The 144,179-nt window shown below is 41.0% G+C and overlaps 1 protein-coding gene across 2 annotated transcripts; it reads left to right on the plus strand.

Annotated features, from left to right (window-relative positions):
- Positions 1 to 99,150: 99,150 nt before the first annotated feature.
- Positions 99,151 to 101,530, plus strand: LOC115893682 (pyrin domain-containing protein 3-like). 2 transcript variants are annotated; one of them, XM_030918971.1, is made up of 2 exons: positions 99,151 to 99,632; positions 101,312 to 101,530. In XM_030918971.1, the coding sequence occupies exons 1-2, from the start codon at positions 99,333 to 99,335 to the stop codon at positions 101,339 to 101,341; spliced, it is 330 nt and encodes a 109-aa protein (XP_030774831.1). In that variant the 5' UTR covers positions 99,151 to 99,332; the 3' UTR covers positions 101,342 to 101,530. The 2 variants fall into 2 exon arrangements, with proteins under 2 accessions (XP_030774831.1, XP_030774832.1); XM_030918972.1 differs by lacking the exon at positions 101,312 to 101,530 and adding an exon at positions 101,057 to 101,096.
- The last annotated feature ends 42,649 nt before the right edge of the window (positions 101,531 to 144,179 follow it).

Consider the following 144,179-nt stretch of genomic DNA (forward strand, 5'->3'; position numbering starts at 1 on the left):
TTTCTTGAAATCTGCAATTTGGTATTTCATAGCGCAATGGAACTTATGGTGACAAAGGAAATATCCACAGATGAAAACTAGAAAGAAGCTTTCTTAGAAACTTCTTGGTGATGTGTGAATTCATCTCACAGAGTTACACTTATGTTTCGTGGAGCAGTCCATTAACTCTGTCTTTTATGAAGCTGAGAAGGGCTTCCTCGGATCGCATTGAGGCCTACGCTGATCAAGGAAATTTCATCCGTTCAACACGTGAAAGAAGCTGCCTGAGAAACTTCTTGCTGATCTGTGAATTCATCTCACAGTGCTTCAACCTATGCCTCAAGAAGCAGTCCTCTAACACTCTTTTCGTGGAATCTGGAAAGTGATATTTGGTAGCCCATAGGGGCCCATGGTGAAAAAGGTAATGTCCTCACATAATAACTACAGAGAAACTTTCTGAGAGATTACTTTCTGATGTGTGACTTCATCACACAGAGTTCCACCCTTCCCTTCTTGGAACAGTTTGCTAACACTGTTGTCGTGGATTCTGCAAAGGTATATTTGGGAGCTCATAGAGGGCTAGGGTGAAAAAGGAATTATCCTCACATAATAACTAAAGAGAAGCTTTCTGAGAAACTGCATTGCCATGTGTGAATGCAACTCACAGAGTTACACGTTTCTCTTCAGTGATCAGTTTGTTAACACAGTTTTCTCGAAATCTGCAATTTGGTATTTCATAGCGCAATGAACCTTACGGTGACAAAGGAAATACCACAGATGAAAACTAGAAAGCAGCTTTCATAGAAACTTCTTGGTGATGTGTGAATTCAGCTCACAGAGTTACACTTGTGTTTCGTGGAGCAGTCCATTAACACTGTCTTTGAGAAAGCTGAGAAGGGCTTCCTTGGATCGCATTGAGACCTACGCTGATAAAGGAAATTTCATCCGTTCAAAACGTGAAAGAAGCTTTCTGAGAAATTTCTTTCTGATCGGTGAGTTCATCTCACAGAGTTACAACCTATGCCTCAAGAAGCAGTTTGCTAACACTCTTTTCGTGGAATCTGGAAAGTTATATTTGGTAGCCCATCGGGGCCCATGGTGAAAAAGGAAATGTCCTCACATCATAACTACAGAGAAACTTTCTGAGGGATTGCTTTCTGATGTGTGAATTCATCACACAGAGTTCCACCCTTCCCTTCTTGGAACAGTTTGCTAACACTGTTGTCGTGGATTCTGCAAAGGTATATTTGGGAGCTCATTGAGGGCCAGGGTGAAAAAGGAATTATCCTCACATAATCACTAAAGAGAAGCTTTCTGAGAAACTGCATTGCCATGTGTGAATGCAACTCACAGAGTTACACGTTTCTCTTCAGTGATCAGTTTGTTAACACAGTTTTCTGGAAATCTGCAATTTGGTATTGCATAACGCATTGAACCTTACGGTGAGAAAGGAAATATCCACAGACGAAAACTAGAGAGAAGCATTCATGGAAACTTCTCGGTGATGTGTGAATCCATCTCACAGAGTTACACTTCTGTTTCGTGGAGCAGTCCATTAACACTGTCTTTGCGGAACATGAGAAGTGCTTCCTTGGATCGCATTGAGGCCTACGCTGATAAAGGAAATTTCATCCGTTCAAAACTGAAAGAAGCTTCCTGTGATACTTCTCTCTGATCTGTGAATTCATCTGACAGAGTTACAACCTATGCCTCAAGAAGCAGTTTGCTAACACTCTTTTCGTGGAATGTGGAAAGTGATATTTGGTAGCCCATCTGGGCCCATGGTGAAAAAGGAAATGTCCTCACATAATAACTACAGAGAAACTTTCTGAGAGATTGCTTTCTGATGTGTGACTTCATCACACTGAGTTCCACCCTTCTCTTCTTCGAACAGTTTGCTAACACCGTTGTTGTGGATTCTGCAAAGGTATATTTGGAAGCTCTTTGAGGGCTAGGGTGAAAAAGGAATTATGCTCTCATAATAACAAAAGAGAAGCTTTCTGAGAAACTGCATTGCCATGTGTGAATGCAACTCACAGAGTTACAGGTTTCTCTTCAGTGATCAGTTTGTTAACACAGTTTTCTGGAAATCTGCAATTTGGTATTTCATAGCGCAATGAACCTTACAGTAACAAAGGAAATATCCACAGATGAAAACCAGAAAGAAGCTTTCTTAGAAACTTCTTCGTGATGTGTGAATTCATCTCAACGGGTTACACTAATGTATCCTGGAGCAGTCCATTAACACTGTCTTTGAGGGAGCTGAGAAGGGTTTCCTTGGATCGCATTGAGGCCTACGCTGATAAAGGAAATTTCATCCGTTCAAAACGTGAAAGAAGCTTACTGAGAAACTTCTTTCTGATCTGTGAATTCATCTCACAGAGTTACAACATATGCGTCAAGAAGCAGTTTGGTAACACTATTTTCGTGGAATCTGGAAAGTGATGTTTGGTAGCCCTTAGGGGCCCATGGTGAAAAAGGAAATGTCCTCACATAATAACTACAGAGAAACTTTCTGAGAGATGCTTTCTGTTGTGTGACTTCACAACACAGGGTTCCACCCTTCCCTTCTTGGAACAATTTGCTAACACTGTTGTTGTGGATTGTGCAAAGTTATATTTCTGAGCTCACTGAGGGCTAGGGTAAAAAAGGAATTATCCTCTCATAATAACTAAAGAGAGCTTTCTGAGAAACTGCATTGCCATGTGTGAATGCAACTCACAGAGTTACTCGTTTCTCTCAGTGATCAGTTTGTTAACACAGTTTTCTGGAAATCTGCAATTTGGTATTTCATAGTGTAAAGAACCTTACGGTGACAAAGGAAATACCACAGATGAAAACTACAAAGCAGCTTTCATAGAAACTTCTTGGTGATGTGTGAATTCAGCTCACAGAGTTGTACTTGTGTTTCGTGGAGCAGTCCATTAACACTGTCTTTGAGAAAGCTGAGAAGGGCTTCCTTGGATCGCATTGAGACCTACGCTGATAAAGGAAATTTCATCCGTTCAAAACGTGAAAGAAGCTTTCTGAGAAACTTCTTTCTGATCTGTGAGTTCATCTCACAGACTTATAACTTAGACTTCAGGAAGCAGCTTGCTAACACTCTTTTCGTGGAATCTGGAAAGTGATATTTGGTAACCCATAGGGGCCCATGGTGAAAAAGGAAATGTCCACACATAATAACTACAGAGAAACTTTCTGAGAGATTGCTTTCTGATGTGTGACTTCATCACACAGAGTTCCACCCTTCCCTTCTTGGAACAGTTTGTTAACACTGTTGTCGTGGATTCTGCAAAGGTATATTTGGGAGCTCATTGAGGGCTACGGTGAAAAAGGAATTATCCTCTCATAATAACTTAAGAGAAGCTTTCTGAGAAACTGCATTGCCATGTGTGAATGTAACTCACAGAGTTACACGTTTCTCTTCAGTGATCAGTTTGTTAACACAGTTTTCTGGATATCTGCAATTTGGTATTTCATAACGCAATGAACCTTATGGTGACAAAGGAAATATCCACAGATGAAAACTTGAAAGAAACTTTTTAGAAACTTCTTGGTGATGTGTGAATTCATCTCACAGAGTTACACTTATGTTTCGTGGAGTAGTCCATTAACACTGTTTTTGAGGACGCTGAGAAGGGCTTCCTTGGAACGCATTGAGGGCCACGCTGATAAAAGAGATTTCATCAGTTCAAAACGTGAAAGAAGCTTTCTGAGAAACTTCTTTCTGATACGTGAATTCATCTCACAGAGTTACAACCTTTGTCTCAAACGCAGTATGCTAACACTCCTTTCGTGGAATATGGAAAGTGATATTTAGTAGCCCATAGGGGCCCATGGTGAAAAAGGAAATGTCCTCATATAATAACTACAGAGAAACTTTCTGAGAGTTTGCTTTCTGATGTGTGACTTCATCACACAGAGTTTCACCCTTCCTTTCTTGGAACAGTTTGCTAACACTGTTGTCGTGGATTCTGCAAAGCTATATTTGGGAGCTCATTGAGGGCTAGGGTGAAAAAGGAATTATCCTCTCATAATAACTAAAGAGAAGCTTTCTGAGAAACTGCATTGCCATGTGTGAATGCAACTCACAGAGTTGCACGTTTCTCTTCAGTCATCAGTTTGTTAACACAGTTTTCTGGTAATCTGCAGTTTGGTATTTCATTGCGCAATGAACCTTACGGTGACAAAGGAAATAACCCACATGAAAACTAGAAAGAAGCTTTCTGAGAAACTTCTTGGTGATGTGTGAATTCATCTCACAGAGTTACACTTATGTTTCGTGGAGCAGTCCATTAACACTGTCTTTGAGGAAGTTGAGAAATTCTTCCTTGGATCGCATTGAGGCCTACGCTGATCAAGGTAATTTCATCCGTTCAAAAAGTGAATGAACCTTTCTGAGAAACTTCTTTCTGATCTGTGAGTTCATCTCACAGACTTATAATTTAGACTTCAGGAAGCAGTTTGCAAACACTATTTTCGTGGAATCTGGAAAGTGATATTTGGTAACCCGTAGGGGCCCATGGTGAAAAAGGAAATGTCCTCACATAATAACTACAGAGAAACTTTCTGAGAGATTGCTTTCTGAAGTGTGACTTCAACACACAGAGTTCCACCCTTCCCTTCTTCGAACAATTTATTAACATTGTTGTTGTGGATTCTGCAAAGGTATATTTGGAAGCTCATTGAGGGCTAGGGTGAAAAAGGACTTATCCTCTCATAATAACTAAGGAGAAGCCTTCGGAGATACTGCTTTGCCATGTGTGAATGCAACTCAGAGAGTTACACGTTTCTCTTCAGTGATCAGTTTGTTAACACAGTTTTCTGGAAATCTGCAATTTGGTATTTCATAGCGCAATGAACCTTACGGTGACAAAGGAAATATCCACAGATTAAAACTAGAAAGAAGCTTTCTTAGAAACTTCTTGGTGATGTGTGAATTCATCTCACAGACTTACACTTATGTTTCGTGGAGCAGTCCATTAACACTGTCTTTGGGGAAGCTGAGAAGGGCTTCCTTGGATCGCTTTGAGGCCTATGCTGATAAAGGAAATTTCATCCGTTCAAAACGTGAAAGAAGCTTTCTGAGAAACTTCTTTCTGATCTGTGAATTCATCTCACAGAGTTACAACCTATGCCTCAAGAAGCAGTTTGCCAATACTCTTTTCGTGGAATCTGGAAAGTGATATTTGGTAGCCCATAGGGGCCCATGGTGAAAAAGGAAATGTCCTCACATAATAAATACAGAGAAACTTTCTGAGAGATTGCTTTCTGATGTGTGACTTCATCATACAGAGTTCCATCCTTCCCTTCTTGGCACAGTTTGCTAACACTGTTGTCGTGGATTCTGCAAAGGTATCTTTGGGAGCTCATTGAGGGATAGGGTGATAACGGAATTATCCCCTCATAATAACTAAAGAAATGCTTTCTGAGAAACTGCATTGCCTTGTGTGAATGCAAGTCACAGAGTTATACGTTTCTCTTCAGTGATCAGTTTGTTAACACAGGTTTCTGGAAATCTGCAATTTGGTATTTCATAGCGCAATGAACCTTACGGTGACAAAGGAATTATCCACAGATGAAAACCAGAGAGAAGCTTTCTTAAAAACTTCTTGGTGATGTGTCAATTCATCTCACAGAGTTACACTTATGTTTCGTGGAGCAGTCCATTAACACTGTCTTTGAGGAAGCTGAGAAGGGCTTCCTTGGATCGCATTGAGGCCTACGCTGATAAGGGAAATTTCATCCGTTCAAAACGTGAAAGAGGCTTTCTGAGAAACTTCTTTCTGATCTGTGAGTTCATCTCACGGACTTATAACTCAGACTTCAGGAACCAGTTTGCTAACACTCTTTTCGTGGAATCTGGAAAGTGATATTTTGTAGCCCATGGGGGCCCACGGTGAAAAAGGAAATGTCCTCCGATAATAACTACAGAGAAACTTTCTGCGAGATTGCTTTCTGATGTGTGTCTTCATCACACAGCGTTCCACCCTTCCATTCTTGGAACAGTTTGCTAACACTGTTGTTGTGGATTCTGCAAAGGTATATTGGGGAGCTCATTGAGGGATAGGGTGAAAAGGAATTATCCTCACATAATAACTTAAGAGAAGCTTTCTGAGAAACTGCATTGCCATGTGTGAATGCAACTCACAGAGTTACACGTATCTCTTCAGTGATCACTTTGTTAACACAGTTTTCTGGAAATCTTCAATTTGGTATTTCATAGCGCAATGGAACTTATGGTGACAAAGGAAATATCCACACATGAAAACTAGAAAGAAGCTCTCTTAGAAACTTCTTTGTGATGTGTGAATTGATCTCACGTGTTACACTTATGTTTCGTGGAGCAGTCCATTAACACTGTCTTTGGGGAACCTGAGAAGGGCTTCCTTGGATCGCATTGAGGCCGACGCTGATAAAGGAAATTTCATCCATTCAAAACGAGAAAGAAGCTTTCTGAGAAACTTCTTTCTGATCTGTGAGTTCATCTCACTGACTTATAACTTAGACTTCAGGAAGCAGTTTGCTAACACTCTTTTCGTGGAATCTGGGAAGTGATATTTCGTAGCACATAGGGGCCCTTGGTGAAAAAGGAAATGTCCTCAAATAATAACTACAGAGAAACTTTCTGAGAGATTGCTTTCTGATGTGTGACTTCATCACATTGATTACCACCCTTGCCTTCTTGGAACTGTTTGCTAACACTGTTGCCGTGGATTCTGCAAAGGTATGTTTGGGTGCTCATTGTAGGCTAGGGTGAAAAATGAATTATCCTCACATAATAACTAAAGAGAAGCTTTCTCAGAAACTGCATTGCCATGTGTGAATGCAACTCACAAATTTACACGTTTCTCTTCGGTGATCAGTTTGTTAACACAGTTTTGTGGAAATCTGCAATTTGGTATTTCATAGTGAAATGGAACCTATGGTGACAAAGGAAATATCCACAGATGAAAACTAGAAAGAAGCTTTCCTAGAAACTTCTTGGGGATGTGTGAATTCATCTCACAGAGTTACACGTATGTTTCGTGGAGCAGTCCATTAACACTGTCCTAGAGGAAGCTGAGAAGGGCTTCCTTGGATCGCATTGAGGCCTACGCTGATCAAGGAAATTTCATCCGTTCAAAACGTGAAAGAAGCTTTCTGAGAAACTTCTTCCTGATCTGTGAATTCATCTCACAGAGTTACAACCTATGCCTCAAGAAGCAGTTTGCTAATACTCTTTTCGTGGAATCTGGAAAGTGATATTTGGTAGCCCGTAGGGGCCCATGGTGAAAAAGGAAATGTCCTCACATAATAACTACAGAGAAACTTTCTGAGAGATTGCTTTCTGATGTGTGACTTCATCACACAGAGTTCCACCCTTCCATTCTTGGAACAGATTCCTAACACTGTTGTTGTGGATTCTGCAAAGGTATATTGGGGAGCTCATTGAGGGATAGGGTGAAAAAAGAATTGTCCTCACATAATAACTAAAGAGAAGCTTTCTGAGAAACTGCATTGCCATGTGTGAATGCAACTCACGGAGTTACAGGTTTCTCTTCGGTGATCAGTTTGTTAACACAGTTTTGTGGAAATCTGCAATTTGGTATTTCATAGTGAAATGGAACTTATGGTGACAAAGGAAATATCCACAGATGAAAACTAGAAAGAAGCTTTCCTAGAAACTTCTTGGGGATGTGTGAATTCATCTCACAGAGTTACACTTATGTTTCGTGGAGCAGTCCATTAACACTGTCCTAGAGGAAGCTGAGAAGGGCTGCCTTGGATCGCATTGAGGCCTACGCTGATCAAGGAAATTTCATCCGTTAAAAACGTGAAAGAAGCTTTCTGAGAAACTTCTTCCTGATCTGTGAATTCATCTCACAGAGTTACAACCTATGCCTCAAGAAGCAGTTTGCTAATACTCTTTTCTTGGAATCTGGAAAGTGATATTTTGTATCCCATAGGGTCCCATGGTGAGAAAGGAAATGTCCTCTCATAATAACTACAGAGAAACTTTCGGAGAGATTGATTTCTGACGTGTGACTTCATCACACAGAGTTCCACCCTTCCCTTCTTGGAACAGTTTGCTAACACTGTTGTTGTGGATTCTGCAAATGTATATGTGGGAGCTCATTGAGGTCTAGGGTGAAAAAGGAAATATCCTCAGATTAAAACCGGAAGGAAGCCTTCTGAGAAACTGCATTGCCATGTGTGAATGCAACTCACAGAGTTACACGTTTCTCTTCAGTGATCACTTTGTTAACACAGTTTTCTGGAAATCTGCAATTTGGTATTTCATAGCGTAATGGAACTTATGGTGACAAAGGAAATATCCACACATGAAAACTAGAAAGAAGCTTTTTTAGAAACTTCTTTGTGATGTGTGAATTCATCTCACGTGTTACACTTATATTTCGTGGAGTAGTCCATTAACACTGTCTTTGGGGAACCTGAGAAGGGCTTCCTTGGATCGCATTGAGGCCTACGCTGATAAAGGAAATTTCATCCGTTCAAAACGGGAAAGAAGCTTTCTGAGAAACTTCTTTCTGATCTGTGAATTCATCTCACAGACTTATAAATTAGACTTCAGGAAGCAGTTTGCTAACACTCATTTCGTGGAATCAGGAAAGTGATATTTGGTAGCCCATAGGGGCCGATGGTGAAAAAGGAAATATCCTCACATAATAACTACAGAGAAACTTTCTGAGAGATTGCTTTCTGATGTGTGACTTCATCACACAGAGTTCCACCCTTCCCTTCTTGGAACAGTTTGCTAACACTGTTGTCGTGGATTCTGCAAAGGTATATTTGGGAGCTCATTGAGGGCTAGGGTGAGAAAGGAATTATCCTCACATAATAACTAAAGAGAAGCTTTCTGAGAAACTGCATTGCCATGTGTGACTGCAACTCACAGAGTTACACGTTTCTCTTCAGTGATCAGTTTGTTTACACAGTTCTCTGGAAATCTGCAATTTGGTATTTCATAGCGCAATGGAACTTATGGTGACAATAGAAATATCCACAGATGAAAACTAGAAAGAAGCTTTCTTAGAAACTTCTTGGTGATGTGTGAATTCATCTCACAGAGTTACACGTATATTTCGTGGAGCAGTCTATTAACACTGTCTTTGAGGAGACTGAGAAGGGCTTCCTTGGATCGCATTGAGGCCTACGTTGATAAAGGAAATTTCATCCGTTCAAAACGTGAAAAAAGCTTTCTGAGAAACTTCTTTCTGATCTGTGAGTTCATCTCACAGACTTATATCTTAGACTTCCGGAAGCAGTTTGCTAACACTCTTTTCGTGGAATCTGGAAACTGATATTTGGTAACCCATAGGGGCCCATGGTGAAAAAGGAAATGTCCTTACATAATAACTACAGAGAAACTTTCTGAGACATTGCTTTCTGATGTGTGACTTCATCACACAGAGTTCCACCCTTCCCTTCTTGGAATAGTTTGCTAACACTGTTGTCGTGGATTCTGCAAAGGTATATTTGGGAGTTCATTGAGGGCTAGGGTGAAAAAGGAATTATCCTCACATAATAATCAAAAAGAAGCATTCTGAGAAACTGCATTACCATGTGTGAATGGAACTCACAGAGTTACACGTTTCTCTTCAGTGATCAGATTTTAACACAGTTTTCTGGAAATCTGCAATTTGGTATTTCATAGCACAATGGAACTTATGGTGACAAAGGAAATATCCACATATGAAAACTAGAAAGAAGCTTTCTTAGAAACTTCTTGGTGATGTGTGAATTCATATCAGAGAGTTACACGTATGATTCGTGGAACAGTCCATTAACACTGTCTTTGAGGAAGCTGAGAAGGGCTTCCTTGGATCGCAATGAGGCCGACGCTGATAAAGGAAATTTCATCCGTTCAAAACGTGAAAGAAGCTTTCTGAGAAACTTCTTTCTGATATGTGAATTCGACTCACAGAGTTACAACCTATGCCTCAAGAAGCAGTTTGATAACACTCTTTTCGTGGAATCTGGAAAGTGATATTTGGTAGCCCATAGGGGCCCATGGTGAAAAAGGAAATGTCCTCACATAATAACTGCAGAAAAACTTTCTGAGAGATTGCTTTCTGATGTGTGACTTCATCACACAGCATTCCACCCTTCCTTCTCGGAACAATCTAGTAACACTGTTGTTGTGGATTCTGCAAAGTTATATTTGGAAGCTCATTGACGGCTAGGGTGAAAAAGGAATTATCCTCTCATAATAACTAAAGAGAAGCTTTCTGAGATACTGCATTCCTATGTGTGAATGCAACTCACAGAGCTGCACATTTATCTTCAGTGACTAGTTTGTTAACACAGTTTTCTGGAAATCTGCAATTTGGTATTTCATAGTGCAATGAACCTTACGGTGACAAAAGAAATATCTACAGATGAAAACTAGAAAGTAGCTTTCTTAGAAACTTCTTGGTGATGTGTGAATTCATCTCACAGAGTTACACTTATGTTTCGTGGAGCAGTCCATTAACACTCTCACTGAGGAAGCTGAGAAGGGCTTCCTTGGATCGCATTGAGGCCTACGCTGATCAAGGAAATTTCAACCGTTCAAAACGTGAAAGAAGCTTTCTGAGAAACTTCTTTCTTATCTGTCAGTTCATCTCACAGACTTATAACTTAGACTTCAGGAAGCAGTTTGCTAACACTGTTTTCGTGGAATCTGCAAAGTGATATTTGGTAGCCCATAGGGGCGCATGGTGAAAAAGGAAATGTCCTCACATAATAACTACAGAGAAACTTTCTGAGAGATTGCTTTCTGATGTGTGACTTCATCACACAGAGTTCCACCATTCCCTTCTTGGAACAGTTTGCTAACACTGTTGTGGATTCTGCAAAGGTATATTTGAAAGCTCATTGAGGGCTGGGGTGAAAAAGGACTTATCCTGACATTATAACTAAAGAGAAGCTGTCTGAGAAACTGCATTGCCATGTGTGAATGCAACTCACAGAGTTACACGTTTCCCTTCAGTGATCAGTTTGTTAACATACTTTTCTGGAAATCTGCAATTTGGTATTTCATAGCGCAATGGACCTTACGGTGACAATGTAAATATCCACACATGAAAACAAGAAAGAAGCTTTCCTAGAAACTTCTTGGTGATGTGTGAATTAATCTCACAGAGTTACACTTATGTTTCTTGGAGCAGTCCATTAACACTGTCTTTGAGGAAGCTGAGAAGGGCTTCCTTGGATCGCATTGAGGCCTATGCTGATTAAGGAAATTTCATCCGTTCAAAACGTGAAAGAAGCTTTCTGAGAAACTTCTTCCTGGTCTGTGAATACATTTCACAGAGCTACAACCTATGCCTCAAGAAGCAGTTTGCTAATACTCTTTTCGTGGAATCTGGATAGTGATATTTGGTAGCCCATAGGGGCCCAGGGTGAAAAACGAAATGGCCTCACATAATAACTACAGAGAAACTTTCTGAGAGATTGCTTTCTGATGTGTGACTTCATCACACAGAGTTCCACCCTTCCCTTCTTGGAACAGTTTGCTAACAATGTTGTCGTGGATTCTGCAAAGGTATATTTGGGAGCTCATTGAGGGATAGGGTGATAACGGAATTATCCCCTCATAATAACTAAAGAGAAGCTTTCTGAGAAACTGCATTGCCATGTGTGAATGCAACTCACCGACTTACACGTTTCTTTTCAGTAATCAGTTTGTTAAGACAGGTTTCTGGAAATCTGCAATTTGGTATTTCATAGCGCAATGGAACTTATGGTGACAAAGGAAATATCCACACATGAAAACTAGAAAGAAGCTTTCTTAGAAACTTCTTTGTGGTGTGTGAATTCATCTCACGTGTTACACTTATGTTTCGTGGAGCAGTCCATTAACACTGTCTTTGGGGAACCTGAGAAGGGCTTCCTTGGATCGCATTGAGGCCTACGCTGATTAATGAAATTTCATCCGTTCAAAACTTGAAAGAAGCTTTCTGAGTAACTTCTTTCTGATCTTTGAGTTCATCTCACAGACTTATAACTTAGACTTCAGGAAGCAGTTTGCTAACACTCTTTTCGTGGAATCTGGAAAGTGATATTTGGTAGCCCATAGGGGCCCATGGTGTAAAAGGAAATGTCCTCACATAATAACTACAGAGAAACTTTCTGAGAGATTGCTTTCTGATGTGTGACTTCATCACACAGAGTTCCACCCTTCCCTTCTTGGAACAATTTACTAACACTGTTGTTGTGGATTCTGCAAAGGTATATTTGGAAGCTCACTGAGGGCTAGGGTGAAAAAGGAATTATCCTCTCATCATAACTAAAGAGAAGCTTTCTGAGAAACTGCACTGCCATGTGTGAATGCAACTCACAGATGTACACGTTTATCTTCAGGGATCAGTTTGTTAACACAGTTTTCTGGAAATCTGTAATTTGGTATTTCATAGCGCAATGAACCTTACGGTGACAAAGGAAATATCCACAGATGAAAACTAGAAAGAAGCTTTCTTAGAAACTTCTTGGTGATGTGTGAATTCATCTCACGGAATTACACTTATGTTTCGTGGAGCTGTCCATTAACACTGTGTTTGGGGATGCTGAGAAGCGCTTCCTTGGATCGCATTGAGGCCTACACTGATAAAGGAAATTTCATCCGTTCAAAACGTGAAAGAAGCTTTCTGAGAAACTTCTATCTCATCTGAGAGTTCATCTCACAGCCTTTCATCTCACAGAGTTACAACCTATGCCTCAAGAAGCAGTTTGCTTACACTCTTTTCCTGGAATCTGGAAAGTGATATTTGATAGCCCATAGGGACCCATTGTGAAAAAGGAAATGTCCTCACATAATAACTACAGAGAAACTTTCTGAGAGATTGCTTTCTCATGTGTGACTTCATCACACAGAGTTCCACCCTTCCCTTCTTGGAACAGTTTGCTAACACTGTTGTCGTGGATTCTGCAAAGGTATATTTGGGAGCTCATTGAGGGCTAGGGTTAAAAAGCAATAATCCTCTCATAATAACTAAAAGGAAGCTTTCTGAGAAACTGCATTGCCATGTGTGAATGCGACTCACAGAGTTACACGTTTCTCTTCAGTGATCAGTTTGTAAACACATTTTTTTGGAAATCTGCAATTTGGTATTTCATAGCGCAATGAACATTACGGTGACAAAGGAAATAGCCACAGATGAAAACTAGAAAGAAGCTTTCTTAGAAACTTCTTGGTGTTGTGTGAATTCATCTCACAGAGTTACACTTATGTTTCGTGGAGCAGTCCATTAACACTGTCTTTGAGGCAACTGAGAAGAGCTTCCTTGGATCGCATTGAGGCCTACGCTGATAAAGGAAATTTCATCCGTTCAAGACGTAAAAGAAGCTTTCTGAGAGACTTCTTTCAGATCTGTGAGTTCATCTCACAGACTTATAACTTAAACATCAGGAAGCAGTTTGCTAACACTCTTTTCGTGGAATCTGGAAAGTGATATTTGGTAGCCCATAGGGGCCCATGGTGAAAAAGGAAATGTCCTCACATAATAACTACAGAGAAACTTTGTGAGAGATTGCTTTCTGATGTGTGACTTCTTCACACATAGTTCCACCCTTCCCTTCTGGGAACAGTTTTCTACCACTGTTGTTGTGGATTCTGCAAAGGTATATTTGGGAGCTCATTGAGGGATAGGGTGAAAAAGGAATTCTCCTCACATAATAACTTAAGATAAGCTTTCTGAGAAACTGCATTGCCATGTGTGAATGTAACTCACAGAGTTACACGTTTCTCTTCAGTGATCAGTTTGTTAACACAGTTTTCTGGAAATCTGCAATTTGGTATTTCGTAGCGCAATGAACCTTGCGGTGACAAAGGAAATATCCACAGATGGAAACTAGAAAGAAGCTTACTTAGAAACTTCTTTGTGAAATGTGAATTCATCTCACAGAGTTACACTTATGTTTCGTGGAGCGGTCCATTAACACTGTCTTTGGGGAGCTGAGAAGGGCTTTCTTGGATCGCTTTGAGGCCTTCGCTGATAAATGATATTTCATCCGTTCAAAACGTGAAAGAAGCTTTATGAGAAACTTCTTTCTGATCTGTGAGTTCATCTCACAGACTTATAACTTAGACTTCAGGAAACAGTTTGCTAACACTCTTTTCGTGGAATCTGGGAAGTGATATTTGGTATCCCATAGGGGCCCATGGTGAAAAAGGAAATGTCCTCACATAATAACTACGGAGAATCTTTCTGAGAGGTTGCATTCTGATGTGTGACTTCATCACACAGAGTTCCACCCTTCCCTTCTTGGAACAGTTTGCTAACACTGTTGTTGTGGATTCTGCAAAGGTATATTTGGAAGCTCATTGAGGGCTTGGGTGAAAAAGGAATTTTCCTCTCATAATAACTAAAGAGAAGCTTTCTGTGAAACTGCATTGCCATGTGTGAATGCAACTCACAGAATTACACGTTTCTCTTCAGTGATCAGTTTGTTAACACAGTTTTCTGGAAATCTGTAATTTGGTATTTCATAGCGCAATGGAACTTGTGGTGACAAATAAATATCCACATATGAAAACTAGAAGGAAGCTCTCTTAGAAACTTCTTGGTGATGTGTGAATTCATCACCCAGAATTACAATTATCTTTCGTGGAGCAGTCCATTAACACTGTCTTTGAGGAAGCTGAGAAGGGCTTCCTTGCATCGCATTGAGGCCTACGCTGATAAAGGAAACTTTATCCTTTCAAAACGTGAAAGAAGCTTTCTGAGAAAATTCTTTCTGATCTGTGAATTCATCTCACATTGTTACAACCTATGCCTCACGAAGCAGTTTGCTAACACTCTTTTCGTGGAATCTGGAAAGTGATATTTGGTAGCCCATAGGGGCCCATGGTGAAAAAGGAACAGTCCTCACATAATAACTACAGAGAAACTTTCTGAGAGATTGCTTTCTGATGTGTGACTACATCACACAGAGTTCCACCGTTCCCTTCTTGGCACAGTTTGCTAACACTGTTGTCGTGGATTCTGCAAAGGTATATGTAGGAGCTCATTGAGGGCTAGGGTGAAAAAGGAATTATCCTCTCATAATAACTAAAGAGACGCTTTCTGAGAAACTGCATTGCCATGTGTGAATGCAACTCACAGAGTTAAAAGTTTCTCTTCAGTGATCCGTTTGTTAACACAGTTTCTGGAAATCTGCAATTTGGTATTTCATAGCGCAATGATCCTTATTGAGGCAAAGGAAATATCCACAGATGAAAACTAGAAAGAAGCTTTCTTAGCAACTTCTTGGTGATGTGTGAATTCATCTCACAGAGTTACACTTATGTTTCGTGGAGCAGTCCATTAACACTGTGTTTGAGGAAGCTGAGAAGGGTTTCGTTGGATCGCATTGAGTCCGACGCTGATCAAGGAAATTTCATCCGTTCAGAACGTGAAAGACGCTATCTGAGAAACTTCTTTCTGATCTGTGAGTTCCTCTCAGAAACATATAACTTAGACTTCAGGAAGCAGTTTGCTAAGACTCTTTTCGTGGAATCTGGAAAGTGATATTTGGTAGTCCATAGGGGCCCATGGTGAAAAAGGAAATGTCCTCATATAATACCTACAGAGAAACATTCTGAGAGATTGCTTTCTGATGTGTGACTTCATCACACAGAGTTCCACCCATCCCTTCTTGGAACAGTTTTCTAACATTCTTGTCGTGGATTCTGCAAAGCTATATTTGGGAGCTCTTTGAGGGCTAGGGTGAAAAAGGAACTATCCTCCCACAATAAATAAAGAGAAGCTTTCTGAGAAACTGCACTGCCATGTGTGAATGCAACTCACAGAGTTACACGTTTCTCTTCAGTGATCAGTTTGTTAACACAGTTTTCTGGAAATCTGCAATTTGGTAATTCATAGCGCAATGAACCTTGTGGTGACAAAGGAAATATCCACAGATGAAATCTAGAAAGAAGCTTTGTTAGAAACTTCTTGGTGATGTGTGAATTCATCTCTCAGAGTTACAGTTATGTTTCGTGGAGCAGTCCCTTAACCCTGTCTTTGAGGAAGCTGAGAAGGGCTTCCTTGGATCGCATTGAGGCCTACGCTGATAAAGGAAATTTCATCCCTTCAAAACGTGAAAGAAGTTGCTGAGAAACTTCTTTCTGATCTGTGAATTCATCTCACAGAGTTACAACCTATGCCTCAAGAAGCAGATTTCTAACACTCTTTTCCTGCAATCTGGAAAGTGATATTTGGTAGCCCATAGGGACCCATGGTGAAAAAGGAAATGTCCTCACATAATAACTACAGAGAAACTTTCTGAGAGATTGCTTTCTGATGTGTGACTTCATCACACAGAGTTCCACCCTTCCCTTCTTGGAACAGTTTGCTAACACTGTTGTCGTGGATTCTGCAAAGGTATATTTGGGAGCTCCTTGAGCGCTAGGGTGAAAAAGGAAGAATCCTCTCATAACAACTAAAAGGAAGCTTTCTGAGAAACTGCATTGCATGTGTGAATGCAACTCACAGAGTTACACGTTTCTCTTCAGTGATCAGTTTGTTACCACAGTTTTCTGGAAATCTACAATTTGGTATTTCATAGCGTAATGAACCTTACGGTGACAAAGGAAATAGCCACAGATGAAAACTAGAAAGAAGCTTTCTTAGAAACTTCTTGGTGTTGTGTGAATTCATCTCACAGAGTTACACTTATGTTTCGTGGAGCAGTCCATTAACACTGTCTTTGAGGAAGCTGAGAAGAGCTTCCTTGGATCGCATTGAGGCCTACGCTGATAAAGGAAATTTCATCCGTTCAAAACGTGAAAGAAGCTTTCTGAGAGACTTCTTTCTGATCTGTGAGTTCATCTCACAGAGTTATAATTTAGACTTCAGGAAGCAGTTTGCTAACACTCTTTTCGTGGAATCTGGAAAGTGATATTTGGTAGCCCATAGGGGCCCATGGTGAAAAAGGAAATGTCCTCACATAATAACTACAGAGAAACTTTCTGAGAGATTGCTTTCTGATGTGTGACTTCATCACACAAAGTTCCACCCTTCCCTTCTTGGAACAATTTACTAACACTGTTGTTGTGGATTCTGCAAAGGTATATTTGGAAGCTCACTGAGAGCTAGGGTGAAAAAGGAATTATCCTCTCATAATAACTAAAGAGAAGCTTTCTGAGAAACTGCACTGCCATGTGTGAATGCAACTCACAGATGTACACGTTTCTCTTCAGGGATCAGTTTGTTAACACAGGTTTCTGGAAATCTGCAATTTGGTATTTCATAGCGCAATGAACCTTACGGTGACAAAGGAATTATCCACAGATGAAAACCAGAGAGAAGCTTTCTTAAAAACTTCTTGGTGATGTGTCAGTTCATCTCACAGAGTTACACTTATGTTTCGTGGAGCAGTCCATTAACACTGTCTTTGAGGAAGCTGAGAAGGGCTTCCTTGGATCGCATTGAGGCCTACGCTGATAAAGGAAATTTCATCCGTTCAAAACGTGAAAGAGGCTTTCTGAGAAACTTCTTTCTGATCTGTGAGTTCATCTCACAGACTTATAACTCAGACTTCAGGAACCAGTTTGCTAACACTCTTTTCGTGGAATCTGGAAAGTGATATTTTGTAGCCCATGGGGGCCCACGGTGAAAAAGGAAATGTCCTCCGATAATAACTACAGAGAAACTTTCTGCGAGATTGCTTTCTGATGTGTGTCTTCATCACACAGCGTTCCACCCTTCCATTCTTGGAACAGTTTGCTAACACTGTTGTTGTGGATTCTGCAAAGGTATATTGGGGAGCTCATTGAGGGATAGGGTGAAAAGGAATTATCCTCACATTATAACTTAAGAGAAGCTTTCTGAGAAACTGCATTGCCATGTGTGAATGCAACTCACAGAGTTACACGTATCTCTTCAGTGATCACTTTGTTAACACAGTTTTCTGGAAATCTTCAATTTGGTATTTCATAGCGCAATGGAACTTATGGTGACAAAGGAAATATCCACACATGAAAACTAGAAAGAAGCTCTCTTAGAAACTTCTTTGTGATGTGTGAATTGATCTCACGTGTTACACTTATGTTTCGTGGAGCAGTCCATTAACACTGTCTTTGGGGAACCTGAGAAGGGCTTCCTTGGATCGCATTGAGGCCGACGCTGATAAAGGAAATTTCATCCATTCAAAACGAGAAAGAAGCTTTCTGAGAAACTTCTTTCTGATCTGTGAGTTCATCTCACTGACTTATAACTTAGACTTCAGGAAGCAGTTTGCTAACACTCTTTTCGTGGAATCTGGGAAGTGATATTTCGTAGCACATAGGGGCCCTTGGTGAAAAAGGAAATGTCCTCAAATAATAACTACAGAGAAACTTTCTGAGAGATTGCTTTCTGATGTGTGACTTCATCACATTGATTACCACCCTTGCCTTCTTGGAACTGTTTGCTAACACTGTTGCCGTGGATTCTGCAAAGGTATGTTTGGGTGCTCATTGTAGGCTAGGGTGAAAAATGAATTATCCTCACATAATAACTAAAGAGAAGCTTTCTCAGAAACTGCATTGCCATGTGTGAATGCAACTCACAAATTTACACGTTTCTCTTCGGTGATCAGTTTGTTAACACAGTTTTGTGGAAATCTGCAATTTGGTATTTCATAGTGAAATGGAACCTATGGTGACAAAGGAAATATCCACAGATGAAAACTAGAAAGAAGCTTTCCTAGAAACTTCTTGGGGATGTGTGAATTCATCTCACAGAGTTACACGTATGTTTCGTGGAGCAGTCCATTAACACTGTCCTAGAGGAAGCTGAGAAGGGCTTCCTTGGATCGCATTGAGGCCTACGCTGATCAAGGAAATTTCATCCGTTCAAAACGTGAAAGAAGCTTTCTGAGAAACTTCTTCCTGATCTGTGAATTCATCTCACAGAGTTACAACCTATGCCTCAAGAAGCAGTTTGCTAATACTCTTTTCGTGGAATCTGGAAAGTGATATTTGGTAGCCCGTAGGGGCCCATGGTGAAAAAGGAAATGTCCTCACATAATAACTACAGAGAAACTTTCTGAGAGATTGCTTTCTGATGTGTGACTTCATCACACAGAGTTCCACCCTTCCATTCTTGGAACAGATTCCTAACACTGTTGTTGTGGATTCTGCAAAGGTATATTGGGGAGCTCATTGAGGGATAGGGTGAAAAAAGAATTGTCCTCACATAATAACTAAAGAGAAGCTTTCTGAGAAACTGCATTGCCATGTGTGAATGCAACTCACGGAGTTACAGGTTTCTCTTCGGTGATCAGTTTGTTAACACAGTTTTGTGGAAATCTGCAATTTGGTATTTCATAGTGAAATGGAACTTATGGTGACAAAGGAAATATCCACAGATGAAAACTAGAAAGAAGCTTTCCTAGAAACTTCTTGGGGATGTGTGAATTCATCTCACAGAGTTACACTTATGTTTCGTGGAGCAGTCCATTAACACTGTCCTAGAGGAAGCTGAGAAGGGCTGCCTTGGATCGCATTGAGGCCTACGCTGATCAAGGAAATTTCATCCGTTAAAAACGTGAAAGAAGCTTTCTGAGAAACTTCTTCCTGATCTGTGAATTCATCTCACAGAGTTACAACCTATGCCTCAAGAAGCAGTTTGCTAATACTCTTTTCTTGGAATCTGGAAAGTGATATTTTGTATCCCATAGGGTCCCATGGTGAGAAAGGAAATGTCCTCTCATAATAACTACAGAGAAACTTTCGGAGAGATTGATTTCTGACGTGTGACTTCATCACACAGAGTTCCACCCTTCCCTTCTTGGAACAGTTTGCTAACACTGTTGTTGTGGATTCTGCAAATGTATATGTGGGAGCTCATTGAGGTCTAGGGTGAAAAAGGAAATATCCTCAGATTAAAACCGGAAGGAAGCCTTCTGAGAAACTGCATTGCCATGTGTGAATGCAACTCACAGAGTTACACGTTTCTCTTCAGTGATCACTTTGTTAACACAGTTTTCTGGAAATCTGCAATTTGGTATTTCATAGCGTAATGGAACTTATGGTGACAAAGGAAATATCCACACATGAAAACTAGAAAGAAGCTTTTTTAGAAACTTCTTTGTGATGTGTGAATTCATCTCACGTGTTACACTTATATTTCGTGGAGTAGTCCATTAACACTGTCTTTGGGGAACCTGAGAAGGGCTTCCTTGGATCGCATTGAGGCCTACGCTGATAAAGGAAATTTCATCCGTTCAAAACGGGAAAGAAGCTTTCTGAGAAACTTCTTTCTGATCTGTGAATTCATCTCACAGACTTATAAATTAGACTTCAGGAAGCAGTTTGCTAACACTCATTTCGTGGAATCAGGAAAGTGATATTTGGTAGCCCATAGGGGCCGATGGTGAAAAAGGAAATATCCTCACATAATAACTACAGAGAAACTTTCTGAGAGATTGCTTTCTGATGTGTGACTTCATCACACAGAGTTCCACCCTTCCCTTCTTGGAACAGTTTGCTAACACTGTTGTCGTGGATTCTGCAAAGGTATATTTGGGAGCTCATTGAGGGCTAGGGTGAGAAAGGAATTATCCTCACATAATAACTAAAGAGAAGCTTTCTGAGAAACTGCATTGCCATGTGTGACTGCAACTCACAGAGTTACACGTTTCTCTTCAGTGATCAGTTTGTTTACACAGTTCTCTGGAAATCTGCAATTTGGTATTTCATAGCGCAATGGAACTTATGGTGACAATAGAAATATCCACAGATGAAAACTAGAAAGAAGCTTTCTTAGAAACTTCTTGGTGATGTGTGAATTCATCTCACAGAGTTACACGTATATTTCGTGGAGCAGTCTATTAACACTGTCTTTGAGGAGACTGAGAAGGGCTTCCTTGGATCGCATTGAGGCCTACGTTGATAAAGGAAATTTCATCCGTTCAAAACGTGAAAAAAGCTTTCTGAGAAACTTCTTTCTGATCTGTGAGTTCATCTCACAGACTTATATCTTAGACTTCCGGAAGCAGTTTGCTAACACTCTTTTCGTGGAATCTGGAAACTGATATTTGGTAACCCATAGGGGCCCATGGTGAAAAAGGAAATGTCCTTACATAATAACTACAGAGAAACTTTCTGAGACATTGCTTTCTGATGTGTGACTTCATCACACAGAGTTCCACCCTTCCCTTCTTGGAATAGTTTGCTAACACTGTTGTCGTGGATTCTGCAAAGGTATATTTGGGAGTTCATTGAGGGCTAGGGTGAAAAAGGAATTATCCTCACATAATAATCAAAAAGAAGCATTCTGAGAAACTGCATTACCATGTGTGAATGGAACTCACAGAGTTACACGTTTCTCTTCAGTGATCAGATTTTAACACAGTTTTCTGGAAATCTGCAATTTGGTATTTCATAGCACAATGGAACTTATGGTGACAAAGGAAATATCCACATATGAAAACTAGAAAGAAGCTTTCTTAGAAACTTCTTGGTGATGTGTGAATTCATATCAGAGAGTTACACGTATGATTCGTGGAACAGTCCATTAACACTGTCTTTGAGGAAGCTGAGAAGGGCTTCCTTGGATCGCAATGAGGCCGACGCTGATAAAGGAAATTTCATCCGTTCAAAACGTGAAAGAAGCTTTCTGAGAAACTTCTTTCTGATATGTGAATTCGACTCACAGAGTTACAACCTATGCCTCAAGAAGCAGTTTGATAACACTCTTTTCGTGGAATCTGGAAAGTGATATTTGGTAGCCCATAGGGGCCCATGGTGAAAAAGGAAATGTCCTCACATAATAACTGCAGAAAAACTTTCTGAGAGATTGCTTTCTGATGTGTGACTTCATCACACAGCATTCCACCCTTCCTTCTCGGAACAATCTAGTAACACTGTTGTTGTGGATTCTGCAAAGTTATATTTGGAAGCTCATTGACGGCTAGGGTGAAAAAGGAATTATCCTCTCATAATAACTAAAGAGAAGCTTTCTGAGATACTGCATTCCTATGTGTGAATGCAACTCACAGAGCTGCACATTTATCTTCAGTGACTAGTTTGTTAACACAGTTTTCTGGAAATCTGCAATTTGGTATTTCATAGTGCAATGAACCTTACGGTGACAAAAGAAATATCTACAGATGAAAACTAGAAAGTAGCTTTCTTAGAAACTTCTTGGTGATGTGTGAATTCATCTCACAGAGTTACACTTATGTTTCGTGGAGCAGTCCATTAACACTCTCACTGAGGAAGCTGAGAAGGGCTTCCTTGGATCGCATTGAGGCCTACGCTGATCAAGGAAATTTCAACCGTTCAAAACGTGAAAGAAGCTTTCTGAGAAACTTCTTTCTTATCTGTCAGTTCATCTCACAGACTTATAACTTAGACTTCAGGAAGCAGTTTGCTAACACTGTTTTCGTGGAATCTGCAAAGTGATATTTGGTAGCCCATAGGGGCGCATGGTGAAAAAGGAAATGTCCTCACATAATAACTACAGAGAAACTTTCTGAGAGATTGCTTTCTGATGTGTGACTTCATCACACAGAGTTCCACCATTCCCTTCTTGGAACAGTTTGCTAACACTGTTGTGGATTCTGCAAAGGTATATTTGAAAGCTCATTGAGGGCTGGGGTGAAAAAGGACTTATCCTGACATTATAACTAAAGAGAAGCTGTCTGAGAAACTGCATTGCCATGTGTGAATGCAACTCACAGAGTTACACGTTTCCCTTCAGTGATCAGTTTGTTAACATACTTTTCTGGAAATCTGCAATTTGGTATTTCATAGCGCAATGGACCTTACGGTGACAATGTAAATATCCACACATGAAAACAAGAAAGAAGCTTTCCTAGAAACTTCTTGGTGATGTGTGAATTAATCTCACAGAGTTACACTTATGTTTCTTGGAGCAGTCCATTAACACTGTCTTTGAGGAAGCTGAGAAGGGCTTCCTTGGATCGCATTGAGGCCTATGCTGATTAAGGAAATTTCATCCGTTCAAAACGTGAAAGAAGCTTTCTGAGAAACTTCTTCCTGGTCTGTGAATACATTTCACAGAGCTACAACCTATGCCTCAAGAAGCAGTTTGCTAATACTCTTTTCGTGGAATCTGGATAGTGATATTTGGTAGCCCATAGGGGCCCAGGGTGAAAAACGAAATGGCCTCACATAATAACTACAGAGAAACTTTCTGAGAGATTGCTTTCTGATGTGTGACTTCATCACACAGAGTTCCACCCTTCCCTTCTTGGAACAGTTTGCTAACAATGTTGTCGTGGATTCTGCAAAGGTATATTTGGGAGCTCATTGAGGGATAGGGTGATAACGGAATTATCCCCTCATAATAACTAAAGAGAAGCTTTCTGAGAAACTGCATTGCCATGTGTGAATGCAACTCACCGACTTACACGTTTCTTTTCAGTAATCAGTTTGTTAAGACAGGTTTCTGGAAATCTGCAATTTGGTATTTCATAGCGCAATGGAACTTATGGTGACAAAGGAAATATCCACACATGAAAACTAGAAAGAAGCTTTCTTAGAAACTTCTTTGTGGTGTGTGAATTCATCTCACGTGTTACACTTATGTTTCGTGGAGCAGTCCATTAACACTGTCTTTGGGGAACCTGAGAAGGGCTTCCTTGGATCGCATTGAGGCCTACGCTGATTAATGAAATTTCATCCGTTCAAAACTTGAAAGAAGCTTTCTGAGTAACTTCTTTCTGATCTTTGAGTTCATCTCACAGACTTATAACTTAGACTTCAGGAAGCAGTTTGCTAACACTCTTTTCGTGGAATCTGGAAAGTGATATTTGGTAGCCCATAGGGGCCCATGGTGTAAAAGGAAATGTCCTCACATAATAACTACAGAGAAACTTTCTGAGAGATTGCTTTCTGATGTGTGACTTCATCACACAGAGTTCCACCCTTCCCTTCTTGGAACAATTTACTAACACTGTTGTTGTGGATTCTGCAAAGGTATATTTGGAAGCTCACTGAGGGCTAGGGTGAAAAAGGAATTATCCTCTCATCATAACTAAAGAGAAGCTTTCTGAGAAACTGCACTGCCATGTGTGAATGCAACTCACAGATGTACACGTTTATCTTCAGGGATCAGTTTGTTAACACAGTTTTCTGGAAATCTGTAATTTGGTATTTCATAGCGCAATGAACCTTACGGTGACAAAGGAAATATCCACAGATGAAAACTAGAAAGAAGCTTTCTTAGAAACTTCTTGGTGATGTGTGAATTCATCTCACGGAATTACACTTATGTTTCGTGGAGCTGTCCATTAACACTGTGTTTGGGGATGCTGAGAAGCGCTTCCTTGGATCGCATTGAGGCCTACACTGATAAAGGAAATTTCATCCGTTCAAAACGTGAAAGAAGCTTTCTGAGAAACTTCTATCTCATCTGAGAGTTCATCTCACAGCCTTTCATCTCACAGAGTTACAACCTATGCCTCAAGAAGCAGTTTGCTTACACTCTTTTCCTGGAATCTGGAAAGTGATATTTGATAGCCCATAGGGACCCATTGTGAAAAAGGAAATGTCCTCACATAATAACTACAGAGAAACTTTCTGAGAGATTGCTTTCTCATGTGTGACTTCATCACACAGAGTTCCACCCTTCCCTTCTTGGAACAGTTTGCTAACACTGTTGTCGTGGATTCTGCAAAGGTATATTTGGGAGCTCATTGAGGGCTAGGGTTAAAAAGCAATAATCCTCTCATAATAACTAAAAGGAAGCTTTCTGAGAAACTGCATTGCCATGTGTGAATGCGACTCACAGAGTTACACGTTTCTCTTCAGTGATCAGTTTGTAAACACATTTTTTTGGAAATCTGCAATTTGGTATTTCATAGCGCAATGAACCTTACGGTGACAAAGGAAATACCACAGATGAAAACTAGAAAGAAGCTTTCTTAGAAAATTCTTGGTGTTGTGTGAATTCATCTCACAGAGTTACACTTATGTTTCGTGGAGCAGTCCATTAACACTGTCTTTGAGGCAACTGAGAAGAGCTTCCTTGGATCGCATTGAGGCCTACGCTGATAAAGGAAATTTCATCCGTTCAAGACGTAAAAGAAGCTTTCTGAGAGACTTCTTTCAGATCTGTGAGTTCATCTCACAGACTTATAACTTAAACATCAGGAAGCAGTTTGCTAACACTCTTTTCGTGGAATCTGGAAAGTGATATTTGGTAGCCCATAGGGGCCCATGGTGAAAAAGGAAATGTCCTCACATAATAACTACAGAGAAACTTTGTGAGAGATTGCTTTCTGATGTGTGACTTCTTCACACATAGTTCCACCCTTCCCTTCTGGGAACAGTTTTCTACCACTGTTGTTGTGGATTCTGCAAAGGTATATTTGGGAGCTCATTGAGGGATAGGGTGAAAAAGGAATTCTCCTCACATAATAACTTAAGATAAGCTTTCTGAGAAACTGCATTGCCATGTGTGAATGTAACTCACAGAGTTACACGTTTCTCTTCAGTGATCAGTTTGTTAACACAGTTTTCTGGAAATCTGCAATTTGGTATTTCGTAGCGCAATGAACCTTGCGGTGACAAAGGAAATATCCACAGATGGAAACTAGAAAGAAGCTTACTTAGAAACTTCTTTGTGAAATGTGAATTCATCTCACAGAGTTACACTTATGTTTCGTGGAGCGGTCCATTAACACTGTCTTTGGGGAGCTGAGAAGGGCTTTCTTGGATCGCTTTGAGGCCTTCGCTGATAAATGATATTTCATCCGTTCAAAACGTGAAAGAAGCTTTATGAGAAACTTCTTTCTGATCTGTGAGTTCATCTCACAGACTTATAACTTAGACTTCAGGAAACAGTTTGCTAACACTCTTTTCGTGGAATCTGGGAAGTGATATTTGGTATCCCATAGGGGCCCATGGTGAAAAAGGAAATGTCCTCACATAATAACTACGGAGAATCTTTCTGAGAGGTTGCATTCTGATGTGTGACTTCATCACACAGAGTTCCACCCTTCCCTTCTTGGAACAGTTTGCTAACACTGTTGTTGTGGATTCTGCAAAGGTATATTTGGAAGCTCATTGAGGGCTTGGGTGAAAAAGGAATTTTCCTCTCATAATAACTAAAGAGAAGCTTTCTGTGAAACTGCATTGCCATGTGTGAATGCAACTCACAGAATTACACGTTTCTCTTCAGTGATCAGTTTGTTAACACAGTTTTCTGGAAATCTGTAATTTGGTATTTCATAGCGCAATGGAACTTGTGGTGACAAATAAATATCCACATATGAAAACTAGAAGGAAGCTCTCTTAGAAACTTCTTGGTGATGTGTGAATTCATCACCCAGAATTACAATTATCTTTCGTGGAGCAGTCCATTAACACTGTCTTTGAGGAAGCTGAGAAGGGCTTCCTTGCATCGCATTGAGGCCTACGCTGATAAAGGAAACTTTATCCTTTCAAAACGTGAAAGAAGCTTTCTGAGAAAATTCTTTCTGATCTGTGAATTCATCTCACATTGTTACAACCTATGCCTCACGAAGCAGTTTGCTAACACTCTTTTCGTGGAATCTGGAAAGTGATATTTGGTAGCCCATAGGGGCCCATGGTGAAAAAGGAACAGTCCTCACATAATAACTACAGAGAAACTTTCTGAGAGATTGCTTTCTGATGTGTGACTACATCACACAGAGTTCCACCGTTCCCTTCTTGGCACAGTTTGCTAACACTGTTGTCGTGGATTCTGCAAAGGTATATGTAGGAGCTCATTGAGGGCTAGGGTGAAAAAGGAATTATCCTCTCATAATAACTAAAGAGACGCTTTCTGAGAAACTGCATTGCCATGTGTGAATGCAACTCACAGAGTTAAAAGTTTCTCTTCAGTGATCCGTTTGTTAACACAGTTTCTGGAAATCTGCAATTTGGTATTTCATAGCGCAATGATCCTTATTGAGGCAAAGGAAATATCCACAGATGAAAACTAGAAAGAAGCTTTCTTAGCAACTTCTTGGTGATGTGTGAATTCATCTCACAGAGTTACACTTATGTTTCGTGGAGCAGTCCATTAACACTGTGTTTGAGGAAGCTGAGAAGGGTTTCGTTGGATCGCATTGAGTCCGACGCTGATCAAGGAAATTTCATCCGTTCAGAACGTGAAAGACGCTATCTGAGAAACTTCTTTCTGATCTGTGAGTTCCTCTCAGAAACATATAACTTAGACTTCAGGAAGCAGTTTGCTAAGACTCTTTTCGTGGAATCTGGAAAGTGATATTTGGTAGTCCATAGGGGCCCATGGTGAAAAAGGAAATGTCCTCATATAATACCTACAGAGAAACATTCTGAGAGATTGCTTTCTGATGTGTGACTTCATCACACAGAGTTCCACCCATCCCTTCTTGGAACAGTTTTCTAACATTCTTGTCGTGGATTCTGCAAAGCTATATTTGGGAGCTCTTTGAGGGCTAGGGTGAAAAAGGAACTATCCTCCCACAATAAATAAAGAGAAGCTTTCTGAGAAACTGCACTGCCATGTGTGAATGCAACTCACAGAGTTACACGTTTCTCTTCAGTGATCAGTTTGTTAACACAGTTTTCTGGAAATCTGCAATTTGGTAATTCATAGCGCAATGAACCTTGTGGTGACAAAGGAAATATCCACAGATGAAATCTAGAAAGAAGCTTTGTTAGAAACTTCTTGGTGATGTGTGAATTCATCTCTCAGAGTTACAGTTATGTTTCGTGGAGCAGTCCCTTAACCCTGTCTTTGAGGAAGCTGAGAAGGGCTTCCTTGGATCGCATTGAGGCCTACGCTGATAAAGGAAATTTCATCCCTTCAAAACGTGAAAGAAGTTGCTGAGAAACTTCTTTCTGATCTGTGAATTCATCTCACAGAGTTACAACCTATGCCTCAAGAAGCAGATTTCTAACACTCTTTTCCTGGAATCTGGAAAGTGATATTTGGTAGCCCATAGGGACCCATGGTGAAAAAGGAAATGTCCTCACATAATAACTACAGAGAAACTTTCTGAGAGATTGCTTTCTGATGTGTGACTTCATCACACAGAGTTCCACCCTTCCCTTCTTGGAACAGTTTGCTAACACTGTTGTCGTGGATTCTGCAAAGGTATATTTGGGAGCTCCTTGAGGGCAAGGGTGAAAAAGGAAGAATCCTCTCATAACAACTAAAAGGAAGCTTTCTGAGAAACTGCATTGCATGTGTGAATGCAACTCACAGAGTTACACGTTTCTCTTCAGTGATCAGTTTGTTACCACAGTTTTCTGGAAATCTACAATTTGGTATTTCATAGCGTAATGAACCTTACGGTGACAAAGGAAATAGCCACAGATGAAAACTAGAAAGAAGCTTTCTTAGAAACTTCTTGGTGTTGTGTGAATTCATCTCACAGAGTTACACTTATGTTTCGTGGAGCAGTCCATTAACACTGTCTTTGAGGAAGCTGAGAAGAGCTTCCTTGGATCGCATTGAGGCCTACGCTGATAAAGGAAATTTCATCCGTTCAAAACGTGAAAGAAGCTTTCTGAGAGACTTCTTTCTGATCTGTGAGTTCATCTCACAGAGTTATAATTTAGACTTCAGGAAGCAGTTTGCTAACACTCTTTTCGTGGAATCTGGAAAGTGATATTTGGTAGCCCATAGGGGCCCATGGTGAAAAAGGAAATGTCCTCACATAATAACTACAGAGAAACTTTCTGAGAGATTGCTTTCTGATGTGTGACTTCATCACACAAAGTTCCACCCTTCCCTTCTTGGAACAATTTACTAACACTGTTGTTGTGGATTCTGCAAAGGTATATTTGGAAGCTCACTGAGAGCTAGGGTGAAAAAGGAATTATCCTCTCATAATAACTAAAGAGAAGCTTTCTGAGAAACTGCACTGCCATGTGTGAATGCAACTCACAGATGTACACGTTTCTCTTCAGGGATCAGTTTGTTAACACAGTTTTCTGGAAATCTGTAATTTGGTATTTCATAGCGCAATGAACCTTACGGTGACAAAGGATATATTCACAGATGAAAACTAGAAAGAAGCTTTCTTAGAAACTTCTTGGTGATGTGTGAATTCATCTCACGGAATTACACTTATGTTTCGTGGAGCTGTCCATTAACACTGTGTTTGGGGATGTTGAGAAGCGCTTCCTTGGATCGCATTGAGGCCTACGCTGATAAAGGAAATTTCATCAGTTCAAAACGTGAAAGAAGCTTTCTGAGAAACTTCTATCTCATCTGAGAGTTCATCTCACAGACTTTCATCTCACAAAGTTACAACCTATGCCTCAAGAAGCAGTTTGCTTACACTCTTTTCCTGGAATCTGGAAAGTGATATTTGGTAGCCCATAGGGGCCCATGGTGAAAAAGGAAATGTCCTCACATAATAACTACAGAGAAACTTTCTGAGAGATTGCTTTCTCATGTGTGACTTCATCACACAGAGTTCCACCCTTCCCTTCTTGGAACAGTTTGCTAACACTGTTGTCGTGGATTCTGCAAAGGTATATTTGGGAGCTCATTGAGGGCTAGGGTGAAAAAGCAATAATCCTCTCATAATAACTAAAAGGAAGCTTTCTGAGGAACTGCATTGCCATGTGTGAATGCGACTCACAGAGTTACACGTTTCTCTTCAGTGATCAGTTTGTAAACACATTTTTTTGGAAATCTGCAATTTGGTATTTCATAGTGCAATGAACCTTACGGTGACAAAGGAAATAGCCACAGATGAAAACTAGAAAGAAGCTTTCTTAGAAACTTCTTGGTGTTGTGTGAATTCATCTCACAGAGTTACACTTATGTTTCGTGGAGCAGTCCATTAACACTGTCTTTGAGGCCGCTGAGAAGAGCTTCCTTGGATCGCATTGAGGCCTACGCTGATAAAGGAAATTTCATCCGTTCAAAACGTAAAAGAAGCTTTCTGAGAGACTTCTTTCTGATCTGTGAGTTCATCTCACAGACTTATAACTTAAACTTCAGGAAGCAGTTTGCTAACACTCTTTTCGTGGAATCTGGAAAGTGATATTTGGTAGCCCATAGGGGCCCATGGTGAAAAAGGAAATGTCCTCACATAATAACTACAGAGAAACTTTGTGAGAGATTGCTTTCTGATGTGTGACTTCATCACACATAGTTCCACCCTTCCCTTCTCGGAACAGTTTTCTACCCCTGTTGTTGTGGATTCTGCAAAGGTATATTTGGGAGCTCATTGAGGGATAGGGTGAAAAAGGAATTATCCTAACATAATAACTTAAGATAAGCTTTCTGAGAAACTGCATTGCCATGTGTGAATGTAACTCACAGAGTTACACGTTTCTCTTCAGTGATCAGTTTGTTAACACAGTTTTCTGGAAATCTGCAATTTGGTATTTCGTAGCGCAATGAACCTTGCGGTGACAAAGGAAATATCCACAGATGGAAACTAGAAAGAAGCTTACTTAGAAACTTCTTTGTGAAATGTGAATTCATCTCACAGAGTTACACTTATGTTTCGTGGAGCAGTCCATTAACACTGTCGTTGGGGACCTGAGAAGGGCTTTCTTGGATCGCTTTGAGGCCTTCGCTGATAAAGCATATTTCATCCGTTCAAAACGTGAAAGAAGCTTTCTGAGAAACTTCTTTCTGATCTGTGAGTTCATCTCACAGACTTATAACTTAGACTTCAGGAAGCAATTTGCTAACACTCTTTTCGTGGAATCTGGGAAGTGATATTTGGTATCCCATAGGGGCCCATGGTGAAAAAGGAAATGTCCTCCCATAATAACTACGGAGAATCTTTCTGAGAGATTGCTTTCTGATGTGTGAATTCATCACACAGAGTTCCACCCTTCCCTTCTTGGAACAGTTTCCTAACACTGTTGTTGTGGATTCTGCAAAGGTATATTTGGAAGCTCATTGAGGGCTTGGGTGAAAAAGGAATTTTCCTCTCATAATAACTAAAGAGAAGCTTTCTGTGAAACTGCATTGCCATGTGTGATTGCAACTCACAGATTTACACGTTTCTCTTCAGTGATCAGTTTGTTACCACAGTTTTCTGGAAATCTGCAATTTGGTATTTCATAGCGCAATGATCCTTATTGAGGCAAAGGAAATATCCACAGATGAAAACTAGAAAGAAGCTTTCTTAGAAACTTCTTGGTGATGTGTGAATTCATCTCACAGAGTTACACTTATGTTTCGTGGAGCAGTCCATTAACTCTGTCTTTTATGAAGCTGAGAATGGCTTCCTCGGATCGCATTGAGGCCTACGCTGATAAAGGAAATTTCATCCGTTCAGAACGTGAAAGACGCTATCTGAGAAACTTCTTTTTGATCTGTGAGTTCCTCTCAGAAACATATAACTTAGACTTCAGGAAGCAGTTTGCTAACACTCTTTTCGTGGAATCTGGAAAGTGATATTTGGTAGTCCATAGGGGCCCATGGTGAATAAGGAAATGTCCTCATATAATACCTACAGTGAAACATTCTGAGAGATTGCTTTCTGATGTGTGACTTCATCACACAGAGTTCCACCCATCCCTTCTTGGAACAGTTTTCTAACATTCTTGTCGTGGATTCTGCAAAGCTATATTTGGGAGCTCTTTGAGGGCTAGGGTGAAAAAGGAACTATCCTCTCACAATAAATAAAGAGATGCTCTCTGAGAAACTGCACTGCCATGTGTGAATGCAACTCACAGAGTTACACGTTTCTCTTCAGTTATCAGTTTGTTAACACAGTTTTCTGGAAATCTGCAATTTGGTATTTCATAGCGCAATGAACCTTGTGGTGACAAAGGAAATATCCACAGATGAAAACTAGAAAGAAGCTTTGTTAGAAACTTCTTGGTGATGTGTGAATTCATCTCTCAGAGTTACAGTTATGTTTCGTGGAGCAGTCCCTTAACCCTGTCTTTGAGGAAGCTGAGAAGGGCTTCCTTGGATCGCATTGAGGCCTACGCTGATAAAGGAAATTTCATCCCTTCAAAACGTGAAAGAAGTTGCTGAGAAACTTCTTTCTGATCTGTGAATTCATCTCACAGAGTTACAACCTATGCCTCAAGAAGCAGATTTCTAACACTCTTTTCCTGGAATCTGGAAAGTGATATTTGGTAGCCCATAGGGACCCATGGTGAAAAAGGAAATGTCCTCACATAATAACTGCAGAGAAACTTTCTGAGAGATTGCTTTCTGATGTGTGACTTCATCACACACAGTTCCACCCTTCCCTTCTTGGAACAGTTTGCTAACACTGTTGTTGTGTATTCTGCAAAGGTATATTTGGGAGCTCATTGAGGGCTAGGGTGAAAAAGGAAGAATCCTCTCATAACAACTAAAAGGAAGCTTTCTGAGAAACTGCATTGCATGTGTGAATGCAACTCACAGAGTTACACGTTTCTCTTCAGTGATCAGTTTGTTAACACAGTTTTCTGGAAATCTGCAATTTGGTATTTCATAGCGCAATGAACCTTACGGTGACAAAGGAAGTAGCCACAGATGAAAACTAGAAAGAAGCTTTCTTAGAAACTTCTTGGTGTTGTGTGAATTCATCTCACAGAGTTACACTTATGTTTCGTGGAGCAGTCCATTAACACTGTCTTTGAGGAAGGTGAGAAGAGCTTCCTTGGATCGCATTGAGGCCTACGCTGATAAAGGAAATTTCATCAGTTCATAACGTGAAAGAAGCTTTCTGAGAGACTTCTTTCTGATCTGTGAGTTCATCTCACAGACTTATAACTCAGACTTCAGGAAGCAGTTTGCTAACACTCTTTTCGTGGAATCTGGAAAGTGATATTTGGTAGCCCATAGGGGCCCATGGTGAAAAAGGAAATGTCTTCCCATAATAACTACAGAGAAACTTTCTGAGAGATTGCTTTCTGATGTGTGACTTCATCACACAGAGTTCCACACTTCCCTTCTTGGAACAGCTTGCTAACACTGTTGTCGTGGATTCTGCAAAGGTATATTTGGGAGCTCATTGAGGGCTAGGGTGAAAAAGGAATTATCCTCTCATAATAACTAAACAGAAGCTTTCTGAGAAACTGCATTGCCATGTGTGAATGCAAGTCACAGAGTTACACGTTTCTCTTCAGTGAACAGTTTGTTAACACAGTTTTCTGGAAATCTGCAATTTGGTATTTCATAGCGCAATGAACTTTACGGTGACAAAGGAAATATCCACAGTTGAAAATTAGAAAGAAGCTTTCTTAGAAACTTCTTGGAGACGTGTGAATTCATCTCACAGAGTTATACTTATGTTTCGTGGAGCAGTCCATTAACATTGTCTTTAAGGAAGATGAGACGGGCTTCCTTGGATCGCTTTGAGGCCTACGCTGATAAAGGAAATTTCATCCGTTCAAAACGTGAAAGAAGCTTTCTGAGAGACTTCTTTCTGATCTGTGAGTTCATCTCACAGACTTATAACTCAAACTTCAGGAAGCAGTTTGCTAACACTCTTTTCGTGGAATCTGGAAAGTGATATTTGGTAGCCCATAGGGGCCCATGGTGAAAAAGGAAATGTCCTCCCATAATAACTACAGAGAAACTTTCTGAGAGATTGCTTTCTGATGTGTGACTTCATCACACAGAGTTCCACACTTCCCTTCTTGGAACAGCTTGCTAACACTGTTGTCGTGGATTCTGCAAAGGTATATTTGGGAGCTCATTGAGGGCTAGGGTGAAAAAGGAATTATCCTCTCATAATAACTAAACAGAAGCTTTCTGAGAAACTGCATTGCCATGTGTGAATGCAAGTCACAGAGTTACACGTTTCTCTTCAGTGAACAGTTTGTTAACACAGTTTTCTGGAAATCTGCAATTTGGTATTTCATAGCGCAATGAACTTTACGGTGACAAAGGAAATATCCACAGTTGAAAACTAGAAAGAAGCTTTCTTAGAAACTTCTTGGTGATGTGTGAATTCATCTCACAGAGTTACACTTATGTTTCGTGGAGCAGTCCATTAACATTGTCTTTAAGGAAGATGAGACGGGCTTCCTTGGATCGCTTTGAGGCCTACGCTGATAAAGGAAATTTCATCCGTTCAAAACGTGAAAGAAGCTTTCTGAGAAACTTCTTTCTGACCTGTGAGTTCATCTCACAGACTTATAACTTAGACTTCAGGAAGCAGTTTGCTAACACTCTTTTCGTGGAATCTGGAAAGTGATATTTGGTACCCCATAGGGGCCCATGGTGAAAAAGGAAATGTCCTCACATAATAACTACAGAGAAACTTTCTGAGAGATTGCTTTCTGATGTGTGACTTCATCACACAGAGTTCCACCATTCCCTTCTTGGAACAGTTTGCTAACACTATTGTCGTGGATTCTGCAAAGGTATATTTGGGAGCTCATTGATGGCTAGGGTGAGAAAGGAATTTTCCTCTCATAATAACTAAAGAGAAGCTTTCTGACAAACTGCATTGCCATGTGTGAATGCAAGTCACAGAGTTACACGTTTCTCTTCAGTGATCAGTTTGTTAACACAGTTTTCTGGAAATCTGCGATCTGGTATTTCATAGCGCAATGAACCTTACGGTGACAAAGGAAATAGCCACATATGAAAACAAGAAAGAAGCTTTCCTAGAAACTTCTTGGTGATGTGTGAATTAATCTCACAGAGTTAGACTTATGTTTCGTGGAGCAGTCCATTAACACTGTCTTTGAGTAGGCTGAGAAGGGCTTCCTTGGATCGCATTGTGGCCTACGCTGATAAAGGAATTTTCATCCGTTCAAAACGTGAAAGAAGCTTTCTGAGAAACTTCTTCCTGATCTGTGAATTCATCTCACAGAGTGACAACCCAGGCCTCAAGAAGCAGTTTGCTAACACTCTTTTCGTGGAATCTGTAAAGTGATAGTTGGTAGCCCTTAGGGGCCCATGGTGAAAAAGGAAATGTCCTCACATTATAACTACAGAGAAACTTTCTGAGAGATTGCTTTCTGATGTGTGACTTCATCACACAGAGTTCCACCATTCCCTTCTTGGAACAGTTTGCTAACACTGTTGTTGTGGATTCTGCAAAGGTATATTTGGAAGCTCATTGGGGCTAGGTGAGAAAAGAATTATCCTCTCATAATAACTAAAGAGAAGCTTTCTGAGAAACTGCATTGCCATGTGTGAATGCAACTCACAGAGTTACACGTTTCTCTTCAGTGATCAGTTTGTTAACACAGTTTTCTGGAAATCTGCAGTTTGGTATTTCATAGCGCAATGAACATTACGGTGACAAAGGAAATATCCACAGATGAAAACTAGAAAGAAGCTTTCTTAGAAACTTCTTGGTGATGTGTGAATTCATCTCACAGAGTTACACTTATGTTTCGTGGAGCAGTCCATTAACACTGTCTTTGGGGAAACTGAGAAGGGCTTCCATGGATCGCATTGAGGCCTAGGCTGATAAATAAAATTTCATCCGTTCAAAAGGTGAAAGAAGCTTTCTGAAAAACTTCTTTCTGATCTGTGAATTCATCTCACAGAGTTATAACATAGACTTCAGGAAGCAGTTTGCTAACACTCTTTTCGTGGAATCTGGAAAGTGATATTTGGTAGCCCTTAGGGGCCCATGGTGAAAAAGGAAATGTCCTCACATAAGAACTACAGAGAAACTTTCTGAGAGATTGCTTTCTGATGTGTGACTTCATCACACAGAGTTCCACACTTCCCTTCTTGGAACAGCTTGCTAACACTGTTGTCGTGGATTCTGCAAAGGTATATTTGGGAGCTCATTGAGGGCTAGGGTGAAAAAGGAATTATCCTCTCATAATAACTAAACAGAAGCTTTCTGAGAAACTGCATTGCCATGTGTGAATGCAAGTCACAGAGTTACACGTTTCTCTTCAGTGAACAGTTTGTTAACACAGTTTTCTGGAAATCTTCAATTTGGTATTTCATAGCGCAATGAACTTTACGGTGACAAAGGAAATATCCACAGTTGAAAACTAGAAAGAAGCTTTCTTAGAAACTTCTTGGTGACGTGTGTATTCATCTCACAGAGTTATACTTATGTTTCGTGGAGCAGTCCATTAACATTGTCTTTAAGGAAGATGAGACGGGCTTCCTTGGATCGCTTTGAGGCCTACGCTGATAAAGGAAATTTCATCCGTTCAAAACGTGAAAGAAGCTTTCTGAGAGACTTCTTTCTGATCTGTGAGTTCATCTCACAGACTTATAACTCAAACTTCAGGAAGCAGTTTGCTAACACTCTTTTCGTGGAATCTGGAAAGTGATATTTGGTAGCCCATAGGGGCCCATGGTGAAAAAGGAAATGTCCTCCCATAATAACTACAGAGAAACTTTCTGAGAGATTGCTTTCTGATGTGTGACTTCATCACACAGAGTTCCACACTTCCCTTCTTGGAACAGCTTGCTAACACTGTTGTCGTGGATTCTGCAAAGGTATATTTGGGAGCTCATTGAGGGCTAGGGTGAAAAAGGAATTATCCTCTCATAATAACTAAACAGAAGCTTTCTGAGAAACTGCATTGCCATGTGTGAATGCAAGTCACAGAGTTACACGTTTCTCTTCAGTGAACAGTTTGTTAACACAGTTTTCTGGAAATCTGCAATTTGGTATTTCATAGCGCAATGAACTTTACGGTGACAAAGGAAATATCCACAGTTGAAAACTAGAAAGAAGCTTTCTTAGAAACTTCTTGGTGATGTGTGAATTCATCTCACAGAGTTACACTTATGTTTCGTGGAGCAGTCCATTAACATTGTCTTTAAGGAAGATGAGACGGGCTTCCTTGGATCGCTTTGAGGCCTACGCTGATAAAGGAAATTTCATCCGTTCAAAACGTGAAAGAAGCTTTCTGAGAAACTTCTTTCTGACCTGTGAGTTCATCTCACAGACTTATAACTTAGACTTCAGGAAGCAGTTTGCTAACACTCTTTTCGTGGAATCTGGAAAGTGATATTTGGTACCCCATAGGGGCCCATGGTGAAAAAGGAAATGTCCTCACATAATAACTACAGAGAAACTTTCTGAGAGATTGCTTTCTGATGTGTGACTTCATCACACAGAGTTCCACCATTCCCTTCTTGGAACAGTTTGCTAACACTATTGTCGTGGATTCTGCAAAGGTATATTTGGGAGCTCATTGATGGCTAGGGTGAGAAAGGAATTTTCCTCTCATAATAACTAAAGAGAAGCTTTCTGACAAACTGCATTGCCATGTATGAATGCAAGTCACAGAGTTACACGTTTCTCTTCAGTGATCAGTTTGTTAACACAGTTTTCTGGAAATCTGCGATCTGGTATTTCATAGCGCAATGAACCTTACGGTGACAAAGGAAATAGCCACAGATGAAAACAAGAAAGAAGCTTTCCTAGAAACTTCTTGGTGATGTGTGAATTAATCTCACAGAGTTAGACTTATGTTTCGTGGAGCAGTCCATTAACACTGTCTTTGAGTAGGCTGAGAAGGGCTTCCTTGGATCGCATTGTGGCCTACGCTGATAAAGGAATTTTCATCCGTTCAAAACGTGAAAGAAGCTTTCTGAGAAACTTCTTCCTGATCTGTGAATTCATCTCACAGAGTGACAACCCAGGCCTCAAGAAGCAGTTTGCTAACACTCTTTTCGTGGAATCTGTAAAGTGATAGTTGGTAGCCCTTAGGGGCCCATGGTGAAAAAGGAAATGTCCTCACATTATAACTACAGAGAAACTTTCTGAGAGATTGCTTTCTGATGTGTGACTTCATCACACAGAGTTCCACCATTCCCTTCTTGGAACAGTTTGCTAACACTGTTGTTGTGGATTCTGCAAAGGTATATTTGGAAGCTCATTGGGGCTAGGTGAGAAAAGAATTATCCTCTCATAATAACTAAAGAGAAGCTTTCTGAGAAACTGCATTGCCATGTGTGAATGCAACTCACAGAGTTACACGTTTCTCTTCAGTGATCAGTTTGTTAACACAGTTTTCTGGAAATCTGCAATTTGGTATTTCATAGCGCAATGAACATTACGGTGACAAAGGAAATATCCACAGATGAAAACTAGAAAGAAGCTTTCTTAGAAACTTCTTGGTGATGTGTGAATTCATCTCACAGAGTTACACTTATGTTTCGTGGAGCAGTCCATTAACACTGTCTTTGGGGAAACTGAGAAGGGCTTCCATGGATCGCATTGAGGCCTAGGCTGATAAATAAAATTTCATCCGTTCAAAAGGTGAAAGAAGCTTTCTGAAAAACTTCTTTCTGATCTGTGAATTCATCTCACAGAGTTATAACATAGACTTCAGGAAGCAGTTTGCTAACACTCTTTTCGTGGAATCTGGAAAGTGATATTTGGTAGCCCTTAGGGGCCCATGGTGAAAAAGGAAATGTCCTCACATAAGAACTACAGAGAAACTTTCTGAGAGATTGCTTTCTGATGTGTGACTTCATCACACAGAGTTCCACCATTCCCTTCTTGGAACAGTTTGCTAACACTGTTGTGGATTCTGCAAAGGTATATTTGAAAGCTCATTGAGGGCTGGGGTGAAAAAGGACTTATCCTGACATAATAACTAAAGAGAAGCTGTCTGAGAAACTGCATTGCCATGTGTGAATGCAACTCACAGAGTTAAACGTTTCCCTTCAGTGATCAGTTTGTTAACATACTTTTCTGGAAATCTGCAATTTGGTATTTCATAGCGCAATGGACCTCACGGTGACAATGTAAATATCCACAAATGAAAACAAGAAAGAAGCTTTCCTAGAAACTTCTTGGTGATGTGTGAATTAATCTCACAGAGTTACACGTATGTTTCTTGGAGCAGTCCATTAACACTGTCTTTGAGGAAGCTGAGAAGGGCTTCCTTGGATCGCATTGAGGCCTATGCTGATTAAGGAAATTTCATCCGTTCAAAACGTGAAAGAAGCTTTCTGAGAAACTTCTTCCTGGTCTGTGAATACATTTCACAGAGCTACAACCTATGCCTCAAGAAGCAGTTTGCTAATACTCTTTTCGTGGAATCTGGATAGTGATATTTGGTAGCCCATAGGGGCCCAGGGTGAAAAACGAAATGGCCTCACATAATAACTACAGAGAAACTTTCTGAGAGATTGCTTTCTGATGTGTGACTTCATCACACAGAGTTCCACCCTTCCCTTCTTGGAACAGTTTGCTAACAATGTTGTCGTGGATTCTGCAAAGGTATATTTGGGAGCTCATTGAGGGATAGGGTGATAACGGAATTATCCCCTCATAATAACTAAAGGGAAGCTTTCTGAGAAACTGCATTGCCATGTGTGAATGCAACTCACCGACTTACACGTTTCTTTTCAGTAATCAGTTTGTTAAGACAGGTTTCTGGAAATCTGCAATTTGGTATTTCATAGAGCAATGGAACTTATGGTGACAAAGGAAATATCCACACATGAAAACTTGAAAGAAGCTTTCTTAGAAACTTCTTTGTGGTGTGTGAATTCATCTCACGTGTTACACTTATGTTTCGTGGAGCAGTCCATTAACACTGTCTTTGGGGAACCTGAGAAGGGCTTCCTTGGATCGCATTGAGGCCTACGCTGATTAATGAAATTTCATCCGTTCAAAACTTGAAAGAAGCTTTCTGAGTAACTTCTTTCTGATCTTTGAGTTCATCTCACAGACTTATAACTTAGACTTCAGGAAGCAGTTTGCTAACACTCTTTTCGTGGAATCTGGAAAGTGATATTTGGTAGCCCATAGGTGCCCATGGTGTAAAAGGAAATGTCCTCACATAATAACTACAGAGAAACTTTCTGAGAGATTGCTTTCTGATGTGTGACTTCATCACACAGAGTTCCACCCTTCCCTTCTTGGAACAATTTACTAACACTGTTGTTGTGGATTCTGCAAAGGTATATTTGGAAGCTCACTGAGGGCTAGGGTGAAAGAGGAATTATCCTCTCATCATAACTAAAGAGAAGCTTTCTGAGAAACTGCACTGCCATGTGTGAATGCAACTCACAGATGTACACGTTTATCTTCAGGGATCAGTTTGTTAACACAGTTTTCTGGAAATCTGTAATTTGGTATTTCATAGCGCAATGAACCTTACGGTGACAAAGGAAATATCCACAGATGAAAACTAGAAAGAAGCTTTCTTAGAAACTTCTTGGTGATGTGTGAATTCATCTCACGGAATTACACTTATGTTTCGTGGAGCTGTCCATTAACACTGTGTTTGGGGATGCTGAGAAGCGCTTCCTTGGATCGCATTGAGGCCTACGCTGATAAAGGAAATTTCATCCGTTCAAAACGTGAAAGAAGCTTTCTGAGAAACTTCTATCTCATCTGAGAGTTCATCTCACAGCCTTTCATCTCACAGAGTTACAACCTATGCCTCAAGAAGCAGTTTGCTTACACTCTTTTCCTGGAATCTGGAAAGTGATATTTGGTAGCCCATAGGGACCCATTGTGTAAAAGGAAATGTCCTCACATAATAACTACAGAGAAACTTTCTGAGAGATTGCTTTCTCATGTGTGACTTCATCACACAGAGTTCCACCCTTCCCTTCTTGGAACAGTTTGCTAACACTGTTGTCGTGGATTCTGCAAAGGTATATTTGGGAGCTCATTGAGGGCTAGGGTTAAAAAGCAATAATCCTCTCATAATAACTAAAAGGAAGCTTTCTGAGAAACTGCATTGCCATGTGTGAATGCGACTCACAGAGTTACACGTTTCTCTTCAGTGATCAGTTTGTAAACACATTTTTTTGGAAATCTGCAATTTGGTATTTCATAGCGCAATGAACCTTACGGTGAGAAAGGAAATAGCCACAGATGAAAACTAGAAAGAAGCTTTCTTAGAAACCTCTTGGTGTTGTGTGAATTCATCTCACAGAGTTACACTTATGTTTCGTGGAGCAGTCCATTAACACTGTCTTTGAGGCAGCTGAGAAGAGCTTCCTTGGATCGCATTGAGGCCTACGCTGATAAAGGAAATTTCATCCGTTCAAGACGTAAAAGAAGCTTTCTGAGAGACTTCTTTCAGATCTGTGAGTTCATCTCACAGACTTATAACTTAAACTTCAGGAAGCAGTTTGCTAACACTCTTTTCGTGGAATCTGGAAAGTGATATTTGGTAGCCCATAGGGGCCCATGGTGAAAAAGGAAATGTCCTCACATAATAACTACAGAGAAACTTTGTGAGAGATTGCTTTCTGATGTGTGACTTCTTCACACATAGTTCCACCCTTCCCTTCTGGGAACAGTTTTCTACCACTGTTGTTGTGGATTCTGCAAAGGTATATTTGGGAGCTCATTGAGGGATAGGGTGAAAAAGGAATTCTCCTCACATAATAACTTAAGATAAGCTTTCTGAGAAACTGCATTGCCATGTGTGAATGTAACTCACAGAGTTACACGTTTCTCTTCAGTGATCAGTTTGTTAACACAGTTTTCTGGAAATCTGCAATTTGGTATTTCATAGTGCAATGATCCTTATTGAGGCAAAGGAAATATCCACAGATGAAAACTAGAAAGAAGCTTTCTTAGAAACTTCTTGGTGATGTGTGAATTCATCTCACAGAGTTACACTTATGTTTCGTGGAGCAGTCCATTAACTCTGTCTTTTATGAAGCTGAGAAGGGCTTCCTCGGATCGCATTGAGGCCTACGCTGATAAAGGAAATTTCATCCGTTCAGAACGTGAAAGACGCTATCTGAGAAACTTCTTTTTGATCTGTGAGTTCCTCTCAGAAACATATAACTTAGACTTCAGGAAGCAGTTTGCTAACACTCTTTTCGTGGAATCTGGAAAGTGATATTTGGTAGTCCATAGGGGCCCATGGTGAATAAGGAAATGTCCTCATATAATACCTACAGTGAAACATTCTGAGAGATTGCTTTCTGATGTGTGACTTCATCACACAGAGTTCCACCCATCCCTTCTTGGAACAGTTTTCTAACATTCTTGTCGTGGATTCTGCAAAGCTATATTTGGGAGCTCTTTGAGGGCTAGGGTGAAAAAGGAACTATCCTCTCACAATAAATAAAGAGATGCTCTCTGAGAAACTGCACTGCCATGTGTGAATGCAACTCACAGAGTTACACGTTTCTCTTCAGTTATCAGTTTGTTAACACAGTTTTCTGGAAATCTGCAATTTGGTATTTCATAGCGCAATGAACCTTGTGGTGACAAAGGAAATATCCACAGATGAAAACAAGAAAGAAGCTTTGTTAGAAACTTCTTGGTGATGTGTGAATTCATCTCTCAGAGTTACAGTTATGTTTCGTGGAGCAGTCCATTAACCCTGTCTTTAAGGAAGCTGAGAAGGGCTTCCTTGGATCGCATTGAGGCCTACGCTGATAAAGGAAATTTCATCCCTTCAAAACGTGAAAGAAGTTGCTGAGAAACTTCTTTCTGATCTGTGAATTCATCTCACAGAGTTACAACCTATGCCTCAAGAAGCAGATTTCTAACACTCTTTTCCTGGAATCTGGAAAGTGATATTTGGTAGCCCATAGGGACCCATGGTGAAAAAGGAAATGTCCTCACATAATAACTGCAGAGAAACTTTCTGAGAGATTGCTTTCTGATGTGTGACTTCATCACACAGAGTTCCACCCTTCCCTTCTTGGAACAGTTTGCTAACACTGTTGTTGTGTATTCTGCAAAGGTATATTTGGGAGCTCATTGAGGGCTAGGGTGAAAAAGGAAGAATCCTCTCATAACAACTAAAAGGAAGCTTTCTGAGAAACTGCATTGCATGTGTGAATGCAACTCACAGAGTTACACGTTTATCTTCAGGGATCAGTTTGTTAACACAGTTTTCTGGAAATCTACAATTTGGTATTTCATAGCACAATGAACCTTACGGTGACAAAGGAAGTAGCCACAGATGAAAACTAGAAAGAAGCTTTCTTAGAAACTTCTTGGTGTTGTGTGAATTCATCTCACAGAGTTACACTTATGTTTCGTGGAGCAGTCCATTAACACTGTCTTTGAGGAAGCTGAGAAGAGCTTCCTTGGATCGCATTGAGGCCTACGCTGATAAAGGAAATTTCATCAGTTCATAACGTGAAAGAAGCTTTCTGAGAGACTTCTTTCTGATCTGTGAGTTCATCTCACAGACTTATAACTCAGACTTCAGGAAGCAGTTTGCTAACACTCTTTTCGTGGAATCTGGAAAGTGATATTTGGTAGCCCATAGGGGCCCATGGTGAAAAAGGAAATGTCCTCCCATAATAACTACAGAGAAACTTTCTGAGAGATTGCTTTCTGATGTGTGACTTCATCACACAGAGTTCCACACTTCCCTTCTTGGAACAGCTTGCTAACACTGTTGTCGTGGATTCTGCAAAGGTATATTTGGGAGCTCATTGAGGGCTAGGGCGAAAAAGGAATTATCCTCTCATAATAACTAAACAGAAGCTTTCTGAGAAACTGCATTGCCATGTGTGAATGCAAGTCACAGAGTTACACGTTTCTCTTCAGTGAACAGTTTGTTAACACAGATTTCTGGAAATCTGCAATTTGGTATTTCATAGCGCAATGAACTTTACGGTGACAAAGGAAATATCCACAGTTGAAAACTAGAAAGAAGCTTTCTTAGAAACTTCTTGGTGACGTGTGAATTCATCTCACAGAGTTATACTTATGTTTCGTGGAGCAGTCCATTAACATTGTCTTTAAGGAAGATGAGACGGGCTTCCTTGGATCGCTTTGAGGCCTACGCTGATAAAGGAAATTTCATCCGTTCAAAACGTGAAAGAAGCTTTCTGAGAGACTTCTTTCTGATCTGTGAGTTCATCTCACAGACTTATAACTCAAACTTCAGGAAGCAGTTTGCTAACTCTCTTTTCGTGGAATCTGGAAAGTGATATTTGGTAGCCCATAGGGGCCCATGGTGAAAAAGGAAATGTCCTCCCATAATAACTACAGAGAAACTTTCTGAGAGATTGCTTTCTGATGTGTGACTTCATCACACAGAGTTCCACACTTCCCTTCTTGGAACAGCTTGCTAACACTGTTGTCGTGGATTCTGCAAAGGTATATTTGGGAGCTCATTGAGGGCTAGGGTGAAAAAGGAATTATCCTCTCATAATAACTAAACAGAAGCTTTCTGAGAAACTGCATTGCCATGTGTGAATGCAAGTCACAGAGTTACACGTTTCTCTTCAGTGAACAGTTTGTTAACACAGTTTTCTGGAAATCTGCAATTTGGTATTTCATAGCGCAATGAACTTTACGGTGACAAAGGAAATATCCACAGTTGAAAACTAGAAAGAAGCTTTCTTAGAAACTTCTTGGTGATGTGTGAATTCATCTCACAGAGTTACACTTATGTTTCGTGGAGCAGTCCATTAACATTGTCTTTAAGGAAGATGAGACGGGCTTCCTTGGATCGCTTTGAGGCCTACGCTGATAAAGGAAATTTCATCCGTTCAAAACGTGAAAGAAGCTTTCTGAGAAACTTCTTTCTGACCTGTGAGTTCATCTCACAGACTTATAACTTAGACTTCAGGAAGCAGTTTGCTAACACTCTTTTCGTGGAATCTGGAAAGTGATATTTGGTACCCCATAGGGGCCCATGGTGAAAAAGGAAATGTCCTCACATAATAACTACAGAGAAACTTTCTGAGAGATTGCTTTCTGATGTGTGACTTCATCACACAGAGTTCCACCATTCCCTTCTTGGAACAGTTTGCTAACACTATTGTCGTGGATTCTGCAAAGGTATATTTGGGAGCTCATTGATGGCTAGGGTGAGAAAGGAATTTTCCTCTCATAATAACTTAAGAGAAGCTTTCTGAGAAACTACATTTCCATGTGTAAATGCAACTCACAGAGTTACACGTTTCTCTTCAGTGATCAGTTGGTTAACACAGTTTTCTAGAAATCTGCAATTTGGTATTTCATAGCGCAATGAACCTTACGGTGACAAAGGAAATATCCACAGATGAAAACTAGAAAGAAGCTTTCTTAGAAACTTCTTGGTGAAGTGTGAATTCATCTCACAGAGTTACACTTATGTTTCGTGGAGCAGTCCATTAACACTGTCTTTGGGGAAACTGAGAAGGGCTTCCATGGATCGCATTGAGGCCTAGGCTGATAAATAAAATTTCATCCGTTCAAAAGGTGAAAGAAGCTTTCTGAGAAACTTCTTTCTGATCTGTGAATTCATCTCACAGAGTTATAACATAGACTTCAGGAAGCAGTTTGCTAACACTCTTTTCGTGGAATCTGGAAAGTGATATTTGGTAGCCCTTAGGGGCCCATGGTGAAAAAGGAAATGTCCTCACATAAGAACTACAGAGAAACTTTCTGAGAGATTGCTTTCTGATGTGTGACTTCATCACACAGAGTTCCACCATTCCCTTCTTGGAACAGTTTGCTAACACTGTTGTTGTGGATTCTGCAAAGGTATATTTGGAAGCTCATTGGGGCTAGGTGAGAAAAGAATTATCCTCTCATAATAACTAAAGAGAAGCTTTCTGAGAAACTGCATTGCCATGTGTGAATGCAACTCACAGAGTTACACGTTTCTCTTCAGTGATCAGTTTGTTAACACAGTTTTCTGGAAATCTGCAATTTGGTATTTCATAGCGCAATGAACATTACGGTGACACAGGAAATATCCAGAGATGAAAACTAGAAAGAAGCTTTCTTAGAAACTTCTTGGTGATGTGTGAATTCATCTCACAGAGTTACACTTATGTTTCGTGGAGCAGTCCATTAACACTGTCTTTGGGGAAACTGAGAAGGGCTTCCATGGATCGCATTGAGGCCTAGGCTGATAAATAAAATTTCATCCGTTCAAAAGGTGAAAGAAGCTTTCTGAGAAACTTCTTTCTGATCTTGAATTCATCTCACAGAGTTATAACATAGACTTCAGGAAGCAGTTTGCTAACACTCTTTTCGTGGAATCTGGAAAGTGATATTTGGTAGCCCTTAGGGGCCCATGGTGAAAAAGGAAATGTCCTCACATAAGAACTACAGAGAAACTTTCTGAGAGATTGCTTTCTGATGTGTGACTTCATCACACAGAGTTCCACCATTCCCTTCTTGGAACAGTTTGCTAACACTGTTGTTGTGGATTCTGCAAAGGTATATTTGGAAGCTCATTGGGGCTAGGTGAGAAAAGAATTATCCTCTCATAATAACTAAAGAGAAGCTTTCTGAGAAACTGCATTGCCATGTGTGAATGCAACTCACAGAGTTACACGTTTCTCTTCAGTGATCAGTTTGTTAACACAGTTTTCTGGAAATCTGCAATTTGGTATTTCATAGCGCAATGAACATTACGGTGACAAAGGAAATATCCACAGATGAAAACTAGAAAGAAGCTTTCTTAGAAACTTCTTGGTGATGTGTGAATTCATCTCATAGAGTTACACTTATGTTTCGTGGAGCAGTTCATTAACTCTGTCTTTGTGGAAGCTGAGAAGGGCTTCATGGATCGCATTGAGGCCGACGCTGATCAAGGAAATTTCATCCGTTCAATACGTGACAGAAGCTTTCTGAGACACTTCTTTCTGGTCTGTCAATTCATCTCACAGAGTTATAACCTATGCCTCAAGAAGCAGTTTGCTAACACTCTTTTCGTGGAATCTGGAAAGTTATATTTGGTAGACCGTAGGGGCCCATGGTGAAAAAGGAAATGTCCTCACATAAGAACTACAGAGAAACTTTCTGAGAGATTTCTTTCTGATGTGTGACTTCATCACACAGAGTTCCACCCTTCCCTTCTTGGAACAGTTTGCTAACACTGTTGTCGTGGATTCTACAAAGGTATATTTGGAAGCTCATTGAGGACTAGGGTGAAAAAGGAATTATCCTCACATAATAACTAAAGGGAGGCTTCCTGAGAAACTGCATTGCCATATGTGAATGCAACTCACAGAGTTACACGTTTCTCTTCAGTGATCAGTTTGTTACCACAGTTTTCTGGAAATATGCAGTTTGGTATTTCATTGAGCATTGAACCTTACGGTGACAATTAAATATCCACAGATGAAAACTAGAAAGAAGCTTTCTTAGAAACTTCTTGGTGATGTGTGAGTTCATCTCACAGAGTTACACTTATGTTTCGTGGAGCAGTCCATTAACACTGTCTTTGGGGAAGCTGAGAAGGGCTTCCTTGGATCGCATTGAGACCTACGCTGATCAAGGAAATTGCATCCGTTCAAATCGTGAGAGAAGCTTTCTGAGAAACTTCTTTCCGCTCTGTGAATTCATCTCACAGAGTTACAACCTATTCCTCAAGAAGCAGTTTGCTAACACTCTTTTCGTGGAACCTGGAAAGTGATATTTGGTAGCCCATAGGGGCAAATGGTGAAAAAGAAAGTGTCCTCACATAGTAACTACAGAGAGACTTTCTGAGAGATTGCTTTCTGATGTGTGACTTCATCACACAGAGTTCCACCCTTCCCTTCTTGGAACTGTTTGCTAACACTGTTGTCGTGGATTCTGCAAAGGTATATTTGGAAACTCATTGACGGCTAGGGTGAAAGGGGAATTATCCTCACATAATAACTAAAGAGAATCTTTCTGAGAAACTGTATTGTCATGTGTGAATGCAACTCACAGAGTTACACGTTTCTCTTCAGTAATCAGTTTGTTAACACAGTTTTCTCGAAATCTGCAATGTCGTATTTCATAGCGCAATGGAACTTATGGTGACAAAGGAAATATCCACAGATGAAAACCAGAAAGAAGCTTTCTTAGAAACTTCTAGGTGATGTGTGAATTCATCTCACAGAGTTACACTTATGTTTCGTGGAGCAGTCCATTAACACTGTCTTTGAGGAAGCTGAGAAGGGCTTCCTTGGATCGCATTGAGACCTACGCTGATCAAGGAAATTGCATCCGTTCAAAACGTGACAGAAGCTTTCTGAGAAACTTCTTTCTGATCTGTGAGTTCATCTCACAGACTTATAACTGAGACTTCAGCAAGCAGTTTGGTAACACTCTTTTCGTGGAATCAGGAAAGTGATATTTGGTAGCCCCTAGGGGCCCAAGGTGAAAAAGGAAATGTCCTCACATAATAACTACAGAGAAACTTTCTGAGAGATTGCTTTCTGATATGTGCCTTCATCACACAGAGTTCCAAACTTCCCTTTCTAGAACAGTTTGATAACACTGTTGTCGTGGATTCTGCAAAGTGATATTTGGGAGCCCTTAGTGGCTCAGGGTGAAAAAGGAAATATCCTCACATAAAAACTAGAGAGAAGCTTTCTGATAGATTGCTTTCTGATCTGTGACTTCATCACACAGAGTTCCACCCTTCCCATCTTGGAACAGTTTTCTAACACTGTTGTCATGGAATCTGCAAAGTGATCTTTAGGAGCTCATTGAGGGCTCCTGTGAAAAAGGAAATATCCTCAGATTAAAACTGGAAAGATGCCTTCTGAGAAACTGCATTGCCATGTGTGAATGCAACTCAGAGAGTAACAAGTATCTGTTCAGTGATCAGTTTTTTAACACAATTTTCTGGAAATCTGCAATTAGATACTTCATAGCGCAATGAAGCTTACAGTGACAAAGGAAATATCCTCAGATGTAAACTAGAAAGAAGCTTTGTTAGAAACTTCTTAGTGATGTGTCAATTCATCTCACAGAGTTACACTTATGTATCGTGGAGCAGTCCATTAACACAGTCTTTGAGGAACCTGAGAAGGGCTTCTTTGTATCGCATTGAGGCCTACGCTGATAAAGGAAATTTCATCAGTTCAAAACGTGAAAGAAGCTTTCTGAGAAACTTCTTTCTGATCAGTGAGTTCATCTCACAGACTTATAACTTACACCTCAGGAAGCAGTTTGCTAACACTCTTTTCGTGGAAACTGCAAAGTCATATTTGGGAGCCTATAGGGGCCCATGGTGAAAAAGGAAATATCCTCACATAATAACTAGAGAGAAGCATTCTGAGAGATTGCTTTCTGATGTGTGACTTCATCACACAGAGTTCCACACTTCCCTTCTTGAAACAGTTTGCTAACATTGTTGTCTTGGATTCTGAAAGTGATTTTTGGGGGCCCATAGGGTTCCATGGTGAAAAAAAAGAATCCTCACATAAAAACTAGAGAGAAGCCTTCTGAGACATTGGTTTCTGATATGTGACTTCATCATACAGATTTCCACCATTCCCGTCATGTAACAGTTTGCTAACACTGTTGTCGTGGATTCTGCAAAGTGATATTTTGGAGCTCATTGAGGACTATGGTGAAAAAGGAAATATCCTCAGATGAAAACTGGAAAGAAGCCTTCTGAGAAATGGCATTGCCATGTGTCAATGCAACTCACATCGTTACACATTTCTCTTCAGTGATCAGTTTGTTAACACAGTTTTCTGGAAATCTGCAATTAGATACTTCATAGCGCAATGAAGCTTACGGTGACAAAGGAAATATCATCAAATGAAAACTAGAAAGAAGCTTTCGTAGAAACTTCTTGGTGATGTGTGAATTCATCTCATAGAGGTACACCTATGTATCTTGGAGCAGTACATTAACACTGTCTTTGAGGAACCTGAGAAGGGTTTCTTTGGAGAGCATTGAGGCCTACGGTGAGAAAGGAAAATTCATCTGTTCAAAACGTGAAAGAATCTTTCTGAGTAAGTTCTTTCTGATCAGTGAGTTCATCTCACAAACTTACAACTTAGACCTCAGGAACAGTTTGCTAACACTGTTGTCGTGGAAACTGCAAAGTGATATTTGGGAGCCCATAGGGGCCCATGGTGAAAAAGGAAATATCCTCACATAATAACTAGAGAGAAGCTTTCTGAGAGATTGCTTTCTGATGTGTGAGTTCATCACACAGAGTTCCACCCTTCCCTTCTTGGAACAGTTTGCTAACACTGTTGTCGTGGACTCTGCAAAGTGATATTTGGGAGCCCATAGGGGCCGAGGGTGAAAAAGGAAGTATCCTCACATAAAAACTAGAGAGAAGCTTTGTGAGAGATTGCTTTCTGATGTGTGACTTCATCACACAGAGTTCCACCCTTCACATCTTGTAACAGTTTGCTAACACTGTTGTCGTGGATTCTGCCAAGTGATATTTTGGAGCTCATTGAGGGCTATGGTGAGAAAGGAAATATCCTCAGATTGAAACTGGAAAGAAGCCTTCTGAGAAACTGCATTGCCATTTGTGAATGCAACTCAGAGAGTTACACGTTTCTCTTCCGTGATCAGTTTGTTAACACAGCTTTCCAGAAATCTGCAATTAGATACTTCATAGTGCAATGAAGCTTACGGTGACAAAGGAAATATCCTCAGATGAAAACTAGAAAGAAGCTTTCTTAGAAAGTTCTTGGTGATGTGTGAATTCATCTCACAGACTTACACTTATGTTTCGTGGAGCAGTCCATTAACACTGTCTTTGAGGAATCTGAGAAGGGCTTCTTTGGATCGCATTGAGACCTACGCTGATAAAGGAAATTTCATCAGTTCAAAACGTGAAAGAAGCTTTCAGAGAAACTTCTTCCTGATCAGTGGGTTCATCTCACAGACTTACTATTTAGACGTCATGAAGCAGTTTGCTAACACTGTTTTCGTGGAAATGGCAAAGTGATATTTTGGAACCCATAGGGGCCCAAGGTGAAAAAGGAAATATCCTCACTTAATAACTAGAGAGAAGCTTTCTGAGAGATTGCTTTCCGATGTGTGACTTCATCACACAGAGTTCCACTCTCTCCTCCTTGGAACAGTTTGCTAACACTGTTGTCGTGGATTCTGCAAAGTGATATTTGGGAGCCCGTAGGGGCCCATGGTGAAAAAGGAAGTATCCTCACTTAAAAACAAGAGAGAAGTTTTCTGAAAGATTGCTTTCAGATATGTGACTTCATCACACAGAGTTCCACCCTTCCCTTCTTCAAAGAGTTTGCTTACACTGTTGTCGTGAATTCTGCAAAATGATATTTGGGAGCTCTTTGAGGGCTATGGTGAAAAAGGAAATATCATCAGAATAAAACTGGAAGGAAGCCCTCTGAGAAACTGCATTGCCATGTGTGAATGCAACTCACAGAGTTACACGTTTCCCTTCAGTGATCAGTTTGTTAACACAGTTTTCTGGAAATCTTCAATGAGATAATTCATAGCGCAATGAAGCTTACGGTGACAAAGGAAATATCCTCAGATGAAAACTAGAAAGAAGCTTTCTTAGAAACTTCTTGGTGATGTGTCAATTCATCTCACAGAGTTACACTTATGTTTCGTGGAGCAGTCCATTAACACTGTCTTTGAGGAACCTGAGAAGGGCTTCTTTGGATCGCATTGAGACCTACGCTGATAAAGGAAATTTCATCAGTTCAAAACGTGAAAGAAGCTTTCTGAGAAACTTCTTTCTGATCAGTGAGTTCTTCTCACAGACTTACAACTTAGACCTCAGGAAGCAGTTTGCTACCACTCCTTTTGTGGAAACTGCAAAGTGATATTAGGGAACCCATAGGGGCCCATGGAGAAAAAGGAAGTATCCTCACATAAAAACAAGAGAGAAGTTTTCTGAGAGATTGCTTTCCGATATGTGACTTCATCACAGAGAGTTCCACCCTTCCCTTCTACAACAGTTTGATTGCACTGTTGTCGTGGATTCTCAAAGTGATATTTGGGAGCTCATTGAGGGCTATGGTGAAAAAGGATATATCCTCAGATTAATAATGGAAAGAAGCCTTGTGAGAAACGGCATTGCCATGAAGCAATGCAACTCACAGAGTTAAACGTTTCTCTTCAGTGATCAGTTTGTTAACACAGATTTCTGGAAATCTGCATTTAGATACTTCATAGCGCAATGAAGCTTTCGGTGACAAAGGAAATATCCTCAGATGAAAACGAGAAAGAAGCTTTCTTAGAACTTCTTGGTGATGTGTGAATTCATCTCACAGAGTTAAACTTACGTTTCGTGGGGCAGGCGCGCAACAGTGTCTTTGAGGAACTTGAGAAGGACTTCTTTGAATCGCAATGAGGCCTACGCTGAAAAAGGAAATTTCATGAGTTCAAAACGTGAAAGAAGCTTTCTGAGAAACTTCTTTCTAATCAGTGAGTTCATCTCACAGACTTACAACTTAGACCTCAGGAAGCAGTTTGCTAACACTCTTTTCGTGGAAACTGCAAAGTGATCTTTGGGAGCCCATAGGGGCCCATGGCAAAAAACTAAATATCCTCACATAATAACTAGAGAGAAGCTTTCTGAGAGATTGCTTTCTGATGTGTGACTTCATCACACAGAGTTCCACCCTTCCCATCTTGGAACAGTTTTCTAACACTGTTGTCGTGGATTCTGCAAAGTGATATTTGGGAGCCCGTAGGGGCCCATGGTGAAAAAGGAAGTATCCTCACATAAAAACAAGAGAGAAGTTTTCTGAAAGATTGCTTTCAGATATGTGACTTCATCACACAGAGTTCCACCCTTCCCTTCTTCGAACAGTTTGCTAACACTGTTGTCGTGAATTCTGCAAAATGATTTTTGGGAGCTCTTTGAGGGCTATGGTGAAAAAGGAAATATCATCAGAATGAAACTGGAAGGAAGCCGTCTGAGAAACTGCATTGCCATGTGTGAATGCAACTCACAGAGTTACACGTTTCCCTTCAGTGATCAGTTTGTTAACACAGTTTTCTGGAAATCTTCAATGAGATAATTCATAGCGCAATGAAGCTTACAGTGACAAAGGAAATATCCTCAGATTGTAACTAGAAAGAAGCTTTCTTAGAAACTTCTTGGTGATGTGTGAATTCATCTCACAGAGTTACACTTATGTGTCGTGGAGCAGTCCATTAACACTGTCTTTGAGGAACCTGAGAAGGGCTTCTTTGGATCGCATTGAGACCTACGCTGATAAAGGAAATTTCATCAGTTCAAAACGTGAAAGAAGCTTTCTGAGAAACTTCTTTCTGATCAGTGAGTTCTTCTCACAGACTTACAACTTAGACCTCAGGAAGCAGTTTGCTATCACTCCTTTTGTGGAAACTGCAAAGTGATATTAGGGAGCCCATAGGGGACCATGGAGAAAAAGGAAGTATCCTCACATGAAAACAAGAGAGAAGTTTTCTGAGAGATTGCTTTCGGATATGTGACTTCATCACAGAGAGTTCCACCCTTCCCTTCTACAAGAGTTTGATAACACTGTTGTCGTGGATTCTCAAAGTGATATTTGGGAGCTCATTGAGGGCTATGGTGAAAAAGGATATATCCTCGGATTAATAATGGAAAGAAGCCTTCTGAGAAACTGCATTGCCATGAGTCAATGCAACTCACAGAGTTAAACGTTTCTCTTCAGTGATCAGTTTGTTAATACAGTTTTCTGGAAATCTGCATTTAGATACTTCATAGCGCAATGAAGCTTTCGGTGACAAAGGAAATATCCTCAGATGAAAACGAGAAAGAAGCTTTCTTAGAAACTTCTTGGTGATGTGTGAATTCATCTCTCAGAGTTACACTTATGTTTCATGGAGCAGTCCATTAACACTGACTTTGAGGAACCTGAGAAGGGCTTCTTTGGATCACATTGAGGCCTTCGCTGATAAAGGATATTTCACCAGTTCAAAACGTGAAAGAAGCTTTCTGAGGAACTTCTTTCTGATCACTGAGTTCATCTCACAGACTTACAACTTAGACCTCAGAAAACAGTTTGCTAACACTCTTTTCGTGGAAACTGCAAAGTAATATTTGGGAGCCCATAGGGGCCCATGGTGAAAAAGGAAATATCTTCACATAATAACTAAAGAGAAGCTTTCTGAGAGATTGCTTTCTGATGTGTGACTTCATCACCCAGAGTTCCACCCTTCCCTTCTTGGAACAGTTTGCTAACACTGTTGTCGTGGATTCTGCAAAATGATATTTGTGAGCTCATTGAGGGCTAAGGTGAAAAAGGAAATATCCTCAGATTAAAAATGGAAAGAAGCCTTCTGTGAAACTGAATTGCCATGTGTGAATGCAACACACAGAGTTACACGTTTCTCTTCAGTGATCAGTTCGTTAACACATTTTTCTGGAAATCTGCAATTAGATACTTCATAACGCAATGAAGCTTACGGTGACAAAGGAAATATCCTCAGATGAAAACTAGAAGGAAGCTTTCTGAGAAACTTCTTGGTGATTTGTGACTTCATCTCAGAGAGTTAGACTTATGATTCATGGAGCAGTCCATTAACACTGTCTTTGAGGAACCTGAGAATGGCTTCTTTGGATCGCATTGAGGCCTAGGATGATAAAAGAAATTTCATCAGTTCAAAACGTGAAAGAAGATTTCTGAGAAACTTCTTTCTGATAAGTGAGTTCATCACACAGACTTACACCTTAGACCTCAGGAAGCTGTTTGCTAAGACTCTTCTCGTGGAAACTGCAGAGTGATATTTGGGAGCCCATAGGGGACCATGGTGAAAAATTAAGTATCCTCACATAATAACTAGAGAGGAGCTTTCTGAGATATTACTTTCTGGTGTGTGACTTCATCACACCGAGTTCCACCCTTCCCTTCTTGGAACAGTTTGATAACACTGGTGTCGTGGATTCTGCAAATTGATATTTGGGAGCTCATTGAGGGCTATGGTGAAAAAGGAAATATCCTCAGATTAAAACTGGAAAGAAGCCTTCTGAGAAACTGCATTGCCATGTGCGAATGCAACCCACAGCTTCACACGTTTCTCTTCAATGATCAGTTTGTTAACACAGTTTTCTGGAAATCTGCAATGAGATACTTCATAGCGCAATGAAGCTTACGGTGACAAGGAATTATCCTCAGATGAAAACTAGAAAGAAGCTTTCTTAGAAACTTCTTGGGGATGTGTGAATTCATCTCTCAGTGTCACACTTATGTTTCATGGAGCAGTCCCTAACACTGTTTTGAGGAACCTGAGAAGGGCTTCTTTGGATCGCATTGAAGCCTACGCTGATAAAGGAAAATTCATCAGTTCAAAATGTGAAAGAAGCTTTCTGAGAAATTTCTTTTTGATCAGTGAGCTCATCTCACAGACTTACACCTTAGACCTCAGGAAGCAGTTTGCTAACATTCTTTTCGTGGAAACTGCAAAGTAATATTTGGGAGCCCATAGGTGCCCATGGTGAAAAAGGAAATATCCTCACATATTAACTAGAGAGAAGCTTTCTGAGAGATTGCTTTCTGATGTGTGACTTCATCACACAGAGTTCCACCCTTCTCTTCTTGGAACAGTTTGCTAACACTGTTGTCGTGGATTCTGCAAAGTGATATTTGGGAACCCATAGGGGACCATGCTGAAAAAGGACGTATCGTCATATAATAACTAGAGCGAAGCGTTCTGATATATTGCTTTCCGATATGTGACTTCATCTCACAGAGTTCCACACTTCTCTTCTTGGAACAGTTTGCTAACACTGTTGTCGTGCATTCTGCAAAGTGATATTTGGGAGCTCATTGAGGGCTATGGTGAAAAAGGAAATATCCTCAGATTAAACCTGGTAAGAAGCCTTCCGAGAAACTGCATTGCCATGTGCGAATGCAACCCACAGCTTTACACGTTTCTCTTCAGTGATCAGTTTGTTAACACAGTTTTCTGGAAATCTGCAATTAGATACTTCATAGCGCAATGAAGCTTTCGGTGAGAAAGGAAATATCCTCAGATGAAAACTAGAAAGAAGCTTTGTTAGAAACTTCTTGGTGAGGTGAGAATTCAACTCACAGAGTTACACTTATGTTTCGTGGAGTAGTGCAGTCCATTAACACTGTCTTTGAGGAACCTGAGAAGGGCTTCTTTGGATCGCATTGAGGCCAACGCTGATAAAGGAAATTTCATCAGTTCAAAACGTGAAAGAAGCTTTCTGAGAAACTTCTTTCTGATCAGTGAGTTCATCTCACAGACTTAGAGCTTAGACCTCAGGAAGCAGTTTGCTAACATTCTTTTCGTGGAAATTGCAAAGTGTTATTTGGGAGCCCATAGGGGCCCATGGTGAAAAAGGAAATATCCTCACATAATAACTGAGAGAAGCTTTCTGAGAGATTGCTTTCTGATGTGTGACTTCATCACACAGAGTTCCACCCTTCCCTTCTTGAAACAGTTTGCTAACACTGTTCTCGTGGATTCTACAAAGTGATATTTGGGAGCCCATAGAGGCCTATGGTGTAAAAGGAAGTATCCTCACATAAAAACTAGAGAGAAGCTTTCGGAGAGACTGTTTTCTGATCTGTGACTTCATCACACTGAGTTCCACCCTTCCCTTCTTGGAACAGTTTGCTAACACTGTTGTCGTGGACTCTGCACAGTATTATTTGGGAGCTCATTGATGGCTATTGTGAAAAAGGAAATATCCTCAGATTAAAACTTGAGAGAAGCCTTCAGAGAAACTGCATTGCTATGTGTGATTGCAACTCACAGAGTTACACGTTTCTCTTCAGTGAGCAGTTTCTTAACACAGTTTTCTGGAAATCTGCATTTAGATAATTCATAGCGCATTGAAGCATACATTTACAAAGGAAATATCCTCAGATGAAAACTAGAACGAAGCTTTCTTACAAACTTCTTGGTGATGTGTGAATTCACCTCACAGAGTTACACTTATGTTTCGTGGAGCAGTCCCTTAACACTGTCTTTGAGGAACCTGAGAAGGGTTTCTTTTGATCGCATTGAGGCCTACGGTGATAAAGGAAATTTCATCAGTTCAAAAGGTGAAAGAATCTTTCTGAGAAACTTCTTTCTGATCAGTGAGTTCATCTCACAGACTTACAACTTAGACCTCAGGAAGCAGTTTGCTAATACTCTTTTCGTGGAAACTGTAAAGTGATATTAGGGAGCCCCTAGGGTCCCATAGTTAAAAAGGAAATATCCTCACATAAGGACTAGAGAGAAGCTTTCTGAGAGATTGCTTTCTGATGTGTGACTTCATCACACCGAGTTCCACCCTTCCCCTCTGGGAAGAGTTGGCTAACACTGTTGTCATGGATTCTGCAGAGAGATATTTGGAAGCCCATAGGGGCCCATGGTGAAAAAGGAAGTAACCACACATAAGAACTAGAGGGAAGTATTCTGAGAGATTGCTTTCTGATATGTGACTTCATCACACACAGTTCCTCCCTTCTCTTCTTGGAACAATTTGCTAACACTGTTGTCGTGGATTCTACAAAGTGATATTTGGGAGCCCATAGAGGCCTATGGTGTAAAAGGAAGTATGCTCACATAAAAACTAGAGAGAAGCTTTCGGAGAGATTGTTTTCTGATGTGTGACTTCATCACACTGAGTTCCACCCTTCCCTTCCTGGAACAGTTTGCTAACACTGTTGTCGTGGACTCTGCACAGTGATATTTGGGAGCTCATTGAGGGCTATGGTGAAAAAGGAAATATACTAAGATTAAAACTGTTAAGAAGCCTTCTGAGAAACTGCAATGCCATGCGTGAATGCAACTCACAGAGTTACACGTTTCTCTTCAGTGATCGGTTTGTTAACACAGTTTTCCGGAAATCTGCAATTAGATACTTCATAGCGCAATGAAGCTTATGGTGACAGGAAATATCCTCAGATGAAAACTAGAAAGAAGCTTTCTTAGAAACTTCTTGGTGATGTGTGAATTCATCTCACAGAGTTAGACTTATGTGTCATGGAGCAGTCCACTAACGCTGTCTTTTTGGAACCTGTGAAGGGCTTCCTTGGATCGCATTGAGGTCTACGTTGATAAAGGAAATTTCTTCAGTTGAAAACGTGATAGAAGCTTTCTGAGAAACTTCTTTCTGATCAGTGAGTTCATCTCATAGACTTACAACTTAGACCTCAGGAAGCAGTTTGCTAACACTCTTTTCCTGGAAACTGCAAAATGATATTTGGGAGCCCATAGGGGCCCATGGTGAAAACGGAAATATCCTCACATAATAACTAGAGAGAAGCTTTCTGAGAGATTGCTTTCTGATGTGTGACTTCATCACACAGAGTTACACCCTTCCCTCTTGGGATAGGTTGCTAACACTGTTGTCATGTATTCTGCAAAGTGACATTTGGGAGCCTATAGGGGCCCAAGGAAAAAAAGGAAGTATCCTCATATAAAAACAAGAGAGAAGCTTTCTGAGAGATTGCTTTCTGATGTGTGACTTCATCACACAGATTTCCACCATTCCTTTCTTGGAACAGTTTGATAACACCGTTGTCATGGATGCTGCAAATTGATATTTGGGAGCTCATTGAGGGCTATGGTGAAAAAGGAAATATCCTCAAATTAAAACTGGATAGAAGCCTTCTGAGAAACTGCGTTGGCATGTGTGAATGCAACTCCCAGAGTTACACGTTTCTCTTCAGTGATCAGTTTGTTAACACAGTTTTCTGGAAATCTGCAATTAGATACTTCATAGCGCAATGAAGCTTACGGTGACAAAGGAAATATCCTCAGATGAAAACTAGAAAGATTCTTTCTTAGAAACTTCTTGGTGATGTGTGAATTCATCTCATAGAGTTACACTTATGTTTCGTGGAGCAGTCTAGTACATTAACACTGTCTTTGAGGAACCTGAGAAGGGCTTCTTTTGATCGCATTGAGGTCTACGGTGATAAAGGAAATTTCATCAGTTCAAAACGTGAAAGAAGCTTTCTGAGAAACTTCTTTGTGATCAGTGAGTTCATCTCACCGACTTACAACTTAGACCTCAGGAAGCAGTTTGCTAATACTCTTTTCGTGAAAACTGCAAAGTGATATTTGGGAGCCCCTAGGGGCCCATGGTGAAAAAGGAAATATCCTCACATAATAACTAGAGAGAAGCTTTCTGAGAGATTGCTTTCTGGTGTGTGACTTCATCACACAGAGTTCCACTCTCTCCTCCTTGGAACAGTTTGCTAACACTGTTGTCATGGATTCTGCAAAGTGATATTTGGGAGCCCGTAGGGGCCCATGGTGAAAAAGGAAGTATCCTCACATAAAAACAAGAGAGAAGTTTTCTGAAAGATTGCTTTCAGATATGTGACTTCATCACACAGAGTTCCACCCTTCCCTTCTTCGAACAGTTTGCTGACACTGTTGTCGTGAATTCTGCAAAATGATATTTGGGAGCTCTTTGAGGGCTATGGTGAAAAAGGAAATATCCTCAGATTAAAAGTGGAAAGAAACCTTCTGAGAAACTGCATTGCCATGTTTGAATGCAAATCACAGAGTTACAGGTTTCTCTTCAGTGATCAGTTGGTTAACACAGTTTTCTGGAAATCTGCAATTAGATTCTTCATAGCGCAATGAAGCTTACGGTAACAAAGGAAATGTCCTCAGATGAAAACTTGAAAGAAGCTTTCTTAGAAACTTCTTGGTGATGTGTGAATTCAACTCACAGAGTTACATTTATGTTTCCTGGAGCAGTCCATTAACACTGTCTATGAGGAAACTGAGAAGGGCTTCTTTGGATTGCACTGAGGTCTACGCTGACAAAGGAACTTTCATCAGTTCAAAACGTGAAAGAAACTTTCTGAGAAACTTCTTTCTGATCAGGGAGTTCGTCTCACAGACTTACAACTTAGTCCTAAGGAAGCAGTTTGCTAACACTCTATTTGTGGAAACTGCAAAGTGATATTTGGGAGCCCTTACTTGCCCACAGTGAAAAGGGAAATATCTTCACATAATAACTAGAGAGAAGCTTTCTGAGAGATTGCTTTCTGATGTGTGACTTCATCACACAGAGTTCCACCCTTCCCTTATTGGAGCAGTTTGCTAACACTGTTCTCGTGGATTCTGCAAAGTGATATTTGGAAGCCCATAGGGGCCCATGGTGAAACAGGACGTATCCTCACAGAAAAACTAGAGAGAAGCTTTCTGAGAGATTGCTTTACGATATGTGACTTCATCTCACAGAGTTCCACCCTTCCCTTTTTGGAACAGTTTGCTAACACTGTTGTCGGGGATACTGCAAGGTGATATTTGGGAGCTCATTGAGGGCAATGGTGAGAAAGGAAAGATCCTCAGATTAAAACTGGAAAGAAGCCTTCTGAGAAACTGCATTGCCATGTGCGAATGCAACTCACAGAGTTACACGTTTCTCTTCAGTGATCGGTGTGTTAACACAGTTTTCTGGAAATCTGCAATTAGATACTTCATAGTACAATGAAGCTTACGGTGACAGCGGAAATATCCTCAGATGAAAATTAGAAAGAAGCTTTCTTAGAAACTTCTTGGTGATGTGTGAATTCATCTCACAGAGCTACACTTATATTTCGTGGAGCAGTCCATTAACACTGTCTTTGAGCAACCTGAGAAGGGCTTCTTTGGATTGCATTGAGGCCTATGCTGATAATGGAAATTTCATCAGTTCAAAACGTGAAAGAAGCTTTCTGAGAAACTTCTTTCTGTTCAGTGGGTTCATCTCACAGACTTACGTCCTAGAACTCAGGAGGCAGTTTTCTAACACTCTTTTCGTGGAAACTGCAAAGTGATATTTGGGAGCCCTTAGGAGCCCGTGGTGAAAAAGGAAATATCCTCACATAATAACAAGAGAGAAACTTTCTGAGAGATTGCTTTCTGATGTGTGACTTCATCACACAGAGTTCCACCCTTCCCTTCTTGGAACAGTTTGCTAACACTGTTGTCGTGGATTCTGCCAAGTGATATTTGGGATCCTATAGGGGCCCATGGTGAAAAAGGAAGTATCCTCACATAATAACTAGAGAGAAGCTTTCTGAGAGATTGGATTCTGATATGTGACTTCATCACACAGAATTCCACCCTTCCCTTCTTGGAACAGTTTGCTAACACTGTTGTCGTGGATTCTGCAAAGTGATATTATGGAGCTCATCGAGGGCTATGGTGAAAAAGGAAATATCCTCACATTAAAACTGGAAAGAAGCCCTCTGAGAAACTGCATTGCCATGTGTGAATGCAACTCACAGAGTTACACGTTTCTCTTCAGTGATCAGTTTGTTAACACAGTTTTCTGCAAATCTGTATTTAGATACTTCATAGCGCAATGAAGCTTACGGTGACCACGAAAATATCCTCAGATGAAAACTGGAAAGAATTTTTCCTCGAAACTTCTTATTGATGTGTTGGTATAGGCCATGCAGGAGAGGGACGACCCGGACCCTGATCGCATAAGGCTGCTCCTGAGCAAGGCTCAGAGCCCTCTGGATGTTGGCAAGGCCACTTCCAAGGTCTGTGCAGCAGGTGGCGCTTGTGGGCTCTTCTGTATCGCTGGAATAAGCTATGCTACTTTGCTTTGCATTTCTTTCATCATTTATATGTGGACAACTCTTGGAAGGGATTCACGGTGAGTTCTGGGGAGTGTTACTCATTCGGTAATAGTACTGCCCAAACCCACTCCAGATCTTGGAAAATGAGGCAATACCCATGAGCTGGAAAGATAGAAGAAAAATCTTACCACATTACCCTCGGAAAATTTGGCCCTGGGCCTCTCCTTTCAATATGGGTTAATGGCCAGTGGGGGTATGTGATGGGAACACATAAGGGAAAAAAGGAAATATGGTATTCCCCTAAAGGCAAAAATTCTATGCAAAATTTGTCATGGTTAAGCTCCCAACTTATTTCATATTCTGAGAATTATATAAATGGTGAAAAAATGGCGTAAATCGATGGCAGGTTAATTCTATGAAAAGATTTGAGTTTGTGGGACACAGTAAGATGACAAGGATATTAAATTTGGTGCCCTAAACAAAAATGAAAAGTTAAATACTAAAATTAGAAAAAAGAAAAATTGTTATACATAGTCATATAATCAATGTTAAAGTATAACCTTGCACTTAATAGAGACTGCTGTGCCAGTTCTAAGCCTATAACCAATTGTGCTGCTATAATTGTCCCTATGACCATTTCCTCAGAGATGACACAATGGTCCCGTCTAGCACCTGTAACCGCAAGAGCCACCAAGTCTGCTATAAGACTTTGTTATGTTAACCATTAAGCTTGCTTATTCCCCAAAGGGGTAACCAAGGAAAGAAGAACAAACTGGCCATCCATGAAGAGAACAGTTCTCGATGAACTTCTGAGAATATGCTGATAATCTATATATAATTATGTAATCGCCTGATGTTCTGCTGATTGACAATTGTTCTATAAGATACTATATAAGCCTGTAGTAAAAATCATTCAGGGCTGTCAGCCTTTTGCTGGGCTGCAGTCTTGTCTGTGTCCTCCTGCATGTTGTGTCTGGTATCTTTATTGTCTCTCGCCACCTTACCTCTCCCCTTTGGGGTACCTTGGTCACGCTAGGGCTGGACCCTGGCAGATTGGCGCCCGAACAGGGACCTGAAGGGGTAAGTATAATATTAAGGTAAGATTTCGGGGCAAGGTTGGACTTTACCTCAAGGGTTCTGCAGGCCCCCTGGAAGTTTCAGGTAGAGAGAGGAGGTAAAAAGTACAAGAACATATTACTGAGAAGCTAGGTGCCATGGGAAATTCCCATAGTTCAGATAGAAGCTTATATGTAGATATTTTGAAGTATACCCTGAAAAGGGTAGGTATTAAGGCTAATACACATCAACTAGTAGAATTTCTGCAGTTTGTGCAAAAGGTAAGTCCTTGGTTCCCAGAAGAGAGCACGTTAGATGAGGAAATATGGGATAGGGTAGGAAAAAATAGGTCACAATGGTATCAGACCAATGGTGGGAAAGACATGCCTATTTATGCATTTTCTTTATGAGGTATTATTAAACATGCATTGTGTTTTGTCTAAAGAGCCTAGTGATCTTAAAGATCCGCCTTCTTATTCAACTTTCCCTAGTCCAAACACTGAAGATGAAAAGGTGCCATTAATATCAAAACCGCCCTTCGTAGCAGGGTCGGACAAGAACAAAGAACAAAAACTTTCTCCTTTGAATGATTTAATGGCCGCAGCAACCCACATCCTCTCGAGTTTTGACTCAGGAGGCTACACTAGCATTAAGGATTATAGAACAAAAGTTAAATAACCTAACCTTGCTACGTCTGGACTATACTAAACCATTTTCTTTAATTTTGTTAAATACAGAATATACCCCTACCGGATGTCTATGGCAGGAAGGGCCTCTAGAATGGCTACATTTGCCAGTAGCCCAAAAAAGAGTGTTAGTTTCATATCCAGATTTAGTTGCGTTATTATTATATAAGGGAAGACAAAGAGCTAAAGAATTGTTTGGAAAAGAACCTAATAGTATAATTGTCCCTTATACAGCTCAACAACTAGATATGTTATTAATAAATAATGATCAATGGCAAATTTGTTATAGTAATTATAAGGGACAAACTTTATATCATTTGCCAAATCATCCCTTGTTACAATTCATCAAAACACATCCAGTTATCTTCCATAGAAAATTCAGTATTACCCCACTGCCACCTCCAGCTATTTTAGTTTTTATGGACGGTTCCTCTAACGGAACCGCAGCTTATATTATAGATGGGAAACAGTTTTCTACACAATATCCTAAGCAATCTGCTCAAAAGGTAGAACTATTAGTAGTTATAGAAATATTTAGTAAACTTACAGAAAAAGAATTTAACTTGTATAAGGATTCCATGTACATTGTAAATCTATTTCCTCATATTGAATCAGCTCCTCTTTCTCCTGTAAAAAGCACTAATCATAATATGTTAGCACAATTACAAACTGCCATTACACAAAGAGTAAAAAGGTTCTTTGTGGGTCATATTGGAGCTCATAAACAGTTACCAGGAAGTCTCCAAGAAGGGAACACTATGGCAGACAAATTAACACAGCAAATATTTTCCTTGTGGGAAGAAGCAAAACAAAGTTATGCTATACATCATCAAAATTCTAGAGCTTTAGCACTACAGTTTAAATTAACTAGGGAACAAGCTAGACAGATTGTAAAGCAATGCCATATATGCCCTCAATATCACCCTTCATTATCCATGGGAGTAAATCCCAGGGGATTAAGGGCAAATTCTATTTGGCAGATGGATGTAACACATATAACTTCATTTGGAAAATTATCTTATGTACATGTAGTTATAGACACATTTTCTCATGCTCTGGGGGCTACAACCAGAACTGGAGAAGCTGTAAAGGATGTTATTCATCATCTTTTTGCGAGCTTTGCAGTTTTAGGAAAACCCCAAACTTTGAAAACAGATAATGCTCCAGCTTATACAGCAAAAAGTTTTAAAAATTTCTGTATACAAATGTCCATTAGTCATGTTGCAGGAGTTCCTTATAACCCTCAAGGGCAAGGCATTGTTGAAAGAGCACATCAAAACTTGAAAAACCAGATTCACAAGTTACAACAAGGAGAGTATAAGTATTCCTCTCCCCATCACGTTCTTTCTCATGCTCTCTTTGTGCTAAACCATCTTAATGTTAACAATGAGGGCACAACAGCCCTCGAGAGACATTACTCAAAAGAAAGTAAACCAGTCACTCTTGTTAAATGGAGAGACTTATTAACAGGACAATGGAAGGGACCAGATGTGTTGTTAACCTCGGGTCGAGGATATGCTTGTGTTTTTCCCCAAGATTCGGCCACTCCAATTTGGATACCGGACAGACTAATCAGACATCATGAAACTCCCGTCGCCAACAAAACCCACCATACCCAGAAAACAGTTTCGACCACGGAAAACCCGGCCGCCACCACACCCGACGAGTCATCAGATATCTGAAGTTCAACTTTCTTCTCTTTTTGCTTCCCTGAATCTGACTCAATTCCATCTTGCGGCTTCTACAAGAAAAAGGAACTTACCAACTTGGGGTGATATAAAAGCTCTTACCACTTCTGCTTTAGCCTTGGTGGAGGGAGAACACAAACCTGTTACTCCTGAAACTGTCTTTATTGCTATTCTTGCTCTCTTCACAGTCCAGGTAAGTTCTGCACCTTTGCCTATGAACAATCTTATAAACAATACTTATTTTGCGTATGTTCCTAGTCCTCCGTTGTTTCATCTTGCTTCTTGGGATGGCGAAGAAATTCAAGTTTCTTCTCGCTACTTTGAAATTATGGGAGGTGATTCTAATTCGTATACTATACCGCGAGTTTCTGCGCCCTTTGATTTCTATGCTACTACTCATCATGTTCCTTTACGCTTCTCTAAAGATAATACTCCTCCTATGCCACTGTGTATCTTACTGGCCATGTGCACAGCTGTCACTGATTCACCCCTCAATGATAAAAAGGCTACTCTTACCTCAGGTCAGAGCAATGATGCTCATTCTCGTTACTTATGGTTCTTATCTTATCTTTCTATTAATGAATACAATTCTTCGGTGAAAACCACCGAACCTTTTACTACTCTAGCCTCCTCTATAAAATTAAGTAAAAATGCCCACCAAGTAGATCATTCTTGGGATCCAATTTCTTACCAATATGGGCAACCTTTATGGTAGAATTGTGCATTTTATAATAAAACTACCACCTTTACTCTTTATAATAGTTCATATAAAATAGATGATTGGACAATATCCGGTGTAGGATATGACTACAGAAATTATTTAAATCATAATCAAGGCCATACGTTCATTAACTGGGTCAACAACAAGTTAATTAAAACTAATGAAATTATAGACACTTGGTATTCTCCGGGATGGGTAACACCTACTTGGATATTTAATCACAAAAATAACAAACCTCAGTCACAACTATATAGACTACTAGCTGCACTTAATAAAACCACCTTAACTAGACCTACTAATGAAGAGGTAATTAATAATCAAGCTTGTGTACACTCCCCTTTCTCTATTTTAATGTATGACAATATTACTCAGTTACAAGTTTCCTATCAAGATAAGTATATGTATATTTATCTATATACAGTATAAATATACTGTATATTGATCTATATACAGTAAATTGTACAAAATGCAAAATAACTAACTGCCTTAATACTTCATTTTCTCAGTCTCCTTTTTATGTGTTAAAGCGTCCCACTTACATACTATTGCCTGTAAATATATCTGAAGGATGGTACACGGACCCTGGATTAGCAGATTTGCAAGCTATAAAGCAAGCCTTAACTAGACCTAAACGATTTATTGCTGCATTAATTCTAGGAATCACTACTCTAATTGCTATCATTGGATCAGTTGCTGCCTCAGTGACCGCCTTGGTACAACAAGTACATACTGCTCAACATGTTAATCATCTATCACTAAATATCTCTAAGGCTTTATTTTTACAAGAAAGCATAGACCATAAATTAATAGATAGAATAAATGTCTTAGAAGAAGCAGTTTTATATTTAGGGCAAGAAATTCAAAATATTAAAGTTCAATTAACTACGGCTTGTCATCATAATTACAAATGGATTTGTGTAACTCCCCTTCCTTACAATCATACAGAAGTAACCTGGGAGCAAATTCAGTATCACATTACAGGATTATGGAACCATTCTCTCACCTATGATATGCAATCCCTACAACAACAAATTACTGATATCTCTCATGCACACTTATCTACAGTTTCCCCTGCAGATGTCGCTCAAAGCATAGTAGATTCTTTCCATACCATGGTAAATTCAAAAATACTATCAACATCATTCTAACATATAGCTGCCTTTGCATTTATAATTATTTGGTTTATAATTTTCTTTCCAGTGCTCTCCCGAAGACTCTTCGCATCTGTGAAAACCCTCCAACAAGAAATTATTCGTTTTAAACTACAAAATAAAAAAGGGGGAAATGGCGTAGGCCATGCAGGAGAGGGACGACCGGGACCCTGATCGCATAAGCGTGCTCTTGAGCAAGGCTCAGAGCCCTCTGGCAAGGCCACTTCCAAAGCCTGTGCAGCAGGTGGCGCTGGTGGGCTCTTCGGTATCGCTGGAATAAGCTATGCTATTTTGCTTTGCATTTGGTTGATCATTTATATGCGGACAACTATTGGAGGGGATTCACGGTGAGGTCTGGGGAGTGTTACTCATTCGGTAATAGTACTGCCCACCCCAATCCAGATCTTGGAAAATGGGGCAATACCCATGAGCTGGAAAGATAGAAGAAAAATCTTACCACATTACCCTCGGAAAATTTGGCCCTGGGCCTGTCCCTACAATATGGGTTAATGGCCAGTGGGGGTATGTGATGGCAACACATAAGGGAATAAGGGAAAAAAGGAAATATGGTATTCCCCTAAAGGCAAAAATTCTATGCAAAATTTGTCATGGTTAAGCTCCCAACTTATTTCATATTCTGAGAATTATATAAATGGTGAAAAAATGGGGTAAATAGATGGGAGGTTAATTCTATGAAAATATTTGAGTTTGTGGGACACAGTAAGATGACAAGGATATTAAATTTGGTGCCCTAAACAAAAATGAAAAGTTAAATACTAAAATTAGAAAAAAGAAAAATTGTTATACATAGTGATATAATCAATGTTAAAGTATAACCTTGCACTTAATAGAGACTGCTGTGCCAGTTCTAAGCCTATAACCAATTGTGCTGCTATAATTGTCCCTACGACCATTTCCTCAGAGATGACACAATGGTCCCGTCTAGCACCTGTAACCGCAAGAGCCACGAAGTCTGATATAGGACTTTGTTATGTTAACCATTAAGAATGTTTATTCCCCAAAAGGGTAACCAAGGAAAGAAGAACAAACTGACCATCCACGAAGAGAACGGTTCTCGATGAACTTCTGAGAATATCCTGATAATCTATATATAATTATGTAATCGCCTGATGCTCTGCTGATTGAAAATTTTTCTATAAGATACTATAAAAGCCTGTAGTAAAAATCATTCAGGGCTGTCAGCCTTTTGCTGGTCTGCAGTCTTGTGTGTGTGCTCTTGCATGTTGTGTCTGGTGTCTTTATTGTCTCTCGCCACATTGCCTCTCCCCTTTGGGGTACCTTGGTCACGCTAGGGCTGGACCCCGGCAATGTGTGAATTCATCTTACAGAATTACTCTTAAGTTTCATGGAGCAGTCCATTATCACTGTCTTTGAGGAACCTGAAAAGGGCTTCTTTGGATCGCATTGAGGCTATCGCTGACAAAGGAAATTTCATCAGTTCAAAAGGTGAAAGAAACAGGCTGAGAAACTTCTTTCTGATCAGTGAGTTCATCTCACAGACATATATCTTAGAACTCAGGAAACAGTTTGCTAACACTCTTTTCGTGGAAACTGCACAGTGATATTTGGGAGCCCATAGGGGCCCATGGTGAAAAAGGAAATATCCTCACATAACAACTAGAGAGAAGCTTTCTGAGAGACTGCTTTCTGATGTGTGACTTCATCACACAGAGTTCCACCCTTCCCTTCTTGGAACAGTTTGCTAACACTGTTGTCGTGGATTCTGCAAAGGTATATTTGGGAGCTCATTGAGGGCTATGGTGAAAAAGGCAATATCCTCAGATTAAAACTGGAAAGAAGCCTTATGAGAAACTGCATTGCCATGTGTGAATGCATCTCACAGAGACACACGTTTCTCTTCAGTGATCAGTTTGTTAACACAGTTTTCTGGAAATCTGCAATTAGATACTTCATAGCGCAACGAAGCTTACGGTGACAAAAGAAATATCCTCAGATGAAAACGAGAAAGAAGCTTTCTGAGAAAATTCTTGGTGATGTGTGAATTCATCTCACAGAGTTACACTTATGTTTCGTGGAGCAGTCCATTAACACTGTCTTTGAGGAACCTGAGAAGGGCTGCTTTGGATCGCATTGAGACGTACGCTGATAAAGGAAATTTCATCAGTTCAAAACGTGAAAGAAGCTTTCTGAGAAACTTCTTTCTGATCAGTGAGTTCTTCTCACAGACTTACAACTTAGACCTCAGGAAGCAGTTTGCTAACACTCTTTTCGTGGGAACTGCAAAGTGATATTTGGTAGCCCATAGGGTCCAATGGTGAAAAAGGAAATATCCTCACATAATAACTAGAGAGAAGCTTTCTGAGAGATTGCTTTCTGATGTGTGACTTCATCACGCAGAGTTCCACCCTTCCCTTCTTGAAACAGTTTGCTAACACTGTTGTCGTGGATTCTGCAAAGTGATATTTGGGAGCCCATAGGGGCCCATGGTGAAAAAGGAAGTATCCTCACATAATAACTAGAGAGAAGCTTTCTGAGAGATTGCTTTCCGATATGTGACTTCATCACACAGAGTTCCACCCTTCCCTTCTTGGAACACTTTGCTAACACTGTTGTCGTGGATTCTGCAAAGTGATATTTGGGAGCTCATTGAGGGCTATGGTGAAAAAGGAAATATCCTCAGATTAAAACCGGAAGGAAGCCTTCTGAGAAACTACATTGCCATGTGTGAATGCAACTCACAGAGTTACACGTTTCTCTTCAGTGATCAGTTTGTTAACAGTTTTCTGGAAATCTGCAATTAGATACTTAATGGCGCAATGAAGCTTATGATGACAAAGGAAATATCCTCAGATGAAAACTAGAAAGAAGCTTTTTGAGAAAATTCTTGGTAATGTGTGAATTCATCTCACAGAGGTACACTTATGTTTCCTGGAGCATTCCATTAACACTGTCTTTGAGGAACCTGAGAAGGGCGTCTTTGGATCGCATTAGGCCTACGCTGATAAAGGAAATTTCATCAGTTCAAAACGTGAAAGCTTTCTGAGAAACTTCTTTCTGATTAGTGAGTTCATCTCACAGACTTACAACTAAGAACTCTGGAAGCAGGTTGCTAACACCCTTTTCGTGGAATCTGCAAAGTGATATCTGGGAGCCTATAGGGGCCCATGGTGAAAAAGGAAATATCCTCACATAATAACTAGAGAGAAGCTTTCTGAGAGACTGCTTTCGGATGTGTGACTTCATCGCACAGAGTTCCACCCTTCCCTTCTTGAAACAGTTTGCTAACACTGTTGTCGTGGATTCTGCAAAGTGATATTTGGGAGCCCATAGGGGCCCATGGTGAAAAAGGAAGTATCCTCACAAAATAACTAGAGAGAAGCTTTCTGAGACATTGCTTTGTGATATGTGACTTCATCACACAGAGTTCCACCCTTCCCTGCTTGGAACAGTTTACTGACACTGTTGTTGGGGATACTGCAAAGTGATATTTGGGAGCTCATTGAGGGCTATGGTGAAAAAGGAAATATCCTCAGATTAAAAGTTGAAAGAAGCCTTCTGAGAAACTGCATTGCCATGATTGAATGCAACTCACAGAGTTACACGTTTCTCTTCAGTGAACAGTTTGATAACACAGTTTTCTGGGAATCTGCAATTAGATACCACATAGCGCAATGAAGCTTATGGTGACAAAGGAAATATCACAAGATGAAAACGAGAAAGAAACTTTCTTAGAAACTTTTTGTGATGTGTGAATTCATCTCACAGTGTTACACTTATGTTTCATGGAGCGGTCCATTAACACTGTATTTGAGGAATCTGAGAAGGGCTTCCTTGGATCGCATTGAGGCCTACGCTGATAAAGGAAAATTCATCAGTTCAAAACGTGAAAGAAGCTTTCTGAGAAACTTCGTTGTGATGTGGGAATTCACGCACAGGGTTACAGCTTAGTCCTCAAGAAGCAGTTTGATAACACTCTTTTCGTGGAATCTGCAAAATGATTTTTGGGAGCCCATGGTGTAACATGGTGAAAAAGGAAATATCTTCAGATAACAACGAGAGAGAAGCTTTCTGAGAGATTGCTTTCTGATGTGTGACTTCATCACACAGAGTTCCACCCATCCTTCTTGGAAGAGTTTGCTAACACTGTTGTCGTGCATTCTGCAAAGTGATATTTGGGAGCTCATGGAGGCAATGGTGAAGAAGGAAATATCCTCAGATTAAAACTGGAAAGAAGCCTTCTGAGAAACTGCATTGCGATGTGTGAATGCAACTCACAGAGTTACACGTCTCTCTTCAGTCATCGGTTTGCTAACACAGTTTTCTGGAAACCTGCAAAGGTATACTTCTTAGTGCAATGATGCTTACGGTGACAAAGGAAATATCCTCAGATGAAAACTAGAAAGAATCTTTCCTAGACATTCTTGGTGATGTGTGAATTCATCTCACAGAGTTACACTTATGTTTCGTGGAGGAGTCCATTAACACTGTCTTTGAGGTACCTGAGAAGGGATTCTTTTTTTCGAATTGAGGCCTACGCTGAGACAGGAAATATCATCAGTTCAACACGAGAAAGAAGCTTTCTGAGAAACTTCTTTGTGATCTGGGAATTCACCCCACAGAGTTATATCTTAGTCCTCAGGAAGAAGTGTACTAACAATTTTCGTGGAATCTGCAAATTGATCTTTGGGATACCCTAGGGGCCCATGGTGAAAAAGGAAATATCCTCAGATAATAACCAGAGAGAAGCTTTCTGAGAGATTGCTTTCTGATGTGTGACTTCATCACACAGAGTTCCACCCTTCCCTCCTTGGAACAGTTTGCAAACACTGTTGTCGTGGATTCTGCAAAGTGATATTTGGGAGCTCCTGGAGGGCAAAGGTGAAAAAGGAAATATCCTCAGATCAAAACGGGAAAGAAGCCTTCTGAGAAACTCCATTGCGAAGTGTGAATGCAACTCACAGAGTTACACGTTTCTCTTCAGTCATCAGTTTGTTAACACAGTTTTCTGGAAATCTGCAGTGGGATATTTCTTAGCTAATGAAGCTTATGGTGACAAAGGAAATATCCTCAGATGAAAACTAGAAAGATGCTTTCTTAGAAACTTCTTGCTGATGTGTGAATTCATCGCACAGAGTTACACTTATGTTTTGTTGAGCAGGCCATTATCACTGTAATTGAGGAAACTGAGAAGGGTTTCTTTGGATCGCATTGAGGCCTACGCTGAAAGGAAATATCATCAGTTCAAATCGGGAAAGACGCTTTCGGAGAAACGTCTTTGTGATCTGTGAATTCACGTCACAGTGTTACAGCTTAGTCCTCACGAAGAAGTTTACTAACACTCTTTTCGTGGAATTTGCAAATTGATCTTTGGGATACCATAGGGGCCCATGTTGAAAAAGGAAATATCCTCAGATAATAACTAGAAAGAAGCTTTCTGAGAGATTGCTTTCTGATGTGTGACTTCATCACACAGAGTTCCACCCTTTCCTTCTTGGAACAGGTTGCTAACATTGTTGTCGTGGATTCTGCAAAGTCATATTTGAGAGCTAATGGAGGTAATGGTGAAAAAGAAAAATCCTCAGATCAATACTGGAAAGACGCCTTCTCAGAAACTGCATGGTGATGTGTAAATGCAACTCACAGAGTTACACGTTTCTCTTCAGTCATCAGTTTGTTAACACAGTTTTCTGGAAATCTGCAATGGGATACTTCTTTGCACAATGAAGCTTACGGTGACAAAGGAAATATCCTCATATGAAAACTAGAGAGAAGCTTTCTTAGACACTTCTTGTTGATGTGTGAATTCATCTCACAGAGTTCCACTTATGTTTCGTGGAGCAGTCCATTTACACTGTCTTTGAGGAACCTGAGATGGACTTCTTTGTTTCGCAATAAGGCCTACGCTGAGAAAGAAAATATCATCAGTTCAAAACGTGAAAGAATCTTTCTGAGAATCTTCTTTGTAATCTGTGAATTCACCTCAGAGTGTTACAGCTTAGTCCTCAGGAAGCAGTTTGCTAACACTCTTTTCATGGAATCTGCAAAGTGATCTTTAGGAGCCGATAAGGGCCCACGGTGAAAAAGGACATATCCTCAGATAGTAACTAGAGAGAAGCTTTCTGAGAGATTGCTTTCTGATGTGTGACTTCATCAGACAGAGTTCCACCCTTCCCTTCTTGGAACAATTTGCTACCACTGTTGTGGTGGATTCTGCAAAGTGATATTTGGGAGTTCATGGAGGGCAATGGTGGAAAAGGAAATATCCTGAGATCAAAACTGGAAAGAAGCCTTCTGAGAAACTGCATTGCGATGTGTGTATGCAACTCAGAGAGGTACACGTTTCTCTTCAGTCTTCAGTTTGCTAACACAGTTTTCTGGAAATCGGAAAAGGGATACTTCTTAGCGCAATGAAGCTTACGGTGACAAAGGAAATATGCTCAGATGAAAAGTAGAAAGAAGCTTTCTTAGACACTTCTTGGTGATGTGTGAATTCATCTAACAGAGTTCCACTTATGTTTCATGGATGAGTTCATTAACACTCTCTTTGAGGAAACTGAGAAGTTTTTCTTTGGATCGTATTGAGGCCTACGCTGAGAAAGGAAATATCATCAGTTCAAAACGTGAAAGAAGCTTTCTGAGAAACGTCTTTGTGTCTGGGAATTCCCCGCACAGAGTTACAGCTTAGTCCTCCGGAAACAGTTTACTAACACTCTTTTCGTGGAAACTGCAAAGTGATCTTTGGGAGCCCGTAGGGTCTCATGGCGAAAAAGGAAATATCCTCAGATAATAACTAGAGAGCAGCTTTCTGAGAGATTGCTTTCTGATGTGTGACTTCATCACACAGAGTTCCACCTTTCCCTTCTTGGAACATTTTGCCAACACTGTTGTCGTGGGTTCTCCTAAGTGATATTTAGAAACTCATGCAGGGGAATGGTGAAAAAGGAAATATCCTCAGATCAAAACTGGAAAGAAGCCTTCTGAGAAACTGCATTGCGATATGTGAATGCATCTCACAGAGTTACACGTTTCTCTTCAGTCATCAGTTTGCTAAGACAGTTTTCTGGAAATCTGCAATGGGATACTTCTAAGCGCAACGAAGCTTACGGTGACAAAGGAAATATCCTGAGATAAAAATTAGAAAGAAGCTTTCTTAGACACTTCTTGGTGATGTGTGAATTCATCTCACAGAGTTCCAGTTATTTTTCACGGAGCATCCATTATCACTGTTTTGAGGAACCAGAGAAGGGTTTCTCTGGATCGCATTGAGGCCTAGGCAGAGAAACAAAATATCATCAGTTCAAAACGTGAAAGAAGTTTTCTGAGAAACTTCTTTGTGATCTGTTAATTCACCTCACAGAGTTACAGCTTTGTCTTCAGGAAGCAGTTTGCTAACACTCCTTTCGTGGAATCTGCAAGGTGACTTTTGAGAACCCATAGGGGTCCATGGTGAATAAGGAAATCTCCTCAGATAAAAACTAGAGAGAAGCTTTCTGAGAGATTGCTTTCTGATGTGTGACTTCATCACACAGAGTTCCACCCTTCCCTACTTGGAACAGGTTGCAAAAACTGTTGTCGTGGATTCACAAAGTGATATTTTGGAGCTCATGGAGGGCAATGGAGAAAAATAAACTATCCTCATATCAAAACTGGAAAGAAGCCTTCTGAGAAACTGCATTGCGATGTGTGAATGCAACTCACAGAGTAACACGTTTCTCTTTAGTCATCAGTTTGCTAACACAGTTTTCTGGAAATCTGCGATGGGCTACTTCTTAGTGCAATGAAGCTTACGGTGACAACGGAAATATTCTCAGATGAAAACTAGAAAGAAGCTTTCTTAGACACTTGTTGGTGATGTGTGAATTCATCTGACAGAGTTCCACTTATGTTTCGTGGAGCAGTCCATTAACACTGTCTTTGAGGAACCTGAGAAGGAACTCTTTGGATCGCAGGGAGGCCTATGCTGAGAAAGAAAATATCATCAGTTCAAAACGTGAAAGAAGCTTTCTGAGAATCTTCTTTGTGATCTCTGAATTCACGTCACAGAGTTACAGCTTAGTCCTCAGGAAGCAGTTTCTAACACTCTTTTCGTGGAATCTGAAAAGTGATCTTTGGGAGCCCATAAGGGCCTATGGTGAAAAAGGAAATATCCTCAGATAATAGCTAGAGAGAAGCTTTCTGAGAGATTGCTTTCTGATGTTTGAATTCATCACACAGAGATCCACCCTTCCCTTCTTGGAACAATTTGCTACCAGTGTTGTCGTGGATTCTGCAAAGTGATATTTGGGAGCTCATGGAGGGCAATGGTGAAAAAGGAAATATCCTCAGATCAGAACTGGAAGAAGCCTTCTGAGAAACTGCATTGCGATATGTGAATGCAACTCACAGTGTTACACGTTTCTCTTCATTCATCAGTTTGTTCACACAGTTCTCTGGAAATCTGCAAAGGGATAGTTCTTAGTGCAAAGAAGCTTAGGGTGACAAAGGATATATCCTCAGATGAAAACTAGAAAGAAGCTTTTTTAAACACTTCTTGGTGATGTGTGAATTCATCTCAGAGAGTTCCACTTATGTTTGGTGGAGCAGTCCATTAACACTTTCTTTGAGGAACTTGAGTAGAGTAGGGCTTCTTTGGATCGCATTGAGGCCTACGCTGATAAAGGAAATTTCATCAGTAGAAAACGTGAAAGAAGCTTTCTGAGAAACTTCTTCGTGATCAGTGAGTTTATCTCACAGAATCACAACTGAGACCTCAGGAAGCAGTTTGCTAACACTCTTTTCGTGGAAACTGCAAAGTGATATATGGGATTCCTTAGGGGTTCGTGGTGAAAAAGGAAATATCCTCACATAATAACTAGAGAGAAGTTTTCTGAGAGATTGCTTTCTGATGTGTGACTTCATCACACAGAGTTCCACCCTTCCCATCTTGGAACAGTTTGCCAACACTGTTGTCGTGGATTCAGCAAAGTGATATTTGGGAGCCCATAGGAGCCCATGGTGAAAAAGGAAGTATCCTCACATAATAATTAGAAAGAAGCTTTCTGAGAGATTGCTTTCTGATATGTGACTTCATCACACAGAGTTTCACACTTCCCTTCTTGAAACACTTTCCTAACACTGTTGTCGTGGATTCTGCAAAGTGATATTTGGGAGCTCATTGAGGGCTATGGTGAAAAAGGAAATATCCTTAGATTAAAACCGGAAGGAAGCCTTCTGAGAGACTGCATTGCCACGTGTGAATGCAACTCACAGAGTTACACGTTTCTCTTCAGTGATCAGTTTGTTAACACAGTTTTCTGAAAATCTGCAATTAGATACTTCATAGTGCAATGAAGCTTAAGGTGACAAAGGAAATATCCTCAGATGAAAATTAGAAAGAAATTTTCTGAGAAACTTCTTGGTGATGTGTGAATTCATCTCACAGAGTTTCCCTTATGTTTCGTGGAGCAGTCCATTAACACTGTCTTTGAGGAACCTGAGAAGGGCTTCTTTGGATCGCATTGAGGCGTATGCTGATAAAGGAAATTTCATCAGTTCATAACGGGAAGGAAGCTTTCTGAGAAACTTCTTTCTGATCAGTGAGTTCATCTCACAGACTTACAACTTAGGTCTCAGGAAGCAGTTTGCTAACACTCTTTTTGAGGAAACTGCAAAGTGATATTTGGGAGCCCATAGGGTCCCATGGTGAAAAAGAAAATATCCTCACATAATAACTAGAGGGAAGCTTTCTGAGAGATTGCTTTCTGATGTGTGACTTCATCACGCAGATTTCCACCCTTCCCTTCTTGAAACAGTTTGCTAACACTGTTGTCGTGGATTCTGCAAAGTGATATTTGGGAGCCCATAGGGGCCCATGGTGAAAAAGGAAGTATCCTCACATAAAAACTAGAGAGAAGCTTTCTGAGAGATTGCTTTCCGAGATGTGACTTCATCACTCAGCGTTCCACACTTCCCTTCTTGAAACACTTTGCTAACACTGTTGTCGTGGATTCTGTAAAGTGATATTTGGGAGCTCATTGAGGGCTATGGTGAAAAAGGAAATATCCTCAGATTAAAACAGGAAGGAATCCTTCTGAGAGACTGCATTGCCAAGTGTGAATGCAACTCACAGAGTTACACGTTTCTCTTAAGTCATCAGCTTGCTAACAGTTTTCTGGAAATCTGCAGTGGGATTACTCTTACCGCAATGAAGCTTACGGTGACAAAGGAAATATCCTCAGATGAAAACTAGCAAGAAGCTTTCTTAGACACTTCTTGGTATGTGTGAATTCATCTCACAGTGTTCCACTTATGTGTCGTGGAGAAGACCATTAACACTGTCTTTGAGGAACCTGAGAAGGGTTTCTTTGGATCGCATTGAGGCCTACGCTGAGAAAGGAAATATCATCAGTTCAAAACCTGAAAGAATCTCTCTGAGAAACTTCTTTATGAACTGGGAATTCACGCACAGGGTTACAGCTTACTTCTCAGGAAGCAGTTTGCGAACACTGTTTTTGTGGAAACTGCAAAGTGATCTTTGGGAGCCCATAGGGGCCCAGGGTGAAAAAGGAAATATCCTCAGATGAAAACTAGAAAGAAGCTTTTTTACACACTTCTTGGTGATGTGTGAAATCATCTCACAGAGTTCCACTTATGTTTCGTGGAGCAGTCCATTATCAATGTCTTTGATTAACCTGAGAATGGTTACTTTGGTTCGCATTGAGGACTACGCTGAGAAAGAAAATATCATCAGTTCAAAACGTGAAAGAAGCTTTCTGAGAAACTTCTTTGTGATCTGTGAATTCACCTCACAGAGTTACAGGTTAGTCCTCAAGAAGCAGTGTGCTAACACTCTTTTTGTGGAATCTGTAAAGTGATCTTTGGGAGCCCTTAGAGGCCCATGGTGAAATTGGAAATATTCTCAGGTGATAACCAGAGAGAAGCTTTCTGAGAGATTGCTTTTTGATGTGTGATTTCATCACACAGACTTTCACTCTTCACTCCTTGGTACAGTTTGCCAACGCAGTTGTTGTGGATGTTGCAAAGTGATATTTCGGAGCTCAAGCAGGGCAAAGGTGAAAAAGGAAAGATCCTCAGATCAAAACTGGAAAGAAGCCTTCTGAGAAACTGCATGGCGATGTGTGAATGCAACTCACAGAGTTACACGTTTTTCTTCAGTCATCAGTTTGCTAACACAGTTTTGTGAAAATCTGCAATGGCATACTTCTTAGCGCAATGAAGCTTACGGTGACAAACGAAATATCCTCAGATGAAAGCTAGAAAGAACCTTTCTTAGACACTTCTTGGTGATGTGTGAATTCATCTCAGTATGTTACACTTATGTTTCGTGGAGGAGTCCATTAACACTGTCTTTGGGGAACCTGAAAAGGGTTTCTTTGGATCACTTTGAGGCTTATGCTGAGAAATAAATATCATTAGTTCAAAACGTGAAAGAATCTTTCTCAGAAACTTTTTTGTGATCTGGGAATTCACGTCACAGGGTTGTAGCTAAGTCCTTAGGAAGCAATTTGATAACACTCTTTTCGTGGAAACTGCAAAGAGATCTTTGGGAGCCCGTAAGGGCCCATGTTGAAAATGGAAATATCCTCAGATAATATCTAGAGAGAAGCTTTCTGAGACACTGCTTTCTCATGTGTGACTTCATCACACAGAGTTCCACCCTTCCCTTCTTGGAACAGTTTGCCAACACTGTTGTCATGGATTCTGCAAAGTGATATTTCGGAGCTCATGGAGGGCAATGGCAAAAAAGGAAATATCCTCAGATCAAAACTGGAAAGAAGCCTTCTGAGAAAATGCATTGGGATGTGTGAATGTAACTCACAGAGTTACACGTTTCTCTTCAGTCATCAGTTTGCTAACACAGCTTTCTGGAAATCTGCAATGGAATACTTCTTATCGCAATGAAGGTTATGGTGATAAAGGAAATATCCTCAGATGAAAACTAGAAAGAAGCTTTCTTAGACATTTCTTGGTGACGTGTGAATTCGTCTTACCGATTTCCCCTTATGTTTTGTGGAGCGGTCCATTAACACTGTCTTTGAGGAACCTGTGAAGGGCTTCTTTGGATCGCATTGAAGCCCACTCTGAGAAAGGAAATATCATCAGTTCAAAACGTGAAAGAAGCTTTCTGAGAAACTTCTTTGTGATCTGTGAATTCACGTCCCTGAGTTACAGCTTAGTCCTCTGAAAGCTGTTTGCTAACACACTTTTCGTAGAATCTGCAAAGTGCCCTTTGGGAGCCCTTAGGGGCACATGGTGAAATAGAAAATATCCACAGATAATAACTAGACAGAAGCTTTCTGACAGACTCCTTTCTGATGTGTGACTTCATCACAAAGAGTTCCACCTTTCCCTTCTTGGAACACTTTGCTAACACTGTTGTCGTGGATTCTGTAAAGTGATATTTGGGAGCTCATGGAGGGCAGTGGTGAAAAAGAAAATATCCACAGATTAAAACTGGAAAGAAGCCTTCTGAGAAACTGCAGTGCAATGTGTGAAGGCATCTCACACAGTTACACGTTTCTCATCGCTCATCAGTTTGCTAACACAGTTTTCTGGAAATCTGCAATGGGATACTTCTTGGTGCAATGAAGTTAACGGTGACAAAGGAAATATCTTCAGAAGAAAACTAGAAAGAAGCTTTGTTAGACACTTCTTGGTGATGTGTGAATTCATCTCACAGAGTTCCACTTATGTTTTGTGGAGCAGTCCTTTAACACTGTCTTTGAGGAAACTGAGAAGGGATTCTTCAGAACGCATTGAGGCCTATGCTGAGAAAGAAAATATCATCAGTTCAAAACGTGAAGGAAGCTTTGTGAGAAACTTCTTTGTGATCTGTGAATTCACATCACAGAGTTACAGCTTAGTCGTCAGGAAGCAGTTTACTGACACTCTTTTCGTGGAATCTGCAAAGTGATCATTGTGAGCCCTTAGTGGCCCATGGTGAAAAAGGAAATATCCTCAGATAATAAATAGAGAGAAGCTTCCTGAGAGATTGCTTACTGATGTGTGACTTCATCACACAGACTTCCACCCTTCCCTTCTTGGAACAGTTTGCTAACACATTTGTCGTGGATTCTGCAAAGTGATATTTGGGAGCTCATGGTGGGCAATGGTGAAAAAGGAAATATCCACAGATCAAAACTGGAAAGAAGCCTTCTGAGAAACTGCATTGCGATGTGTGAATGCAACTCACAGAGTAACACGTTTCTCTTAAGTCATCAGTTTGCTAACACAATTTTCTGGAAATCTGCAGTGGGATACTTCTTAGCGCAAGGAAGCTTACGGTGACAAAGGAAATATCCTCAGTGGAAAATTAGAAAGAAACTTTCTTAGACACTTCTTGGTGATGTGTGAATTCATTGCACAGAGTTCCACTTATGTTTCGTGGAGCAGTCCTTTAACACTGTCTTTGGGGAACCTGAGAAGGGCTTCCTTGGATCGCATTGAGGCCTACGCTGATCAAGGAAATTTCATCCGTTCAAAACGTGAAAGAAGCTTTCTGAGAAACTTCTTTCTGATCTGTGAGTTCATCTCACAGTCTTATAATTTAGACTTCAGGAAGCAGTTTGCTAACAGTCTTTTCGTGGAATCTGGAAAGTGATATTTGGTAGCCCATAGGGGCCCATGGTGAAAAAGGAAATGTCCTCACATAATAACTACAGAGAAACTTTCTGAGAGATTGCTTTCTGATGTGTGACTTCATCACACAGAGTTCCACCCTTCCCTTCTTGGAACAGTTTGTTAACACTGTTGTCGTGGATTCTGCAAAGTGATATTTGGAACCTCATGGAGGGCAATGGTGAAAAGGAAATATCCTCAGATCAAAACTGTAAAGAAGCCTTCTGAGAAAATGCATTGGGATGTGTGAATGTAACTCACAGAGTTACACGTTTCTTTTCAGTCATCAGTTTGCTAACACAGCTTTCTGGAAATCTGCAATGGAATACTTCTTATCGCAATGAAGGTTACGGTGATAAAGGAAATATCCTCAGATGAAAACTAGAAAGAAGCTTTCTTAGACACTTCTTGGTGACGTGTGAATTCGTCTTACCGATTTCCCCTTATGTTTCGTGGAGCGGTCCGTTAACACTGTCTTTGAGGAACCTGTGAAAGGCTTCTTTGGATCGCATTGAAGCCCACTCTGAGAAAGGAAATATCATCAGTTCAAAAGGTGAAAGAATCTTTCTGAGAAACTTCTTTGTGATCTGTGAATTCACGTCCCTGAGTTTCAGCTTAGTCCTCCGAAAGCTGTTTGCTAACACACTTTTCGTAGAATCTGCAAAGTGCCCTTTGGGAGCCCTTAGGGGCCCATGGTGAAATAGAAAATATCCACAGATAATAACTAGAGAGAAGCTTTCTGACAGACTGCTTTCTGATGTGTGACTTCATCACAAAGAGTTCCACCCTTCCCTTCCTGGAACACTTTGCTAACACTGTTGTGGTGGATTCTGTAAAGAGATATTTGGGAGCTCATGGAGGGCAATGGTGAAAAAGAAAATATCCACAGATTAAAACTGGAAAGAAGCCTTCTGAGAAACTGCAGTGCAATGTGTGAAGGCATCTCACACAGTTACACGTTTCTCATCGCTCATCAGTTTGCTAACACAGTTTTCTGGAAATCTGCAATGGGATACTTCTTGTTGCAATGAATTTAACGGTGACAAAGGAAATATCCTCAGATGACAACTAGAAAGAAGCTTTCTTAGACACTTCTTGGTAATGCGTGAATTCATCTCACAGATTTCCACTTACGTTTCTTGTAGCAGTCCATTATCACTGTCTTTGAGGAACCTGAGAAGAGTTTCTTTGGATCGCATTGAGACCTACGCTGAGAAAGAAAATATCTTCAGTTCAAAACGTGAAAGAAGCTTACTGGGAAACTTCTTTGTGATCTCTGAATTCACATCACAGTGTTACAGCTTAGTCTTCAGGAAGCAGTGTGCTAACACTCTTTTCGTGGAATCTGCAAAGTGATCTTTGTTAGCCCGTAGGGGCCCATGGTGAAAAAGTAAATATCCTCAGATAATAACTAGAGAGAAGCTTTCTGAGAGATTGCTTTCTGATGTGTGACTTCATCACACAGAGTTCCACCCTTCCCTTCTTGGAACAGTGTGCTAACACTGTTGCCGTGGATTCTGCAAAGTGATATTTGGGAGCTCATGGAGGGCAATGGTGAAAAAGGAAATATCCTCCCATCAAAACTGGAAAGTAGCCTTGTGAGAAACTGCATTGCCATGAGTGAATGCAACTCACAGAATTACACGCTTCTTGTCCGTGATCACTTTGCTAGCACAGTTTTCTTGAAATCTGCATTGGAATACTTCTTAGCCCTATGCAGCCGACGGTGACAAAGCAAATTTCCTCAGATGAAAAACTGAAAGAAGCTTTCTGAGAAATTGCTTTCTGATGTGTGACTTCATCTATCAGAGTTACAACACTCTTTGTTGGAACCGTTTCCTAGGACTGTTCCGTGGATTCTGAGAAGTGCTATTTCGAATGGGTTTGAAGAGTAGAAGGACAAAGGAAATATCCTCCGAGAAAAAGGGGAATGAAGCTTTCAGAGAAACTGCTTTGTGATGTGTGAATTCATTTCAAAGTGTTACACCACCCTTTCTTGGGGTAGTTTGCTAGCACTCATTTTGTGGAATCTCAGAAGTGATGTCTTGGATATCGTTGAATCCCATGGTGAATAAGGAAGTATCCTCAGACAAACCTGCAGAAAGGCCTTCTCAAAAACTTTTTGTTGTGTCTGAATTCAGCCCACAGATGGCCATCATTGTTTTCACTGAGAAGCTTCCTAGCAGAGTTGTCACAGAATCTGCAATAGGACAAACTGTGGATCTCCGAGACCACAAATAACCTCATCTTCAAAAAAAAGAATCATCTGAGAAACCGCTTTGTGATGTGTGAATTCAAACCACTGAGTTACACCTGTGTTTCGTGGGGCCATTCCCCAGCTCTGTTTGTGTGGAATCTGAGAACTGATATTTCGGATCCCTTTGAAGACAACGGGGCCAATGGAAAGAGCCTCCGATAAAAATCAGAAAGAGCTTACTGAGAAACTTCTTTGTGATCTGTGAATTCATCTCAGAGAGTTACAACTTGGATCTCAGGAAGTAGTTTCCTAATACTGTTTTCGTGGAATCTGCAAAGTGATATTTGGAAGCCCATAGGGGCCAATGGTGAAAAAGGAAATATCCTCAGATAATAACTAGAGAGAAGCTTTCTGAGAGGTTGCTTTCTGATGTGTGACTTCACCACACAGAGTTCGACCCTTCCCTTCTTGGATCACTTTGCTAACACTGTTGTCGTGGATTCTGCAAAGTGATATTTGGGAGCTCATGGAGGGCAATGGTGAAAAAGGAAATATCCTCAGAACAAAACTGGAAAGAAGCCTTCTGAGAAACTGCATTGCAATGTGTGAAGGCATCTCACAGAGTTACAGGTTTCTCTTCAGTCATCAGTTTGCTAACACAGTTTTCTGGAAATCTGCAATGGGATACTTCTTAGCGCAATGAAGCTTACGGTGACAAAGGAAATATCCGCAGATGAAAACTAGAAAGAAGCTTTCTTTGAAACTTCTTGATGATGTGTGAATTCATCTCACAGAGTTTCACTTATGTTTCGTGGAGCAGTCCATTATCACTGTCTTTGATGAACCTGAGAAGATATTCTTTGGATCGCATTGAGGCATACGCTGAGAGAGAAAATATCATCAGTTAAAAACGTGAAAGAAGCTTACTGAGAAACTTCTTTGTGATCTCTGAATTCACCTCACAGAGTTACAGCTTAGTACTCAGGAACTCAGGAAGCAGTTTGCTAACACTCTTTTCGTCGAATCTGCAAAGTGATCTTTGGGAGCCAATAGGGGCCCAGGTTGAAAAAGGAAATATCCTCAGATAACAACTAGAGAGAAGCTTTCTTAGAGATTGCTTTCTGATGTGTGACTTCATCACACAGAGTTCCACCCTTCCGTTCTTGGAACAGTTTGCTAACACTGTTGTCGTGGATTCTACAAAGTGATATTTGGGAGCTCATGGAGGGCAATGATGAAAAAGGAAATATCCTCAGATCAAACCTGGAAAGAAGCCTTCTGAGAAACTGCATTGCGATGTGTGAAGGCAACTCACAGAGTTACAGGTTTCTCTTCAGTCATCAGTTTGGTAAAACAGTTTTCTGGAAATGTGCAATGGGATACTTCTTAACGCAATGAAGCTGATGGTGAAATATCCTCATATGTAAACTAGAAAGAAGCTTTCTTAGACACTTCCTGGTGATGTGTGAATTCATGTCACAGATTTCCACTTACATTTCGTGGAACAGTCCATTATCACTGTCTTTGAGGAACCTGAGAAGATATTCTTTGGATCGCTTTGAGGCCTATGCTGTGAAAGAAATTATCTTCAGTTCAAAACGTGAAAGAAGCTTACTGGGAAACTTCTTTCTGATATCTGAATTCACATCACAGAGTTACAGCTTAGTCTTCAGGAAGCAGTATGCTAACACACTTTTCGTGGAATCTGCAAAGTGATCTTTGTTAGCCCGTAAGGGCCCATGGTGAAAAAGGAAATATCCTCAGATAACAACAAGAGTGAAGCTTTCTGAGAGATTGCTTTCTGATGTGTGACTCCATCACACAGAGTTACACCCTTCCCTTCTTGGAACAGTTTGCTAACACTGTTGTCCTGGATTCTGCAAAGTAATATTTGGGAGCTCATGCAGGGCAACGGTGAAAAAAGAAATATCCTCAGATCAAAATTGGAAAGAAGCCTTCTGAGAAACTGCATTGAGATGTGTGAATGCAACTCACAGAGTTACACGTTTCTCTTCCGTCATCAGTTTGCTAACACAGTTTTCTGGAAATCTGCAATGGGATACATCTTAGTGCAATGAAGCTTACGTTGACAAAGGAAATATCCTCAGATGAAAACTAGAGAGAAGCTTTCTTAGACACTTCTTGGTGATGTGTGAATTCACCTCACAGAGTTCCACTTATGATTCGTGCAGAAGCCCATTAACACTGTCTTTGAGTAACCTGAGAAGGGCTTCTATGGGTCGCTTTGAGGCCAATGCTGAGAAAGGAAATATCATCAGTTCAAAACGTGAAAGAATCTTTCTGAGAAACTTCTTTGTGGTCTGGGTATTCACGTCACAGTGTTCCATCTTAATCCTCAGGAAGCAGTTTGCTAAAACTCTTTTTGTGGAATCTGCAAAGAGATATTTGGGAGATCATGGAGGGCAATGGTGAAAAAGGAAATATCCTAAGATGGAAAGTGGAAAGAAGCCTTCTGAGAAACTGCATTGCCATTTGTGAATACAACTCACCGAGTTACACGTTTCTCTTCAGTCATCAGTTTGCTAACACAGTTTCTGCAAATGTGCAATGGGATACTTCTTAGAACAATGAAGCTTACGGTGACAAAGGAAATATCCTCAGATGAAAACTAGAAAGAAGCTTTCTTTGACACTTCTTGGTGTGGTGTGAATTCATCTCACAGAGTTCCACTTATGTTTCGTGGAGCAGTCCATTAACACTGTCTTTGAGGATACTGTGAAGGGCTTCTTTGGATCGCATTGAGGCCTGTCTCATCTGAGGATATTTCCTTTGTCACCATAAGCTTCATTGCGCTAAGAAGTATCCTTTTGCAGATTTCAGTAAAAATGTGTTAGCAAAATGATGACTGAAGAGAAACGTGTAACTCCGTGAGTTGCATTCCCACATCACAATGCAGTTTCTCAGAAGGATTCTTCCCAGTTTTGATCTGAAGATATTTCCTTTTTCACCATTGCCCTCCATGAGCTCACAAATATCACTTTACAGAATCCATGACAACAGTGTTAGCAAACTGCTCCAAGAAGAGAAGGGTGGAACTCTGTATGATGAAGTTACTCATCAGAAAGCAATCTCTCAGAAACATTCTCTCTACTTATTATCTGAGGATATTTTCTTTTTCACCGTGGCCCCTATGGGCTCCCAAAGATCACTTTGCAGATTACACGAAAACAGTGTTAGCAAAACGCTTCCTGAGGACTAGGCTGTAAACATGTGACGTGAATTTCCAGATGACAAAGAAGTTTCTCAGAAAGATTCTTTCTCATTGAACTGATGATATTTCCTTTCTCTGTGGAGGCCTCAATGCGATCCAAAGAAGCCCTTCTCAGGTTCCTCAAAGAGAGTGATAATGGACTGCTCCACGAAACATAAGTGGAACTCTGTGGGATGAATTCACACATCACCAAGAAGTGTCTAAGAAAGCTTCTTTGTAGTTTTCATCTGAGGATATTTCCTTTGTCACCGTAAACTTCTTTGCGCCAAGAAGTATCCCATTGCACATTTCCAGAAAACTGTGTTGGCAAACTGATGACTGAAGAGAAACGTGTAAATCTGTGAGTTGCATTCACAGATCCCAATGCAGTTTCTCAGAAGGCTTCTTTCCAGTTTTGATCTGAGGATATTTCCTTTTTCACCATTGCCCTCCATGAGCTCCCAAATATCACTTTGCAGAATCCATGACAACAGTGTTAGCAAACTGTTCCAAGAAGAGTAGGGTGAAACTCTGTGTGATGAAGTCACACAACAGTACACAATCTCTCAGAAAGCTTGTCTCTAGTTATTATCTGAGGATATTTCCTTTTTCACCGTGGGACCCTATGGGCTCCCAAAGATCACTTTGCAGCTTCCACGAAAAGAGTGTTAGCAAACTGCTTCCTGAGGATTAAGATGTAACACTGAGAAGAGAATTCAGAGATCACAAGGAAGATTCTCAGAAACCTTCTTTCACCTTTTGAACTGATGATATTTTCTCTCTCAGCTTAGGCCTCAATGCGATGCAAAGAAAACTTTCTCAGTTTCCTCAAAGACAGTGTTAATGGACTACTCCACGAAACATAAGTGGAACTCTGTGAGATGAATTCACACATCACCAAGAAGTGTCTAAGAAAGCTTCTTTGTAGTTTTCATCTGAGGATATTTCCTTTGTCACCGCAAGCTTCCTTGCGCTAAGATGTATCCCATTGCAGATTTCCAGAAAACTGTTAGCAAACTGATGACTGAAGAGAAACGTGTAACTCTGGGAGTTGCATTCACACATCGCAATGCAGTTTCTCAGAGGGCTTCTTTCCAGTTTTGACCTGAGGATATTTCCTTTTTCACCATTGCCCTCCATGAGCTCCCAAATATCACTTTGCACATTCCACGACAAGAGTGTTAGCAAACTGCTCCAAGAAGAGAACGGTGGAACTCTGTTTGATGAAGTCACACATCAGAAAGCAATCTCTCAGAAATCTTCTCTCTAGTTATTATCTGAGGATATTTCCTTTTTGACCATGGCCCCTAAGGGCTCCCAAAGATCACTTTGGAGATTCCACGAAAAGAGTGTTAGCAAACTGCTTCCTGAGAACTAAGCTGTAACTCTCTGATGTGAAGTCACAGATGACGAAGAAGTTTCTCAGAAAGCTTCTTTCACGATTTGAACTGATGATATTTTCTTTCTCAGCGTTGTCCTCAGTGTGGTCCAAAAAACCCTTCTCAGGTTCCTCAAAGACAGTGTTAATGGACTGCTCCGCAAACATAAGTGGAACTCTGTGAGATGAATTCACACAACACCAAGAAGTGTCTACGAAAGCTTCTTTCTTGTTTTCATCTGAGGATATTTCCTTTGTCACCGTAAGCTTCATGGCGCTAAGAAGTATCCCATCGCAGATTTCCAGAAAACTGTGTTAGCAAACTGATGACTGAAGAGAAACGAGTAACTCTGTGAGTTGTATTCACTCATCGCAATGCAGTTTCTCACTAGGCTTCTTTCCAGTGTTGATCTGAGGATATTTCCTTTTTCACAATTGCCCTCCATGAGCTCCCAAATATCACTTTGCAGAATCCACGACAACAGTGTTAGCAACTGTTCCAAGAAGGAAAGGGTGGAACTCTGTGTGATGAAGTCACGCATCTGAAAGCAATCTCTCAGAAAGCTTCTCTCGAGTTAGTATCTGAGGATATTTCCTTTTTCACCCTTGGCCCCTATGGGCTCCCAAAGATCACATTGCAGATTCCGCGAAAAGAGTGTTAGCAAACTGCTTCCAGAGGACTAATCTGTAACTCTGTGAGGTGAATTCACAGATCACAAAAAGTTTCTCAGAAAGCTTCTTTCACTTTTTGAGCTGATGATACGTTATTTCTCAGCGTAGGCCTCAATGTGATCCAAAGAAACCCTTCTCAAATTCCTGAAAGACATTGATACTGGACTGCTACACGAAGCATACGTGATGAATTTTCCTTTCTGAGCGTAGGCCTCAATGCGATCCAAATAAGCCCTTCTCAGTTTCCTCAAAACAGTGTTAATGCACTGCTCCACGAAACATAAGTGGAACTCTCTGAGATGAATTCACACATCAACAAGACGTGTTTAAGAAAGCTTCTTTCTGGTTTTCATCTGAGGATATTTCCTTTGTCACCGTAAGCTTCATTGCGCTATGAAGTATCCCATTGCAGATTTCCAGAAAACTGTGTAAGCAAACTGACTGAAGAGAAAAGTGTAACTCTGTGAGTTGCATTCACAAATCGCAATGCAGTTTCTCAGAAGGCTTCTTTCCAGTTTTGATCTGAGGATATTGTCTTTTTCAGCATTGCCCTCCATGAGCTCCCAAATAGCACTTTGCAGAATCCACGACAACTGTGTTAGCAAACTGTTCCAAGAAGGGAAGTGTGGAACTCTGTGTGATGAAGTCACACATCAGAAAGCAATCTCTCAGAAAGCTTCTCTCTAGTTATGATCTGAGGATATTTCCTTTTTCACCCTGGGACCCTATGGGCTCCCAAAGATCTCCTTGCAGATTCCACGAAAAGCGTGTTAGCAAACTGCTTCCTGAGGACTAAGCTGTAACACTGTGAAGTGAATTCACTGATCACAAATAAGTTTCTCAGAAAGCTTCTTTTACGTTTTGAACTGATGTTATTTCCTTTCTCAGCGTAGGCCTCAATGCGATCCAAAGAAGCCCTTCTCAGGTTCCTCAAAGACAGTGATAATGGACTGCTCCACGACACATAAGTGGAACTCTGTGAGATGAATTCACACCTCAACAAGAAATGTCTCAAGAAGCTTCTTTCTAGTTTTAATCTGAGGATATTTCCTTTGTCAGCGTAAGCTTCATTGCACTAAGAAGTATCCCATTGTAGATTTCCAGAAAACTGTGTTGGCAAACTGATGAGTGAAGAGAAACGTTTAACTCTGTGAGTTGCATTCACATATCGCAATGAAGTTTCTCTGAAGGTTGTTTCCAATTTTGATCTGCGGATATTTCCTTTTTCACCTGTGCCCTCCAAGAGCTTCCAAATATCATTTGCAGAATCCACAACAGTGTTAGTAAACTGTTCCAAGAAGGGAAGGGTGGAACTCTGTGTGATGAAGTCACACATCAGAAAGCAATCATTGAGAAAGCTTCTCTCTAGTTATTATCTGAGGATATTTCCTTTTTCACCATGGGCCCCTATGGGCTCCCAAAGATCACTTTGCAGATTCCACGAAAAGAGTGTTAACAAACTGCTTCCTGAGGACTAAGCTGTAATCCTGTGACGTGAAATCCCGGATCACAAGAAGTTTCTCGGAAAGCTTCTTTCACTTTTTGAACTGATGATATTTCCTTTCTCAGCGTAGGCCTCAATGCGATCCAAAGAAGTCCTCCTAAGGTTCCTCAACGACAGTGTTAATGGACTGGCTATGGTCCATTGAGCTAATGGAATGGCTATGGTGAAAAAGGAAATATCCTCAGATCAAAACTGGAAAGAAGCCTTCTGAGAAACTGCATTGCTATGTGAGAATGCAACTCACAGAGTTACACAGAGTTACACAGAGTTACAAGTTTCTCTTCAGTGATCAGTTTGTTACCACAGTTTTCTGGAAATCTGCTATTAGATAATTCATAGCGCAATGAAGCTTACGGTGACAAAGGAAATAACCTTAGTTGAACACTAGAAAGAAGTTTTCTTAGAAACTTCTTCATGATGTGTGAATTCATCTCTCAGAGTAACACTTAAGTTTGTGGAGCAGTAAATTAAAACTGTCTTTGAGGAAACTGAGAAGGGCTTCTTTGGGTGACATTGAGGACTACGCTGATAAAGGAAATTTCAACAGTTCAAAACCTAAAAGAAGCTTTCAAAGAAACTTCTTTCTGATCAGTGAGTTCATCTCACAGACGTACAACTTAGACCTCAAGAAGCAGTTTGCTAACACTCTCTTCCTGGAAACTGTAAAGTGATATTTGGGAGCCCATAGGGGCCCATGGTGAAAAAGGAAGTATCCTCACATAATAACTAGAGAGAAGCTTCCTGAGAGATTGCTTCTGATGTGTTGCTTCATCACTCAGAGATCCACCCTTCTCTTCTTGGAACAGTTTGCTAAACCTGTTGTCGTGGATTCCACAAAGTGATATTTGGGAGCCCATAGGGGCCCAGGGTGAAAAGGAAGTATCCTCACATAAAAAGTAGAGAGAAGCTTTCTGAGAGAGTGCTTTCTGATGTGTGACTTCATCACACAGAGTTCCAACCTTCCCTTCTTGGCACAGTTTGATGAAACTGTTGTCGTGGATTCTGCAAAGCGATATTTGCGAGCTCATTGAGGGCTATGGTGAAAAAGGATATATTCTCAGATTATAACTGGAAAGAAGACTTCTGAGAAACTGCTTTGCATTGTGTGAATGCAACTCACAGAGTTACACGATTCTCTTCTGTGATCAGTTAGTTAACAGAGTTTTCTGGAAATCTGCAAATAGAAACTTCATAGCGCAATGAACCTTACGGTGTGAAAGGAAATATTTTCCGTTGAAAACTAGAAAGAAGCTTTCTTAGAAACTTCTTGGTAATGTGTGATTTCATCTCACAGAGTTACATTTATGTTTCGTGGAACAGTCCATTAACAATGTCTTTCAGGAACCTGAGAAGGGCTTCTTTGGATCGCATTGAGGCCTACGCTGATAAAGGAAATTGGATCAGTTCAAAACGTGAAAGAAGCTTTCTGAGAAACTTCTTTCTGATCAGTGAGTTCATCTCACAGACTTACACCTTAGACCTCATGAAGCAGTTTGCTAACAGTCTTTTCGTGGAAATTGCAAAGTGATATTTGGGATCCCATAGGGGTCCATGGTGAAAAAGGAAATATCCTCACATAATAACTAGAGAGAAGCTTTCTGAGAGATTGTTTTCTGATGTGTGACTTCATCACACAGAGTTCCTCCCTTCCCTTCTTGGAACAGTTTGCTAACACTGATGTCATTTATTCTGCAAATTGATATTTGGGAGCCATTGAGGGCTTTGGTGTAAAAGGAAATATCCTCAGATTAAAACTGGAAAGAAGCCTTCTGAGAAAATGCATTGCCATGGGTGAATGCAGCTCACAGAGTTACACCTTTCTCTTCAGTGATCAGTTGGTTAACACAGTTTTCTGGAAATTTGCAAATAGATACTTCATAGCGCAATGAAGCCTACGGTGACAAAGGATATATCCTCAGATGAAAACTAGAAAGAATCTTTCTTACAAACTTCTTGGTGATGATGAATTCATCTCACAGAGTTACACTTATGTTTCGTGGAGCAGTCCATTAACACTGTCTTTGAGGAAACTGAGAAAGGCTACTTTGGATCGCATTGAGGCCTACGCTGATAAAGGTAATTTCATTAGTTCAAAACGTGAAAGAAGCTTTCTGAGAAACTTCTTTCTGATCAGTTGGTTCATCGCACAGACTTACATCTTAGAACTCAGGAAGCAGTTTGCTAACACTCTTTTCTTGGAAACTGCGAAGTGATATTAGGGAGCCCTTAGGAGCCCATGGTGAAAAAGGAAATATCCTCACATAATAACTAGAGAGAAGCTTTCTGAGAGATTGCTCTCTGATGTGTGACTTCATCACACAGAGTTCCACCCGTCCCTTCTTGGAACAGATTGCTAACACTGTTGTCGTGGATTCTGCCAAGTGATATTTGGGATCCTATAGAGGACCACGGTGAAAAAGGAAGTATCCTCACATAATAACTAGAGAGAAGCTTTCTGAGAGATTGCTTTCTGATGTGTGACTTCATCACACAGAGTTCCACCCTTCCCTTCTTGGAACAGTTTGATAAAACTGTTGTCGTGGATTCCGCAAAGTGATATTTTGGAGCTCATTGAGGGCTATGGTGAAAAAGGAAATATCCTCAGATTAAAACTGGAATGAAGCCTTATGAGAAACTGCATTGCCATGTGTGAATGCAACTCACAGAGTTACACGTTTCTCTTCAGTGATCAGTTTGTTAACACAGTTTTATGAAAATCTGCAATTAGATATTTCATAGCGCAATGAAGCTTATGGTGAGTAAGGAAATATACTCAGATGAAAACTAGAAAGAAGCTTTCCTAGAAACTTCTTGGTGATTTGTGAATTCATCTCACAGAGTTACACTAATATTTCGTGGAGCAGTCCATTAACACTGTCTTTGAAGAACCTGAGAAGGGCTTATTTGGATCGCATTGAGGCCTACGCTGATAACGGAAATTTCATCAGTTCAAAACATGAAAGAAGCTTTCTGAGAAACTTCTTTCTGATCAGTGAGTTCATCTCACAGACTTACAACTTAGACCTCAGGAAGCAGTTTGCTAACACTATTTTCGTGGAAACTGCAAAGTGATATTTTGAAGCCCATAGGGGCCCATGGTGAAAAAGGAAATATCCTTATATAATAACTGCAGAGAAGCTTTCTGAAAGATTGCTTTCTGATGTGTGAATTCATCACACAGAGTTCCACCCTTCCCTTCTTGGTACAGTTTCCTAACACTGTTGTCGTGTATTCTGCAAAGTGATATTTGGGAGCCTATAGGGGCCAATGGTGAAAAAGTAAGTATCCCAACACAAAAACTAGAGAAAAGCTTTCTGAGAGATTGCTTTCTGATGTGTGACTTCATCACACAGATTTCCAGCCTTCCCTTCTTGGAACAGTTTGATCACACTGCTGTCGTGGATTCTGCAAAGTGATATTTGGGAGCTCTTTGAGGGCTATGGTGAAAAAGGAAATATCCTCAGATTAAAAATGGAAAGAAGCCTTCTGAGAAACTGCATTGCCATGTGTGAATGCAAGTCACAGAGTTACACGTTTCTCTTCAGTGATCAGTTTGTTAACACAGTTTTCTGGAAATCTGCGATCTGGTATTTCATAGCGCAATGAAGCTTACGGTGACAAGGAAATATCCTCATATGAAAACTAGAAAGAAGCTTTCTTAGAAACTTCTTGGTGAAGTGTGAATTCATCTCACAGAGTTACACTTATGTTTCGTGGAGCAGTCCATTAACACTGTCTTTGAGGAACCTGAGAAGGGCTTCTTTGTATCACATTGAGGCCTACGATGTAAAAGGAAATTTCATCAGTTCAAAACGTGAAGTAAGCTTTCTGAGAAACTTCTTTCTCCTCAGTGAGTTGATCTCACAGACTTACAACTTAGACCTAAGGGAGCAGTTTGGTAACACTCTTTTCGTGGAAACTGCAAAGTGATATTTGGGAGCCTTAGGGGCCCACGGTGAAAAACTAAATGTCCTCACATAATAACTGGAGAGAAGCTTTCTGAGACATTGCTTTCTGATGTGTGACTTCATCTCACAGAGTTCCACCCTTCCCTTCTTGGAACAGTTTGCTAACACTGTTGTCGTGGATTCTGCAAAGTTATATTTGGGAGCTCATAGAGCCCATGGTGAAAAAGGAAGTATCCTCACATAATAACTATAGAGAAGCTTTCTGGGAGATTGCTTTCTGATATGTGACTTCATCACACAGAGTTCCACCTTTCCCTTCTTGGATCAGTTTGCTAACACTTTTGTCGTGGATTTTGCAAAGTGATATTGGGGAGCTCATATAGGGCTAGGGTGAAAAAGGAATTATCCTCAGATTAAAACTGGAAAGAAGCCTTCTGAGAAACTGCATTGGCATGTGTGAATGCAACTCACAGAGTTTCACGTTTCTCTTCAGTGATCAGGTTGTTAACACAGTTTTCTGGAAATCTACAATTAGATACTTCATAGCGCAATGAAGCTTACGGTAACAAAGGAAATATCCTCAGATGGAAACTGGAAAGAAGCTTTCTTAGAAACTTCTTAGTGATGTGTGAATTCAACTCACAGAGTTACACTTATGTTTCGTGGAGCAGTCCATTAACACTGTCTTTGAGGAACCTGAGAAGGGCTTCATTGGATCACATTGAGGCCTACACTGATAAAGGATCTTTCATCAGTTCAAAACGTGAAAGAAACTTTCTGAGAAACTTCTTTCTGACCAGGGAGTTCATCTCAGAGACTTACAACTTAGTCCTCATGAAGCAGTTTGCTAACACTCTTTCGGTGGAAACTGCAAAGTGATATTTGGGAGCCAACAGGAGCCCAGGGTGAAAAAGGAAATATCCTCACATAAAAACTAGAGAGTAGCTTTCTAAGAGATTGCCTTCTGATGTGTGACTTTATCACACAGAGCTTCACCCTTCCCTTCTTGGAACAGTTTGCTAACACTTTTGTCGTGTACTGTGCATCGTGATATTTGAGAGCCCATAGGGGCCCATGGTGAAAAAGAAGTATCCTCCGATAAAAACTAGATAGAAGCTTTCGGAGAGATTGCTTTCCGATATGTGACTTCATCTCACAGAGTTCCACCCTTCCCTTCTTGGAACAGGTTGCTAACACTGTTGTCGTGCATTCTGCAAAGTGATATTTGGGAGCTCATTGAGGGCTATGGTGAAAAAGGAAATATCCTCAGATTAAAACTGGAAAAAGGCCTTCTGAGAAACTGCCTTGTCATGTGCGAATGCAACCCACAGATTTACACGTTTCTCTTCTGTGATCAGTTTGTTAACACAGTTTTCTGGAAATCTGCAATTAGATACTTCATACCGTAATAAAGCTTGCGGTGAGAAAGGAAATATCCTCAGATGAATACTAGAAAGAAGCTTTCTTAGAAACTTCTTTGTGATATGTGAATTCATCTCACAGAGTTACACTTATGTTTCGTGGAGCAGTCCAGTCCATTACCACTGTCTTTGAGGAACCTGAGAAGGGCTTCTTTGGATCGCATTGATGCCAATGCTGATAAAGGAAATTTCATCAGTTTAAAACGTGAAAGAAGCTTTCTGAGAAACTTCTTTCTGATCAGTGGGTTCATCTCACAGACTTACATCTTAGAACTCAGGAAGCAGTTTGCTAACACTCTTTTCGTGGAAACTGCAAAGTGATATTTGGGAGCCCATAGGAGCCCATGGTGAAAAAGGAAATATCCTCACATAATAACTAGGGAGAAACTTTCTGAGAGATTGCTCTCTGATGTGTGACTTCATCACACAGAGTTCCACCCTTCCCTTCTTGGAACAGTTTGCTAACACTGTTGTCGTGGATTCTGCCAAGTGATATTTGTGATGCTATAGGGGCCCATGGTGAAAAAGGAAATATCCTCACATAATAACTAGAGAGAAGCTTTCTGAGAGATTGCTTTCTAATGTGTGACTTCATCACACAGAGTTCCACTCTTCCCTTCTTGGAACAGTTTTCTAACACTGTTGTCGTGGATTCTGCAAAGTGATATTTTGGAGCTCATTGAGGGCTATGGTGAAAAAGGAAATATCCTCAGATTAAAACTGGAAAGAAGCCTTCTGAGAAACTGTATTGCCGAGTGTGAATGCAACTCACAGAGTTACACGTTTCTCTTCAGTGATCAGTTTGTTAACACAGTTTTCTGGAAATCTGCAATTAGGTACTTCATAGCGCAATGAAGCTTATGGTGACAAAGGAAATATCCTCAGATGATAACTAGAAAGAAGTTCCTTAGAAGCTTCTTGGTGATTTGTGAATTCATCTCACAGAGTTACACTCATGTTTCGTGGAGCAGTCCATTAACACTGTCTTTGAGGAACCTGAGAAGGGCTTATTTGGATCGCATTGATGCCCACGCTGATAAAAGAAATTTCATCAGTTCAAAACGTGAAAGAAGCTTTCTGAGAAACTTCTTTCTGATCAGTGAGTTCATCTCACAGACTTACAACTTAGACTTCAGGAAGCAGTTTGCTAACACTCTTTTCATGGAAGCTGCAAAGTGATATTTGGGAGCCCATAGGGGCCCATGTTGAAAAAGGAAATATCCTCACATAAAAACTAGAGAGAAGCTTTCTGAGAGATTGCTTTCTGATGTGGGACTTCATCGCACAGAGTTCCACCCTTCCCTTCTTGGAACAGATTTCTAACACTCTTGTCTTGGATTCTGCAAAGTGATATTTGGGAGCCCATGGGGGCCCATGCTGAAAAAGGAAGTATCCTCACGTAATAACTAGCGAGAATCTTTCTGAGAGATTGCTTTCTGATGTGTGAATTCATCACACAGAATTCCACCCTTCCCTTCTTTTAACACTTTGATAACACTGTTGTCGTGGATTCTGCAAAGTGATATTTGGGAGCTCATGGAGGGCTATGGTGAAAAAGGAAATATCCTCAGATTAAAAGTGGAAAGAAGCCTTCTGAGAAACTGCATTGCCATGTGTTAATGCAACTCACAGAGTTAAACGTTTCTCTTCAGTGATCAGTTTGTTATCACATTTTTCTGCAAATCTGTATTTAGATACTTCATAGCGCAATGAAGCTTATGGTGACAAAGGAAATATCCTCAGATGAAAACTAGAAGGAATCTTTCTTAGAAACTTCTTGGTGATGTGTTGGCATAGGCCATGCAGGAGAGGGACGACCCGGACCCTGATCGCATAAGGCTGCTCTTGAGCAGGGCTCAGAGCTTCTGGATGATGGCAAGGCCACTTCCAAGGACTGTGCAGCAGGTGGCGCTGGTGGGCTCTTCTGTATCGCTGGAATAAGCTATGCTATTTTGCTTTACATTTGTTTGATCATTTATATGCGGACATCTATTGGAAGGGATTCACGGTGAGGTCTGGGGAGTGTTACTCATTCGGTAATAGTACTGCCCACCCCTACTCCAGATCTTGGGAAATGGGGCAATACCCATGAGCTGGAAAGATAGAAGAAAAATCTTACCACATTACCCTCGGAAAATTTGGCCCTGGACCTCTCCCTTCAATATGGGTTAATGGCCAGTGGGGGTATGTGATGGGAACACATAAGGGAAAAAAGGAAATATGGTATTCCCCTAAAGGCAAAAATTCTATGCAAAATTTGTCATGGTTAAGCTCCCAACTTATTTCATATTCTGAGAATTATATAAATGGTGAAAAAATGGCGTAAATCGATGGCAGGTTAATTCTATGAAAAGATTTGAGTTTGTGGGACACAGTAAGATGACAAGGATATTAAATTTGGTGCCCTAAACAAAAATGAAAAGTTAAATACTAAAATTAGAAAAAAGAAAAATTGTTATACATAGTCATATAATCAATGTTAAAGTATAACCTTGCACTTAATAGAGACTGCTGTGCCAGTTCTAAGCCTATAACCAATTGTGCTGCTATAATTGTCCCTATGACCATTTCCTCAGAGATGACACAATGGTCCCGTCTAGCACCTGTAACCGCAAGAGCCACCAAGTCTGCTATAAGACTTTGTTATGTTAACCATTAAGCTTGCTTATTCCCCAAAGGGGTAACCAAGGAAAGAAGAACAAACTGGCCATCCATGAAGAGAACAGTTCTCGATGAACTTCTGAGAATATGCTGATAATCTATATATAATTATGTAATCGCCTGATGTTCTGTTGATTGACAATTGTTCTATAAGATACTATATAAGCCTGTAGTAAAAATCATTCAGGGCTGTCAGCCTTTTGCTGGGCTGCAGTCTTGTCTGTGTCCTCCTGCATGTTGTGTCTGGTATCTTTATTGTCTCTCGCCACCTTACCTCTCCCCTTTGGGGTACCTTGGTCACGCTAGGGCTGGACCCCTGCAGATTGGCGCCCGAACAGGGACCTGAAGGGGTAAGTATAATATTAAGGTAAGATTTCGGGGCAAGGTTGGACTTTACCTCAAGGGTTCTGCAGGCCCCCTGGAAGTTTCAGGTAGAGAGAGGAGGTAAAAAGTACAAGAACATATTACTGAGAAGCTAGGTGCCATGGGAAATTCCCATAGTTCAGATAGAAGCTTATATGTAGATATTTTGAAATATACCCTGAAAATGGTAGGTATTAAGGCTAATACACATCAATTAGTAGAATTTCTGCAGTTTGTGCAAAAGGTAAGTCCTTGGTTCCCAGAAGAGGGCACCTTAGATGAAGAAATATGGGATAGGGTAGGAAAAAATAGGTCACAATGGTATCAGACCAATGGTGGGAAAGACATGCCTATTTATGCATTTTCTTTATGGGGTATTATTAAACATGCATTGTTTTTGTCTAAAGAGCCTAGTGATCTTAAAGATACGCCTTCTTATTCAACTTTCCCTAGTCCAAACACTGAAGATGAAAAGGTGCCATTAATATCAAAACCGCCCTCCGTAGCAGGGTCGGTCAAGAACAAAGAACAAAAACTTTCTCCTTTGAATAATTTAATGGCCGCAGCAACCCACATCCTCTCGAGTTTTGACTCAGGAGGCTAAACGAGCATTAAGGATTATAGAAGAAAAGTTAAATAACCTAACCTTGCTACGTCTGGACTATACTAAACCATTTTCTTTAATTTTGTTAACTACAGAATATACCCCTTCCGGATGTCTATGGCAGGAAGGGCTTCTAGAATGGCTACATTTGCCAGTAGCCCAAAAAAGAGTGTTAGTTTCATATCCAGATTTAGTTGCGTTATTATTATATAAGGGAAGACAAAGAGCTAAAAAATTGTTTGGAAAAGAACCTAATAGTATAATTGTCCCTTATACAGCTCAGCAACTAGATATGTTATTAATAAATAATGATCAATGGCAAATGTGTTATAGTAATTATAAGGGACAAACTTTATATCATTTGCCAAATCATCCCTTGTTACAATTCATCAAAACACATCCAGTTATCTTCCATAGAAAATTCAGTATTACCCCTCTGCCACCTCCAGCTAGTTTAGTTTTTACAGACGGTTCCTCTAACGGAACCGCAGCTTATATTATAGATGGGAAACAGTTTTCTACACAATATCCTAAGCAATCTGCTCAAAAGGTAGAACTATTAGCAGTTATAGAAATATTTAGTAAACTTACAGAAAAAGAATTTAACTTGTATACGGATTCCATGTACATTGTAAATCTATTTCCTCATATTGAATCAGCTCCTCTTTCTCCTGTAAAAAGCACTATTCATAATATGTTAGCACAATTACAAACTGCCATTACACAAAGAGTAAAAAGGTTCTTTGTGGGTCATATTAGAGCTCATAAACAGTTACCAGGAAGTCTCCAAGAAGGGAACACTATGGCAGACAAATTAACACAGCAAATATTTTCCTTGTGGGAAGAAGCAAAACAAAGTTATGCTATACATCATCAAAATTCTAGAGCTTTAGCACTACAGTTTAAATTAACTAGGGAACAAGCTAGACAGATTGTAAAGCAATGCCATGTATGCCCTCAATATCACCCTTCATTACCCATGGGAGTAAATCCCAGGGGACTAAGGGCAAATTCTATTTGGCAGATGGATGTAACACATGTAACTTCATTTGGAAAATTTTCTTATGTACATGTAGTTTTAGACACATTTTCTCATGCTCTGTGGGCTACAGCCAGAACCGGAGAAGCTGTAAAGGATGTTATTCATCATCTTTTTGCGAGCTTTGCAGTTTTAGGAAAACCCCAAACTTTGAAAACAGATAATGCTCCAGCTTATACAGCAAAAAGTTTTAAAAATTTCTGTATACAAATGTCCATTAGTCATGTTACAGGAGTTCCTTATAACCCTCAAGGGCAAGGCATTGTTGAAAGAGCACATCAAAACTTGAAAAACCAGATTCACAAGTTACAACAAGGAGAGTATAAGTATTCCTCTCCCCATCACGTTCTTTCTCATGCTCTCTTTGTGCTAAACCATCTTAATGTTAACAATGAGGGCACAACAGCCCTCGAGAGACATTACTCAAAAGAAAGTACACCAGTCACTCTTGTTAAATGGAGAGACTTATTAACAGGACAATGGAAGGGACCAGATGTGTTGTTAACCTCGGGTCGAGGATATGCTTGTGTTTTTCCCCAAGATTCGGCCACTCCAATTTGGATACCAGACAGACTAATCAGACATCATGAAACTCCCGTCGCCAACAAAACCCACCATACCCAGAAAACGGTTTCGACCACGGAAAACCCGGCCGCCACCACACCCGACGAGTCATCAGATATCTGAAGTTCAACTTTCTTCTCTTTTTGCTTCCCTGAATCTGACTCAATTCCGTCTTGTGGCTTCTACAAGAAAAAGGAACTTACCAACTTGGGGTGATATAAAAGCTCTTACCACTTCTGCTTTAGCCTTGGTGGAGGGAGAATGCAAACCTGTTACTCCTGAAACTGTCTTTATTGCTATTCTTGCTCTCTTCACAGTCCAGGTAAGTTCTGCACCTTTGCCTATGAACAATCTTATAAACAATACTTATTGGGCTTATGTTCCTAGTCCTCCGTTGTTTCATCTTGCTTCTTGGGATGGCGAAGAAATTCAAGTTTCTTCTCGCTACTTTGAAATTATGGGAGGTGATCCTAATTCGTATACTATACCGCGAGTTTCTGTGCCCTTTGATTTCTATGCTACTACTCATCATGTTCCTTTATGTTTCTCTAAAGATAATACTCCTCCTATGCCACTGTGTAGCTCACTGACCATGCGCACAGCTGTCGCTGATTCACCCCTCAATGATAAAAAGGCTACTCTTACCTCAGGTCAGAGCAATGATGCTCATTCTCGTTACTTATGGTTCTTATCTTATCTTTCTATTAATGAATACAATTCTTCGGTGAAAACCACCGAACCTTTTACTACTCTAGCCTCCTCTATAAAATTAAGTAAAAATGCCCACCAAGTAGATCATTCTTGGGATCCAATTTCTTACCAAAATGGGCAACCTTTATGGTACAATTGTGCATTTTATAATAAAACTACCACCTTTACTCTTTATAATAGTTCATATAAATTTTATGATTGGTTAATTTCCGGTGTAGGATATGACTACAGAAATTATTTAAATCATAATCAAGGCCATACGTTCATTAACTGGGTCAACAACAAGTTAACTAAAACTAATGAAATAATAGACACTTGGTATTCTCCGGGATGTGTAACACCTACTTGGATATTTAATCACAAAAATAACAAACCTCAGTCACAACTATATAGACTAATAGCTGCACTTAATAAAACCACCTTAACTAGACCTACTAATGAAGAGGTAATTAATAATCAAGCTTGTGTACGCTCCCCTTTCTCTATGTTAATATATGACAATATTACTCAGTTACGTTTCTTATCAAGATAATCTATATACAGTAAATTGTACAAAATGCAAAATAACTAACTGCCTTAATACTTCATTTTCTCAGTCTCATTTTTATGTGTTAAAGCGTCCTACTTACATACTATTGCCTGTAAATTTATCTGAAGGATGGTACACGGACCCTGGATTAGCAGCTTTGCAAGCTATAAAGCAAGCCTTAACTAGACCTAAACGATTTATTGCTGCATTAATTCTAGGAATCACTGCTTTAATTGCTATCATTGGATCAGTTGCTGCCTCAGCGACCACCTTGGTACAACAAGTACATACTGCTCAACATGTTAATCATCTATCACTAAATATCTCTAAGGCTTTATTTTTACAAGAAAGCATAGACCATAAATTAATAGATAGAATAAATGTCTTAGAAGAAGCAGTTTTATATTTAGGGCAAGAAATTCAAAATATTAAAGTACAATTAACTACGGCTTGTCATCATAATTATAAATGGATTTGTGTAACTCTCCTTCCTTACAATCATACAGAAGTAACCTGGGAGCAAATTCAGTATCACATTACAGGATTATGGAAGCATTCTCTCACCTATGATATGCAATCTCTACGACAACAAATTACTGATATCTCTCATGCACACTTATCTACAGTTTCCCCTGCAGATGTCACTCAAAGCATAGTAGATTCTTTCCACACCATGGTAAATTCAAAAATACTATCAACATCATTCTACCATATAGCTGCCTTTGCATTTATAATTATTTTGTTTGTAATTTTCTTTCCAGTGCTCTCCCGAAGACTCTTCGCCTCTGTGAAAACCCTCCAAGAAGAAATTATTCGTTTTAAACTACAAAATAAAAAAGGGGGAAATGGCGTAGGCCATGCAGGAGAGGGACGACCCAGACCCTGATCGCATAAGCCTGCTCTTGAGCAAGGCTCAGAGCCCTCTGGCAAGGCCACTTCCAAGGCCTGTGCAGCAGGTGGCGCTGGTGGGCTCTTCTGTATCGCTGGAATAAGCTATGCTATTTTGCTTTGCATTGGGTTGATCATTTATATGTGGACAACTATTGGAGGGGATTCACGGTGAGGTCTGGGGAGTGTTACTCATTCGGCAATTGTACTGCCCACCCCCACTCCAGATCTTGGAAAATGGGGCAATACCCATGAGCTGGAAAGATAGAAGAAACATCTTACCACATTACCCTTGGAAAATTTGGCCCTGGGCCTGTCCCTACAATATGGGTTAATGGCCAGTGGGGGTATGTGATGGGAACACATAAGGGAAAAAAGGAAATATGGTATTCCCCTAAAGGCAAAAATTCTATGCAAAATTTGTCATGGTTAAGCTCGCAACTTATTTCATATTCTGAGAATTATATAAATGGTGAAAAAATGGCGTAAATAGATGGGAGGTTAATTCTATGAAAAGATTTGAGTTTGTGGGACACAGTAAGATGACAAGGATATTAAATTTGGTGCCCTAAACAAAAATGAAAAGTTAAATACTAAAATTAGAAAAAAGAAAAATTGTTATACATAGTCATATAATCAATGTTAAAGTATAACCTTGCACTTAATAGAGACTGCTGTGCCAGTTCTAAACCTATAACCAATTGTGCTGCTATAATTGTCCCTATGACCATTTCCTCAGAGATGACACAATGGTCCCGTCTAGCACCTGTAACCACAAGAGCCACCAAGTCTAAGACTTTGTTATGTTAACCATTAAGAATGCTTATTCCACTAAAGGGTAACCAAAGAAAGAACAAACTGACCATACATGAAGAGAATGGTTCTCGATGAACTTCTGAGAATATCCTGATAATCTATATATAATTATGTAATCACCTGATGCTCTGCTGATTGACAATTGTTCTATAAGGTACTATATAAGCCTGTAGTAAAAATCATTCAGGGCTGTCAGCCTTTTGCTGGGCTGCAGTCTTGTCTGTGTCCTCTTGCATGTTGTGTCTGGTGTCTTTATTGTCTCTCGCCACCTTGCCTCTACCCTTTGGGGTACCTTGGTCACGCTAGGGCTGGACCCCGGCAATGTGTGAATTCATCTCCCAGAGTTACTCTTATGTTTGGTGGAGCAGTCCATTAACACTGTCTTTCAGGAACCTGAAAAGGGCTTCTTTGGATCGCATTGAGGCTTGCGCTGATAAAGGAAATTTCACCAGTTCAAAAGGTGAAAGAAACTTGCTGAGAAACTTCTTTCTCATCAGTGAGTTCATCGCACAGATTTACACCTTAGAACTCAGGAAGCAGTTTGCTAACACTCTTTTCGTGGAAACTGCAAAGTGATATTTGGGACCCCATAGGGGCCCATGGTGAAAAAGGAAATATCCTCACATAAAAACTAGAGAGAAGCTCTCTGAGAGATTGCTTTCTGATGTGGGACTTCATCACACAGAGTTCCACCCTTCCATTCTTGGAACAGTTTGCTAACACAGTTGTCATGGAATCTGCAAAGTGATATTTGGGAGCTCATTGAGGGCTATGGTGAAAAAGGAAATATCCTCAGATTAAAACTGGAAAGAATCCTTCTGAGAAACTACATTGCCACGTGTGAATGCAACTCACAGAGTTACACGTTTCTCTTCAGTGATCAGTTTGTTAACACAGTTTTCTGGAAATCTGCAATTAGATACTTCATAGCGCAATGAAGCTTACGGTGACAAAGGAAATATCCTCAGATGAAAACTAGAAAGAATCTTTTTGAGAAACTTCTTGGTAATGTGTGAATTCATCTCACAGAGTTACACTTATTTTTCGTGGAGCAGGCCATTAACACTGTCTTTGAGGAACCTGAGAAGGGCTTCTTTGGATCGCATTAGGCCTACGCTGATAAAGGAAATTTCATCAGTTCAAAACGTGAAAGAAGCTTTCTGAGAAACTTCTTTCTGATCAGTGAGTTCATCTCACAGACTTACAACTTAGACCTCGGGAAGCAGGTTGCTACCACCCTTTTCGTCGATGCTGCAAAGTGATATTTGGGAGACCACAGGGGCCCATGGTGAAAAAGGAAATATCCTCACATAATAACTAGAGAGAAGCTTTCTGAGAAACTGCTATCGGATGTATGACTTCATCACACAGAGTTCCACCCTTCCCTTCTTGAAACAGTTTGCTAACACTGTTGTCGTGGATCCTGCAAAGTGATATTTGGGAGCCCATAGGGGCTCATGGTGAAAAAGGAAGTATCCTCACAAAATAACTAGAGAGAAGCTGTCTGAGAGATTGCTTTCCGATATGTGACTTCATCACACAGAGTTCCACCCTTCCCTTCGTGGAACAGTTTGCTAACACTGTTGTCGGGGATTCTGCAAAGTGATATTTGGGAGCTCATTGAGGGCTATGATAAAAAGGAAATATCCTCAGATTAAAAGTGGAAAGAAGCCTTCTGAGAAACTGCATTGCCATGTGTGAATGCAACTCACAGAGATACACGTTTCTCTTCAGTGAACAGTTTGTTAACACAGTTTTCTGGAAATCTGCAGTTAGATACCACATAGCGCAATGAAGCTTACGGTGACAAAGGAAATATCCTCAGATGAAAACGACAAAGAAGCTTTCTTTTTTTTTTCCCTTCTTCCTCCCCCCTCCCCCCTCCCCATAATAGGCCCCAGTGCGTGATGTTCCCCTTCCCGAATCCAAGTGATCTCATTGTTCAGTTCCCACCTATGAGTGAGAACATGCGGTGTTTGGTTTTCTGTTCTTGTGATAGTTTGCTAAGAATGATGGTTTCCAGCTGCATCCATGTCCCTACAAAGGACGCAAACTTATCCTTTTTCATGGCTGCATAGTATTCCATGGTGTATATGTGCCACATTTTCTTAATCCAGTCTGTCACAGATGGACATTTGGGTTGATTCCAAGTCTTTGCTATTGTGAATAGTGCCGCAATAAACTTACGTGTTCGTGTGTCTTTGTAGTAGAATAATTTATAATCCTTTGGGTATATACCCAGTAGTGGGATGGCTGGGTCATATGGTACATCTAGTTCTAGATCCTTGAGGAATTGCCATACTGTTTTCCATAATGGTTGAACTAGTTTACAATCCCACCAACAGTGTAAAAGTGTTCCTATTTCTCCACATCCTCTCCAACACCTGTTGTTTCCTGACTTCTTAATGATTGCCATTCTAACTGGTGTGAGATGGTATCTCATTGTGGTTTTGATTTGCATTTCTCTGATGGCGAGTGATGATGAGCATATTTTCATGTGTCTGTTGGCTGTACGAATATCTTCTTTTGAGAAATGTCTGTTCATATCCTTCCCCACTTTTTGATGGCGTTGTTTGTTTTTTTCTCGTATATTTGTTTGAGTTCTTTTAGAAACTTTTTGTGATGTGTGAATTCATCTCACAGAGTTACACTTATGTTTCAGGAGCAGTCCATTAACACTGTCATTGAGGAACCTGAGAAGGGCTTCTTTGGATCGCATTGAGGCCTACGCTGAGAAAGAAATATCATCAGTTCAAAACGTGAAAGAATCTTTCTGAGAAACTTCTTTGTGATCTGGGAATTCACGTCACAAGGTTACAGCTTAGTCCTCAGGCAGCAGTTTACTAACACTCTTTTAGTGGAATCTACAAAGTGATCTTTGGGAGCCCAAGGGACCATGGTGAAAAAGGAAATATCCTCAGATAATAACTAGAGAGAAGCTTTCTGAGAGATTGCTTTCTGATGTGTGACTTCATCACACAGAGTTCCACCTTTCCCTTCTTGGAACAGTTTGCTAACACTATTGTCGTGGATTCTGCAAAGTGATATTAAGGAGCTCATGGAGGGCAATGGTGAAAAAGGAAATATTCTCAGATCAAAACGGAAAGAAGCCTTCTGAGAAAATACATTGCAATGTGTGCATGCAAATCTCAGAATTACACGTTTCTCTTCTGTCATCAGTTGGCTAACACAGTTTTCTATAAATCTGCAATGGGGTACTACTTAGCGCAATGAAACTTACGGTGACAAAGGAAATTTCCTCAGATGAAAACTAGAAAGAAGCTTTCTAGGACACTTCTTGGTGATGGGCGAATTCATCTCACAGAGCTCTACTTATGTTTCATGGAGGAGTCCATTAACACTGTCTTTGAGGAACCTGAGAAGGGTTTCTTTGGATCGCATTGAGGCCTACGCTGAGAAAGAAAATATCATCAGTTCAAACCGTGAAAGTAGCTTTCTGAGAAACTTCTTTTTGGTCTGAGAATTCACCTCGCAGTGTTACAGCTTAGTCCTCTGGAAGCAGTTTGCTAACACTCTTTTCGGGGAATCTGCAAAGTGAACTTTGGGAGCCCATGGGGTAACATGGTGAAATAGGAAATATCCTCAGATAACAACGAGAGAGGAGCTTCTGAGAGATTGCTTTCTGATGTGTGACTTCATCACACAGAGTTCCACCCATCTCTTCTTGGAACAGTTTGCTAACACTGTTGTCATGGATTCTGCAAAGTGATATTTGGGAGCTCATGGAGGTAATGGTGAAAAAGGAAATATCCTCAGATCAAAACTGGAAAGAAGCCTTCTAGAAACTGCATTGCGATGTGTGAATGCAACTCACAGAGTTACAAGTTTCTCTTCAGTCATCGGTTTGCTAACACAGTTTTCTGGAAACCTGCAAAGGAATACCTCTTAGCGCAATGAAGCTTACAGTGACAAAGGAAATATCCTCAGATGAAAACTAGAAGGAAGCTTTCCTAGACATTCTTGGTGATGTGTGAATTCATCTCACAGAGTTACACTTATGTTTCGTGGAGGAGTCCATTAACACTGTCTTTGAGGAACCTGAGAAGGGATTCTTTGTTTCGCATTGAGGCCTACACTGAGAAAGGGAATATCATCAGTTCAACACGTGAAAGAAGCTCTCTGAGAAACTTCCTTGTGATCTGGGAATTCACCCCACAGAGTTACATCTTAGTCCTCAGGAAGAAGTTTACTAACACTCTTTTCGTGGAATGTGCAAATTGACCTTTGGGAGACCCTAGGGGCCCATGGTGAAAAAGGAAATATCCTCAGATAATAACCAGAGAGAAGATTTCTGAGAGATTGCTTCCTCATGTGTGACTTCATCACACAGAGTTCCACCCTTCCCTCCTTGGAACAGTTTGCAAACACTGTTGTCGTGGATTCTGCAAAGTGATATTTGGGAGCTCCTGGAGGGCAATGGTGAAAAAGGATATATCCTCAGATCAAAACGAGAAAGAAGCCTTCTGAGAAACTCCATTGGGATGTGTGAATGCAACTCACAGAGTTACACGTTTCTCTTCAGTCATCGGTTTGCTAACACAGTTGTCTGGGAATCTGAAGTGGGATATTTCTTAGCGCAATGAAGCTTACAGTGACAAAGGAAATATCCTCAGATGAAAACTAGAAAGATGTTTTTTAGAAACTTCTTGCTGATATGTGAATTCATCTCACAGAGTTACACTTCTCTTTTGTTCAGCAGGCCATTATCACTGTAATTGAGGAACCCGAGAAGGGTTTCTTTGAATCGCATTGAGGCCTACGCTGAAAGGAAATGTCATCAGTTCAAATCGTGAAAGACGCCTTTGGAGAAACTTCTCTGTGATATGTGAATTCACGTCACAGAGTTACAGCTTAGTCCTCAGGAAGCAGTTTACTAACACTCTTTTTGTGGAATCTGCAAATTGATCTTCGGGATACCTTAGGGGCCCATGGTGAAAAAGGACATATCCTCAGATAGTAACTAGAGAGAAGCTTTCTGAGAGATTGCTTTCTGATGTGTGACTTCATCACACAGAGTTCCACCCTTCCCTTCTTGGAACAGTTTGCTAACACTGTTGTCATGGATTCTGCAAAGTGATATTTGGGAGGTCATGGAGGGCAATGGTGAAAAAGGAAATATCCTCATATGAAAACTGGAAAGAAGCCTTCTGAGAAACTGCATTGTGATGTGTGAATGCAACTCACAGAGGTACACGTTTCTCCTCAGTCATCAGTTTGCTAACACAGTTTTCTGGAAATCTGCAATGGGATACTTCCTAGCGCAATGAAGCTTACGGTGACAAAGGAAATATGCTCAGATGAAAAGTAGAAAGAACTTTCTTAGACACTTCTTGGTGATGTGTGAATTCATCTCACAGAGTTCCACTTATGTTTCATGGAGGAGTCCATTAACACTGTCTTTGAGGAAACTGAGAAGGGTTTCTTTGGATCGCATTGAGGCCTATGCTGAGAAAGGAAATATCATCAGTTCAAAACGTGAAAGAAGCTTTCTGAGAAACGTCTTTGTGTCTGGGAATTCACCGCACAGTGTTACAGCTTAGTCCTCAGAAACTGTTTCCTAACACTCTTTTCATGGAAACTGCAAAGTGATCTTTGGGAGCCCGTAGGGGCCCATGGTGAAAAAGGAAATATCCTCAGATAATAACTTGAGAGCAGCTTTCTGAGAGATTGCTTTCTGATGTGTGACTTCATCACACAGTGTTCCGCCCATCCCTTCCTGGAACAGTTTGCTAACACTCTTGTCGTGGATTCTGAAAAGTTATACTTGGGAGCTCATGGAGGCAATGGTGAAAAAGCAAATATCCTCAGATCAAAACTGGAAAGAAGCCTTCTGAGAAACTGCATTTCGATTTGTGAATGCAACTCACAGAGTGACACCTTTTCCTCAGTCATCACTTTGCTAACAGTTTTCTGTAAATCTGCAATGGGGTCCTTCTTAGCGCAATGAAACTTATGGTGACAAAGGAAATTTCCTCAGATGAAAACTAGAAAGAAGCTTTCTAGAACACATCTTGGTGATGGGAGAATTCATCTCACAGAGTTCCACTTATGTTTCGTGGAGGAGTCCATTAACACTGTCTTTGAGGAACCTGAGAAGGGTTTCTTTGGATCGCATTGAGGCCTACGCTGAGAAAGAAAATATCATCAGTTCAAACCGTGAAAGTAGCTTTCTGAGAAACTTCTTTTTGATCTGTGAATTCACCTCGCAGTGTTACAGCTTAGTCCTCTGGAAGCAGTTTGCTAACACTCTTTTCTGGGAATCTGCAAAGTGAACTTTGGGAGCCCATGGGGTAACATGGTGAAATAGGAATTATCCTCAGATAACAACGAGAGAGAACCTTCTGAGAGATTGCTTTCTGATGTGTGACTTCATCACACAGAGTTCCACCCATCCCTTCTTGGAACAGTTTGCTAACACTGTTGTCATGGATTCTGCAAAGTGATATTTGGGAGCTCATGGAGGCAATGGTGAAAAAGGAAATATCCTCAGATCAAAACTGGAAAGAAGCCTTCTAGAAACTGCATTGCGATGTGTGAATGCAACTCACAGAGTTACACGTTTCCCTTCAGTCATCGGTTTGCTAACACATTTTTCTGGAAACCTGCAAAGGTATAATTCTTAGCGCAATGAAGCTTACGGTGATAAAGGAAATATCCTCAGATGAAAACTAGAAAGAAGCTTTCCTAGACATTCTTGGTGATGTGTGAATTCATCTCACAGAGTTACACTTATGTTTCGTGGAGGAATCCATTAACACTGTCTTTAAGGAACCTGAGAAGGGATTCTTTGTTTCGCATTGAGGCCTACACTGAGAAAGGGAATATCATCAGTTCAACACGTGAAAGAAGCTCTCTGAGAAACTTCCTTGTGATCTGGGAATTCACCCCACAGAGTTACATCTTAGTCCTCAGGAAGAAGTTTACTAACACTCTTTTCGTGGAATGTGCAAATTGATCTTAGGAGACCGTAGGAGCCCATGGTAAAAAAGGACGTATCCTCAGATAATAACCAGAGAGAAGATTTCTGAGAGATTGCTTCCTCATGTGTGACTTCATCACACAGAGTTCCACCCTTCCCTCCTTGGAACAGATTGCAAACACTGTTGTGGTGGATTCTGCAAAGTGATATTTGGGAGCTCCTGGAGGGCAATGGTGAAAAAGGAAATATCCTCAGATCAAAACGAGAAAGAAGCCTTCTGAGAAACTCCATTGGGATGTGTGAATGCAACTCACAGAGTTACACGTTTCTCTTCAGTCATCGGTTTGCTAACACAGTTTTCTGGAAATCTGAAGTGGGATATTTCTTAGCGCAATGAAGCTTACAGTGACAAAGGAAATATCCTCAGATGAAAACTAGAAAGATGCTTTTTAGAAACTTCTTGCTGATGTGTGAATTCATCTCACAGAGTTACACTTCTCTTTTGTTCAGCAGGCCGTTATCACTGTAATTGAGGAAACTGAGAAGGGTTTCTTTGGATTGCATTGAGGCCTACGCTGAAAGGAAAAATCATCAGTTCAAATCGTGAAAGACGCTTTCGGAGAAACTTCTTTGTGATCTGTGAATTCACGTCACAGAGTTACAGCTTAGTCCTCAGGAAGCAGTTTACTAACACTCTTTTCGTGGAATCTGCAAATTGATCTTTGGGATACCAAGGGGCCCATGATGAAAAAGGACATATCCTCAGATAGTAACTAGAGAGAAGCTTTCTGAGAGATTGCTTTCTGATGTGTGACTTCATCACACAGAGTTCCACTCTTCCTTTCTTGGAACAGTTTGCTATCACCACTGTGGTGGATTCTGCAAAGTGATATTTGGGAGGTCATGGAGGGCAATGGTGAAAAAGGAAATATCCTCATATGAAAACTGGAAAGAAGCCTTCTGAGAAACTGCATTGTGATGTGTGAATGCAACTCACAGAGGTACACGTTTCTCCTCAGTCATCAGTTTGCTAACACAGTTTTCTGGAAATCTGCAATGGGATACTTCCTAGCGCAATGAAGCTTACGGTGACAAAGGAAATATGCTCAGATGAAAAGTAGAAAGAACTTTCTTAGACACTTCTTAGTGATGTGTGAATTCATCTCACAGAGTTCCACTTATGTTTCATAGAGGAGTCCATTAACACTGTCTTTGAGGAAACTGAGAAGGGTTTCTTTGGATCGCATTGAGGCCTATGCTGAGAAAGGAAATATCATCAGTTCAAAACGTGAAAGAAGCTTTCTGAGAAACGTCTTTGTGTCTGGGAATTCACCGCACAGTGTTACAGCTTAGTCCTCAGAAACTGTTTCCTAACACTCTTTTCATGGAAACTGCAAAGTGATCTTTGGGAGCCCGTAGGGGCCCATGGTGAAAAAGGAAATATCCTCAGATAATAAGTAGAGAGAATCTTTCTGAGAGATTGCTTTCTGATGTGTGACTTCATCACACAGTGTTCCACCCTTAACATCTTGGAACAGTTTGCTAACACTGGTGTCGTGGATTCTGCAAAGTGATATTTGGGAGCTCATGGAGGGCAATGGTGAAAAAGGAAATATCCTCATATCAAAACTGTATAGAAGCCTTCTGAGAAACTGCATTTCGATTTGTGAATGCAACTCACAGAGTGACACCTTTTCCTCAGTCATCACTTTGCTAACAGTTTTCTGTAAATCTGCAATGGGGTCCTTCTTAGCGCAATGAAACTTATGGTGACAAAGGAAATTTCCTCAGATGAAAACTAGAAAGAAACTTCCTTAGACACTTCTTGGTGATGTGTGAATTCATCTCACAGAGTTCCCCTTATATTTCGTGGAGCAGTCCATTATCACTGTTTTGAGGAAACAGAGAAGCGTTTCTTTGGATCGCATTGAGGCATCCGCTGAGATAGAAAATATCATCACTTAAAAACCTGAAAGAAGCTTTCTGAGAACTTCTTTGAGATCTGTGAATTCACCCCACATGGTTACAGCTTATATCTCAGGAAGGAGTTTGCTAACACTCTTTTCGTGGAATCTGCAAAGTCATCTTTTGGAGTCCGTAGTGGCCCAAGGTGAAAAAGAAATTATCCTCAGATAATGACTACAGAGAAGCTTTCTGAGGGAATGCTTTCTGATGTGTGACTTCTTCACACAGAGTTCCACCCTCCCTTCCTGGAACAGTTTGGTAACACTGTTGTCGTGGATTTTGGAAAGTGGTATTTGGGATCTCAAGGAGGGCAATGGTGAAAAAGGAAATATCCTCATATCAAAACTGTATAGAAGCCTTCTGAGAAACTGCATTGCGATGTGTGAATGCAACTCACAGAGTTACACGTTTCTCTTCAGTCATCAGTTTGCTAACACAGTTTTCTGGAAATCTGCAAAGGGATACTTCTTAGCGCAATGAAGCTTACGGTGACAAAGGAAATATCCTCAGATGAAATCTTGAAAGAAGCTTTCTTAGACACTTCTTGGTGATGTGTGAATTCATTTCACAGAGTTCACTTATGTTTCCTGGAGCAGTCCATTAACACTGTCTTTCAGGAACCTGAGAAGGGCTTCTTTGGATTGCATTGAGGCCTACGCTGATAAAGGAAATTTCATCAGTTCAAAAAGTGAAAGAATCTTTCTGAGAGACTTCTTTGTGATCTGGGAATTCACGTCACAGTGTTACAGCTTAGTCCTCAGGACACTGTTTGCTAACACTCTTTTCGTGCAATCTGCAAAGTTATCTTTGGGAGCCCATATGGGCCCATGGTGAAAAAGGAAATATTCTCAGATAATAACTAGAGAGAAGCTTTCTGAGAGATTGCTGTCTGATGGGTGACTTCATCATACAGAGCTCCACTTTTCTCCTCTTGGAACAGTTTGCTAACCCTTTTGTCATGGATTCTGCAAAGTGATATTTGGGAGCTCATGGAGGGCAACGGTGAAAAAGGAACTATCCTCAGATCGAAACTGGAAAGAAGCCTTTTGAGAAACTGCATTGCGATGTGTGACTGCAACTCACAGAGTTACACGTTTCTCTTCAGTCATCAGTTTGCTAACACAGTTTTCTGGAAATCTGCAATGGGATACTTCTTAGCGCAATGAAGCATATGGTGACAAAGGAAATATCCTCAGATGAAAACTAGAAAGAAGCATTCTTAGACACTTCTTGGTGATGTGTGAATTCATCTCACAGACTTACACTTACTTTTCTTGGAGCAGTCCAATAACACTGTCTTTGAGGAACCTGAGAAGGGCTTCTTTGTATCACATTGAGGCCGACGCTGACAAAGAAAATATAACCAGTTCAAAACGTGAAAGAAGCTTTCTGAGAAACTTCATTGTGATCTGTGAACTCAACACACAGTGTTACAGCTTAGTCCTCAGGAAGCAGTTTGCTAAAACTCTTTTCGTGGAATCTGCAAAGTGATCTTTGGGATCTCCGAGGGGCCCATGGTGAAAAAGGAAATATCCTCAGATAATAACTAGAGAGAAGCTTTCTGAGAGATTGCTTTCTGATGTGTGACTTCGTCACACAGAGATCCACCCTTCCCTACTTGGAACAGTTTGCTAACACTGTTGTTGAGGATTCTGCAAAGTGCTATTTGGGATCTCATGGAGGGCAAGTGTGAAAAAGAAAATATCCTCAGATCAAAACTGGAAAGAATCCTTCTGAGAAACTGCATTGCGATGTGTGAATGCAACTCACAGGGTTACACGATTCTGTTCAGTCATCAATTTGATAAGACATTTTACTGGAAATGTGCGAAGTGATTCTTCTTAACGCAATGAAACTTACGGTGACAAAGGAAATATCCTCAGATGAAAACTAGAAAGAAGCGCTCTTAGACACTTCTTGGTAATGTGTGAATTCATCTCACAGAGTTCCACTTATGTTTCATGGAGCAGTCCATTAACACTGTCTTTCAGGGACTGGAGAAGGGTTTCTTTGGACCGCATTGAGGCCTACGCTGAGAATGAAAATATCATCAGTTCAAAACGTAAAAGAAGCTGTCTGAGAAACTTCTTTGTGATCTGTGAATTCACCTCACAGAGTTCCAACTTAGTCTTCAGGAAGCAGTTTGTTAACACTCTTTTCATGGAATCTGCAAAGTGATGTTTGGGAGCCCATAGGGGCCATGGTGAAAAAGGAAATATCCTCAGATAGTAACTAGAGAGAAGCTTTCTGCATATTGCTTTCTGATGTGTGATTTCATCACACAGAGTTCCACCCTTCCCTTCTTGAAACAGTTTGCTAACACTGTTGTCGCGGATTCCGCAAAGCGTTATTTGGGAACTCATGGAGGGCAATGGTGAAAAAGGAAATATCCTCAGATCAAAACTGGAAAGAAGCCTTCTGAGAAACTGCATTGTGATGTGTGAATGCAACTCACAGAGCTACACGTTTCTCCTCAGTCATCAGTTTGCTACCACAGTTTTCTGGAAATCTGCCATGGGATACTTCTTAGCGCAATGAAGCTTAAGGTGACAAAGAAGTATCCTCAGATGAACACTAGAAAGAAGCTTTCTTATACACTTCTTGGTGATGTGTGAATTCATCTCACAGAGTTCCACTTATGCTTCGCGGAGGAGTCCATTATCACTGTTTTGAGGAACCAGAGAAGGGTTTCTTTGGATAGCATTTAGGCCTACGCTGAGAAAGAAAATATCATCAGTTTAAAACGTGAAAGAAGCTTTCTGAGAAACTTCTTTGTGATTTGGGAATTCACGCACAGGGTTACAGCTTAGTCCTCAGGAAGCTGTTTCCTGACACTCTTTTCGTGGAATCTGCAAAGTGAACTTTGGGAGCCCAAAGGGGCCCATGGTGAAAAAGGAAATATCCTCAGATAATAAGTATAGAGAAGTGTTCTGAGAGACTGCTTTCTGATGTGTGACTTCATCACACAGAGTTGCACCCTTCCCGTCTTGGAACAGTTTTCTAACACTGTTGTCGTGCATTCCCCAAAGTGATATTTGGGATCTCAAAGAGGGCAATGGTGAAAAAGGAAATATCCTCATATCAAAACTGGAAAGAAGCCTTCTGAGAAACTGCATTGCGATGTGTGACTGCAACTCACAGAGTTACACGTTTCTCTTCAGTCATCAGTTTGCTAACGCAGTTTTCTGGAAATCTGCAAAGGGATACTTCTTAGCGCAATGAAGCTTACGGTGACATAGGAAATATCCTCAGATGAAATCTTGAAAGAAGCTTTCTTAGACACTTCTTGGTGATGTGTGAATTCATTTCACAGAGTTCACTTATGTTTCTTGGAGCAGTCCATTAACACTGTCTTTGAGGAACCTGAGAAGGGCTTCTTTGGATCGCATTGAGGCCTACACTGATAAAGGAAATTTTATCAGTTCAGAAAGTGAAAGAATCTTTCTGAGAGACTTCTTTGTGATCTGGGAATTCACGTCACAGTGTTACAGCTTAGTCCTCAGGACACTGTTTGCTAACACTCTTTTCGTGCAATCTGCAACGTTATCTTTGGGAGCCCATATGTGCCCATGGTGAAAAAAGAAATATTCTCAGATAATAACTAGAGAGAAGCTTTCTGAGAGATTGCTGTCTGATGGGTGACTTCATCATACAGAGCTCCACTTTTCTCTTCTTGGAACAGTTTGCTAACACTTTTGTCGTGGATTCTGCAAAGTGATATTTGGGAGCTCATGGAGGGCAACGGTGAAAAAGGAACTATCCTCAGATCGAAACTGGAAAGAAGCCTTTTGGGAAACTGCATTGCGATGTGTGAATGCAACTCACAGAGTTACACTTTTCTCTTCAGTCATCAGTTTGCTAACAGAGTTTTCTGGAAATCTGCAATGGGATACTTCTTATCGCAATGAAGCATATGGTGACAAAGGAAATATCCTCAGATGAAAACTAGAAAGAAGCTTTCTTAGACACTTCTTGGTGATGTGTGAATTCATCTCACAGACTTACACTTACGTTTCTTGGAGCAGTCCATTAACACTGTCTTTGAGGAACCTGAGAAGGGCTTCTTTGGATCCCATTGAGGCCAACCCTGAGAAAGAAAATATCACCAGTCCAAAATGTGAAAGAAGCTTTCTGAGAAACTTCATTGTGATCTGTGAACTCAACACACAGTGTTACAGCTTAGTCCTCAGGAAGCAGTTTGCTAACACTCTTTTCGTGGAATCTGCAAAGTGATCTTTGGGATCTCCTAGCTGTTTTGTTTTTCTAAGACCACCAGAGCGGGTACAAAAGAACCAGCGACTAGACAAGGGTAGGAGCAAAACTGCAAGTTTATTTTGGTCACCTAGCTTCAAGGGAAGAAGGTGGGTAGGGAGAGGTCTGTTGGCCCCCCGACAAAAGGGGCCCCCAGAGTCACCCGTACAGCTCTTGGACGGAGTTTCCACAGCCCTGACATCCCGACAGGAGTGGAGGACTGAGGAAGGCCGCGCGTGGCATGCCTCCGGAGCGGCTTTTCTAGGAGTGGGAGGGCAATAGGCGGGACACGGGCGTGTCAGGGGGCGTTCCACAGGTGCGACCAGGTAAATCTTGGTCTCTTCAGATTGACATCACCTGGCGCATGCCTAGTAGGTCTGCAGCTTCCCGGGTCGCCGGCTGGATTTTCGCGCGCGCGGGAAAAGTTGGGGGGATGAAGAACCCGGAAGTGCGCCATCTTGCCTCCGTTCATCCAAACAGTCCAACCTTTTATTGATAATAGTGATAAGGGGCGCCGTGGTCTGTCTGGCTACTTCCTGCTGTTAAGGGGCGCTGTTAAGTTCGGGGCCCATGGTTGGCATTTGGATGTACGGATGAAGAATAAAATAAAGCACAGTATTAGTATAGGAACGAGGTATGGAAGCATTTGAGGGTTTGAATGTTAGTGTCTGCTAGGCCTGACTTGCTAACATAATAGCAGCACTCTTCTCTAAGGAAGAGACAAGTGCCTCCTTTTTCAGCTGTAAACAAGCCTAGGGCTTGCCTGTTTTGGGCAGCTACTTAGGCTATTGAGGTAGTTCGGCGCTGCAGGGAGGCCAGGCTTTCAGCTGATTCCAATAACTAGAGGGAGGAAAAACAGCCCGTTTTGATGGGAGTGGCGTACTGGCATGGAAAGTTGCTGGAAAACTCTGCTACTTCTGCCTGGCTGTATAGAGTTAGACTGGGGACCAAGGACACGGGGACATAGAGGGATCAGTTAGTGGCTGTATGGTTAAGAGTTTTAGAGAGAGATCAGTTGCACGAGAAATAGCCTTCAATGGGGGCTGTTTTGGCCTCCATCGGGTGCCTGAGTATGATTACCTCAGGATGAATTTTTAGTTGAATAACGGAAAGGAAGGATTGGGCAGTTGCACGAGAAATAGCCTTCAATGGGGGCCGTTTTGGCCTCCATTGGGTGCCTGAGTATGATTACCTCAGGATGAATTTGGAGTTGAATAACGGAAAGGAAGGATTGGGCAGTTGCACGAGAAATAGCCTTCAATGGGGGCCGTTTTGGCCTCCATTGGGTGCCTGAGTATGATTACCTCAGGATGAATTTGGAGTTGAATAACGGAAAGGAAGGATTGGGCAGTTGCACGAGAAATAGCCTTCAATGGGGGCCGTTTTGGGCTCCATTGGGTGCCTGAGTATGATTACCTCAGGATGAATTTGGAGCTGAATAACGGAAAGGAAGGATTGGGCAGTAGCACGAGAAACAGCCTTAAGGAAAACAACTGGCAGAACTATGTACTACTGAGTGTGTTCGGCTGTCTTATGGCCAAGTTTCAGTGATGAGAAAAAAATTGCCATACAGTAGGCGGACTAGCAAAGGTCTGAGTGTATGAGTGAAACAGCAATATAAGTATAAAATGAGACTTCATTTTCAGTGTAGTCACGGAGTGTCCCTTGCCACTGGAGATGTGTCTGGGTCCTCCCATGTGAAAGCAAAAAGGAACTGGCAGTCTGTGTGTAGGGGTATGGTAAAGAAAGCATCCTTAAGGTCTAGCACAGTAAAATAAGTAGAATTGGTGGGGATATGGGACAGAAGGGTGTAAGGGTTGGGAACTACAGGGTGCGTGGGACGGGTGGCTTCATTGACTAGCCGAAGATCCTGTACTAACCTATACGTTCCATCTGCCTTTTTAACTGGAAGTATTGGAGTGTTACAGGGGGAATGTGTGCGGACAAGAATATGTTGGCTAAGTAGTCGCATGATAATTGGCTTTAAACCTTGTAGATGTGTTGGAGAGAGAGAGAATTGGGGGCGGTTTGGGAAACGAGTGGGATCTTTGAGCTTGACGAGAACTGGTGGGTGGTGAGCAGCTATGACCGGGGTGGAAGTGTCCCACACTTGAGGGTGTACAGAAATAGGGAAGATGGGGGGTGGGGGCGACATAGGAGGAGCCTGTGCACTTGCACAAAGCATGAGCAACAGGTCATGAGGGGGTTGAAGGGGAGTGGATGAGTTGGTGGGAATGTATACGGAGGCCTTTAAGGTGCTCAGGATGTCTCGGCCTAGTAAGGGGGTAGGGCATGAGGGTATAATGAGGAACGAGTGCACAAAGTAGTTGTTGGCCAGGCAGCAATTAAGGAGTGGAGTTTTTCGTGGGGTGGATGGCTTTCCGTCTACTCCTACTACAGAGATATCGGATTGAAGGCTAGGTCCAGAGAAGGACGGCAAAACAGAATAGGTAGCCTCGCTATCTATTAAAAAATCAATTGTCTTACCCGCTACCAGGAGAGTTACCCGCGGCTCGGCGAGGGTGATGGGGGTCCCCGAGTCTCGGCACCTTCACTTGTCGTCATCGTCCAGATGTAGGAGCTGGAAGGAGCTCCCAGGATCCTGGGAAAGGGGGTCACGTGGAGACGCAGCACCTGTTCTCAGGGTGGGGCAATCAGACTTCCAGTGTCCTCCCTGCTGGCAAGCAGGGCAGGGGCTTGCTGGTGGACGAGGCTTAGGACATTCATTGGCCCAATGTCCTGACGCCTTGCACTTATGGCAAGGCTGCGTTGGGGCTCGGGGACCTTGCGGACACCTGTTGGCATAGTGTCCCGCCTTGCCGCACTTATAGCAGGCTCCTTTTGTAGCCTTGGAGTCTGCGGAGTATGTGCTCTCTGGTCTGGGGTTACAACTGGGCCGTAAAGCTGCTGCTAGGAGCTGGGCCTTCTGTTTGAGGCGTGCCTGTCGCACTGCCTCAGCCGTCTCCTCTCTGGAGTTATAGACCTTAAAGGCTAATTTAACCAGGTTCTGTATTGGTGCCTGAGGACCATCCTCTACCTTCTGAAGTTTCTTAGGAATGTCAGGAGCTGATTGAGAAATGAAATAAGACGCCAAAATGGTGGCCCCTGTAGGGGAGGCCGGATCTAACCGGGTATATTGGGTTAGAACCTCAGTCAGCCTATTTAAGAATGCGGCTGGATTTTCTTCTGGATTTTGAATAATTTCTTTTAATTTGTTAAAATTTACAGTTTTGTTTGAGGCTGTTTGCATACCAGCCAACAAACACTGAACCATTATGTCTCGCCTACGGCGCCCAGGCTGGTTTGCTTGATAGTTCCAGTCCGGGTCTGCCGAGGGGACTGCTTGCTCCCCTAGTGGGATGGTGGCGTCAGTTAAATGTAGTTGGTTGGCGTGCTGCCTGGCGGCCGCTAGGATGCGCTCTTGCTCCTCAGGGTTTAGGGTGGAGGTTAGGATAACCTGGAGGTCATGCCAAGTTAAGTCATAGGCCTGACAAAGGTATCTAAATTACTTTATGTAGACGGTGGGATTAGCTGAGAAATCCCCTAAACGCTTCTCAATTTTGGAAAGATCGGCCAATGAAAAAGGGACGTGCACTCTGACTACCCCCTCCGCCCCAGCCACCTCTCGCAAAGGCGCTAACACTGTAGGAGGGTGTGGGGCAGGAGTGGAGGCATCAGCAGGGCACTTAGAGCGGGTGTGTGCAGAGACAGGAGACTCAAGACAGCCAGTTGGGGGCCCCGAAGGAAGCACGGGACTGAGTGGATTACTAGTAGGTAAGGAAAAGGAAGGAGGAGTCCAAGCGGAGGGAGGAGAAGTATAGGGCGGAAGTGAGGGGAAAGCCTAGATCCTCCGGCTGAACAGAAAGGAATGAAGACTCCTCTTTTTTGGGTTCCTGTGGGCCGGCGTCCTTGGCTAGCATAACTTGGGCCAAAGAGCATCGGCTACACAGGTCGGGACGAGAGCGTAAGGCCCAAAAGCCTTGTACGTAATTAATTTCAGACCACTTGCCTAGCTGCTGGCAGAAATTGCTGAGGTCGATCACGCCACAGGGGAAAGAAAAATTAACTGCTTCCTCCTAAGGTCTTGTTCAAGCTGTAAGGTTTTTAAATTGGCTAGGAGGCACCCTAAGGGGGTGCTCTTTGGAAATTTGGACTGGGGGTTTCCCATTTGTTTCCACTTCACCAACACAATGGACCCAATGGACATGGGAATGGATCCCTGCCTGGCTTCAAAGCGTCCTTTGGAACCAGCAGAGACAGACGAGAGGCTCTTGAAGCCTAAGTGGAGATTACCTTCAGGCAGACGTCTCCGTCCTGAACGGGTCTCCCGAGCCACTTGGTGGCTCCAAATGGACCCCGGACCTGCGCAGGATTTCTGGCCGAGGGAGGTAAAGAGGAGACAAGGGCACTTACCCCAGAGAGGCCGTGAGAGTGAGGGAAGCGGGTCTCAGGTAATGGTCCGTCTGCTGCGTGGGAGCAGGAGGAGGTTCCTCAACCCTTAGAGGCCTGAGGAGGGGTCTCCTCCCGGGTCTTCAGCACCAAATGTTTTGTTTTTCTAAGACCACCAGAGCGGGTACAAAAGAACCAGTGACTAGGCAAGGGTAGGAGCAAAACTGCAAGTTTATTTTGGTCACCTAGCTTCAAGGGAAGAAGGTGGGTAGGGAGAGGTCTGTTGGCCCCCCGACAAAAGGGGCCCCCAGAGTCACCCGTACAGCTCTAGGACGGAGTTCCCACAGCCCTGACATCCCGACAGGAGTGGAGGACTGAGGAAGGCCGCGCGTGGCGTGCCTCCGGAGCGGCTTTTCTAGGTGTGGAAGGGCAATAGGCGGGGCAGAGGCGTGTGAGGGGGCGTTCCACAGGTGCGACCAGGTAAATCTTGGTCTCTTCAGATTGACATCACCTGGCGCATGCCTAGTTGGTCTGCACCTTCCCGGGTCGCCGGCTGGATTTTCGCGCGCGCGGGAAAAGTTGGGGGGATGAAGAACCCGGAAGTGCTCCATCTTGCCTCCGTTCATCCAAACACTAGGGGCCCATGGTGAAAAAGGAAATATCCTCAGATAATAACTAGAGAGAAGCTTTCTGAGAGATTGCTTTCTGATGTGTGACTTCATCACACAGAGATCCACCCTTCCCTTCTTGGAACAGTTTGCTAACACTGTTGTCGAGGATTCAGCAAAGTGCTATTTGGGATCTCATGGAGGGCAAGTGTGAAAAAGGAAATATCCTCAGATCAAAACTGGAAAGAATCCTGAGAAACTGCATTGCGATGGGTGAATGCAACTCACAAGGTTACACGATTCTGTTCAGCCATTAATTTGATAAGACATTTTTCTGGAAATGTGCAAAGTGATACTTCTTAACGCAATGAAACTTACGGTGACAAAGGAAATATCCTCAGATGAAAACTAGAAAGAAGCGCTCTTAGACACTTCTTGGTAATGTGTGAATTCATCTCACAGAGTTCCACTTATGTATCGTGGAGCAGTCCATTAACACTGTCTTTCAGGGACTTGAGAAGGGTTTCTTTGGACCGCATTGAGGCCTACGCTGAGAATGAAAATATCATCAGTTCAAAACGTAAAAGAAGCTGTCCGAGAAACTTCTTTGTGATCTGTGAATTCACCTCACAGAGTTCCAACTTAGTCTTCAGGAAGCAGTTTGCTAACACTCTTTTCATGGAATCTGCAAAGTGATGTTTGGGAGCCCATAGGGGCCATGGTGAAAAAGGAAATATCCTCAGATAGTAACTAGAGAGAAGCTTTCTGCATATTGCTTTCTGATGTGTGATTTCATCACACAGAGTTCCACCCTTCCCTTCTTGAAACAGTTTGCTAACACTGTTGTCACGGATTCCGCAAAGCGTTATTTGGGAACTCATGGAGGGCAATGGTGAAAAAGGAAATATCCTCAGATCAAAACTGGAAAGAAGCCTTATGAGAAACTGCATTGTGATGGGTGAATGCAACTCAGAGAGCTACACGTTTCTCTTCAGTCATCAGTTTGCTACCACAGTTTTCTGGAAATCTGCCATGGGATACTTCTTAGCGCAATGAAGCTTAAGGTTACAAAGGAAGTATCCTCAGATGAACACTAGAAAGAAGCTTTCTTATACACTTCCTGGTGATGTGTGAATTCATCTCACAGAGTTCCACTTATGTTTCACGGAGGAGTCCATTATCACTGTTTTGAGGAACCAGAGAAGGATTTCCTTGGATAGCATTTAGGCCTACGCTGAGAAAGAAAATATCATCAGTTCAAAACGTGAAAGAAGCTTTCTGAGAAACTTCTTTTGTGATCTGGGAATTCACGCACAGGCTTACGGCTTAGTCCTCAGGAAGCTGTTCGCTGACACTCTTTTCGTGGAATCTGCAAAGTGAACTTTGGGAGCCCATAGGGGCCCATGGTGAAAAAGGAAATATCCTCAGATAATAACTAGAGAGAAGTGTTCTGAGAGACTGCTTTCTCATGTGTGACTTCATCACACAGAGTTCCACCCTTCCCTTCTTGGAACAGTTTTCTAACACTCTTGTCGTGCATTCTCCAAAGTGATATTTGGGATCTCAAGGACGGCAATGGTGAAAAAGGAAATATCCTCAGATCAAAACTGGAAGGAAGACTTTTAAGAAACTGCATTGCGATGTGTTAATGCAACTCACAGAGTTACACGTTTCTCTTCAGTCATTAGTTTGCTAACACAGTTTTCTGGAAATCTGCCATGGGATACTTCTTAGCGCAATGAATCTTACAGACAAAGGAAATATCCTCAGATGAAAACTATAAAGAAGTTTTCTTAGACACTTCTTGGTGATGTGTGAATTCATCTCAGAGCGTTCCACTTATGTTTCATGGAGCAGTCCATTTACATTGTCTTTGAGGAACTTGAGAAGGGTTTCTTTGGATCACAATGAGGCCTACGCTGAGAAATAAATATCATCAGTTCAAAACGTGAAAGTAGCTTACTGAGAAACTTCTTTGTAATCGGTGAATTCACGTCACAGTGTTGCAGCTTAGTCCTCAGGAAGCACTTTGCTAACACTCTTTTCGTGGAATCTGCAAAGTGATCTTTGAGAGCCCATAGGGGCCCATGGTGAACAAGGAAGTATCCTCAGATGTAAACTAGAGCGAATCTTTCTGAGAGATTGCTTTCTGATGTTTGACATCATCACACAGAGTTCCACCCTTCCCTTCTTGGAACAGTTTGCTAACACTGTTGTCGTGGATTTTGCAAAGTGATATTTGGGAGCTCATGGAGGCAATGGTGAAAAAGGAAATATCCTCAGATCAAAACTGGAAAGAAGCCTTCTGAGAAACTGCATGTCGATGTGTGAATGCAACTCTCCGAGTAACACGTTTCTCTTCAGTCATCAGTTTGCTTACACAGTTTTCTGGAAATCGACAATGGGATAATTCTTAGCGCATTGAAGCTTACGGTGACAAAGGAAATATTCTCAGATGAAAACTAGAAAGAAGCTTTCCTGGACACCTCTTGGTGATGTGTGACTTCATCTCACAGAGTTCCACTTATGTTTCGTGGAGCAGTCCTTTATCACTGTTTTGAGGAACCAGAGAATGGTTTCTTTGGATCGCACTGACGCCTATGCTGAGAAAGAAAATATCATCAGTTCAAAACGTGAAAGAAGCTTTCTGAGAGACTACTTTGAGATCTGGGAGTTCACGTCACAGGGTTACAGCTTAGTCTTCAGGAGGCAGTTTTCTAACACTGTTTTAGTGGAATCTCCACAGCCATCTTTGGGATTCCATAGGGTTCCATGGTGAAAAAGGAAATGTCCTCACATAATAACTAGAGAGAAGCTTTCTGAGAGATTGCTTTCTGATGTGTGACTTCATCACACAGAGTTCCACCCTTCCCTTCTTGGAACAGTTTGCTAACACTGTTGTCGTGGATTCTGCAAAGGTATATTTGGAAGCTCATTGAGGGCTAGGGTGAAAAAGGAATTATCCTCACATAATAACTAAAGAGAAGCTTTCTGAGAAACTGCATTGCCATGTGTGAATGCAAGTCACAGAGTTACACGTTTCTCTTCAGTGATCAGTTTGCTAACACAGTTTCCTGGAAATTGGCAATGAGATACTTCTTAGCGCAATGAAGCTTACGGTGACAAAGGAAATATCCTCACATGAAAACTAGAAAGAAGCTTTCTTAGACAATTCTTGGTGTTGTGTGAATTCATCACACAGAGTTCCACCTATGTTTCATGGAGCAGTCAATTAACACTGTCTTTGAGGAACCTGAGAAGGGTTTCTTTGGACCGCACTGAGAAAAACGCTAAGAAATAAAATATCATCAGTTCAAATCATGAAAGAAACTTTCTGAGAATCTTCTTTGTGATCTGTGACTTCACCTCACAGAGTTACAGCTTATTCCGCAGGAAGCAGTGTGCTAACCCTCTTTTCGTGGAATCTGCAAAGTGATCTCTGGGAGCCCATAGGGGCCCATGGACAAACAGGAAATATCCTCCAATAATAACTAGAGAGAAGCTTTCTCAGAGATTGCTTTCTGATGTGTCACTTCATCACACTGAGTTCCACCCTTCCCTTCTTGGAACAGTTTGCTAACACTGTTGTCCTGGATCCTGCAAAGTGCTATTTTGTATCTCATGGAGGGCAATGGTGACAAAGGAAACATCCTCAGATCAAAACTGGAAAGAAGTCTTCTGAGAAAAGGCATTGCGATGTGTAAATGCAACTCACAGAGTTAGACGTTTCTTGTCCGTGATCACTTTGGTAGCACAGTTTTCTGGAAGTCTGCAATGGAATACTTTTTAGCCTTATGCAGCTGACGGTGACAAAGCCAATATCCTGAGATCAAAAACTGAAAGAAGCTTTCTGTGAAATTGCTTTCTGATGTGTGACTTCATCTCTCAGAGTTACACCACTCTTTGTTGGAGCCGTTTCCTAGGACTGTTTCTGTGGATTCCGAGAAGTGCTATTTCGGATGGGATTGAAGAGTAGAAGGACAAAGGAAATATCCTCCGAGAAAAAGGGGAATGAAGCTTTCAGAGAAACTGCTTTGTGATGTGTGAATTCATTTCACAGTGTTACACCACCCTTTCTTGGGGTAGTTTGCTAGCACTCATTTTGTGGAATCTCAGAAATGATGTCTTGGATATCGCTGAATCCCATGGTGAATAAGGAAGTATCCTCAGACAAAGCTGCAGAAAAGCCTTCTCAGAAACTTCTTTGTTGTGGGTGAATTCAGCCCACAGGTGGCCATCATAGTTTTCACTGAGAAGCTTGCTAGCAGAGTTGTCACAGAATTTGCAATAGGACACAAGGTGGAGCTCCGAATGCACAAGTAACCTCATCTTTTAAAAAAAGAATCTTTCTGAGATACCGCTTTGTGATGTGTGAATTCAAACCACTGAGTTACACCTGTGTTTCGTGGGGCCGTTGCCTAGCTCTATTTGTGGGGAATCTGAGAACTGATATTTCGTATCTCTTTAAGACTACAGGTGCAATGGAAATAGCCTCCAATAAAAAACAGAAAGAAGCTTCCTGAGAAACTTCTTTGCGATCTGTGAATTCACCTCACAGAGTTATAGCTTAGTCCTCAGGAAGCGGTTTGCTAACACTCTTTTCGTGGAATCCGCCAAGTGATCTTTGAGAGCCCATAGGGGCCCATGGTGAAAAAGGAAATATCCTCAGATAATAACTAGAGAGAAGCTTTCTGAGAGATTGCTTTCTGATGTGTGACTTCATCACACAGAGTTCCACCCTTCCCCTCTTGGAACAGTTTGCTAACACTGTTGTGGATTCTGCAAAGTGATATTTGGGAGCTCATGGAGAGCAAAGATGAAAAAGGAAAGATCCTCGGATCAAAACTGGAAAGAAGCCTTCTGAGAAACTGCATTGCGATGTGTGAATGCAACTCACAGAGTTACACGTTTCTCTTCAGTCATCAGTTTGCTAACACAGTTTTCTGGAAATCTGCCATGGGATACTTCTTAGCGCAATGAATCTTATGCTGACAAAGGAAGTAACCTCAGATGAATACTAGAAAGAAGCTTTCTTAGAGAATTCTTGGTGATGTGTGAATTCAACTCACAGAGTTCCACTTATGTTTCATGGAGCAGTCCATTATCACTGTCTTTGAGGAACCGGAGAAGGGTTTCTTTGCATCGCTTTTAAGCCTACGCTGAGAAAGAAAATATCATCAGTTCAAAACGTGAAAGAAGCTTTCTGAGAAACTTCTTTGTGATCTGTGAATTCACCTCACAGAGTTACAGCTTTGTCCTCAGGAAGCAGTTTGCTAACACTCTTTTCATGAAATCTGCACACTGAGATTTGGGAGCCCATAGGGGCCCATGGTGAAAAAGGAATTGTCCTCACATAATAACTACAGAGAAACTTTCAAAGAGCTCTCAAATATACCTTTGCAGGATCCACGACAACAGTGTTAGCAAACTGGAAGCTTACGGTGACAATGGAAATATTCTCAGATGAAAACTAGAAAGAAGCTTGCTCAGACACTTCGTGGTGATGTGTGAGTTCATCTCACAGAGTTACACTTATGTTTCGTGGAGCAGTCAATTACCACTGTCTTTGAAGAACCTGAGAATGGCTTTTTGGATCACGTTGAGGCCTAGGCTGAGAACGGAAATATCATCTGTTCAAAACGTGAAAGAAGCTTTCTGAGAAACTTCTTTGTGATCTGTGAATTCACGTCACAGAGTTACAGCTTAGACCTCAGGAAGCAGTTTGCTAACACTCTTTTCGTGGAATCTGCAAAGTGATCTTTGGGAGACACTAGGGGCCCATGGTGAAAAAGGAAATATCCTCAGATAATAACTAGAGAGAAGCATTCTGAGAGATTGCTTGCTGATGTGTGACTTCATCACACAGAGTTAAACCCTTACTTTTTTGGAACAGTTTGCTAACACAGTTGTCGTGGTTTCTGCAAAGTGATATTTGGGAACTCATGGAGGGCAATGGTGAAAAAAGAAATATCCTCAGATCAAAACTGGAAAGAAACATTCTGAGAATCTACATTGCCATGTGTGAATGCAGCTCCCAGAGTTACACGTTTCTCTTCAGTCATCAGTTTGCTAACACAGGTTTCTGGAAATCTGCAAAGGGATACGTCATTGCGCAATGAAGCTGATGGTGACAAAGGAAATATCCTCAGATGAAAACTAAAAAGAAGCTTTCTTAGACACTTCTTGGTGATGTGTGAATTCATCTCACAGAGTTCCACTTACGAATCACGGAGCAGACCATTAACACTGTCTTTGAGGAACCTGAGAAATGTTTCTTTGGAACGCACTGAGGCCTGCGCTGAGAAGGAAAATATCATCAGTTCAAAACGTGAAAGAAGCTTTCTGAGAAACTTCTTTGTGATCTGTGGATTCACCTCACAGAGTTACAGCTTAGTCCTCAGGAAGCAGTTTGCTAACACTCTTTTCGTGGAATCTACAATGTGATCTTTGGGAGCTTTTAGGGGCCCATGGGGGAAAAGGAAATATCCTCAGATAATAACTAGAGAGAAACTTTCTGAGAGATTGCTTTCTGATGTGTGACTTCATCACACAGACTTCCACCCTTTCCTTCTTGGAACAGTTTGCTAACACTGTTGTCATGGATTCTGCAAAGTGATATTTGGGAGCTCATGGAGAGCAGTGGTGAAGAAGGAAATATCCTCAGATCAAAACCGGAAAAGATGCCTTCTGAGAAACTCCATTGCGTTGTGTGAATGCCACTCACAGAGTTACACGTTTCTTATCCGTGATCACTTTGGTAGCACACTTTTCTGGAAATCTGCAATGGAATATTTCTTAGCCTTATGCAGCTGACGGTGACAAAGCAAATATTCTCTGATCAAAAAGTGAAGGAAGTTTCTGTGAAATTGCTTTCTGATGTGTGACTTCATCTCTCAGAGTTGCAGCACTCTTTGTTGGAGCCGTTGCCTAGGACTGTTTCCGTAGATTCTGAGAAGTGCTATTTCGGATGGGGTTGAAGGGTAGAAGGAGAAAGGAAATATCCTCTGAGAAAAAGGGGAATGAAGCTTTCAGAGAAACTGCTTTGTGATGTGTGAATTCATTTCACAGTGTTACACCACCCTTTCTTGGGGTAGTTTGCTAGCACTCATTTTGTGGAATCTCAGAAGTAATGTCTTGGATATCGGTGAATCCCATGGTGAATAAGGAAGTATCCTCAGACAACCTGCAGAGAAGCCTACTCAAAAACTTCCTTGCTGTGGGTGAATTCAGCCCACTGATGGCCATCATTGTTTTCACTGAGAAGATTGCTAGCAGAGTTGTCACAGAATCTGCAATAGGACTCACGGAGGAGCTCCGAGACCATAAATAACCTCATCTTAAAAAATAAGGAATCTTTCTGAGAAACCACTTTGTGATGTGTGAATTCAAACCACTGAGTTACACCTGTGTTCCGCGGGGCCGTTCCCCAGCTCTGTTTGTGTGGAATCTGAGAACTGATATTTCGGATCCCTTTGAAGACAACGGGTCCAATGGAAATAGCCTCCGATAAAAATCAGATAGAAGCTTACTGAGAAACTCTTTGTGATCTGTGAATTCATATCAGAGAGTTACAACCTAGATCTCAGGAAGCAGTTTGCGAACACTGTTTTAGTGGAATCTGAAAAGTGATATTTGGGAGCCCATAGGGGCCCATGAGGAAAAAGGAAATATTATCGGATAATAAGTAGAGAGAAGCTTTCTGAGAGATTGCTTTCTGATGTGTGGCTTCACCACACAGAGTTCCACCCTTCCCTTCATGGAACAGTTTGATAACACTGTTGTCGTGGATCCTGCAAAGTGATATTTGGGAGCTCATGGAGGGCAATGGTGAAAAAGAAAATATCCTCAGATCAAAACTGGAAAGAAGCCTTCTGAGACACTGCATTGCTATGTGTGAATGCAACTCAAAGAGTTACACGTTTCTCTTCAGTCATCAGTATTTTAACACAGTTCTGGAAGTCCGCAATGGGATACTTCTTAGGGCAATGAAGTTTACAGTGACAAAGGAAATATCCTCAGATGAAAACTAGAAAGAAGCGTTCATAGACACGTCTCGGTGATGTGTGAATTCATCTCACAGAGTTCCACTAATGTTTCGTGGAGCAGTCCATTAACACCGTCTTTGAGGACCTGAAAAGGGTTTCCTTGGATCGCATTGAGGCCTACGCTGAGAAAGAAAATATCATCAGTTCAAAACGTGAAAGAAACTTTCTGAGAAACTTCTTTGTGATCTGTGAATTCACCTCACAGGGTTACAGCTTAGTCCTCAGGAACAAATTTGCTAACACTCTTTTCGTGGAAACTGCAAAGTGATATTTGAGAGCCCATAGGGGCCGAGGGTGAATAAAGAAGTAAACTCACATAAAAACTAGAGAGCTTTCTGAGAAACTAGAGAGCTTTCTGAGAAACTTCTTTCGAATCAGTGAGTTCATCTCAGAGACTTAACCCATAGACCTCAGAAAGCAGTTTGCTAACACTCTTCGTGGAAACTGCAAGGCGATATGTGGGAGCCCATAGGTGCCCATGGTGAAAAAGGAAATACCCTCACATAATAACTAGAGAGAAGCTTTCTGAGAGATTGCTTTCCGATGTGTGACTTCATCACACAGAGTTCCACACTTCCCTTCTTGGAACATTTTGCTAAAACTGTTTTCGTGGATTCTGCAAAGTGATATTTGGGAGCCCTTGGAGGCCCATGGTGAAAAAGGAAATATCCTCAGATAATAACTAGAGAGAAGCTTTCTGAGAGATTGCTTTCTGATGTGTGACTTCATCACACAGAGTTCCACCCTTCCCTTCTTGGAACAGTTTGCTAACACTCTTGTCGTGGATTCTGCAAAGTGATATTTGGGAGCTCATTGAGGGCTATGGTGTAAATGGAAATATCCCCAGAATAAAACTGGAAAGAAGCCTTCTGAGAGACTGCATTGCCATGTGTGAATGCAACTCACAGTTACAAGTTTCTCTTCAGTGATCAGTTTGTTAACACAGTTTTCTGAAAATCTGCAATTAGATACTTCATAGCGCAATGAAGCTTATAGTAACAAAGGAAATATCCTCAGATGAAAACTAGAAAGAAACTTTCTTAGAAACCTCTTGGTGATGTGTGAGTTCATCTCACAGAGTTACACTTATGTTTCGTGGAGCAGTCCATTAACACTGTCTTTGAGGAAACTGAGAAGGGCTTCTTTGGATCGCATTGAGGCCTACGCTGATAAAGGAAATTTCATCAGCTCAAAACGTGAAAGAAGCTTTCTGAGAAACTTCTTTGTGATCAGTGAGTTCATCTCACAATCTTACAAATAAGACTTCAGGAAGCAGTTTGCTAACACTCTTTTCGTGGAATCTGCAATGTGATATTTGGGAGCCCTTGGAGGCCCACGGTGAAAAACGAAATATCCTCAGATAATAACTAGAGAGAAGCTTTCTGAGAGATTGCTTTCTGATATGTGACTTCATCACACAGAGTTCCACCCTTCCCTTCTTGGAACAGATTGCTAACACTGTTGTCGTGGATTCTGCAAAGTGATATTTGGGAGCTCAGTGAGGGCTATGGTCAAAAAGTATATATCCTCAGATTAAAACTTATAGAAGCCTTCTGAGAAACTGCATTGCCATGTGTGAATGCAACTCACAGAGTTACAATTTCTCTTCAGTGATCAGTTTGTTAACACAGTTTTCTGGAAATCTGCAATTAGATACTTCATACTGCAATGAAGCTTACGGTGACAAAGGAAATATCCTCAGATGAAAACTAGAAAGAAACTTTCTTAGAAACTTCTTGGTGATGTGTGAGTTCATCTCACAGAGTTACACTTATGTTTCATGGAGCAGTCCATTAACACTGTCTTTGAGGAAACTGAGAAGGGCTTCTTTGGATCGCATTGAGGCCTACGCTGATAAAGGAAATTTCATCAGTTCAAAACGTGAAAGAAGCTTTCTGAGAAACTTCTTTGTGATCAGTGGGTTCATCTCACAATCTTACAACTAAGACTTCAGGAAGCAGTTTGCTAACACTCTTTTCGTGGAATCTGCAATGTGATATTTGGGAGCCCTTGGAGGCCCACGGTGAAAAACGAAATATCCTCAGATAATAACTAGAGAGAAGCTTTCTGAGAGATTGCTTTCTGATATGTGAATTCATCACACAGAGTTCCACCCTTCCCTTCTTGGAACAGTTTGCTAACACTGTTGTCGTGGATTCTGCAAAGTGATATTTGGGAGCTCATTGACGGCTATCGTGAAAAAGTATATATCCTCAGATTAAAACTGGAAAGAAGCCTTCTGACAAACTGCATTGCCATGTGTGAATGCAACTCACAGAGTTACACGTTTCTCTTCAGTGATCAGTTGGTTAACACAGTTTTCTGGAAATCTGCAATTAGATACTTCATACTGCAATGAAGCTTGCGGTGATAAAGGAAATATCCTCCGATGAAAACTAGAAAGAAGCTTTCTTAGAAACTTCTTGGTGATGTGTGAGTTCATCTCACAGAGTTACACTTATGTTTCGTGGAGCAGTCCATTAACACTGTCTTTGAGGAACCTGAGAAGGGCTTCTTTGGATCGCATTGAGGCCTACCCTAATAAAGGAAATTTCATCAGTTCAATACGTGAAAGAAGCTTTCTGAGAAACTTCTTTCTGATCAGTGAGTTCATCTCACAGACTCACAACTGAGACCTCAGGAAGCAGTTTGCTAACAATCTTTTCGTGGAAACTGCAAAGTGATATTTGGGAGCCCTTAGGGTCCATGGTGAAAAAGGAAATATCCTCACATAATAATTAGAGAGAAGCTTTCTGAGAGATTGCTTTCTGATGTGTGACTTCATCACACAGAGTTCCACCCTTCCCTTCTTGGAACACTTTGCTAACACTGTTGTTGTGTATTCAGCAATGCGATAATTGGGAGCTCATTGAGGGCTATGGTGAAAAAGGAAATATCCTCAGAAAAAAACTGAATAAAAGCTTTCTTAGTACCGGCTTTGCAATGTGTGAATGCAACTCACAGAGTTACATGTTTCTCCTCTGTGATCCCTTTGCTTACACAGTTTTCTTGAAATCTGCAATGGGATACTTCTTAGTGCTATGCAGCTGACGGTGACAAAGTTATATCCTCACATCTGAAAATGAAAGAATCTTTCTGAGAATTTGCTTTCTGATGTGTGATTCCATCTCTCAGAGATACACCACTATTTCTTGGAGCCGTTTCCTAGGACTGTTTCCGTGGATTTAGAGAAGTGATATTTTCGATGGGTTTGAAGCATGGAAGGACAAGGGAAATATCCTCCGAGAAAAACCAGAATGAAGTTTTCTGAGAAACTGCTTTGTGATGTGTGAATTCATTTCACAGTGTTATACACCCCTTTCATGGGGGAGTTTCCTAGCACTCATTGTGGAATCTCATAAGTGATGTCATGGATATCGTTGAATTACATGGTGAATAAGGAAGTATTTTCAGACAAAAATGTAGAGAAACCTTCTCAGAAACGTCTTTGCTGTTGGTGAATTCAGCCCACAGAGTTCCATCATTGTTTTCACTGAGAATCTTGCTAACCGAGTTTTCGCAGAATCTGCAATAGGACACACGGTAGCGCTCCGAGACCACAAATAACTTCATCTTCATCAAGCAAGAAGCATTCTGAGAAAGAGCTTTGCGATGTGTGAATTCAACCCACTGAGTTACAGCTGTATTTCGTGGGGCCGTTGGCTAGCCCAGTTTGTGTGTAATCTGAGAACTGCTATGTCGGATCCCTTTGAAGTCCAAGGGGCCAAAGAAAATAACCTCCCATTACACCGAAAAAGAAGACTTCTGAGAAACTTCTTTGTGAACTGTGAATTCGTCTCACAGAGTTACAACTAATTCCTCAGGAACAAGTTTGCTAACACTCTTTTCGTGGAATCTGCAAAGTGATATTTGGGAGCCCTTGGAGGCCCACGGTGAAAAACGAAATATCCTCAGATAATAACTAGAGAGAAGCTTTCTGAGAGATTGCTTTCTGATATGTGACTTCATCACACAGAGTTCCACCCTTCCCTTCTTGGAACAGATTGCTAACACTGTTGTCGTGGATTCTGCAAAGTGATATTTGGGAGCTCAGTGAGGGCTATGGTCAAAAAGTATATATCCTCAGATTAAAACTTATAGAAGCCTTCTGAGAAACTGCATTGGCATTTGTGAATGCAACTCACAGAGTTACACGTTTCTCTTCAGTGATCAGTTTGTTAACACAGTTTTCTGGAAATCTGCAATTAGATACTTCATACTGCAATGAAGCTTACAGTGACAAAGGAAATATCCTCAGATGAAAACTAGAAAGAAGCTTTCTTAGAAACTTCTTGATGATGTGTGAGTTCATCTCACAGAGTTACACTTATGTTTCGTGGAGCAGTGCATTAACACTGTCTTTGAGGTAACTGAGAAGGGCTTCTTTGGATCGTCTTGAGGCCTACACTGATAAAGGAAATTTCATCCGTTCAAAACGTGAAAGAAGCTTTCTGAGAAACTTCTTTCTGATCAGTGAGTTCACCTCACAGACTTACAAGCTAGGCCTCAGGAAGCAGTTGGCTAACACTCTTTGCGTGGAAACTGCAAAGTGATATTTGGGAGCCCTTAGGGGCCAATGGTGAAAAAGGAAATATCCTCACATCATAACTAGAGAGAAGCTTTCTGAGAGATTGCTTTCTGATGTGTGACTTCATCACACAGAGTTCCACCCTTCCCTTCTTGGAACACTTTGCTAACACTGTTGTTGTGTATTCAGCAATGCGATATTTGGGAGCTCATTGAGGGCTATGGTGAAAAAGGAAATATCCTCAGAAAGAAACTGAATAAAAGCTTTCTTAGTACCAGCTTTGCGATGTGTGAATGCAACTCACAGAGTTACATGTTTCTCCTCTGTGATCCGTTTGCTTACACAGTTTTCTGGAAATCTGCAATGGGATACTTCTTAGCGCTATGCAGCTGACGGTGATAAAGTTATATCCTCACATCAGAAAGTGAAAGAAGCTTTCTGAGAATTTGCTTTCTGATGTGTGACTTCATCTCTCAGAGATACACCACTCTTTCCTGGAGCCGTTTCCTAGGACTGTTTCCGTGGATTCTGAGAAGTGATATTTTCGATGGGTTTGAAGAGTGGAAGGACAAGGGAAATATCCTCCGAGAAAAACTAGAATGAAGTTTTCTGAGAAACTGCTTTGTGATGTGTGAATTCATTTCACAGTGTTATACACCCCTTTCATGGGGGAGTTTCCTATCACTCATTGTGGAATCTCATAAGTGATGTCATGGATATAGTTGAATTACATGGTGAATAAGGAAGTATTTTCTGACAAACCTGTGGACAACCCTTCTCAGAAACGTCTTTGCTGTGGGTGAATTCAGCCCACAAGTTCCATCATTTTTTCACTGAGAAGCTTGCTAACCGAGTTTTTTCTGAGAAACACACGGTGGCGGTCCGAGACCACAAATAACCTCATCTTCATCAAGCAAGAAGCATTCTGAGAAACAGCTTTGCGATGTCTGAATTCAACCCACTGAGCTACAGCTGTATTTCATGGGGCCGTTGGCTAGCCCAGTTTGTGAGGAATCTGAGAACTGCTAGGTCGGATCCCTTGGAAGTCCAAGGGGCCAAAGAAAATACCCTCCCATTACATCGAAAAAGAAGACTTCTGAGAAACTTCTTTGTGAACTGGGAATTCGTCTCACAGATTTACAACTTATTCCTGAGGAACAAGTTTGCTAACACTCTTTTCGTGGAATCTGCAAAGTGATATTTGGGAGCCCTGTGAGGCCCATGGTGAAAAAGTAAATATCGTCAGATAATAAGTAGAGAGAAGCTTTCTGAGAGATTGCTTTCTGACATGTGACTTCATCACACAGAGTTCCACCCTTCCCTTCTTGGAAAAGTTTGCTAACACTGTTGTCGTGGATTCTGCAAAGGGATATTTGGGAGCTCAATGTGGGCAATGGTGTAAATGGAAATATCCTCAGACTAAAACTGGAAAGAAGCCTTCTGAGAAACTGCATTTCATGTGTGAATGCAACTCACAGAGTTACACGTTTCTGTTCAGTGATCAGTTTGGTAACACAGTTTTCTGGAAATCTGCAATTAGATACTTCATAGCGCAATGAAGCTTACGGTGACAAAGGAAATATCCTCAGATGAAAACTAGAAAGAAGCTTTCTTAGAAACTTCTTGGTGATGTGTGAGTTCATCTCACAGAGTTACACTTATGTTTCGTGGAGCAGTCCATTACCACTGTCTTTGAGGAAACTGAGAAGGGCTTCTTTGGATCGCATTGAGGCCTACACTGATAAAGGAAATTTCATCAGTTCAAAACGTGAAAGAAGCTTTCTGAGAAACTTCTTTCTTATCAGTGAGTTCATCTCAGAGACTTACAACTAAGACCTCAGGAAGCAGTTTGCTGACACTCCTTTCGTGGAAACTGCAAAGTGATATATGGGAGCCCTTGGGGGTCCATCATGTAAGAGCAAATATCCTCACATAATAATTAGAGAGAAGCTTTCTGAGAGATTGCTTTCTAATGTGTGACTTCATCACACAGAGTTCCACCCTTCCTTTCTTGGAACAGTTTGCTAACACTCTTGTGGTGGATTCTGCAAAGTGATAGTTGGGAGCTCATTGAGGGTTATGGTGTAAAAGGAAATATCCTCACTTTAAAACTGGAAAGAAGCCTTCTGAGAAACTGCATTGCCATGTCTGAATGCAACTCACAGAGTTACACGTTTCTCTTCAGTGATCAGATTGTTAAAACAGTTTTCTGGAAATCTGCAATTAGATACTTCATAGCGCAATGAAGTTTACGTTGACAAAGGAAATATCCTCAGATGAAAACAAGAAAGAAGCTTTCTTAGAAACTTCTTGGTGATGTGTCAGTTCATCTCACTGAGTTACACTTATGTTTCGTGGAGCAGTCCACTATCACTGTCTTTGAGGAACCTGAGAAGGGCTTCTTTGGATCGCATTGAAGCCTATGCAGATAAAGGAAATTTCATCAGTTCAAAACGTGAAAGAAGCATTCTGAGAAACTTCTTTGTGATCAGTGAGTTCATCTCACAGACTTACAAGCTAGGCCTCAGGAAGCAGTTTGCTAACACTCTTTGCGTGGAAACTGCAAAGTGATATTTGGGAGCACTTAGGGGCCCATGGTGAAAAAGGAAATATCCTCACATAATAACTAGAGAGAATCTTTCTGAGAGATTGCTTTCTGATATGTGACTTCACCACACAGAGTTCCACCATTCCCTTCTTGGAACAGTTTGCCAACACTGTTGTTGTGTATGCAGCAATGTGATATTTGGGAGCTCATTGAGGGCTATGGTGAAAAAGGAAATATCCTCAGAAAGAAACTGAATAAAAGCTTTCTTAGTACCAGCTTTGCGTTGTGTGAATGCAACTCACAGAGTTACATATTTCTCCTCTGTGATCCGTTTGCTTACACAGTTTTCTTGAAATCTGCAATGGGATACTTCTTAGCGTTATGCAGCTAATGGTGACAAATTTATATCCTCACATCAGAAAGTGAAAGAAGCTTTCTGAGACTTTGCTTTCTGATATGTGACTTCATCTCTCAGAGATACACCACTATTTCTTGGAGCCGTTTCCTAGGACTGTTTCCGTGGATTCTGAGAAGTGATATTTTCGATGGGTTTGAAGAGTGGAAGGACAAGGGAAATATCCTCCGAGCAAAACCAGAATGAAGTTTTCTGAGAAACTGCTTTGTGATGTGTGAATTCATTTCACAGTGTTATACAGCCCTTTCATGGGGGAGTTTCCTAGCACTCATTGTGGAATCTCATAAGTGATGTCATGGATATCGTTGAATTACATGGTGAATAAGGAAGTATTTTCGGACAAACCTGTAGAGAAACCTTCTCAGAAACGTCTTTGCTGTGGGTGAATTCAGCCAACGGAGTTCCATCATTGTTTTCACTGAGAAGCTTGCTAACCGAATTTTCGCAGAATCTGCAATAGGACACACGGTGGCGGTCTGAGACCACAAATAACCTCATCTTCATCAAGCAAGAAGCATTCTGAGAAACAGCTTTGGGATGTGTGAATTCAACCCACTGAGTTACAGCTGTATTTCGTGGGGCCGTTGGCTAGCCCAGTTTGTGTGGAATCTGAGAACTGCTATGTCGGATCCCTTTGAAGTCCAAGGGGCCAAAGAAAATACCTTCCCTTTACATCGAAAAAGAAGACTTCTGAGAAACTTCTTTGTGAACTGTGAAATCGTCTCACAGAGTTACAACTTATTCCTCAGGAACAAGTTTGCTAACACTCTTTTCGTGGAATCTGCAAAGTGATATTTGGGAGCCCTTTGAGGCCCAAGGCAAAAAAGTAAATATCATCAGATAATAAGTAGAGAGAAGCTTTCTGAGAGATTGCTTTCTGATATGTGACTTCATCACACAGAGTTCCACCCTTCCCTTCTTGGAACAGTTTGCTAACACTGTTGTCGTGGATTCTCCAAAGTGATATTTGCGAGCTCAATGTGGGCTATGGTGTAAATGGAAATATCCTCAGATTAAAACTGGAAAGAAGCCTTCTGAGAAACTGCATTGCCATGTGTGAATGCAACTCACAGAGTTACACGTTTCTCTTCAGTGATCAGTTTGTTAACACAGTTTTCTGGAAATCTGCAATTAGATGCTTCATACCGCAATGAAGCTTACGGTGACAAAGAAATTATCCTCAGATGAAAACTAGAAAGAAGGTTTTTTAGAAACTTCTTTGTGATGTGTGAGTTCATCTCACTGAGTTACACTTATTTTTCGTGGAGTAGTGCATTAACACTGTCTTTGAGGAAACTGAGAAGGGTTTCTTTGGATCGCATTGAGGCCTACGCTGATAAAGGAAATCTCATCAGTTCAAAACGTGAAAGGAGCTTTCTGAGAAAATTCTTTCTGATCAGTGAGTTCATCTCAGAGACTTAAAACTAAGACCTCAGGAAGCAGTTCCCTAACACTCTTTTCGTGGAAACTGCAAAGTGATATATGGGAGCCCTTAGGGGTCCATGGTGAAAAAGGAAATATCCTCACATAATAATTAGAGAGAAGTTTTCTGAGAGATTGCTTTCTGATCTGTGACTTCATCACACAGAGTTCTACCCTTCCCTTCTTGGAACAGTTTGCTAACACTGTTGTCGTGGATTATGTAAAGGTATATTTGGGAGCTCATGGAGGGCTATGGTTAAAAAGGAAATATCCTCAGAAAGAAACTGAATAAAAGCTTTCTTAGTACCAGCTTTGCGATGTGTGAATGCAACTCACAGAGTTACATGTTTCTCCTCTGTGATCCCTTTGCTTACACAGTTTTCTTGAAATCTGCAATGGGATACTTCTTAGCGCTATGCAGCTGACGGTGACAAAATTATATCCTCACATCAGAAAGTGAAAGAAGCTTTCTGAGAATTTGCTTTCTGATGTGTGAATTCATCTCTCAGAGATACACCACTATTTCTTGGAGCCGTTTCCTAGGACTGTTTCCGTGGATTCTGAGAAGTGATATTTTCGATGGGTTTGAAGAGTGGAAGGACAAGGGAAATATCCTCCGAGAAAAACCAGAATGAAGTTTTCTGAGAAACTGCTTTGTGATGTGTGAATTCATTTCACAGTGTTATACACCCCTTTCATGGGGGAGTTTCTTAGCACTCATTGTGGAATCTCATAAGTGATGTCATGGATATCGTTGAATTACATGGTGAATAAGGAAGTATTTTCGGACAAACCTGTAGAGAAACCTTCTCAGAAACGTCTTTGCTGTGGGTGAATTCAGCCAACGGAGTTCCATCATTGTTTTCACTGAGAAGCTTGCTAACCGAGTTTTCGCAGAATCTGCAATAGGACACACGGTGGCGCTTCGAGACCACAAATAACCTCATCTTCATCAAGCAAGAAGCATTCTGAGAAAGAGCTTTGCGATGTGTGAATTCAACCCACTGAGTTACAGCTGTATTTCGTGGGGCCGTTAGCTAGCCCAGATTGTGTGGAATCTGAGAACTGCTATGTCGGATCCCTTTGAAGTCCAAGGGGCCAAAGAAAATACCCTCCCATTACATCGAAAAAGAAGACTTCTGAGAAACTTCTTTGTGAACTGTGAATTCGTCTCACAGAGTTACAACTTATTCCTCAGGAACAGGTTTGCTAACACTCTTTTCGTGGAATCTGCAAAGTGATATTTGGGAGCCCTTGGAGGCCCATGGTGAAAAAGGAAATATCCTCACATAATAACTAGAGAAAAGCTTTCTGAGAGATTGCTTTCTGATATGTGACTTCATCACACAGAGTTCCACGCTTCCCTTCTTGGAACAGTTTGATAACACTGTTGTCGTGGATTCTGCAAAGTGATATTTGGGAGCTCAATGTGGGCTATGGTGTAAATGGAAACATCCTCAGATTAAAACTGGAAAGAAGCCTTCTGAGAAACTGCATTGCATGTGTGAATGCAACTCACAGAGTTACACGTTTCTCTTCAGTGATCAGTTTGTTAACACAGTTTTCTGGAAATCTGCAATTAGATACTTCATACCGCGATGAAGCTTACGGTGACAAAGGAAATATCCTCAGATAAAAACCAGAAAGAAGCTTTCTTAGAAACTTCTTGGTGATGTGTGAGTTCATCTCACAGAGTTACACTTATGTATCGTCGAGCAGTCCATTACCACTGTCTTTGAGGAAACTGAGAAGGGCTTCTTTGGATCGCATTGAGGCCTACGCTGATAAAGGAAACTTCGTCAGTTCAAAACGTGAAAGAAGCTTTCTGAGAAACTTCTTTCTCATCAGTGAGTTCATCTCAGAGACTTAAAACTAAGACCTCAGGAAGCAGTTTGCTAACACTCTTTTCGTGGAAACTGCAAAGTGATATGTGGGAGTCCTTAGGGGTTCATGGTGAAAAAGGAAATATCCTCACATATAATTAGAGAGAAGCTTTCTGAGAGATTGCTTTCTGATATGTGACTTCATCACACAGAATTCCACCCTTCCCTTCTTGGAACAGTTTGCTAACACTCTTGTCGTGGATTCTGCAAAGTGATATCTGGGAGCTCCTTGAGGGCTATGGTGTAAATGGAAATATCCACAGATTAAAACTGGAAAGAAGCCTTCTGAGAAACTGCATTGCAATGTGTCAATGCAACTCACAGAGTTACACGTTTCTCTTCAGTGATCATTTTCTTAACAGAGTTTTTTGGAAGTCTGCAATTTGGTATTTCATAGCGCAATGAACCTTACAGTGACAAAGGAAATATCCACAGATGAAAACTAGGAAGAAGGTTTCTTAGAAACTTCTTGGTGGTGTGTGAATTCATCTCACAGAGTTACACTTATGTTTCGTGGAGCAGTCCATTAATACTGTCTTTGAGGAAGCTGAGAAGGGCTTCCTTGGATCGCATTGAGGCCTACTCTGATCAAGTAAATTTCATCCGTTCAAAACGTGAAAGAAGCTTTCTGAGAAACTTCTTTCTGATCTGTGAATTCATCTCACAGAGTTACAAACTATGCCTCAAAAGCATGTTGCTAACACTCTTTTTTTTTTTTTTTTTTTTTGAGACGGAGTCTCGCTCTGTCGCCTGGGCTGGAGTGCAGTGGCCAGATCTCAGCTCACTGCAACCTCCGCCTCCCGGGTTGACCCCATTCTCCTGCCTCAGTCTCCCGAGTAGCTGGGACTACAGCCGCCCGCCACCTCGCCCGGCTAGTTTTTGTATTTTTAGTAGAGACGGGGTTTCACCGTGTTAGCCAGGATGGTCTCGAACTCCTGACCTCGTGATCCACCCGTCTCGGCCTCCCAAAGTGCTGGGATTACAGGCTTGAGCCACCGCGCCGTGCCAATGCTAACACTCTTTTCGTGGAATCTGGAAAGTGATATTGGGTAGCCCATAGGGGCCCATGGTGAAAAAGGAAATGTCCTCACATAATAACTACAGGGAAACTTTCTGAGAGATTGCTTTCTGACGTGTGACTTCATCACACAGAGTTCCACCCTTCCCTTCTTGGAACAGTTTGCTAACACTGTTGTCGTGGATTCTGCAAGGTTATATTTGGGAGCTCATTGAGGGTTAGGGTGAAAAAGGAATTATCCTCACATAATAACTAAAGAGAAGCTTTCTGAGAAACTGCATTGCCATGTGTGAATGCAACTCACAGAGTTACACGTTTCACTTCAGTGATCAGTTTGTTAACACAGTTCTTTGGCAATCTGCAATTTGCTATTTCATAGCGCAATGAACCTTACGCTGACAAAGGAAATATCCACAGATGAAAACAAGAAAGAAGCTTTCTTAGAAACTTCTTGGTGATGTGTGAATTCATCTCACAGAGTTACACTTATGTTTCGTGGAGCAGTCCATTAACACTGTCTTTGGGGAACCTGAGAAGGGCTTCCTTGGATCGCATTGAGGCCTACGCTGATAAAGGAAATTTCATCCGTTCAAAACGTGAAAGAAGCTTACTGAGAAACTTCTTTCTGATCTGTGAATTCATCTCACAGAGTTACAACATATGCGTCAAGAAGCAGTTTGGTAACACTATTTTCGTGGAATCTGGAAAGTGATGTTTTGTAGCCCTTAGGGGCCCATGGTGAAAATGGAAATGTCCTCACATAATAACTACAGAGAAACTTTCTGAGAGATGCTTTCTGTTGTGTGACTTCACAACACAGGGTTCCACCCTTCCCCTCTTGGATCAATTTGCTAACACTGTTGTTGTGGATTGTGCAAAGTTATATTTCTGAGCTCACTGAGGGCTAGGGTAAAAAAGGAATTATCCTCTCATAATAACTAAAGAGAGCTTTGTGAGAACCTGCATTGCCATGTGTGAATGCAACTCACAGAGTTACTCGTTTCTCTCAGTGATCAGTTTGTTAACACAGTTTTCTGGAAATCTGCAATTTGGTATTTCATAGTGTAATGAACCTTACGGTGACAAAGGAAATACCACAGATGAAAACTAGAAAGCAGCTTTCATAGAAACTTCTTGGTGATGTGTGAATTCAGCTCACAGAGTTGCACTTGTGTTTCGTGGAGCAGTCCATTAACACTGTCTTTGAGAAAGCTGAGAAGGGCTTCCTTGGATCGCATTGAGACCTACGCTGATAAAGGAAATTTCATCCGTTCAAAACGTGAAAGAAGCTTTCTGAGAAATTTCTTTCTGATCGGTGAGTTCATCTCACAGAGTTACAACCTATGCCTCAAGAAGCAGCTTGCTAACACTCTTTTCGTGGAATCTGGAAAGTTATATTTGGTAGCTCATAGGGACCCATGGGGAAAAAGGAAATATCCTCACATCATAACTACAGAGAAACTTTCTTAGAGATTGCTTTCTGATGTGTGAATTCATCACACAGAGTTCCACCATTCCCTTCTTGGAACAGTTTGCTAACACTGTTGTCGTGGATTCTGCAAAGGTATATTTGGGAGCTCATTGAGGGCCAGGGTGGAAAAGGAATTATCCTCACATAATAACTAAAGAGAAGCTTTCTGAGAAACTGCATTGCCATGTGTGAATGCAACTCACCGAGTTACACGTTTCTCTTCAGTGATCAGTTTGTTAACACAGTTTTCTGGAAATCTGCAATTTGGTATTTCACAGCGCAAAGAACCTTACAGTGACAAAGGAAATATCCACAGATGAAAACCAGAAAGAAGCTTTCTTAGACACTTCTTGGTGATGTGCGAATTCATCTCACAGAGTTGCACTTATGTTTCGTGGAGCAGTCCATTAACACTGTCTTTTTGGAAGCTTAGAAGGGCTTCCTTGGATCGCATTGAGGCCTACGCTGATAAAGGAAATTTCATCCGTTCAAAACGTGAAAGAAGCTTTCTGAGAATCTTCTTTCTGATCTGTGAGTTCATCTCACAGAGTTACAACCTATGCCTCAAGAAGCAGTTTGCTAACACTCTTTTCGTGGAATGTGGAAAGTGATATTTGGTAGCCCATCGGGGCCCATGGTGAAAAAGGAAATGTCCTCACATCATAACTACAGAGAAACTTTCTGAGAGATTGCTTTCTGATGTGTGAATTCATCACACAGAGTTCCACCCTTCCCTTCTTGGAACAGTTTGCTAACACTGTTGTCCTGGATTCTGCAAAGGTATATTTGGGAGCTCATTGAGGGCCAGGGTGAAAAAGGAATTATCCTCACATAATAACTAAAGAGAAGCTTTCTGAGAAACTGCATTGCCATGTGGAATGCAAGTCACAGAGTTACACATTTCTCTTCAGTGATCAGTTTGTTAACACAGTTTTCTGGAAATCTGCAATTTGGTATTGCATAACGCATTGAACCTTACGGTGAGAAAGGAAATATCCACAGATGAAAACTAGAGAGAAGCATTCTTGGTAACTTCTCGGTGATGTGTGAATCCATCTCACAGAGTTACACTTCTGTTTCGTGGAGCAGTCCATTAACACTGTCTTTGCGGAACATGAGAAGCGCTTGCTTGGATTGCATTGAGGCCTACGCTGATAAAGGAAATTTCATCCGTTCAAAACATGAAAGAAGCTTCCTATGAAACTTCTCTCTGATCTGTGAATTCATCTGACAGAGTTACAACCTATGCCTCAAGAAGCAGTTTACTAACACTCTTTTCGTGGAATGTGGAAAGTGATATTTGGTAGCCCATCGGGGCCCATGGTGAAAAAGGAAATGTCCTCACATAATAACTACAGAGAAACTTTCTGAGAGATTGCTTTCTGATGTGTGACTTCATCACACTGAGTTCCACCCTTCTCTTCTTCGAACAGTTTGCTAACACCGTTGTTGTGGATTCTGCAAAGGTATATTTGGAAGCTCTTTGAGGGCTAGGGTGAAAAAGGAATTATGCTCTCATAATAACAAAAGAGAAGCTTTCTGAGAAACTGCATTGCCATGTGTGAATGCAACTCACAGAGTTACACGTTTCTCTTCAGTGATCAGTTTGTTAACACAGTTTTCTGGAAATCTGCAATTTGGTATTTCATAGCGCAATGAACCTTACAGTGACAAAGGAACTATCCACAGATGAAAACCAGAAAGAAGCTTTCTTAGAAACTTCTTCGTGATGTGTGAGTTCATCTCAACGAGTTACACTAATGTTTCGTGGAGCAGTCCATTAACACTGTCTTTGAGGAAGCTGAGAAGGGTTTCCTTGGATCGCATTGAGGCCTACGCTGATCAAGGAAATTTCATCCGTTCAAACCGTGAAAGAAGCTTACTGAGAAACTTCTTTCTGATCTGTGAATTCATCTCCCAGAGTTACAACATATGCGTCAAGAAGCAGTTTGGTAACACTATTTTCGTGGAATCTGGAAAGTGATGTTTGGTAGCCCTTAGGGGCCCATGGTGAAAAAGGAATTGTCCTCACATAATAACTACAGAGAAACTTTCTGAGAGATGCTTTCTGTTGTGTGACTTCACAACACAGGGTTCCACCCTTCCCTTCTTGGAACAATTTGCTAACACTGTTGTTGTGGATTGTGCAAAGTTATATTTCTGAGCTCACTGAGGGCTAGGGCAAAAAAGGAATTATCCTCTCATAATAACTAAAGAGAGCTTTCTGAGAAACTGCATTGCCATGTGTGAATGCAACTCACAGAGTTACTCGTTTCTCTCAGTGATCAGTTTGTTAACACACTTTTCTGGAAATCTGCAATTTGGTATTTCATAGTGTAATGAACCTTACAGTGACAAAGGAAATACCACAGATGAAAACTAGAAAGCAGTTTTCATAGAAACTTCTTGGTGATGTGTGAATTCAGCTCACAGAGTTACACT

The sequence above is a fragment of the Rhinopithecus roxellana genome, chromosome 15, assembly GCF_007565055.1.
Source record: "Rhinopithecus roxellana isolate Shanxi Qingling chromosome 15, ASM756505v1, whole genome shotgun sequence".
Classification (NCBI taxonomy): domain Eukaryota; kingdom Metazoa; phylum Chordata; class Mammalia; order Primates; family Cercopithecidae; genus Rhinopithecus; species Rhinopithecus roxellana.

Coding starts and splice junctions, on each gene's coding strand:
- LOC115893682 (XM_030918971.1), top strand. CDS start 99,333: ATGAAACTCCCGTCGCCAACAAAACCCACCATACCCAGAAAACGGTTT. Junction 99,633..101,311: donor TTGCTCTCTTCACAGTCCAG/GTAAGTTCTGCA, acceptor TTTTCTTTCCAG/TGCTCTCCCGAAGACTCTTC.